Raw genomic sequence first — 144179 nt, forward strand, 5'->3', positions numbered from 1 at the left:
ATAGAGAATGTCTGTACCAAATTTGGTTGAAATCGGTCCTGGGAGTTGAAAGTTACACAGAATTGTTCGTTTTCTGAACAAAACCCTCCCACCACCCCTCCCCTTTTCTACATGACCATCCCACCCCTTTGTTAACTTCCTCTGAGGATAGAGAATGTCTGTACCAAATTTGGTTGAAATCGGCCAAGTGGTTCAGAAGTAGTTAGCGAACATACATACATAGATTGGTTTTTATATATAGTATATAATATAAATATATAATATATATATTAGTATATTATACTTTTCGATATTGACCTCTGCCCAGAAAAGGTCAAATTGACACTGATTCAAGACAGTCAGATAATCATCCGTGCGCGGCTTCTCCACGAGAACGGCAAATACCTCACCCTGCAGTCGTTCGCTATGAGATGGCATTACTTCAACAATGAGAAATGGGATCCGCCCTGTCCCAACTGGACCGCAATGTTGTCCGACACGGTTAAGGATAACTTCGTCAATGTTCTATCGATAATAGTGATCGGTAGATCAATTAATTATTTTCCGGGCTCGTGACGACGAAGGTTCCATTCCCGCTGACGCTGCGCCTCAAGCCGCGATGCTGCAGATGGGTATCAAATTGGTCTGGGTATCATGCCATGCCGCATCACAAAGCCGCCTTCAAATCAGAGTGGAAAGCACTGGAAATCACCGAAATCTGACGAACATTGATATGGAGATGCTGATGGCGGCCAGTTGCGTATACCCGTCGGATGCTGTCTACTACAGCCGAGAGGAGGCTGCACTCAAAAACTAGAATCGAAGCTGAATATGGCAATTAGTTGTTATTTTTACTGGTTAGCGATTATTTTGCACTTCAGAAAATCGTCAAATTAGACTTGCGTCCGACGAAATATTTTACAAAGTGGTAAATAACAAAGTAAACAAAAGCAAAGGGCTCTACAATTGCGTTAAGTGTTTTTCTAATGACTAGTCGGTAATTTTACATTTTTCTCCGGTGTTGCTGTTTTGATTCGTACCGACTTTTTGTGCAGTTCAGCAATTTTCGGATTTAATGATTTGTTCAGTAAAAATAAGTAAACGTCTGCGCCATAAACATAATTTTTTACCGAAACTCGGGAACTTATTACTGAAAATCATTGGAGGTCTATTAAAAAACTAGTATTTCAGTAAAATGGAAATTTTGCAGTTGAAACTCAGTAAACAAAATACCGAATATCGAAATGCTGGTTAAGTGTGTAGGCGGCATTAAGGATGGTGATCGCTCGAAAGTTCTCACACTCCAGTTTGTCGCCTTTCTTGTAGATGGGGCATATAACCCCTTCCTTCCACTCCTCCGGTAGCTGTTCGGTTTCCCAGATTCTGACTATCAGTATGTGCAGGCAAGTGGCCAGCTTTTCCGGGCCCATCTTGATGAGCTCAGCTCCGATACCATCCTTACCAGCTGCTTTATTGATCTTTAGCTGTTGAATGGCATCTTTAACTTTCCTCAAGGTGGGGGTTGGTTGGCTTCCATCGTCCGCTGAACTGACGTAGTCATCTCCTCCGCTGCCTTGACTTTCACTGCCTGTACTCTCAGCGCCATTCAAATGTTCCTTGTAGTGCTGCTTCCACCTTTCGATCACCACACGTTCGTCCGTCAAGATGCTCCCATCCTTATCCCGGCACATTCCGGCTCGCGGCACGAAGCCTTTGCGGGATGCGTTGAGCTTCTGATAGAACTTGCGTGTATCTTGAGAACGGCACAGCTGTTCCATCTCCTCGCACTCCGCTTCTTCCAGGCGGCGTTTCTTCTTCTGAAGAAGACGGGTCTGCTGTCTCCGCTTCCGTCTATAGCGTTCCACGTTCTGCCGGGTACCTTGCTGCAGCGCGACCGCCCGCGCTGCGTTCTTCTCCTCCAGAATCTGTCTGCACTCTTCGTCGAACCAATCGTTCCGTCGACTTCGACCCATATACCCGACGTTGTTCTCCGCTGCGTCGTTAATGGCTGCTTTAACTGTACTCCAGCAGTCCTCAAGAGGGGCCCCATCCAGCTCACCCTCTTCCGGCAACGCTGCCTCGAGATGCTGCGCGTATGCAGTGGCGACATCAGGTTGCTTCAGTCGCTCTAGGTCGTACCGCGGCGGTCGTCGGTACCGAACATTGTTGATGACGGATAGTTTTGGGCGCAGTTTAACCATCACCAGATAGTGGTCCGAGTCGATGTTAGCGCCACGATATGTCCTGACGTCGATAATGTCGGAGAAGTGCCGTCCATCAATCAGAACGTGGTCGATTTGTGATTCTGTCTGCAGTGGTGATCTCCAGGTGTACCGATACGGGAGACTGTGTTGGAAGTAGGTGCTACGAATGGCCATCCCAAGAAACAATTCAGATCCATAAATCAACAAGCTTGTTGAACAATTGTTGTATAGAGGCGATGGTAGTTGAACAATAAAGCTTGTTTAAGAAGTTGTTTAATAAATGTTATACTGATTGAAATCACCGCATTAGTTCCCTGTTTTGTTGTTGTTTGAATAAAACATCGAATAAAAGTTTAACAAATGTTGCCCTAAATTTTCCCTGGCAGGGTGAATTACAGTTGTATTATTCACTGTAAATATACTGTATTCCACCGAAATAAATCCTATTTTGTGTAATCAAGTTGATATTGAATAACATGTTTATGTGATGCTTAATAACATTTGTTAGAATTTGTTATTCAACATTGCTGCCGAAGTTGTACAATTCAATGAAGTAATGTGTCTTATATTAGATTGTAAGCCATAATTTTAAAAAGTTCAAAAAGAGTGGTACATATCATATCAGTGGTCAGTGAAAACACCGGTTGTTGTGTACAAGTACAACACAAACCAGTGGAAAATGCAGCGACGTTCATAAAATTATACCAAAAAGCATAATTTAAGACCGAAACACGCGAGACAATATATCGATACCTTATCAATACGAAGAACCAAATTGTAAACCTTCTCAGATTCAATCCTGGGGGCCCTTTGCAATGACGGATCTTCAGTAGCCTTGCGAGTTGAAAAGCAGGCCAAGTTCCAGTTGGAATGTAAAGCCATTGAAGAAGAAGGCCCTGTGCAATCCAATTTTGCAATTACCTCAAAAAGACTGCCGGCCTCGATTGTCTCCACAACAAGAAAGAAATCTACAATATATTAAATTGCACTTTAACAATGGATTTTTCACTAGAATATTAAAAATACGTACTTTTGCTCATTTTTCTGCGAATATTCACCGCTATGATCACTGCACCGCACTGTTTGTTGTTGCTGTTTTAACAGTGATGGGCAACGGATGCGCGCACGGATTGACTATTGGAAGCAGATTGTTTCGGAATTCATTATTCAACGATTCTTAAACTGCAATCGCCCTAACTACATTCGATGCTTATCTGAATTTGTATAAACGTTGCTTGCAAACGTTTTCAACAATATTGTTGTCATATACATTCTATTTAATAAACATAATCAAATGTTGTTTATGCAATGTTTGTGCAATAAATTGTTCAATTTGGTGTTAAATCATTTATAACTACATTTAACATGGTCGATTTATATCACCTTGCATGTAGCAGCGGAAGAGCAGGCGGATGTCAATCGAAGGGTCCTGGGTTCGAGCCTCACATCGTTCGAGATTGTGTTAACTGTAGTAATGTCTAGTTGATTTAAAAAACAAGTCACAGTTCTATAAATTAATTAGTTGAAAAATCGATAGTTCATGAAAGCAATAAAATAATATCAAGATAAAAACTATCCGTAAGAAATAGTTCTCTTTTAACACTTTTATAAAAAATGCTTGTTGTGGAAACTTGTAATAAACTTTATTTGAGATATTCCTTACAACAATTGAGAAGCCACCAAAACCAACGTTATTCAACTTGCATTCGGGACTTTTTCTCAAACTAATGTTGAATAATAGTTTCCTCCAATCTTCTATGTTACACAAACAACAGTACAGTCTTATTTGTCAAACATTGAACAAAAGCTTTATTAGTTCGGATAATAAGCTTTGTAGTAACAAGCGTTGAATTAATGTTGCTGTAGCTCTTTTATTGTTTTTGCAGTTGAACAATCGAGGTAAGGTGATAGCTTAAACATTTATTTCAACATGCTTATAGAACTACTGCTGTTGAATAGATTCTCCATTTTTGGGCGAACAAGGTTGGTATAGTAGTATTAAATGCAATAAATCAATCATAATTAAACATACAGCTGAATAGCGTAGCTATAAGAGACATTTCTTCAATCAACAATTGTTTCTTGGGATATTCTTGGAGGCGGCGAAATCAATTAGTCGTAGGCCGTTTTCGTTCGTTCGCTCGCCTAACATAGCTCTGGTCCTCACAAGTTCCAATACTCACGCTTCCACGGGTCTTCCGATGACAATTGACCGCCAGCTAAGGGTTCCCTAGCAGCACACATGTTCTACATATGTTACTGCAACTCATAAATGATCACCTTTAGTCACAATCAAGTTGCTGTAACCTTTTCAGTCTGACTTGTGTTGCTCGGGTTGCGTACTTAGCTGGTAGTGCAGCCTGGGCACTGTTGTCCTTCTGACATCAGCTAGAGTGAGAGGGTGCGTACTGTGGGGTCTGCCTAGGATGTGGTGGGGTTCGACAGTGGGCTCTGTTGAACTTCTATAAAAGCTGCATGTGTCCCCAAGCAGGCCCTATCAAAGCGACCGTGTGCCGCTCAAAGCGCACTAGCCTAGTCCTGGTGTTGGGTGGGACTTTAAACAAATTTGACCCGACTGATCGAGCGTCTGTCCACCAAGGAGGTGCGGCTCCAACAGCGTCTGTTCTGGCATCCAGCGGCTGAGTATGAAATGCTATTCCCCGGAAGCTATACCTAAGATGGCAGCCCCATCCCGGTGGATAGGGAACCTTGGGCCAACAACCTACTGTTCCCGAAACATCAATTTGTTCGAGAATCCGATAATGAAAGAATACGGACTGATTTTACGGCGTTTTCGTTCGTCAGCCGGTGAGCGCTGAACTTTCCAATAGTCGGTCTAAACTCCTCCTCTTGGCCTCCATCATCAGTGCTTCCGGAGTGTGGGCTATGGACGTTGATTATGCTGAAGTTGAAGAACCGGCCTTTGATCCTCAACCTGCACATTCTTTCATTGATCGGCCACCACCCGATCACGCGCCTTTGCATATCGCCCATCACTATGAAAGCTGTTCCCAGCTCGTGTGTGTTGCCGCAGCTCTGGTAGATGGTATGATTACCTCTAAACGTTCGCACCATTGATCCCTTCCAACAAACCTCCTGCAGCGCTACGATGCCGAATCCACGGTCCTTGAGCACATCGGCGAGTATGCGTGTGCTCCCGATGAAGTTGAGAGATTTGCAGTTCCACGAACCGAGTTTCCAATCGCTAGTCCCTTTTCGTCGCAGTGGTCTTCGCCGATGGTTCCGGTCAGTACTCTCTTGTTGATTGTTCGTTGCTTATGACTTTTAAAGGCTGGCTTGCAGGGCCTGACACCAAACCCCCTAAATTTCCGGAGGATCATTCCTCCTTATTTCCGGTGGACCATGGTGCACAGTTTCACTTAGAGTCCCTCGCTGGCACTCGGACGATGATCAGCCGCCCCTAACATGGAGAACAGACGCTGTTGTGAGCCGATCCTGACATGGAGAACAGACGCTCAATAAGATTTGCACCTCCGGAGAGGAGCAAACCCCCCCTTCCCAGTCAGCATACGACCATAGTTCCCACCGGGGTTGGTTACCCGATCTTCCCTAAGGTTGCTCGTATCCCGGCCAGCACCGCGGGGAGGTAGGGATAGGAGTTGCTGGGTAAGAGGCTAAGGACCGCGAGATGGGGTCTATTTTATTCCTTCAGGTACGCGAAGTACCAATGGTACGCTTTACCCAGCATTTGCCGTGCCGTGCCGCGTGTAGTCATGCAAAGCAAACAGAAAGACACTCACGCTCTAGGGGCAAATAGTTGTCACGATTCGTTCGTAGGTAGAACGGCTAGAGTAACTCATTTCTCAGAGCAAGACTCAATCTTGCAATATTTTGTTATGTGCGAGTGTCCAAGGTAATAACACTCAATCGTGAAAGATGGGAACTCAATGTTGTTCGTAAATTGTACAGATCGCGATCTGTACAGTTTAGGATAAACTTCTAATCGGATCATGTTCGTCCGATTTCCATCGCTGGTCAAGATAGCCGCCGTGTTAAAATATAGGCAGCATTTTCCCGCTCAAAACAAAACCACGTGCTTTTCGCGAAATGACAGCAGTGTTCGATTGTATTAGTGAGAGGCAACCGGAGTCACTGAGTACATGGAGAGTGTTTATCATGACAAGTGCATACGGTGGGTGAGCTTTTCATTGACTCTGTTGTGTTTAGTGACCGTTGCGATTACCTGAGAAGCAACCAGCAGGAAACCGCAGTATTCTATTTTATCTCGAGATGCATAATAATTGTTTTTGACACGTCGCACTTGCACCGTGTCCCTGTCGTTGAGCCGTTCTTCGACTCTGCTAATCTCGTACGAAGCTTTCAATTCAACTTCATCTAGAGTGTCGCCTGTGACCTCTAGCATTACATCATCCGCAAAGCCTTCTATTTTCAAACCGGCCGGGAGATTCAAGCGTAATATTCCGTAATACATGATATTCCACAGAACCGGTCCGAGGATCGATCCCTGTGGAACACATGCTGACACTTCAATCGACTGCTGACCAGCGTTGGTGTCGACTAACAATAGGCCTTTTCACGAGACGTTTAAAAACAGCTGATTTTATCGTCAATTGACAGTTCTTCTATAAAAGTGACAGCTTCGGGTTGCAGTGACAGCGATGCAGGGAATCAGCTATAGCTGCCCACCTAGCGTTATAAAATGCATTCTTTACATCCAGTGTAATCAATGCAGAGTACCTAATACCTATCCTATTCAAACCACGTGCTATATTAGCCGTTTCCCTTTACCGACCGAATTGCTTCGATGGTAGATGCCACCAGCACACACCGTATAGTCCTACAATTTACCCTCTCTAACAACTTACCAGTTGTGTCGAGTAGGCAAATTGGTCTGTATGCCGAAGGCTTTCCCGGGGAGTTCTCAGGCTTACCCGATCAATAATGCATAACAAAATTATAACAAGGGGAGTTATTTATTTCAGAAATACATTGTAACAAAATGTGTGATAAATTTGGCTGGTTAGTTATTAAAATAACAAAAAATATATCAAAAATACCTCTAGTCGTAACGCAATTAAAACAGAGGTTGATACCTTCATATCAACATTATAAAAAACGTTGATATAATTTTTCTGTTATAATTTTGTTATGCATTCCTGATCGGGTAGGCAATAGCACCAACTTCTGCCATTTCCAACAATCTGGGATGTTTTCTTCGTCCAGGCAACGTGTTAGGCAGCTCCTGAACATATCTTGAGCGACAAGAATGGCATGTTTAAGGACCAGGTTAGGAATATGATCCGGACCTGGTGCCTCATTTAGCTTAAGTTTTCTTGCAACGGCGATAAGCTCATCGTTAGTCACTAGCCACGTTCACTGACATCTCCGGGGATTTCTCAAGAGGTGCGCTGTTGGTCCTTGCCATCACTATCCTATATGCATCCTCCCGTGGAGTATTATTGGTCATCCTACACAGCTCTTCACAGCAGGCTCTCTTACTACATTTAATTTCGTAGTTCAGAGCTCTGCCCGGAACACCTGGCGTCTTTCTAGCCTGTCCGCTTCGGTTCAAGCACGTCGTAACCTTCTTTTAGCTGTAAGACAGGTTCTGTGAAGATCAGCTATCGTGCTCGTCCACCAGTGCACCGGTTTGCGGTTGTCAGTTGGCGTAGTCGTCCTGGACATTGTTACGTCACATGCTCACATGCACTAAGGGCTAGAGTCCGATTTTCTAACCGTAGTGATTCTTCCAGCAGTTTTTGGGTCGAATTGCGAGGTACGCCATCTTAGATTAGCTTTACTGGCCCGCCTTGTGGTTATGTTGGTGTATAGCTAAAATAAAATGTATTTCCTGATGGTTACTACCCTTCGTGAACCCTCCATTTAGGCTCCACCATCCATCTCGCGCTGCAGAAGGTCTCATCGATGCATGGCTCGCCATTCGGTCCTCTGAACGTTGATGCTTGGCCCTCGTTCAGCAGGACTACATTTAGTATCGCTAGAGACTCTTACATGATATGACCTCTAGCGTTAGTGAATCGAGAGTTCCATTCCACTGCCTTGAAGTCACCTGCTACAACTAATGGTTTAAGACCAGTTAGTCTCGTTATAATATTATCTAACACCTTAGTATACTGTTTTATGCTCTATGCTCTAGGAGGACAGTAGCAGCTACAATAATAAACTCCGTTTACCTTTGATATAACAAAACCCACGTCATCAGAAGATGACACTATCTCCTGGATGGGGTACCTCCCGCAAGTCCAAATTGTCACTATTCCGGACTTATCCGCAACCCAACTGCTACGTTTAGCAGGGATGCGATACGGGTCGGATAGCAAGGTAACATCCGTCTTATTCTCGCGCACCGACTGTTGTAGCAGTCGCATTGGTTGAGATTTAGCTGAGCTATTTGCATGATCGAACCCGTCTGGAAGACGGACATGCCTGCCCACCGGATAGTTGTTTGTTGTCTGTGCCAAGACCAGCAGGCCTGATTTTGTTGGAATGCGCTCACCGAGCATATCAACCAACCCACCTTCAGCTTGGTCTTATCCAGAATCAGGCGTCAGCCAGAGCTACCAGGAATGAGGCTACATGTGTTCCAGCATAACCTTTTCGCAACCGAATCCTGGATTTTACGGCAAACTGATCTCTCAGTGTAGCTACCAGTTCACCGGCTTCGGTAATTTCGTCCAGGCCTCGGCGTTGGATTTCCTACACTTGGCGAAGGGCTCTTACCTGAAGCCTGGACAATAATTGCTTCGCCTCTGTCCTTCCTGCATTGGAAAGTATGCCCTTTGCTCTACTGGCACTCCCCTTTTCGACCAATGGTGCCTTCGCCTTCTCTGCCGCTTTTCGCTCCTTCTTCGCCTTTTTTGGGTTCACAACTTTCCTTCAGGACAGGCCTTCCACCCGGCGAACTTCGGTAGTTCTCGTAGAAGGAGGAACTGGTTTCCCTCGTTCCTTAGTGTCGGCAACTTGCTCAACCTTCTCCCAACGGATCTTAGTAGCCTTCCTCTTGTGCAATACCGGCCTGAAGTTAGCTTCCTTTAGGTCGGTTGCCATACTGACCTTACTTAGTTTTGGAGTTGCTCCAGTGACAGCCTTGCGTCTGCGGAGTTCTACAGTCTGACTTTCTGCCAGCTGGTTTTTCAGTAAGGACTCTAATCTTCGAATCGGCTTCCTTCCTGGCCTCCACCGCTTGGCTCACAGCCAACTCTTTCTCCTCGGTAAGATGGCGGATCTTTCGTTCCGCCTCCTTACTCTTACTTGCCTGTAGCAAGGACTTTCACTTCTGCTTTGCCTCTACAACCATGTTGCAGTTGCAGAGGGTCAGCACGGACTTCTTAAGGTTCTTGCTGTACTTCCCACCGTTATCCAGAAAGGACATGATTACGTCCGTTACATTATGAGATACGAAAGCTCAAGCTGTCCTGACTACGATCTAGGGGAAGAAGAAATACTAGAACTATCACAATTGGAGAATGTTAAAGAACATGAAATAGAGACCGAACAAAATATAGCAATTACTCAGAATGTAGATGAAGATAACTTTTGTGAAATTGCAGCTGATGAACCAATAGAAAACATTAGAATCGATGGAAATTTGATAGAGTTACATTGTCTGACGAAAAATCGTACTTGGAAGTTGCAACCGAAGCCTGAAGGTAAATATAATATCGATTGCAAATGGATATTTCGTATCAAGCGTGATGACGATGGTAATATTGAACGGTATAAAGCACATCTTGTTGTCAAAGGACACTTACGCACCCGCACACACACACATATATATATATATATATATATATATATATAGTTATGTCAATAGCACCTAGTCGGACTTTGAACCATGCTGACCCAGCGATACATCCAGATTGCCCGATCAGCAGTTTAAGTTATTAAATGCAGGACACGGACCAGTCAATCAGTCAGTTCGACAGAGTACGCAGTGAAGTGATAGTGTTAGCAATAAAGTGTAATCGTTTCTCTTTTCAATAAATCAAATGTAATAATGAGTAATAGGTTTTTAAAAACCCGAACGTCCCGTTGTATACTTGATTGGCGCAGCCGTCCGGTATCTGTTCGAAGTGCGTGAAAAACAGTGTAAAAGTTCGGATTCGTAAATCCGAATTAAAGTAGGTCCGCGATTACTTTAATAGTGAAAGCATCCAGCGTCATCGAGAGTGTGCTAGAGTCGAGACTTCACCGCACGCCACGGACAACAGAGAACCGCGATCCCCACGATTGTAACAGGTAAGCGAAACTTGTGATTTTATCTACCTCGCATGTTCTTAGTGAAATACGAATAAATATCATCCAATTTCATTTACCGTATTGAAGTTGAACCGTCCTTAGAGGAAGTTGAATTTCATCGCGATAAAATTAAAATTGATCGCGCGCGATTACTCGTTCTTAGAGAGAAGTAACACGTTCGACAATTCAATTTATCGTCGGGTTAGCAGCAGTTCTTAGAGAAGCCGCTCCGCTCCCCAAACAGAATTAGCAAAGTTCCGAGAGAATTGCTATTCTGCGAAACGACACGAGTTCTTAGAGAACGTGTGTTTCTAAAAACGTTTCAGTTAATGCCTAAAATTCCTAACAGGGCCAGAAGCGCCTTGCAGGTTACAAGGAAAATACTGAAGAATAAGAACAAAACGCGGTCAGCCTCCGAATCCACCAGCGATTCTGATAACGATTCAATCGAATCGACCGATCTCGCACACGTTCCATTGAAAGACCTTAATATTTCTTTCGATAAAATTAACATGGCCACAGAAAGCCCGTTAGATCAAATTGCCGCACAGTTGAACACGATGATGCAGGCAATAAATAGACTCGATGCAAAACAGAATGAGTACGACTCATTCATTCGAAATGCAACCGGAGCACCTTCCACTTCCACCTCACAATCCGCTGAGTCGTCCACAGGGCAACAAACCTCGAGGGCGAACATTGACTATCTTTTTAAGATACCGGATACAATTAAATCACTCCCAGTATTTGAGGGTAACCGCAAACAGCTGACTGCTTGGTTGCAAACGGCGAAAGACATACTTTGCCTTGTTGGAACCCCAATGACTTTGACGATATCAAAGACATTTTGATTAACGCTCTTGGGGACAGACAAGAGCTTTCTACATACAAATGCCAACTTTGGCAAAACAAAATGACGGAGGGTATTTCAATCCAGAAATATCACCAGAAAACAAAAGATATTGTGCAAAACATAAAAACTTAGCGAAGCAAAAACAACTATACAAGGATAATTGGCAGGCCATTAACACATTCATAGATGAGGACGGCCTCGCCGCTTTTATAGCCGGCCTTAAGGAACCTTACTTTGGCTATGCGCAAGCCGCAAGACCCACTGACATTGAAGACGCGTACGCATTTTTATGCAAATTTAAGTCTAAAGAGTTAACAGCCTCCTACATGTCGGAACAACCCAAACAGACAAAACATTTCAAACAGAATCCTAGATTTGAGAAACCCCATTCACAAAACAAGACTGCAGAAGAAAAAACAACACCCTTATCGACCCCGATGGAAACGGAATCCACTAAGAGCCGTTTAACACTGAATAGGAAACTCATAAACAACCAAGAACTTGATACTTCAGAGTCCGAAGATGAAGCACCACAAGAAATTTCGGTAAATTTTCAAATACAGACGGAGCTGAAAAACGAAACATGAATTACTTACCATATCTCAAGATTAAACACCCAGAGACAAACAGGATTATGAATCTCTTGATTGACTCTGGCGCTAATAAAATATCATTTCACCAGGCTTTTACCACAGCCTAAATCCATCAACACTTCTATAAAAAACGTCAAGGAAACCAAACTATAAAGCATAAAGGAAAACTAAATATATTCAAACACCTTCCCCCACTATCGTTTTACGAATATAAATTTCATTATTTTTCGATGGCATACTAGGCGCTGAAACTCTCGCCAGATATGAGGCAAAATTAAATTTCAGATCCGAGACACTTCTTATAAATGGAGAAAAGATAACATTCTTAAAATATTTCCCTTCAAAAACCCCTGTATACCACCACACGATCACGGTAGACACATTAAACAATGGAGACTGGTTCGTTCCAGAGTCCCAGAAATTGAATGCAGACTCAGTTGTCGAACCAGGATTATACAGAGCAGACAACTTCAAAACCACAATTAATATCTAGGAACTTTTTTCAAATAGGCGTAACTGTATTTGACCTTGAAATTAGAAACGACTCCTACTCTCTCTATTCTGCATATTTCGTTCAACTGAAGTTACAACCTGATTAATCGCAATCTATTCTTTGTGTTGGGTAAATTAGTTGACCAAAATAGATTGAATCAAGAGCGTGATCGCCATTTTAAAAATCAAGGTCAGAATCAATTACGCCCATTTGAAAAAAGTTCCTAGATATTATTTCAACGAAAAAGGAACTTCCAAAACTCCCAAGCCTCAAGGTTACAGTTAACAACTATGAAACAATAGACCCGATCCCCATTCAATCTACGCAAAAACTGAGTAACGAAGAGATATGTGACATTATTAGAACAGAGCACTTATCGTCATTAGAAAAAGCGGAGCTATTGGACTTGATTTTCGAAAATCAAGAAGTTTTATTACGAAAAGGTGAGAAATTATCATCGACCACCGCTATAAAACATAAAATTGTAACCAATAACGATGCCCCTGTTTACACTAAAAGCTACCGTTATCCTCATCATTTTCGGAAAGATGTTGAAGACCAGATTCAAGAAATGCTTGATAATGGTATTATCGCCCATTCATCCAGTCCATATTCCTCTCCAATATGGGTGGTGCCAAAAAAAACAGATGCGTCTGGAAAACGCAAAATACGAGTTGTTATAGACTATAGGAAATTAAATGACAAAACAATAGACGATAAATACCCCATGCCACAAATAGAAGATATACTTGACCACTTAGGAAAATCTGTATATTTCACAACACTGGACCTCAAATCTGAATTCCACCAGATCGAAATGGATCCCATCCACAGGGAGAAAACGGCATTTTCTACGGACAAAGGTCACTTTGAGTTCACTAGAATGCCATTTGGTCTAAAAACGCCCCGGCCACTTTCCAGAGGGCCATGAACAACATTCTTAAGGAATATATCGGGACCATATGTTACGTGTACCTCGACGATATTGTTATCGTTGGACGGAACCTGAAGGAACATTTGAAAAATCTTACATTGATTTTGAAAAGATTGTCACAATTCAATTTAAAAATACAACTTGACAAGTGTGAATTTTAAAGAAAGAAACAGAATTCCTTGGTCACATCATCTCTGAAGATGGCGTGAAACCAAATCCTGAAAAAATTGAAAAGATTATTAACTGGCCAATTCCCAAAACGGACACACAGATTAAACAATTCCTAGGATTAGCAGGATACTATCGCCGGTTTATCAGAGATTTTTCGAAAATTACAAGACATATGACAAAATATTTAAAAAGGGCGAAGTATTAAACCTCCAAGACCAGAATTACGTGAACGCATTCAATACATTGAAGCAAATCATATCTACGGATCAAGTATTAGCTTATCCACAATACGATAAACCTTTTATATTAACCACAGATGCGTCAGACCACGCATTAGGTGCAGTTCTGTCACAAATGCAAGAAGGAATTGAAAGACCTATCGCTTTTGGATCCAGAACATTGTCAGACACGGAATCACGATATGCCACAAACGAGAAAGAAGCTCTAGCCATTAAATGGGCTACACAAAAATACAAAACTATCTCTACGGTGCAAAATTCACTCTTGTTACTGATCACAAACCCCTTACTTTTATCAAAACTTCAGATAAAAACCCCAAAATTCTAAGATGGAGATTAGACCTAGAAAATTTCGATTATGACATAAAATATAAAGAAGGACGCGCAAACGTAGTTGCTGACGCCCTAAGCCGACGCCCTTTAGAGGTCAACCAAAATGAAATCGATATTAATGCAAATTCTTCCATTTCAGGTATCAATCAAGGAGAACAAAACATAGATGAACCATCTGCGGATTTAGAAACAGTACATAGTGGAGATGACTCTAATGACTTTTATATACATTTTGTAGATCGACCTGTCAACCACTATAAAAATCAACTGATTTTTCGGATATCTGGAATAACCACAGTAATAAAGGAAACTCTCTTTCAAAATCATCGACGAACTATCGTGGCACAACCTAACTTTTCTAAAGAAGACGTTACCGAATCCCTGAAGCTCCACCACAATGGTAAGCAAACCGCCATTCTCGCCCCTGAACCCATTATGTTAATAATACAAGAGGCATTCAAAGAACACTTTGATGCAAAAGGTCACTTCGTTTTACAACTAAACTCGTTGAAGATGTACAAAACGAAGAAAGACAGAATCAATTGATTATTAGCGAACACGAGCGAGCACACCGAGGTATAACGGAAGTGATATCTCAATTGAAAAGGTCCTACTACTTCCCTAAAATGAGCAAGCTTATCAATATGTTCATCAACTCCTGTCGTGTCTGTAATGCTCATAAGTACGAGCGTAAGCCGTACAATATAAAAATTTCCCTCGCCCAATAACCGAAAAACCAATGGAACGTGTTCATATGGATATTTTATAATGGATTCATGCAACTTTCTTTCCTTGATAGATTCATTTACTAAACACCTTCAATTATACAACATGAAAACAAAAACCTTATCGATGTCCAAAAAGCCTTGACTAAGTACTTTGTATCTTTCGGTATCCCAAAGTTAATTGTGACAGACCACGAAACGACGTTTCAGTCAATTCAATTTAGAAATTTTATTACGCAAACAGGATCTTCTTTAGCTTATGCTTCTTCATCAGAAGCAAATGGTCAGATCGAAAGGGCTCACTCGACTATAATTGAAATCTTTAACAGCAATAAACATAAATTCGAAAAATTAGGAACAAAATCAATAATCAAACTATCAGTTGCTTTATATAATAACTCTGTTCATTCTGCCACATCTTTTACACCTAACGAGCTACTTTTTAATAATAATAATAATAGCAACCCAATAGACATTGTTGATAAAGCAAACAAATTATTTACGGATGCTAGGATCAATATGTACAAAGCCCAAATTAAACAAAGAAAACAAAATTGTAATAAAGAAGATCCACGAAATTAAAGACAACCAAACAGTTTATGTTATCCCAAATATTAGGACAAAACGAGATCCCCGCGCCAAAGAAACTATAGCTTGTGATGTGAAACATAGAACTTTTAAAAACGAGAGAAATATTAAAAGAAATAAAAATAAAATCAAACGGTTAAAGACGTAAAATACATATTACAGATTATCATCCACTTTCTGGCCCTCTTTCTACTTGCCGAATCTAAAATGGAAATAAGGAATCTTCACACAGATCCAGTTCTTTTGTTGAAACTAAGAAACTGCGGGATACAGACTGGAACTACAACAATTGTTCACCCCATAAATCTTACTAATATAGAACAGAATGTACTTAACTTCCACACGTTAACAAGAAAATTAGATCCAAAATTCCAATATTTGAACTGGTCTCTAGGAGAAGTAGGATTTACTCGATACGTTTTATCAAATAAAACCAATCAGAAGTAGGAGAGTTAGGAGATACGATGCAATCGGAACGGCACTCAAATGGATAGCTGGCACGCCAGATGCAGACGACCTTAAACTCATCAATAGTACCTTGAACGAGCTAATAGATAACAATAATCAACAGATCCAAATCAACACAAGAACCAACGAACGCATCGAGGACATAACCAGGATCGCTAACGAAATAATCCAAAGGGACAATTTAATGAACAAAATTTTACTTCAGGAAGTAGACGCTCTGAACCTTCTAGCCTACATGGACTCCACTTTTAATATCCTAAGAGACATAGAGGATACCATCTTAAAATCCAGATTATCGCTCGCAAACAGTAAACTGCTATCACTAAAAGAGATCTTCGCAATAGAATCCATAATTAACGAACAAGGAATTACAACACAATTTCCGGAGGCAGCATTAGATTTCGTTGAATCCAAAATCGCCATCAAACAAGAGATGTTGCTGTACATTCTACGAATCCCAAAATTAGATACAAAAGCGGAAGTTATCCAAATCACTCCACTACTAGTGAATAATACAATAATTACCGAATTCCAACCCACATCATAAAATCCGGGCAAGATATTTTCTCGACAGAAAACCCAAATGATTTCATCCAACGTTATCCATTCATCAGAATTATAGAATCCGGATGTGTCAAATCCCTATTTTTGGCAAACAAAGCCATTGCAATACACTCACGCAATATCACGGCTTTACACAAATGATCTCTGAAGATAAAGTTTTGATCAGTGAGACGGAACAAATAACTCTCACATCAAACTGTGGTCCAGATAATAGGACACTGCATGGAAACTACCTCATTTCTTTCCATAACTGTAGTATTTGGATAAAGAACACCACCTTTACAAACAACGAAGTAACGATTAACACACCTGAAATTCTCGGAGCCTTCCCTGGACTACAAATAAACACATCAGTTTTACAGCAACATAACTTATCTTTCATCTCAAGTCAGTTGTTCTAAAACCGGAGGAAAATTCAGCACATCCAATTTAAACAATATAGAAGCAACACCTGGATATTCAGCATCTTTGGAGGAATATCTTCAACTTTAGTAATGTTCATAATCATCGTCATTCTTTGTCTTCGTAGGAAAAAGATAATTATCAAAATTAAAAAACCATCCCAAAAACGTAAAGTAAAGGACAACCTTTTAGCAGAGCGATCATCAAGAGGACAACATAAGCCAGAAGCTAAGGGAACAACCAACACCAGTAATTTACAGGCCGAGGACGACCTTTTCACCCCCCGGAGGAGTTATGTCAATAACCCTACTTACATCAGCACCTATTCGGACTTTGAACCATGCTGACCCAGCGATACATCCAGATTGCCCGATCAGCAGTTTAAGTTATTAAATGCAGGACACGGACCAGTCAATCAGTCAGTTCGACAGAGTACGCAGTGAAGTGATAGTGTTAGCAATAAAGTGTAATCGTTTCTCTTTTCAATAAATCAAATGTAATAATGAGTAATAGGTTTTTTTAAAAACCCGAACGTTCCGTTGAATACTTGATTATATATATATATATATATATATATATATATATATATATATATATATATATATATATATATATATAAAATGGATGTGAAAACGGCATTCCTGAACGGACCTTAAAGAAAGTAATTTACATGCGTCAGTCTGAAGACTTTCAAGGAGGAAATTCAAATATAGTTTGTCGTTTTCAAAAATCACTGTATGGACTTAAATAAGCTCCAAGAAGCTGGAATGAGGCGTTTTAAGCTTGGGATCTCGAAGAAATCGAACAAATAAAGAAACAATTATCGGAGAAATTTTAAATGACCGATGTGGGTGAAATGAAGCATTTTTTTGGTATCAAAGTAGAACGAAGCAGCAAACAAGATCAGATCAAAATCAATCAGGCAAAGTAGGGGAACTGTTCCATTTTCCATTTCACTGAACATATATTCGCAGAATATATTCATCTCATCGCAAAACAGAGAAATACAGCACCAATCTTGTCACTTCTTCTGGCTAACATGCATGCTCACTCCTGAAAGGAATCACAAAATTAAAAAACAGATCAAATTTCTTTTCATTGCTATATTTTTGATGGGATGGAAATGGGAGCTATGAGAGGAAGTGCCGAACCGTTCCCCTATATTGACGAAATGCTGAAACGTTTTGGAATGGCTGAATGTCGATCAGCATCAACTCCAATGGATCAAAAACTTCAACTTGCTGTGAAGAAAGATCAACCGAATCCCCTTTGAGAATAGCTGAAAACTCTGAACAAGGTGAGTGGCGTCTCGGCATTTATTTTTGGGTTAATTTTACCAAAGATTTTTTTTGTGTACACACTCAGTTTTTAATTTTGCAGCTCGGCAAAAATCCGCACAGCCGTCTGCCCGGCAAAATAAAAACTGATATCCTGGCAAAAATGACGTTTGTTAGCTGATTTTCGGCAATTTATTAGCTGGTTTACAACAACTTTGATAGAAATCTCGGCAAAAAACATGGTTGCTGGGGCACGGCTGTGGGAAACTCGGTAAAAGTTCAACATTTTGCTGAAATCACGGTAAAAAAAATTAAGTGCGTAGGCACAAATGTTATTTCTTTCAAATAAAATAAAACATGATTTTCGTAATTATAAATACATGTCGCATAGCAGGTAGGCATGTTGAAAATACTTGTGATGACTTTATTTTTATTTGTTAGATGGCCACGTGACGATTTGTAAATTATTTAGACTAACCTAAAATATGGCAATGGTGCTGAAGAAAGCAGGATATTCAATTGCAGCACACGTTTTAATTGCTCATACTGACAGTAGCTTCAAGGTCTCACAAGATTTTTTCCGTGTGCTGTCCGTAAAGCCAGAATTGATTATATTTCCTCTACGTCTCTTTAATAGCATCGTATCTAGTTTAGAAACTGGTACTTTGTTTAAAGCCTAATTCTAGAAAAAATGCAATATCAAAATCAATTGAAAAACGACGACAGTACTGAAGAAACATAAATGCAGTGCCGGGTTGATGACACCTTAAACATCCCTAATTTTCCATACAAACTTGCATCTAGAATTTTGAAGTCTCGTTCGAATTATTTTCAAAACAAATTTCACCAGAGGTCACTATAGACCACAAACCTTGGTTAATTTTTGGTTTCATCTTGAAGCGCAATCTAGTGTTGCGCAGTGTTATTGACTTTAATCTACTTCATGCCTCTATACATACTTTTCTAAGGGCTCTTACAATACGCGTATATGATGTGCCATTCGTCGTACTTCTACAAATGCTTCTACTAGTTTCTACTGTGCGCGTATTTTTCCTACTGCATGCCAAAATGAGACTTTTCTGGTCATTTTCAGAATTAACATTTTCCGAAAAGCACTATATGCCATTTGAATGAAGCTGTGCGCATTTCCTACCCTTTCATCACCCTCTTCCCTTATCTCCCTTTTTCAAAGCACCGTCAACATATAGTAGGCCATCAACATGGCCGGAACCATGGCGAATGCCAGTCCTAGGCTTGCCACCCCCAGCATTCCCGCGTTCATCAGCAGTTCCTTCGTGATCGAATCGTAGCAGCCGTCCCTAAAGATCGTCAACGATGTCTGCAACTCCTGGCAGGGTCGCTTGCGCCCACCATAATCATCTTGGCAGCACGAGTCCGGAATCCGATCGCGCCAATCGACGAAGCTTTCCACTCCGCAGCATTGCAGCTCCTCCTGGGTCATGTCCCAGGAAATGGTCATCATTCGGCGCCGACCGTACTGGGTCAATGAGTGGTAAAGGGTCTCCTTGAACGACTCCATGGCGCGATCGTGGAAGATGTAACCCAAAATGGTACCAAGGAAGATCACAGCGAACAGCAGGAAAAATAGGAGGAAGTACTGGAAAAGGAAACAGATGAACATTAGTGGGGAATCGAGACAGCATTGAATTTTATTTAAATTCAATGAAAAATAAATATATTTTCGGTAGTACCTTTATAATACGATTTAGCGAATTCTTAATACTCGAGCAGTTCTTTGGAGGTATTAAGGTATCTTCGTGAAAATGAGATGAAAAATATATTTCCGCTTTACAACATACAAGGTTTGTCTGCAAAACTTTCTCGAAGACGCCAAATTCGCCTTAAACAATCTAAATCTCAAAAAACCTTTGCGCTGGACCTGATCCTGGACCGATAATCGAACTCGCTATTACCAGATTGGCAATCCTATGTCTTTGTTCGCGAGGCCTTTTGTGTATACTTATTAGTGTTTGTGCTTGACTTTCTTTCTTGAATAATTGGACAGTATTGATTAAAATTTCCTTAAGTTTGTATTTATTATCATTAAGAATTGGCTTTCACAATGACACAGACATTCAGATGTATTGCAGCGACGAATATGTTCGATTGGCGAATGTGTTGGAATGAATATCATCGGATTCAATTCCCGGTGGATGGATTCATTTTCGACAATCTTTGTTTTCTCAGATCAATAGTTTCTATCAACTTACGCACTAAAATTTTTAAGTTAATTATAAAGAATTTGTTTGCGATTGAGTGCTTTTGAATTTCTGTAGCGTTTCCGCTTTATTTAGCATAAATGCAATGCCGCATTCTCCTTATTTACATATGCGATTGATGAGATTCTATATACTATTAGAAATTGAAGATCTGTGGCAACTTTTTCTGGAAAAGTTCTCATACATTGACAATAAAAGCAACACATTAGGTATACGCTATTTGTTCAATTTAAGTTTGTTGGAAATTTTCATTTTGAAACTTTGCGTTACTTTCAATTCCGTTTATAAATGTACAAAAAAAAACATAGGCACGCCCTTACATTGTACTTTTGTTTTGCTCTCTCTCAGGTAGGTAATCCGATTATTCAGAACAACGCTAGGCGATCAAGTGGTAAAATATTTATGACAAGTTACGGTTAAATGTAGTAAGAAATGCCGTACTATTCAATCATCCGGAACAGCGAACACGAGAAGATCATGCCGAAGATGAGCAGAATTGCCACGATGATTCCGGACGCCCCGATGAACGCCGCATTGTCCCGTATCAGGTTCGACGTGATGTCCAGGCAGCCCTGGATGTAGATGTTCTCCGGCGTCGGGTGGTCCTGGCAGGGTTTGTAGTCCGTGAAAGTCTTCTGGCAGCAAGACTGTGGGATCGAACCGCGCCAGTCGTTGTAGTGTTTGACGCCGCAGCACTTGAGCCGCTCCTGGGTCATGTCCCAGGCTTGGGTGATCGAGCGCTTTCCGTACGCACCGTAGAACGTCATCGACGAGTGCATTTCCTGTTGCATGGTCTGGGATACCTTTTCGCGGAACACGTAGCCCAGGATGCCTCCGATGAGCATCGTCACGAAAATAAGGAAAATCAAAATGAAATACTGAAACGGAAGCGCAAAAGAAAAATAAAGAGAGCTTTTAGTGATCCAATAGATGAAAGAATGATATTTTGATGCCGATGAAGTAAACATGCAAATGAAATGATAAAGTGAAAATGATATATTTATTCATACACAGTGATACGTATCTACCCTTTCCTTTCTCATATTGTCCATCATTCTCGTGCGGATTTCAACATTATTTTCTAGTTTAAGGTGAAGGTGGGTTGAGTACCAGAACAAAGCTTTGATAGTATTGGTACAGTAAAAACTTTCATATACTGTAGTAGTATTGGTGTCGTATTTATAAAAAACAAAGAATATTAGTAGGGTGGTTCAAAACGACCCAGCACCATCACGCTCACTCGATTCCGTCCCATGCTCCGAGTGTCCTAAAAAAACCGATTTGAACAAAAACTGGTTGAGCGCAAGCCGGTTCAAGTTTGTATGAAAACTAGAATGGGAAACTAAACCTTTTATTACACTGATTACGGCGCTTTCCCTCCAAACGCTGGCGAAAAGAGAACCCATATTGCTGAAAGCAACATATCAGAGACTTCAGTGAACGAAAACCGCACCGCAGGAAAGATCCATTGATTACGTAACGCAAATATAGCATTTTATACTCACCCTTATGTCACACTTTTTGTATGAAGTATCTGCCCCTGGTACGATAGTGTAGACTAGACTAGACTAGAAGTATCTGCCCCTGGTGCGATAGATATCACAGACAAATTCTGGGTATTTTGTTAAATTGCACGTTTCACTAATGCCTTCTGAGAAGCCTAATTATCATGCGAAAGAATCGCAACCTCGTTTAAAATCGACTCCCAACTATTGGAACGACCATTCAATATGGATTCTCTATGGAGTTGAAGCTCTTAAATATTTCATCCCGTCATATGGTCTCCCCCCTCACCATCGCCCAATGACGGAGTGCCAGAATCAGAATAATGTTAAATTCAACCTCGCCATATCAACTGTCATACAAACCTGAAACGACCTGCGCACGGTAAGCCCAAACCATTGGATGACACCCAAATTATAAATCATAATCAACTGAGCGTGGCGAAGCAAAATTATTTTTTGAGCCACCCTACTTATTAGTTTGCTGCTGCCGGTGCCGGTGCACCGCGGTGTTTACATTCGCTCCGCGATCAGTTTTTAATCGTTTTTTTCGGGCAAATCTAGCAGTTTATACTAAGTTTTCGGTTCAAATAAGTGACTGATTTCAAAAAGTGGTGTTTAATTTGCATTCTATCAACATTTCGGGCTGCTCATGTGCGGAGAAGTGAGTAAAAACTTGATTATTCCAATGCCCTTTGAGAAGAAGTGAAGTGCAGTGATGAACCCAACAAATCGCGGACGGCTATTAAATTGGCACGAAACTGCTAATTTATGCTACAATTCGAGCCGGAATACATAGGATTCATTGAAGAAACATGTTCATTATCACGGGAAGTAAGAAAATATGCTGTGAACAGGTTAGTAATTTGAATAATTAACTTTTGTTCGATGCTGTTCGATGCATTCGAATGTTGGTGGGAGAGGAGTGCGGGAGGTGTGGGGTTGGCCCGTGGAAGGTCCGGTGCCATATTGGCTGCCATCTTGGTACTCTTCCAACTATGTCCTTAATTTATTAATTTACAATGTTCTGAAAACTCAGATGTGAATATATACATTATGTGGAGAGTTATGATTTAAAAAAATGGATTGGAGGTAACCACTTTCCCTTTGATGGGACTCAAACCCACGACCCTTAGTACGCAAGACTGGTGCTTTAACAACTACGCAACCAATGATTGAACTGAACTTGAGTTTACGTGTTCTGGCCTGAGCTTGACGACCGACTGGCAAATAGCACACACAACCTCACTTGATCAGTACAATTTCAGTCAAAATCAGTACAGGCTACATAAGCAGATGACCTCATGTCCACCGTCAGTTCGCACTGCGGCGCAGAAGTTGAGGGGCCATAAGTCCTGAAATTGTAATGGGCCGGAACGTAGCAATCTTTGCTATCGTTGCGGTGAGAAAGGACACGAGGCATTGGTCAGCGGAGTGGATGAGCCAGTCAAAGGGGTCAGACATTGATCGACGTAGTTCGATTCCTCAGTGTAGAAGCGTTAAGAACCGCATTGGGGCCAAATGACCAGTCAGGTCTCAATTATGATTCTGGCAGGCTTACGAATTTCGATTATGATTACAGAGTAACGAAACGCTTTCACCTATAGGGCTGACGGATGCGATATTCTACCGCCTTAGTAAGGTCGAATGACACTGGCTTCAAACGGCGGGTAGGCTGCTTTCCGTCCCATAAAATTCTGAAAAACCGTTCCGCAACGATCATCCTTATCCTACATAAGCATGGGAGTAGCGTCAGATGAGTTTTCCTGTTTGTACTGATCAACCCTAGCATATGCCGTATGCCATCCTTGATAACCATGGGTTCAGGATCGCAACTGCTCCAGCAGGGTTCGACAGCCACGTCAAGGGGGTAGGAGTTCAAAGGATCTGAGAAGCATTGATCTACTTGTAATTCAGGATTTATACCTTGGGCTGTCCGCTATATGTTTGCTCATAGAATCCTTATGTATTCTAGTCTTTAATATTTGTTAAAATGTCATGATATGGGATAGAACCAAATTTAGTTCCACTACTTGATTATAGCTTCGCAGATGAGCGTTTAGACGGTAGCCGAGGACGTTTTTTAGCATCTTTTACTTGACTGAAGTCAATTGTGAGATGCTGAAGATGACCTTAGTGTTGGGGTCCAGATCAGATGTATATATGTAGGGTTGCGGTCATGTATTTTTCAATCACAGAAATCTGGTGAGAAAATACCATTACATATATTTTTATTTTTATAAGCAAGTATAAAGTAGGGACAAACCACGCACAGATTGTCAGTAATTTTCTAACAGTTGGACGGTTAGGACCTCTAAGCAGAGCAAGCTCCCTATCCCATCCCAAAGCCAACCGGCGAGCAACGGAGCAAAGCCCCACCGAGGAAGACATCATTGCCAGACCGACGACTGTGAGAGGCACGAGGTCGAATACCCAGTCACGGTTTGACTGCCCATCCATCCGGTCGCTTGGTATTATCCCGGCCTTTGATTAAAGGTGCGCGGGTTCGGTTGCAGAATATAAGGGCTTTTGCGGCTCCAGCTGCTACGTCTGGTAAATCGCCTTGCAATACACAATGCGAAGCTGCATTTTTTCAATGCAAATAAAATAATTTTCTAAAGAGTTAATATCCCCTCCTGTCGTTGATAGGCTTCTCTGCAACGCCAATAGTCCAACCAAACAACAGTTATTTAGTCCAACCGAACAAAAGTTGATTGGTAAAGCTAGAAGTGTGTGATTTCCAGTGAAAAACCGATGTAAGCATGAATTTTCTTGCCATATTGAGTCATGAAAGTGATTGTGTGCTCATCCATCCGCCACAGCACCAACAACGGTGGTCGGTTTTAGTCGGAGTCCACGTGAGATTCTTCAGCGGTTCCCAACCAGCGACGTGGGACCATGCCTGGCTGAGAAAGAAGATAAGTGAAGAAAATGTGTGCACACTACTGACATTTTTGTAACTGCGCGTGTGTTGAAGTTAGTGTTAAGCAGAATTAGCTCACAATTTACGGCCGTTTAGAAATTAAATTGTAATGGACTTGCTAGTGAGCAATAGATTGTGTTAACGTATTTGATTGTTTTTTTTTATTCAATAAAATCGTAATGAATTTTAGTCGCGTCGCTGAGTTATGATTGGCTCCCATGATTTTTCTGTGCGTTCCCACGACTTGCCACAGAGCTTGAACCGGGCAAACTTTTGTAACGTGAAGTTTTGCATCAAGCATTAGCTTGATTGGCGCTTAAGTAAAACTTTGAACAACGGAGTCATCTGAATTCGCGGCTCGCCTTGTTGATTGTGTGGTATTCTAGAATAACAGTGTAGATCAGGAAGTGAGGAGTTTGAAATAGACGTGTATAGAGTGTCAAGGTAGAGTGAAAATAAAGAGCAGTAGTTTTGGTGACTATTGGTGGAACTTGATATTAATAATGGTAATGTTTAGTATAGATTATGGAATATCACATTGGCGATCCTGCCATGAAAGGGTGTGCTGAAGAAATTGTAATTGGTTTTGTGTTTGAAGTGTTTTGTTTTGTCAAATGGTAAGTTTTTGTTTTCTTATCGCGCTGGGTGGAGACATCATGATGGGATGATTGTGAGATTGTGACAGGAGAATTTAGGCATAGTGATTTCATGTATATGCCCTGTTACTTCTTTGAAAATACACGGTTAAGTAAATCAACCCAAACAAAAAAAATTAAATTAAAGTTCGTTTAAGTTGACGGTAAATATTACTCAAAATAAATTTAATCATTATACTTTTTTTTTACCGTTGATTCTATTGAGAGGTTGGATTCATTGAATGACTTTTTGAGAATATGTGGATTTGAGGAGCAATAACAAGCAAAATGATTATATAGAAAAAGCAAAATTTCGCATGATTAACTTCGATTTGAACGAAACATTATAAACATATTCACTTTTTATATTTTGACATGACATCTTTCGGGCTCGAGAGTAACTTTTAAGAAGGGTGTATGATTTTTTTTTGTTATCATTTATTTCGGAAAACTATAACTCGGAAACTGTTAGAAAAAAAAGTGCCCGAGAAGGAATGATGAGAAATCAATCGGGTTTTGTTTAGTTGAATTTAAAGATTTTTGACAGTAAAAATGCATGAATTTATTACAGTGAAATGATTCAAATCTGAAAATATCTATCTTCAAGAACTCATAGATAGCAAAAGCGTTCGAGTGTTGCGTTGGGTGTTGTTGGAGTAGATGTGACGAGATAGATGAGTCGGGTTAAGCCCATGGCCATCTGGTGTCGTTGCATACATGGAAGAGATGAGTCGGGTTAAGCCCAAGGCCATCTGGTGTTTGTTTATACAGTGGAGATAGATGAGTCGGGTTAAGCCCAAGGCCATCTGGTGTTTGTTTTCACAGCAGAAATGGATGAGTCGGGTTAAGCCCATGGCCATCTGGTGTCGTTACACAGATAGAAGAGATGAGTCGGGTTAAGCCCAAGGCCATCTGGTGTTTGTTTTCACAACGGAAATAGATGAGTCGGGTTAAGCCCAAGGCCATCTGGTGTTTGTTTTCACAGCGGAAATAGATGAGTCGGGTTAAGCCCAAGGCCATCTGGTGTCGTTGCACAGATGGAAGAGATGAGTCGGGTTAAGCCCATGGCCATCTGGTGTTCGTCACATAGTTGGAACATATGAATCGGATTAAGCCTAAGGTCATTGCATTGCAGTGATTGTTTTCATAGTGTGAATATAAAAGTCGGGTAGGTCATCTGGTGTTGGTAAGAAGACTTGTGTCGAGTAAAGCCCAAGATTCAATGTTCGAAGTTGAACCCAAGGCCAGTTTAATCGTTGTGAGAAGTTGGGTTTACCCATGGTTCGCATCGACGAAATTCTTAGTATGCGTTCAAACTTCGTTTACATCTGTGTACTGCAGATAAAGTAAACTGCAAGCTGTATAAAGTTTTCATTCCACCGAGAAAAGCTGCAAGGCAAGAAAGTAATTTGACTCTTACTAATTATAGTTCATTCCAAACAAAATTCAATTTCTTGAGTCATTCCAAATCTTTTAAGGATTTCAATAAAAATGAACGTTATGAATTATTTTACAATCTACACATGATTACTTTGCAATAGACAGGCAATAGAGCCTTCTCGTTTATAATAAAATGTAACTAGAAAAGCACATAAGAGTGGTCAAAACTGCACTTTATGGAGATAGATTCACTTATTTCCATCATTCACATTTATTTGCGTTCAATTGAATGCATTACAGGCCTATAGCCTTTACGTTTACTTAGTATATGCGAAAGGCAAAAAAAAAGGGAAAGGCATAATGAAAAAATATTGTGAGAAAATAGAAACGTGTACGTAACCCAGGGACAGTAAATTTGCGGATTTCAAGCAAAATATCTTGAAATTTGTATTGAATCTAGTTCGCAGCTCAATGCATTTGAACTTGGAATTTCAAACAAAGTATTTGGAGTTTGTTGTTTAGCCGAATGAAATCTCTCATTAATATACAATCATTCAAATAGGATTATCATGGGATCATATGTAAGTTTTGATTTTTGGCTTACCACTGGAACCAATTTATCTGATAAAAAAACAATTTTAAAAAAAATTCTAAAGTGTTGGTAATATGAAGCATAACAGAAATAACATACCACACACGATAAATATTTAAAACAAACGAATCTGGTTTTAACCCAACATTAACTGATAATTTCTAACACCACTAGGACAAACGTGTTTCATATTTTGAAATAAAAGTGAGTTGAAGATTAAGTCTATCACATAGGCTAATGACAGGCTTTTTTTTATCGACGAGAATAGTTCAAATTTATGGACGATGGATATGGATATATGCGATATATGGTATTGCGATCACCCATTTCCAACGTCAAAGCTGGTACGAATTAAACAACCGCAGGACACAGATGATTTCCACACGATCTTTTAGATTCTATGATCAGTATTGCGCTACAGGATACTTCTAACGCTAGAGTCTCATTTTTTGGAGTTAGATGCAATTAAATTGTTAAAAAATATTGGAGAAATGACTCAACATAACACCAGGCTGATACGTAAACCGAAAAAAATAGATAATTATGGAAGTGATCAGAACTAAAAATTCGATAGATAATTATGTTGAAAGCGATAGAACTTGCACAGATTTCTGATAGGTAATCGGAAAAGTTAAATTCATGGTATTGTCTTGTAAGTGTCCAAAACGCTTCGAGTTGAAGAAACCAGAAGATGTTAGTATGATATAAGAAACGTTGGGCACTATTTACTAAGCTTTGAGAAAAATAGATTCCAATTCACTTCAGAGAAAAAAAAAATGGAAACAAAATGTTGGTGGCCTTCTCGTTTATTAAAAAAAGTGGAAAGCATATATGAAAATTAAATTGTTATTTTTAATAAGATAGAACTATTTTGTATGTAAATGATTACAATAATATTTTTATTTATATTATATTTTACCACAAATAAAAAAAGAAGCGTTAATTCTTTTCGCTTTTTTTTAACAACAAGTGCTATTATGTTAATTTTTTGTCATAGCTTCGGAACGTAACTATCAATCATGTTGTAATTAGCATCATAATATAAATGCTGTGTAACTATGAGTTTCGTACTAGAATAACTTCTTGACGACAAACAGACGTCATCACTCTAGTATATCTACTTATACTTATGAAAATTGTATTCCATTCAGTATATCCGAGGTAACAAAATAAATCAGGAAGCATGCCCTAACTCCTGTTTGCTTTGTGTTGTTAATGTTATTTTATAATCTATTTTCAAGGTTAACAACAATCAGTTAAGGTTTGGGATGATATACGTTTAGACTCATCATCTGTTTGTGGATTTAGAGGCAGCCTGCGACTTTCTGTCTTTGCGGATTGAATTGTTTCGTGCAACGCTGGATGGGTCAAAATCGAGCTTCGGAACGAACAGTGAGACATCCGATTCTTTCGTGACATTAGATGGATTAAATCAGGACGATACACTCTCCAAACTGCTGTTCAACATAGACTTCGAAGATGCAAGGAAATGTTTTAGCAACAAATTATACATACTAATTTTGGCTTGGCGGATGACATCGAGTACTGGGAATATCTTTCATGCCTTGCAAATGAGAGAAAAATATAATAGGGCTGATCATAAACTATGTTGAAACCAAATATATGGACAAGTAACTTGATCTGGTTAATACTTAGTAAAGTATCATAATAATAACAGCTGTCTTGTTGCGATTGACACGAACATTGATACGACATATATAGCACTGTGCACATCGTTCATTCGTCCAGCGGCCCTATACGGTCATGGAGCTTGAAAAAAACAAGAAGAAAGACTATCTAACTCCCAAAGTATTTGAGCGAAAGAAAAGCCCCACATGGTATTTTGTGCTAAATGGAGAAGGGCGCAGACGCATTAATCATGAGCTGTACTTAGCAGACACAAATATAAACAGGCCTACAAAATATGGCAAATTACAGTGGCCTGGACATGTAGTTTGTTTACCAGAGGAGAGAGCTGAGAAAATGTGTTTTGCAGAGTTTCCTGAGCTCATTGGCTGATGATTGGCAGTCAAAGAACAAGCAACCTGGGAAATGGGTTGTTTGACCCTCAAAGAGATAAGTAGGAAGCTGCTCAGAATGCTAATGAAAACAAAATGCAGAAGAACGGGAATCAAGCAGTTTGAGAGATTGTGTTATTTTATTACTATAATTTCATCAAATATAATTCATTTATTTACTTTCTTTTCAGTTATTTTTTTTTATTGTCACCGGAGGAAGATGAGGGTAAACGACATTCCAATTGAATCTATGGTCGCTTATTAATCGTACTGAATGAATCGACCGGCTACAACACCTACCATACACACAACGTCAACCATACGGACTTAAGTTAGAACCTCGTCTGCCGATTGCATTTCTCTGTAACATTAATAATTTGGTACATTCCTATTTCTGTCAGGGGAGGATGTGGTATTCTAGAATAACAGTGTAGATCAGGAAGTGAGGAGTTTGAAATAGACGTGTATAGAGTGTCAATGTAGAGTGAAAATAAAGAGCAGTAGTTTTGGTGACTATTGGTGGAACTTGATATTAATAATGGTAATGTTTAGTATAGATTATGGAATATCACAGATTGGAAATTTATTAGTGGTCCACCAGGGAAGGAACGTTACAAACTGTATGATTATAAACATATAAAACAGCCATCAGGGCACCCGATTGAAGCGATTCGGACAGGAAGAGTGGGATCGCCAACATCCTTTTGTTAACATTTCGTGGATAAAGGGCGGACTGTTCTCACTTTTCTCATCCCGTGGATTCGCATAAGCGTCATTGCTTATGGAACCACCCTATCTATTTTTGGCCTTTCATACAGGAGTCTGATGAAATACAAACAATAATATAAACAGGATCAATCATTTGTCATATATGACAAGTGCTACTGGCAGTTGCCTTTCTACAATAGATGGTAGTCATTATCATCATCATCATCAATAATAATATCCGTAAGGACCTCAAGCAAAACCTGCTATAGCTTTTGCAGACCAAGAGGGAACATGACCTTCTCATCAGGACGCTTGTCGAAGAGGAGAGCGGGAAAACGCAGAAAAGTAATCAAATTGACGCCTTCGCATTCCACGGAGGGCACAATGCAATGATGGAGCAAGAGTCGTCAGACTTCCTGACTGGCCCAATGCATGCTCGAAGAGAACAAGACGACCTGTGAACGACAGGCATGTCCAGATGGAAGTCAAATGGAAATTAATCTCCAATGGTAATGGTATGGCCCGCAGCTCTGACCAACATAACGGGACAGACGCCCAACAAGGGGCAGCAGGGACTATGTCTAAGGGCTTTACGATCCCTCCCCACGGCCTGTGCGAGTTAGGGAGCCTGCCTAGGACGTGGTGGGGTTTGGCAGTGGGCTCTGTTAAACCCCTATAACAAGCTTCATGTGTCCGCAAGCAGGCCATATCAAAGCAGCCGTGTGTCGTTAAAAGCAAAAAATAAGACTCACATGGGGCGAGTGACATTTGGAGAAGTTGCTTCGGTGGCAGGGTTGAATCCACACACCCACAGTGAGGCACAAGTGTGCTCCACGGGGAGGCACGGGAGTGCTCCTACTTCTCATGGTCTGCTTCGGCAGAAGAGTGAGTGATCGGCCTGTGCTGAGGTAGGAGTGTCTTAGCCTAGTATCTATTGACTAGGGTGGTCGGTATTGACCATTTTTGTCTGGTATTTGATGGAGTCAATACCGGTAATACCGGTAGAATACCGTTTTTTTTTTAAATTTCAGGTAGTAAAAGTAAAACTTTTGATTTGGACTTTTGGATGAAAAACAATATTTATTGACAAACTTCAAATGTTAAAATCATTGCTTGTTGAGCTGGGCAAAGCGAAACTTAAGTGGACATTACATACTGAGCGACTCATCTCCCAATCCGCATTGGATTTTGTTAGCAATGTTGCCAACTACTGAGAATGCCCTCTCTGGTTCAACCCTAGGATAGGAAGTGCCAAGTAGTCATTAAAAATCGTACCGATTTCCTGTCACAATCGTACCGGGGGCTGATTGGTTGAAAATAACAATCGATAACTTCAATTGGCGGCGGCGCGTTTTTCGTAGGGCAGCATGTTGTTAGTTTGACCATGGTTCTGGTTTGAAAAGTTGATAAATGTTTGATTTTTAGCTTTTTTAACACAAAATTAATTTACATTGAACTGCAAACCCCATATAAATTTATTTAAAGGGTTGTAAGAGTTTTAAAACTGTTGATTTTAAGCATTATCATTAACTTTTATGTCATTTTCGATTTCAAAGTCTTATTTTCATAAGCGGTAACTTCTCTCTGTTAGTCTTTCGCTTTTCTTAATAAAATAATGGATGGAATTGAAAGAAAAACATCAATTTTTGATACATGATATTTAGTAGATTTTGTACCAAATTAATTTGGCTGCACTGGCAACCACCTCGTTAGAGTAACCGACTAAAAAACAACAAGGCAGTCTCAATTGAGTTGTCACATCCTATCCTAGGTTCAACCGAAGTAGGACGAATTTTTTTCCTCGTTTGTCGGGTGAAGATCACTGCGTCCAGATTTTAGGACTATTGTGATATACCCTTTTGCTGTGAAATACGCAAGTTATCTCAGTAACATGTTTGTCACTGAGACACCTTGGTGTCGACTGAACTCAAGACCATCTATTATTGATGAATAGAGATCCTGAGTTACAGTATGTGACTCCCCCATTCTGGCGAGACTAGCTTTATGAAGCCAACCACGTCCTTGGGGGATAAGATCCATATGTCAGCAGGCCCTAAAAAGGGCTTGCTGAGAACTTTGAACCTACGTTGGGTGAGTGCACTGCAATAGCAGAGGATGTGTTAATCTCGCCACGCCAATAGACCCGACGAGCCCCAACGGCCCCACAACTGCAGACTCCATCGACGAAACGCAACCACACCCATGTGTTGCTCAGGGGATCATCGATCGCATGAAAGGTCGTGTGAATAACAAGAGATGGGCAAAGGAACGTAAACAAAGAACAGAGATCGAAAAAGTATTGAGCTCTACTACTCTACATGCAGTGAACTATTTTCAATTGAATTCGCATTAAAATAAGTTCTAAACTACCTTCAATATTATAACTAGTGGTCACCTAACGACTCAATTTCTGGGTAATACTAACAATCGACTTGTGTCGGGTATAAATTACAAAATTGAAGATCCAGTGAAAACATTAGAATTTAACCTGAATTTGCTTACAGCTACGTTTGCTTACAGCTAATTGCTATTCCACAAAGTGTAATTTGACCTAAACTATAATTAACTAAATTAATTCATACTTGAAAAGGTGAGAATTGTAGAAACCTTAGTGTGCATACCAGTACCTTAGTTATCTTATATCTAAATATCTAATAGCTAACTAATGCTGAAGACCAACTTAGATTACTATTCGATAATTCGTTCGTTGGAATCAACAAGCCCTAACTATAGAATTGCGGTGACGAATCACCAAAAGTAAGTAGTGGTAAATGAGTATAATTTACACAATCTAATTTTCCCTGTATTAACAGGAATTTTGTAATTCTTTCGGACATCCCAGAATAAATTAACGAAATCTACTGATTCGTCTTACCGCCCCACAGGATGTGTTCTGATGTTTCTCTCTCCTCGTCACAGAAGCGGCAATTTGAGGTTTGGATTGCTCCGATCTTTTGTAGATGGTATCTGCAGGGGCAGTGTCCAGTTATTAGACCGGTGTAGATGTTGAGATCCCTTTTGTTGAGACCTAATAGTTGTTGGGTTTTCTTGGGGTTAATCGTTACGAGCCTTTTGGATTGGCTCGTATGGGGAAGTGCATTCCAGTTTGATGTGATTTGACTGACCATATATTTGTTCAGTTCTATTTTTACAGAGCAGTCTGAGATCCCGCAGAAGGGCTCAGGGCCAATGAACCTTTCATTAGATCCATTCCTGGCTAGCTCATCAGCAATCTCGTTTCCCTCTAGACCCGTATGTCCTGGGATCCAATATAGGTAGAATCGATTGCGTATGGATAAGTTTTTCAAAGCCAGAATGCATTCCCACACTAGCTTTGAGTTACAAGTGTAGTTATTAAGCGACTTAAGTGCCGCTTGGCTGTCAGAGAAAATACATATTTTTGCAAATCTATACTTTCTCCTCAGGCATAATAACACGCATTCTAATATTGCATATATTTCCGCCTGAAATACTGTGGGCCACTGTCCTAAGTGGACAGAAATTTTTGTTGTAGGGCCATAGATTCCGGATCCTGTCAGATTATTCATTTTCGAACCATCTGTGAACAAATTTATAGAGTAGGACGAATGGTTCCAAGACCGTCGAAAATTAATGTCAAATACTTGCCCCTAATCCCTTCCAATTCATAGTAGAAAATTCCTTACGGATTGTATGCAAGGATTCTGGCATTAAAGTATTTGCCACCAGAAACGCAAGTGTTTTGCCCTTCACAAGTTGTTCTTTAACCGATAAACCAGAAAAATATTCATAGAGGCATCTTCTTTGTACCGATCGTCAGGTATGGTCGTTGTCTCAGTTTCAACGATCGCATCAGGAATGATTAGACGCTTCAAGATCCCATACGCTTGCTTAATCAAAGTAGCTCTGGATGCCTCGAAGGAAATGCCAAAATCGTTTCAGATTGATTTCTTCGCGGCAGGATTATTCAAAAAAGCAAAACATATCGGCGTATTTGGATCGTCTCTCTTGGATTCATTCTTTAAAAGCATCTAAATAGTGACGAAAATTTCTGTGGCTTGATTTGATAATTGTTCCAATTATCCAATTGTTTGTTGTTGTTTGATAATTTAAATTCTTTTCCGAATTCAGAAAGGACATATTTTTGCAGAAAATCGTTTTTCACAGGTGATCTCCGCAAAAGAACCACTACGGCTCGTACCTTTTTCACAATTTCATACATTGCGGGAAAATTCTCGACGATATCAACAATGTTCATTGAAGAAAAAGTCATTCGCAGTTTTACAGATGGCTAAGAGAATGAAGCAACAGGTATGATTAATGACGATGTTGATCGATTTTTGTTGTAGCGTAAACGTCGTCAATGATGCTTACTTGGGCAAAGTTACTCATGCGCGCATTTAATTGTTGTATTTTTTGCTCGATGAGTCTTTACTGAGTAACCGAATATTTGTCCCATCTATGCTGGATTTCCTGTTTATATGGGACAGATATGCGATTAAAGCAGGTGAGCTGATATAAGTAGGTGAAAATTATTCGAGATTTTTTATACTGACTGCAAAATTTGAAATACCGAAAATACCGGTATTTTCCGTCTCTAATACCGGTATTTTCGGTACCCAAAATTGGCCGGTAATACCGGTATTACCGGTTTCGGTACTACCGGTTAGACCACCCTACTATTGACCCAGGCAGTTACCGCTATTGACTCCTCGAGGCATGGCAGTGGTGTGTTAGAGTGAGCATCCAAGTAAGTATCAAATGGTGTGAGTGCCTGTGTGAATGAGTACATTAAGTACAGCCTATCCTCCAACAGTAATGCTGGAAAGCTGTCCCGGGGGGAAATTAGGGTTGGAGCCAGAGGAGTGTTTAGTGGGTGAGAGTCTCACACTCCAGTACACTCCCATAGCTTGCTTGGCAACTACCACGTGTGTGCTGGGTCAATGCATAATGCATTACTCCTTGTAAAAAAAGACGCCCAAACTTGTTCAGCGAGGAGGGCAGAGACCAGAGACGGCGTACGAGAGCTGGAAGCCCTCGACGGTCCCTGACAACTGATGGATAGAAAGTCAGGATATATAATATTCCGGAGAAGGTTTTGAAGGTTCGGAACAGTGGAAATGCTTTGTTACTTTAGTTGGATAAGAGCAAGTACGCGAACATCTTTAAGTATCCGTACTGCAGAGAAGCTTTCGGCATTGGGGGATGATGTCCGCAGTATCATACACATCAGGGCGGAAGAGATGTTCCTGGTGTCCAAAAAGAGAGCCCATGGTTGTGTTATGTACAAGCCGCTTATAAGACCGGTTGTCCTCTACGGACATAAAACATGGACAATACCCGAGGAAGACTTGCAAGCACTCGGAGTATTCGAGTGACGGGTGCTTAGGACCATCTTTGGCGGTGTGCAAGAAGACGGTGTGTGGCGGCGAAGAATGAACCATGAGCTCGCCCAACTCTACGGCGAACCCAGTATCCAGAAGGTAGCTAAAGCCGGAAGGGTACGATGGGCAGGACATGTTGCAAGAATGTCGGACAGTAACCCTGCAAAGATGGTGTATGCATCCGATCCGGCAGGTACGAGACGGCGTGGAGCGCAGTGAGCGATATGGGCAGACCAGGTGCAAAACGACTTGGCGAGCGTGGGGCGTATTCGAGGATGGAGAGATGCGGCCTCGAACCGTGTATTGTGGCGTCAAATTGTTGATTCAGTGTTATCTGTTTAGATGTAAACTTAATAAATGAATGAATGTCCCCACTTCGACACATAGCGGAGGGGACTACTGGGTGCAGTAGGGACGAGAATGTGCAAAACACCAACTCGGGTAGCTGGAACTGTACATCCAGTTTTCATTTCACACGGGTGAGTTTTAGTCGATTAAGACCTTTAGCGTTAATGAAACTATGAGTTATCCCCATGAAAAAATTCACAAAAAATCAAAGAAAACTCAGGTGGTATTTGAAAAGCTTTTAACCGGGAAATTAAAGAATACCAACCGTGTAAAAAAAAAATTGGGTGTAGAACGCAACTGGAGTGCAGAACAGCAGCTGGAGGGACATAATTTTTCGCTTAGTAGCGAGTTGAACACATGACGTATAGTTCCAAATATGGGTTTGTTTGTTTTTTTTTGCTATTTCTCGCCTTTGGATTTATCAAAACGTATAATTGACACCATGAAAAAAGAAAGACGTAAGTCCTACGTCAAAAATTCACAAAATTCGTAGAAAAATCAGTTCGTATTTACAAAGATATGGAAACTGATAATAGACCGAGAAATCGATAAAATCCATGCGCGTAAAAAGCAACCTTAGTGTATTGATGCGGTACGAGAGCGCTAGAGACTTCAATGCAAAGTATACCGCTCAAAACAAAAATGAATAGAGCTGTTTTCCACAGCAATAATACAATTCAATAGTATCTTACTTTCATTTGTTTTCAATTGATACACCAAGGAATTGCGATATGTAGAGCTAGAGCATCATTAATGAATCTATATCATTTTGTAATTGAATGTTTCTTGAATGTTGAGAACAAAGTATGTACTTAGAGCAATCCTGGATAAGTAATATTTCTAATAATACTTTCGATCGTACTCTATAATTAGTGAATCAACTATGTGACACTGCGGACAGCCTACAGTTGAGAGTAAATCACACGAATCTGGCACGATAAATATCTACTAGGTAAAAGATACGAACCAGCACAAACACATCAGACATAGCATTGCATCTCTAATCATACTTACGGTCAGCAGCATGCATTTGTACTCCTTGGCTGCTCCAATGCACCCGAAGAAGGACAGTAGGCACACTAGCGCAGACGTCGCAATCAGCACATAAACCGCACCGGAGAACAAATTCGTTCCGAGCAGCTCGTTGATGAAGTTCTTATCCACTACGGTCCATATGCCGAGGCCGAACACGATGGCTCCACCGAACTACAAAAATAAAGTTTATGAGCATAAATATTTCGTAATTGTGCAACTGCACGCACGCTCAGTGCGTGATGATGTTACTTACGAAAATTACGAAATTGGAGATGAACATGCTGTACTTGACACACTGCCCGCAGCAGTCCATTCTGCCGCCCAGTCCCATGGTGACGGTTTAGTGAGGATCTGTAAAAACATCGGAAGGGGGCAGGGGTTTAGTCACATCATCATAATCAATTTCAATATATTAGATTTCTAATGATCGCTTGTTTTCATAATATAGTCGTGGAAAATATTTTCAATCATAGGAACATCGGGTACATGTTGGTGGATATGATGCGAGTTCGTTGCTGATTTCAAAAGCGTCTCGTCGAAGTCACCTCCAGCTGTCTATCACCGTGTCGAGTTCCGCAAATACTTCACTCATTACGAGCGCTATCGCTGGCTCACCATCAGCCGGCACGCATTTCATTCGTTAGGTACCTATCAACGTTGCGGGACAAACAAAGCTCTCGTTGTGGGGTTGCTCTTATTTCGAGTGGAATCCAACTAAAAATTGGTCACGACACAACGCGACATCCGATTAGACACGTGGGAACATTGCGACGTTCAATGGCAACACCATCGACCGCGGTCAATATCCGTGATTATGGAAAGAGAATGGGCGATCAAAACAAATGCTGGCAGCGGTGCCAATAGATTTTCAGTTTGGGTTATATGCATATATGAAATTATTATCTGTGTCTCGTCCAACTTGATGACTGAATTCCCGGAAGGTCGAAAAAGTGTGATTATAACTAAAAAAGTTTAAAAAATGGTAACCTGTTGACAATTCAGTTAAAGGTGAAATATAACAAAAAGTTTCCAGTTCATGATGAGATGGTTTGGAAAACATTTCGTTACAAAATATTTTTAATTCACAATATTCACAATTATGTCACACCTGGCATCACTGGGATGGCCCCGGTATATAAAAATAAAAACTATGAGGAGGTCGCAACCCAAGTTGTACCTCACTTGTGATCTATTTTGCGATTTTGAACTGGTCAAAGTGAAGGGATCACATATCCATCCCCGGCTTTGGCACACATGCGGCCAACTATATCGAAGCGACCATTGCCAAGGACTTGCCACTTGTGAACGTTGACCGATGGATGGTGCCCGCATAATCGAAAATAATACAAAACTTGGCCGGCCAAATGGAGCCTTGAACGGGGTGATTCGTGGCTTTTGTGATATCGCCTTTTTAGTCTGTTTTTCATTTTGATGTTGAAGCGCACGATTTTGCGTGGATGGCGATGAACGGTCAGAATTTTGGAGCAAAGTGGAAGGTCAACATCAATTAATCGGGTTTACCTTTGACGGAAATGAGGTTTCAACTTTCAGAACAATCGCTAATATGGCTTCATCAAGCTGTTTCTTTTGTGTGGGAATATTATTGAATTTGTAACGAATCGTCAGACTGTCATGACTCTGCTGAATGCGGATCCGATTCGAACCGCTGCAATAACCATCGCAACGTGCTCGAAAGCCATTCAAATCAATTGGAGTTGTTCCCATCGGCTTGTTGCGCTTCTTTCAACGGTTTGTAATTGGTTATAATTAATACCAATTACCTATAGTCGCGACGCGTGGCGACGCGACGACGAAGCTTGAACTATGCGGTTGAACTCGATCGTGCCGATCCCGATCGAGCAGTTCAGAGACTTCCATCTAGATTACGCGCTGCCGCGTAGACGTCGCTGCACTTGATAATGACCTCGCCGTTGATTGCTCGTGCTTATTCCAACAGCTACTATTGTCGCTACGGTAAAGGTCTCCGGCGACCTAGTCGTGTTCGTTGCGCGCATTTCCTGATTCTGTTGAGTTCACGATGCGAAAAGTGTCGGAAAAGGAAGGGCGTCGCTAACTACCGCGTCTGTTGCGGTTTGTCTAGAATGCAGAATCTGGTTTAATAGGGCGGTGGCTGAAAAGGCGTTTTGCACATTTCACTTTTTGCGTTTTTGCTTTACTACAAGGAAACTGGTTCTAGCTTTCGCTTGTTTATTATTATTGGTACCGGTTTGAAACCTTCGTTTTGCTGACTCGATCTTAAAGGGAAAAGAGCCGTTGTAGTTTAGTAGGAATTTATCTTCAGACATTTATTTTTGGAGCTTCATGAGAATCAAATTGTGTGTTTAATCTCATGTTTTTGATATAATACTTCATAATGTTTTTTATACAGTGCTCGATGAAAAACGTATTGTGGAATTGTGTTTTTGGGCAGCAAAATAAAATTTCCATTAAAAATTAGAAATTTTCCAACAACAATTAGGAAATTGCCAATAAAGACATCAGGGTATGAGCAATAAATAAATATAAAATTTCCACAATTAAAACAAAATTTCCATAAACAATTAAGAATTCCACAAATCAAAAATAAATAAGCCCTTTTAAAAGCAAAAATAGCAATTACACAAGAAGAATTTTCCATAAAGAAAGGAAAGTGTTCCACGAAAAAAATACAAAATTTCCATAAATAAATCAATATTAGCAATAAACAATTACAAAATTTTCCACAAAATAAATATTTTTTTTTCATAAAAATTAAAAATTTTCCACAAAATAATTAATAAAGAGCAATAACAAAAATAAAAAAAAATCCATAAAAAAATACAAGAAAGCAATAAAGCTGATGAAATTTTACATGAACTTTAAACGCTTATAAAGAAGGGGTCGTCTATGAAAAAAAGCACAGTTTGATTGCTTTTTTTATATTTCCATATGATTTATTTTTTTATTGCTTTTCATTGATCATTCTGTGGAAAATTTTTATTTTTTCATTGAAAAAATATATTTATTTTGTGGAAAATTTTGTAATTTTTTATTGCTAATATTGATTTATTTATGGAAATTTTGTATTTTTTTTTCGTGGAACATTTTAAATTCTTTTTTTATAATTGCAATTTTTGTTTTTAAAAGTGCTTATATATTTTTGTTTTGTGGAAAATTTTGAATTGTTTATGGAAATTTTGTTTTATTTGTGGAAATTTATTTATTTATTTATTGCTCATACCCTGATTTCTTTATTGGCATTTTTTTTATGGGAATTTTCTAATTGTTTAGGGGGAGTGTTTATTTTAGTCAGTTTTTGAATCTACCGAGGGCTACCAAATTAAATATAGATTCTGGAAAAAAAGCATTCCGCATTAAGGACCTACTTGCCGATACATCCAACTTCGACATAGCCCATTGCCAAACTCCACCTCGTCTTAGACAGCCCCGCCCGGATGGAGATGCCCTTGAATAAACGGCCAGATGTGTCTCAATTAGAAACGATTTTGGCCTAGGAATTTCCCAAAAGAGTGGCTGACGGATTACTCATAAATTGGCGCAGCAACTGGAATTGTTATGGAAGTTCTGTGAGCCCTTTCCAATTAAGTTTGGGTCTAGTTCTCTAATTTATAATCCCCATTGCTCTTGATAAAAGATTGTTTTATGAAAATGATACCCTGACAATTGAAAAAATAGAAAAGTTTTGGTGTTTTTTAGGTCTGACTTAGTCTATATTACTGATTTGGAAACTATCAACTAGAACTAGATCTCGGTTTCACGTGAACTGCTTTTGCTAAAATTTTGATCAAAGCTCAGAATTAACTTTAATTCTACCATACCTAAGTTTCGACCATATTGATTCAAAGGGTTATACAGAGTCCTAAAATGTTCCTTCACATAGTACATGTTGCATAGAAACAGTTTTTGAAGAAAAAATATTTTTGTCCATCCATTTGTATGAGAATTCTCCATAGTGCTTGGATAGTACAATCTAGACAATTTAAGTATCAATTTGAGCATTCTGAAGGATCATCAAAAGTTGAGCATGGATAATGCAGATATCTTAAGAATCTAAAGCAATTAAACAACCTAGAGGGTATTGAAAATGTGGGAACATCAAGGATTTATATGATTTAGTCTAAGACGTGGGGATCCGGTCGTGCGACAGGATACTGGAAGTTGAAAAGTTTTTTTGTTAAATATTTAACAAAAAATATGGTTTTCGTACGGCCGAGTTGCCGAATAATATGCAATCGTTAGTTGAAAAGTTGTTTTGACTGACCATGTTGTTACGTATCTTGGCAGGTGTCAATGACAAACGCGATAATTCCCAGGCCTGGATTTAGGGAATCAAAAATATCTGAAGATTTTTTGAAAAGTTCGGGTCATGAAATAATCTGAGTCAGCTACAGAATCTGGCAAAAATGAGACATTAGAAAATGTGTAAGATCTGCAGCATCCCAAAATCCACAAAGATCTATAAATCTGAAAATTAGGAAAACGTCGGAAACGTCCGAGACAATTTCACCGTCTTCAAGCAATGGTTGCTCAAACTGAACACTAACGACAACTTACACAACGGACAATTGACCTAATCTTGGCACACCTGAACAGTAAAAAACAACGGACAATACCCAGTAGACTAGCACAGAATGTTTAGCTTATTAAGAACACTTCTTACGGCATCTAAGTTTCAAAGTGCTCGCATTTTCGGGGGCACACCACTCGATACGGAGGTGTCGCACAACTGTCATTTTTGTTGATTTAGCTCTGCTGCGTCGCAGCATGCGTGAAAAAATAAAAATGACAGTTGTGCGTTGCTTCCGTATCGAGTGGTGTGCCCCCGAAAACGCGAGCACTTCGATACTTGGATTCCGTAAGGAATGACCTTAAAGAGTTTCCACGACCGGAGGCGAAATTGAACAGCTGAACATAATACACTTGGACGATGGCGCGCTAACAGTATGACCACAGACAAACAGACATAACACTCGTAAAATTTCCATTGTTCACTGATTTACTGGTCAATTCAAATAATCATTAGTTGGCCAATCAATCACTCGTGGCGCGCGCATCGGATTTGCTCGAGTTTGACATTTGCTCACTACCGCCATCTGGTTCGTGATTTGCCCAACTAACTGAAATCAACAGATGTCGCTAGTGTTTGCACGACGATGATTTTGACGAGTAAATGTTCAATGTGTTATGTCTGTTTGTCTGTGGTATGACCATAAGTTCAGATTGTGAAATATATCTCATTTCCATATTTTTTTAAATCCATATCAGAATATTTGTTTCTACGAAATCGAGTAGCTAGCATCATACTGGATGTTGTAAGATGGTAGGATTAAAATCTTTTTTGAAACAATTTGATATGCTTTGAAATTTAAAAAATGCATGGGATGTCCCGGATTAGCCCAAGAAATATCTGGTCACTTTAGTTCACAGGTTAATTTCCTTTTGACATATGTTTTTTAAGGTGGAGCTATGCCCAAATGAAATATAATTTAATGCTGCTATATCCTATCCCAGAGTTTCTTTTATTATGAATTAGGTTTTAAACAATTTCTAAGTTTTCGTATTGATTTATATATTTTTTGATAATATTTTGAATGAGTTTTATTGCGGTGTCTGAGGAGATGAACAAATAAGATTCAATTAAGTGCCAGGTGATTTTTGTTTTGGTGAACAGACGGCCAGGAATGAATTAATTGCTTGTTGTTTTTAAAAGCTCTCTGGACATATGTGGGCTTGATGGGTTGACATCGGTTTGGTAAAAAGTATAGTTAACCTAGTAGACCAATTGATCTGGAGTCTAAAATAGTTTGGAGAACTTAGAACATCTGGTTTAAGCGGGATTGGAACTTTAAACACCTGGTAGGCTTTATGGACATGTGTGGGCATGATCGGTTGACTTCGCTGTGATGCAGAGCGTAGTTGACCTGGTAGACTAATTGATCTGAGCTAAGTTTTGCCTAAATTTATTGAGTGAACCGAATTTTACAACTTTACGATTAGCAGCGTCCTGACTCACGGGATTCCAGAGAAAATTGAGCACCCCTAGGAACTACATGAGAGGAGTAAAAGGTCATTAATAGTAGTTTGTGCAACTAGGATAATCACTACTTGGGCCTATGGACCCGATTCTCGGCTCACTGCACAGAAAACAAATGATTTTTTCCCATTTATCTCGCACAATTTTCAATATTTTTCAACCATTTATTTTACTCCTAATTGATCCAATTATAGAAAATATAAACGTAGATTTTAAGCTTTTGCTCTTCGTTGCTACACCAGCCGGAGTGAGTCTGTCCACTTTTACAAGACGATGTCATCAAATAAACACCTACCTGAAAATTGTCGCAGTGCTCGATACAATCATTGCTTGAAGCTGTTAATCACCACACAATAACAGGCATATCTCGATAGTACGTACATTTTCTTCCTTCAATTTTCTGTACGATTTTAATTGAAAGTGGTTAAAATTTGAATATGCTTTGATCATGGCACATGCGTGGGGTCCTTCATATGCTGCGTAATGATTTCACATCTGATTTAAACACAATCGTGAGCTTATAAAGAATTCAATTGCAAAACTTTGAAAAAGCAGCGTGTCATAAATGTTTGACAGTCTTACGAAACACATATTATACTATTATTTTAAACATCTGAAACAGCTGATTACATACTTTAAGGGTGATGACGTACCTACTGACAGGTCGAGCGATGCGGAGCGCATCCAAGCACTCATATCAGCAAGCGAAATGCTTTTGTCTTGTACGCGTTCGCACACGCACACGCGTGAGTATGTCATTGGCATAAGAGTATTATCAGCAATGATTGAAATTGTATGGGTACGACTTTCTTAGAAAGCAGAATAGCTATCCACTTAATTGAACAATTATTATGTTTATGAATTATTTTATCTATCAAGGAAGTTAGTTCCAGTTCTAGGACCCTTACCCATGCATTAGTTCACCTAATAGACCAGAGAATATTTCCCCGCGGAATAAACTAATTCCATCATGGGAATGGTGATTCATAAAATTGAATTTGCGACAAAATATTTTGCTGTTTAACTCAGTTTACAGTAAGTTTAGTTCCATTCTATCCACAAGTCGGTGACAAGTTTTTTCTTGAGAAACAAATTATCAGCGTTACTAAAATGAGGATACATTTATTTAGCACTGTACCAGTTTGGCCATATTCCTAATTTGGCAAGTTTCTCTTAGAACTCAAAAAGTAAAGGAATTTTCGAGGGTTTTATTAGCTTTAACAGGAAATATATCCCATATCTTTCTTCACTGTTGAAATTGATCGATATTTTTTTTTTGGAAAAGGTGGCCAAGACCGTTACACTTCTTCTATTACAAATTTTTCGGAATTTATCCGGATGCTCTTCCAGCAATTCCTCCAAAAGTTTCTACAGGAATTGTTCCGAATGTTCCTTCGGGAATTCCCCAGGAAGTTCCTCCTGGAATTCCTCCGGAAGTTCATACAGGAATTCTTTTAGATGTTTCTCCAGGAATTCCTCCGAACATCCATCTTAAATTAGTGCCAAGTATTTCTCCGTTAATCCTTCCAAATATGCCCTAGAAATTCCATTATTTTCTCGGTGATTTCTTCAGCAATTCACCTAGGAATTCTCTTAGAAATTTCCACATCTTCTTTCCCAGAACTTCCACAGAAAATCATTCAGAAACTCCCATGTTAACTCCTCCTGGTATCTCTCTGGAGCTGCTCCAGAAATTCCACCAAGATCTCTTCTTTAATTACTTTGAGGTCTTTCCAGAAATTCCCTTGAATTTCTTCAGAAACTCACGTGGGAGCCCTTGATAGCCACCTCTTACTTACTTACGCCCCGGGAATTCTTCCGAAAATTTCTCCAAGAACTCTCCCGGAAAATTGTTTCCGGATTTTTTTTCTCCATCAAGAATTTCCCCCGAAATTCCGTCAAGAAGTTTCTCGAAAAATTCTTCAAGAATTCATTTTACAGGAAGAATTTCCGAAGGGATTTTTGTAGGAGTTGAAGAATTTTCTAAAGTAGTTCTTGAAGAAATTCACGATGGATTTCCTGGTTTGAGTCTCAATAGATTTTTTTTGGGAAAAATCTTGATGGATTTACCGATGGATTTCCTGGAGATATTCACGGAACAAATCCTAGAAGAATATCTGAAACAAATCTAGGAGAAATTTCAAAATACGAAGTTTTTTTTCAATGAATTTCCTAAGGAATATTCAGAGAAAAATATTTATGAATGTCCAAACATATTTCAAATAACGTTTAGAAATAATTTCAGACTGAAATACAAAAAAAAATTAAGAAGGAAGTACCAGCGTTTTTGGAACAATTCCTTAGTTTCCTGAAAAACATTTTCCACTTTTACAGAAAAAAGTATCTTTATGTTTGGCCGAGAATGTGTTTAATAGAAAGAGATCTAGTGGCCATGTTGCCAAAAATATTTTCCCACGTCGCACTTTTTGGCCAGAGATCAGCTCCACGCTAGTTGCAGTTTGTGAGTAGATCGCCATCCAATGATTTAGATTTAAAGACTTTATCGACAGACACCACCTCAATTCGTCAAGCTGAGTTGATCGATATGAAAGTTGGTCATCCAGGCCTTCTATCAAAAAATGTTTTTTTTAAGTTTATTGCCTTTTAGTCACACTTAGGTGTACGAGTTCGAGAAAGGCTTAAACAATTCTACAGATGAGAAAATTAAAATAATTTAGAAAGTTATCATTTTTTCATCTTCGAAATCAGTTCTCTTGTTATCTTCATACTCATCTTAGTTTTATGTACTCCTAATAATTACGAATCATTATAAAAGGTTCCTCCAAATCAACGCAATGTGACTGTTGCTATTGCTGACAGTTTGTCGCTTTAGTAAGGAAGCATCAATGAAGCCAATAGAGTCGCAACAACAGCGACAGTTTAGGACATACTTAAGGACACTCTTCACGGAATCCAAATTTCAAAGTACTCGCGTTTTCAAGGGCACACCACTCAATACGGAAGCAACGCAAAACCGTCACTTCTATCATTTCCGTTTTGCCGAACAAAAAATCACCTCGGCCCAAGAATTTCTAGCCGCACCGTGCTGCCAAAAGGCCAGGAGCCTTATTGTAGTATGAAAATAGTCCTTCATCGTTAAAACGGTCTAATACGTTGAAGCTATCATGCTATTTATATGTAATTCTCTCGATTTCAAAAAGTAAAAAAAGTCCAATTTGGGAATCTTGAGCTCGTTCAGTAGCCGCTAGGTTGCGAAGGCCGACGGAGGTTCTTCGTAGCTTAGTTGGTTAAAGCACCAGTCTAGCGTACTGTAGCGTCATGGGTTCGAGTCTCATCGAAGGGAATGTGGTTACCTCCAATAAATTTTCTGAATCAATATCTTCCACATAACGTACATATTCACATATGAGTTTTCATAACATTGTAAATTAACGTCCAAGTCGGGTGGTTTAATCCCCGGAAATAGGCAATTATCTTTGATTGAACTGAACCTGAGTTGGGTGTTCTTGCCTACGCAATGCGGTCGGGTCTGAGCTTGACGATCGACTGGCAAATAGCTTACACAACCTCACTCTATCAGTACAGTTGCTGATGAAGAATGTGTATAGCCGCCAGACATTTTAAATACTCACGCTCCTCTAATGTGGACGTGTACTATACACATGTGAAAGTATTGGCTTGAGAAATGGATTGCGAGTGATTTGACTATGCGTCTAATTTGGGAATCTCGAGCTCGTTCAGTAGCCGCTAGGTTGCGAAGGCCGACTGAGGTCCTTCGTAGCTTAGTTGCACCAGTCTAGCGTACTGTAGGGTCATGGGTTCGAGTCCCATCGAAGGGAATGTGGTTACCTCCAATACATTTTCCAAATCAATATCTTCCACATATCGTACATATTCACATATGAGTTTTCATAACATTGTAAATAAAAAAAAAATTGTTTGGAAGGAATTTGGATGAGTGAATATATTTTCTCAACCAATTAAAAAATATTATGAATAATACCATCTGGCATCACGTTGTTGTGTAACTTGTATATTTTTGTTTACGTCGCATTTTCTACCGTCCCGAGAGAGAATGAGAGAATGTAAAATATTGCGGATGCCGAAGTGAGTTGAGGTGTGCCGGAAAAGCCATAGTTCGTTACCTCGTTAATTTAAATCAAATAAAACCATTTTCAAACGATGTTTAGCAAGAATACCTGTTTTTTTTAAACAGAAATTATAGAGTTAACATGGCCCACAAAATTCTGAAAAAAATGCTTCCCGCCATAAATATCAATTAAATAATGCAGTCGTACGCATGTTAGGCTGGGAATGGGGTAAGAATCCCTAGTGGCAATAAGATGATTTTTCAGCACGAGTTGTAGGTTTATCCAAGCAGGCTAGCCGAGTTGGATATATACTATGAGTGCTGAAAAAATCGAGTTTTGCAACGAGTTTCACACGCTATTTTTTACAATGATGAAAAATGGGGTTTAATATGATAAATCTGTACCAAAATTGTACAGTCTAATTTATTTCACATGATCATTCTTGCCAACAAATTAGGTTTCTGCAGATATCAATCCGATTCCATGTTTTTGAACCACATTGCATAGCTGGACAAACCATGAAGCGATAGATGAAATTGTTTTTATGCAACTCATTTGAGTTACTTCTTCTTCTTCTTCATTGGCATTACATCCCCCACTGGGACATTGCCGTCTCGCAGCTTAGTGTTCATAAAGCTCTTCCACAGTTATTAACTGCGAGGTTTCTAAGCCAAGTTACCATTTCTGCATTCGTATATCATGAGGCTAACACGATGATACTTTTATGCCCAGGGAAGTCGAGACAATTTCCAATCCGAAAATTGTCTAGACCGGCACCGGGAATCGAACCCAGCCACCCTCAGCATGGTCTTGCTTTGTAGCCGCGCATCTTACCGCACGGCTAAGGAGGCCCCCCCCCCCACATTTGAGTTACATAATGGTCATAAAAGCACTCAATTGGTTGGTGTGGAAAAGTAGGCCGTTTGATCAGTTTAAGGCGAACTGTAAACCAGGTATTATGATCAGGAATTTCAAAAAAATAATTTTGAAAATCGGTCAACGGGCTACTGAGATATAGCGATTTGAACTTTGAAATTTCCTCCAACATGATCTCGGTATTCGGTTGAGTTAATCCACCTAGCGGCGATAGTGCCTTTCTTGTACATAATAGAATGCATTATGAAAAGTACATAAGCTATGTCAGAAAAACCCTAGAGATAGATTCCATAATTTCTATTAATTCTAATTTGCTTGCATTCATTGCTGGATGCACGGCACAGCTCTACGCGATAATGTGTAATAATAATAATAATAATAATATGTTAACAATGTTTTGTTTGCTTGCTCATCTTCATCGACCTATACCTTTAAAAAAATTAACAACATTCTTCGGTACAATCACAAATCATAAAATTAGTCAAATACATCGCCATCAAAAACAAACAGACAATTAAGCCTGTGGTGTTGTAAGAAGGATCATTATACAAAAAGCATAGATCAGTAATCGGTAATTAGGTAGCAAAATCTAATTGCTGAAAACTTTTTGGACTTGGATACCATAAAACCTTTGGCGTAATGTGATCCGTATTGGGTGTTGCGAGTGTCTATCAGCAGAAAATTTCATTGTTTTGAAAATCTTTCCGGGGCAATTTAATATGTTCATCTTAAAGATAATAGCTGAAGCATCACTTCTCAGCATTTTACCGACGTACACGACGTGCACTGCAGATCTCATATTTTAAAGCGATTACGGTCCTATTTTTCTTTAACTTTAATTGAATGAACTTTAGCACTTGACTAGTTCTTCACATCTTGGACAATTCATATGCTTGCGCCTCTGACTATGGAATTTGCAATTAATAAAATTGAAAACGACAGATAAATTCTCCACCACGATCATGGGTGTTTTTGTTTTAGTATTCAGTCTTTTCATCTGTGATAATATTCTTTCCGACCATTGGCGAGACACTACATTGAGCAACGCAGCACCATTCGAGCCAGCCCTTCAAAGAAACCCCATTGACTGTTATGGAGTCCAACCACCATCAAAGACCAACCGTCAGCCTTCTCCATGACCCGTCGATTTGTTGTTGATGTCGCGCTTACACGGCCATGTGATCACACCTTCGCGGGTACGGTATCTGGTCGGGTACTTGTACCTACTTGCTGCTTGCCGGCGCGGCAGTAAGTTGCGCAATAACAGATATGGATGTAACCGAACCCAAAGGCGGCTCGATACTTAGGGATGGGAATTGTGTCAACGGTAATCGCCCGCCATATCTGTCTAGCGGTCAACTTCACTTTTCTTACTTCCTAGTTGGTGGTACCATTTCCACGTCATCGCATCGGTCGGGGGCTGCTCAGATAGGAGGTGCGCACATCGAAAAATTGGTGGACGCTGTCTTTGTCATAGGGACCCGGTTCGATGGACTTGCTTGCGGGGAGATCTCATGGAAGTTTAGCAACGATTTAATGCACTCGCTAATGGAAGAGTATGGTGTTCCGCAAATTTTATAGTAGTTTAGTGTTATAAGTCGTGGTGGGACGATAAGGTTAAATGGCATATGTTGCAGCTTCATTAACCTTAAGAGCTTAAGAGTTCACAGGTTGACAACGTTAGGCGTTTTAAATACTGTCATCGTTCGCAAGTCGTTTGGTTCTCATCTGGTGCATTGCAACATCGGTACGTACCTACATATCGGGGTATCATTCGTATTGATGCTGTAAAGTGTGCCAAGATTGCATAATTCTTGGGCCGCAATCCGCAAAAAAAACGTTAGGAATTTGAAGCCGTTCGATGAAGGGGGAGGCAGACGTGAAAACGGTACCACAGACAGACGCGCAGTAATAACGAGGGCCACACCTTGTCGCTTGGAGAGACCCAATCGATTTGCCGAATGGCGCTGGGTGATTTTTTGTTTGTGGCGACGACAGAAGGCGGGCATAGCGTGGCAGATTTGAATAGATAAAAATGTTCAGATTGCAGTAGCTCTTTTATGGTCGTGTTTAGCCGGAGGCTTCCTAGAGGTTAGTTATTAGACAGACGCCAGAAGGGGGTTGTATGTTTGATGATTAAGCATTATGCAGCTATCTTGCAAGCATCTTTACAAGTTATTGAGCGGTTGAGTAACCGAACGGGGCTTCCATAGTAGGTTAATGGCTTCAAGTGTATGTCATTTATTGAGTTATTCGGTTGACTAACTTAATTGCTGAAACAAACATCAGGAATTGTTCCCGAGCCAAAACAGCAAGAGCACGATAGGTCACGGTGTCACTACCCTCTAGAAGTGCACCTGCATCAAAGGACATTCACCTGGCCTAGAACTCAGGGCTGAACTGGAATCAGTTGCGGAAAGCGGATTTAAACGTTCGAGACGTCAATAAAAACGATTCGAGTCGAATATTTTAGCCAACCTGAATTCATCAACTTACAAATGCAACCAATTTAGCGAATAGATATACGAATTTTAGAGAATATTTATACAACACGATCAATTGGAGTAATGAATTATAATATATTATGGTTTTGACTTTCATTAGTTGCGAGGTTGCACTACGTAGCATTTTTTACATCTGCAAAAAATAAATTTGTTTTTTTAAACAGTCCAAGTTATATAGGTTTTTAAGATTGAAGCAACCAATTCGAAGCATGGATGTTTTCTTTTAAAATCAGTTGTCTGGATCTCTGTAGGAGTTATGAGCCAACGTTATTTTTTGAATTCGACCCTAATAGACATCGTCATATGACATATTTAATTATTCGGGATCACGCAATTGAACCATAAAAACATGAACTTCCTGTCTACTGGTCGACATTGTCGTACTCTGTTGAACCTAATGTAATTGCAGTTGGTGTAAAAATGTGGTACAAAAAGTGCATCGCACAGTCAATGGTATTTGAAATGGAATAGCATAGCATAACGTCCATATAGAACAAAAATGTTTCCTGAACTGACCGTCAGGGATAGCCGGTGGATGGACAAACAGACAGACAGTGACGAATGCTCTCTATGATTATGAATGAGGCGTTCAATGAACTGTAGCTGAATGGATGCGATACCGAACCGTGCCGCGCCTTATGGAAAAACTATTGAGAATGGTAATGGTGATGGTAATTAGCGTTGTTAGCGTTTCCTGCCGCGTAAGGGGCTTGTTTCGAAGTGCATTCCACAATTATCAATGTAGGGTTACGGAAGGTGCTCCCGGCATTAACTCAAAAATCTGTAATCGTTTGTGTTTACTCGAGAATTTACGATACAGCTGGTTTAAATTGAACTTTAAGATGCTATTGCGACTTAAGAGGGGTGTGCCGAAGCGCAATAGCTTGCCGGGAATAATTGCCGATACCCTATATGTAGATCCAACCGATTACTGACAATTGGATTGGTGTGTGCTTTTTCTCTGGAGAGTTCTAGCATTTAGATTTATAATGGAAGCAAATTACAAGTATAACGTTTAACCATTTATGTGTACCTAATAAAAAGGGCATTGTACCACTTTCTATCGTACTCTCTAAGATATATTATGGAGCAAAATAATTAAGTACTGATTACATGAATTCCATGTGTTCGTTCCTTTTTTTTTTTTTTTTCAAAAAATGGAGTAAGGTACACTGGGGGAAGTGGAAAAGGAAAAATCGATAATGCATGTTTGAATTAGTGTAAAACCAGTTTAAATGATTTAAATGCGTTCAATCAAAATGGGCTATCAAAAACAGTCAATTTTGCACCAACTGTGCGGTAATTCATACCATTTTGGTCGCTTGAAATTTATGAAAATAGATTTTAAAATTAGGAGTTGTTATTCCACTTACCCTAGTGGGATGGGGTAAGTGGAAAACCCATGTTGCCTTGACCTTCAATAGTGATGAGTAGTTACATATAACTAAAATCAATACGATAATTGCTCTGAGTGTCTATTGTGGAATAATTTCATTACCTTAACGGAATAGATCCTCAAGGAATTCTCGTAATAGCTAGAGGAGGGCTGGTTTTGCCTTCTCGGACACTAAGTGTACGTAAAGTCTATATGTTCGCCCCAAAGATGAACATTTTAAAGGAAAAATTGGACTTACATGGTTTTAAACTAATAAACTTAGTTTAACGAATTGAGATGATGTCTGTATGTGCGTATTTGTATGAATGTGTGTGCGCAAAGCACGTACAAAATTATCAGCTATTCTTAATCACTTGTCCTTAACCGATTTGTTCGCAAAGGAATTGCATTCAACGGCGAAACTTGTTAGGAATAAAAATTAATGTGAATTATACAATATATTTACCTATCAGTGCTATTTTTAACTTTCTTATATATTTTTTTCATATGGAAAACATGTGAAGGGCATCAGTACCGATAGGTGGATTAATCAGGCATTTTCTCATTTATATGAGTCCAATCACCACTGGAATCACAATGATAACAAAGAAGGAACATATTAAGATTCACAGCTATCGAAATAAACTCTGGAGGTAGGAAAAAATTGCGTAATTAGAACATTATCCACTTCCCCATAGTGTTTGATACCTGGGGTAAGTGTAAAATTTTTGAATTATTTGCTTTCTTGGTACAAACCACTACCAATTGAATCGGAATAGTTTAATTGTATTGTAATGGTCACCTGTGATATAAATTCACTTGAAAAAAGAACAATTGGTGCAAATAAGAATTAATTTTATGAAAGCAAATATCAATTTTTCGCGAAACCTAAAATTACAGTTCAAGCGTTAACCGTGTTAGTGTATGTATTAAACAAATTTCAACATAGTATTAGTGTGAGCATTAAAGCATAACATTGCATGATGCTATGATGTGGTAAAAAGTGTAAAGTATGTACAATTCTAATTTTTCGAGTCGATTTTTACACTTACCCCCTTTTTCCACTTCCCCCACTGTACCTTATCTTAGTTGTGTCTAGTCTACTCTGCACATACACAGAGAACTCGTGAAAACATCCTGGAAAGTGATAGATTCGACTGTATCTATATTTGTTGGAAATGCTAATATCATCTTCCAAACTTAGACGTACATGTTCATGATAGAATTAGAGGCGAAAGTATAGAATTGATACGGCAGGCATGAAGAATGTTTTTATAGAAATCGATTTGAAAGCGAGCAGGGTAATATTTGCGATGTCACATATCACACGACCTTCCTTCTGCCAAGCTACCGTATGAAGAGGGAGGGAAGAATATCAGTGTGGAAGCCAGTGGAGATATATCAGCTTCCCTGTTCCCTTTTCTTCAGGGCCCTGTTCCCTTTACTTTCACTATTTTGAACTTGTTTGTATCAACAGATAGGATACATCATTTTTGGATTAGATTAGACAGATAGGATACATCATTTTTGGACACATGGACCATTTCCCGGCAAACTGTATAGAAAAAATATGTTTTGTGTTATTAGACTCAGAATTATGATTGATAATTTTCAAAAAGCTCCCCAACTGCACAATCTTCAATATTAATGAGCCGTGAATTCTGCACCTGATTCGTTAAATTTTAAGAATAAAAAAATGGGGTTCAAAGCTTCCTCACTCCACCTATACGCATCTGTGCCAATGTCAATCTGTTCACTTTTCAACTTATTCAACTTATCGCCTACCTGGAAACCCTCATACTGCTTCATACAAAAATTGTTTGTAACAAAAAACGCGACACAAAAAATGTTTTAAGCCACACACTTCCATTTTTTTTATATTCACGTTATTCATTAAAATCCATTCAAAATAATAAAGCAAAGGCATTTTAAAAATGTATGTCCAAACAAAAATAAAAAACCACTTCGGCATATTAATTGCTAGTCATATCGTGTAGTCAATTTTTTCTGACGCATTTCCAATATGAAATAAATTCCAAATGTTATTTATAATCGATTATAGTTCGACTGCGATATTTGTTCTCATCCTTTGGGGTTTTCAGTCTGAAAATGGTTCAAACGAGTTCACATTTGCATTGCCCGACGTTTCAGCCCGTTTATTGGGTCTTTTTCAAGGGAAAAGCTGTCTGCCGTTTTTTGTACACTTTACATCTATGGACACATGTGCTACGGTTGGAGCTTCTAGTACTTGAACACATAATTTGCTTGTCATTAACATAAATTTTTCATGGAAAAGGACACCGTTCAACATCAATACACTATGCACTTAATGACTGGCAAATGTGAACCCGTTTGAATAATTTTCGGACTGAAAGAACCAAAAGATAAGTTATTTATAATCGTTTTAAATCCAAAATGGCTATTGATCTCAAATGATAATTATAAATATATACGATTGGACTGGTTTTTCATAAAACCAAACATGATTCATGCCACTTGGTATCACGCTTTCGTGATATCAACATATCAACAGCATCGCCATAGATTTCACTACGTAAAATATGGCTTCTAATTGCTCATTTCATGACTGTTTTGAATAAAAGACATTTGGTTTAATGCCGTTTGACCAATTGCTGAAAAAAAATCATTAGATATCGATTAATAGAAAGTGAGTAATGAGATGAGAGTAGTGAGAATTACATGAAGTGTATAGCGAAAAGTTGTGGTCTCTAGTAGCCTTGAGAGCAAAAGCGTAGGATTGCCAATCCTGAGATGGTGAGTTAGATTCTCGGACTGGTTGTTTTCGAGTGGGATACATTCTCGACTTCCTATACATAGTGTATCCATTGTACTTGCCACACAAGATACATACTCATGCAAGAAGTGAGAAGTGAAAAAATAGAAATGATAAGTGAGAAGAGAGAAGTGAGAGGTGAGAAATAAAGAGTGAGAAGTGATAAGTAAGAAGTGAGATGTGAGCAGTGAAAAAGGGAAAAGTGAGAAGTGAGATGTGATTTTTGAGATGTGAGCAGTGGGTGGTGAAAAGTATGATGTGCCAGAAATGAGCCAGCCTAGGGCTGCAAATCTATTAAACAAAGACAAAAAAAAGTGTGATGTGAGAATTTCTTTTTTCTTCTTTTTTTTTCCTTCTTTTTTTTTATTTTATTCTTCCTTCTTGTCCATTTTTCCTATTTCCGTTTTCTATCTCTTTCTTCGTTTCCTTTGCTTTTTCATCTCCTATCTTCCTCCTTTTTTCTGCCTTATATCTCACCACTCAATTTTCAACATTTTGCTTATCATAGTACTCACTTCTCACTTCTCAGCTTTAACTTTTAACAATTCACTTCTTACTTCGAACATTCACTACTGGCTTCACTTAATCGATTTACAAATTTCAACTATTCGGCCAAATAGCGTTCAGCCAAATGACCCTTTCGGCCAAATAACCCCAAATCATTTGTTTCTAGTTCCATATTTTGCTCTCCGTGTTTGCGAGGTGTGTGATATGCGTTCGACAGCGTGAAAATTTTTAAATAACCACAAGAAAGATAGTCGCTACCCACTAGCGAGATCATAATAAGAGACGTTCTTTTGGTGTAGTCTGACCAGATCATTTCGGCGAAAAAACGGGACAAACGCGCTTGCAAAACGGGACTTGTCAAAAAAACCTTGTCAAGAGCCGTGGAAATTTCAATTTTTTTGGGCTTAATTTTCATTTTCCGTGTAAGAAATTAGAAATACAGTCGCCTTTCCACGTCTCGATATTGAAGGAACCATCGAGATAAGGAGAGATCGAGGAATGAAAGGAAAATGAATTATTGTCAGTGGCTGATTTTCTACCCGCCGCTGTCACATCCAACCGCCTGAAATTTGTATCTAACGCGGGTTTTCTCAAAATTAGAAACTTTTCATGAAAAACTATTTGGTACCGGTTATGTAGGAAGGTGTCCGCTACTACGCCTACCAAATATTTTTTCGATGAAGGTGCTAAATTTTGAGAAATCGAACCTTAGATGCCTTTCGCCATACTGATTTCAAAAAGTTAACTCCTAGTTTGCCGCTGTAAGCATGCTCAAAGTAGGCATGTCATTTAAATGGAAAGCTTGTTGCTATGAAAAACGACAGCAAAACAAATGTCATCTCTTGTTGTTCATGTGTTTGTTATTGTCCAAAAATGGTCTAGTAGCCTGGGAATATGAATGTATCGACATAGGGAGAGAGAATCCTCAAAATATGATCAGAACACATCGAGATAGAGAGATATCCAGACAGGGAGGTTAACGCAAGGAGCTAGACTTTACTTAGGTGGCGCAGATCAGCGATGCGTGCTACTGGTTGTCTCTTTTACTCTCCCGCTGATCTTATGCAACGCAAATAGTGACGTCACTATCAGCGGGTGAGTAAAAGAGACAACTAGTGGTACGCATCGCTGATCTGCGCCACCTTAGTAAAGTCTAGCTCATTGAGGTCAACGAATGCCCAAATGTATGTAGATTGAAGGGACCGAAAAAAAAACCATCGACATAGGGAGAGATATCGAGATATAGAACATCGAGATGTGGAGAGTCGATTGTATTTTAGAGTGAATCATTCACCACCATAACCTTCTATTGTGTTAAGTTAGTTGTGGAAAAATGCTAAACTACACATTTTCCACTCTTCACTGCGACGCGGACAAAAACACGAAGGAACAGAAAATTAAGTATCTTTCAAGATTTAAAAAAAAAATGAGAATTTTGAAATTAAGTTTTAATCTACTCTTAGATGCATGGATTTTATTATTGACCAATATCAAAAACTTTTACAATCCTGAACAATTGAAAATAACAAATAATATTCAAAGTACCCTGCCTAAGGCCGGTTTTGGGCATTGGAAGACTTGTTTTCGTGCGAATAAGACCCGATGTTCAGCCTATTCGAGAATGTTTCGACCTATTTGCCGAAAAACGAAAAACATCTTGCTTAAGTTAGTTATTTGAAAAACCCTGCCAATAATTTGAAAAACGACTACCAATAATTTGATGCCATATACATCTTTAACAAACAAACATAGTCGATCCCGAGCCACACACATGTTGTAAATCTGTTTATGATATGTGTATGTATCACAAAGTATCTCCTGGAGCTAAAAAAATTCCATATGTAGAATGTAAAATTTTCCTTAGGAAAAAAATGGATGTAAAGAAAATGAAACAAAGGTGCGAACTAATTTGAGTAGATTTTCAGTGGAATATTCGAACTTATCATGTTAAGATTAAGTCGCATTTTTTTCAAAAAGTATCTCCTGAAGCTAAAAAACTCAAAGGTGCAGCCCAATCGGGTTGTACGCAAAGGTGACGTAGGACTACGTAGCTATTCGAAATTGATAGTATTTGCCATGATAGTGTGTGTCGTTTTATTAACATTGAGCAAACTGCTCGGAGGCCAACTGAATCAAGAGGTCGAATAGTTGTTCCCAGTTGTATGGAAGTCTCTAACCGTGTAATTAACATGTCTTATTGTCCGCTGAAGCCACTCGACTGGCTTTCAGTCGGGGACATCACAATCCTTACTTTGTAACGAACGCTTACATCGCGGGTGAAAACCAAACGTTGCATATAAATCTATTTGCGTTTGGTTTCACGCCACTTCTGATTCTGATTATTTCTCCTTTATTTCGGCCATTTTTGAGGATGGTGTCCTCCAAAAAGGTCTTTATGCTTACAAAAGAATGTTGATCCGACAATCCGATATGAACTTTCTTTAAAGAGCAAAACTCAGTCGTAGCTAGGGAATTTGATAGCGCGCCGGAGGGAGATGATGCAATTAATTTGAACGGGTGGAATCACTAACAGCAACCAAGCTACCACGCTAAACCCGATGCCGCCGAAACAATCTATTTTCGCAATTAACTCTTTCGTTCCATAAAATGCTGGTCCTGAGAAGAACCAATTTTCTTTTCCCAATGCGTCTTTCCAATAACTAACTTCATCCAAACGCTTGACATCACCTTGTGTTGAAATTGTCCGACCACCGACCGCCTACGTGCTGTTGTGTCCGCTCTGCTCGGAGAATGAGCAATTCTAAGAATCTTATGAAATTTTCTCGCTAGATTCTGAATTTGGTTATGAGCTGTTGGTTATCTAAGATGCGTATTGTTGTGAAGAGTAACAACATAAATTTGACTCAAGACGAAGTTTCTTCATACTACAAAACGTTATCTTTCGGCATCTGTCTGTCCGAGCGACGTTCACCGATGGTAGATAGTTTCCACAGAGGTGGCGTCTTCATTGATTTTATACAAAAGAATGATGATCCGACTATCCGAAATAAACTTTCTTTAAAGTACAAAACTCAATCGTAAATAGCGAATTTGATAGCGCGTCGGAGGGAGATGATGCAGTAAATTTGAATGGATGGAATCACTAACAGCAACCAAGGTACCACGCCAAACCCGATGCCACCGAAACAGTCCATTTTCGCAATTAACTCTTTCCATAAAATGTTGGTCCTGAGAAGAACCAATTTTCTTTTCCCAATGCGCCTTCTGTCCAATAACTAACTGCATCCAATCGCTTGTCGACACCTTCTTGCGTTGCAACTGTCCGAACGCCACTTGATGGTTTTTCGCTGAGCCTCCAAAGGTTGAAATAAATTTGCAGCATTGCCACACTGCCACCCACTTCGTGCAATGAAGGGGCGGGGCTAATGGAATTACTTCATTTGATATAAGAAAGTTGCTTTTCGGCGCTCGCGAGCCATTTCGATCGGGTTTCCACAGACAACGGACCGTTCGGAGAATGATGAACTCTAAGAATCAAATGAAACTTTCTCGCAAGATTCTGAATTTGGTTATGAGATGTTGTTTATCTAAGATGCGTATTGTTGCGAGGAATGACAACAGAAATTTGACTCAAGACGAAGTTTCTTCATATTACAAAACATTATCTTCTGGCATCTGTCTGTCCAAGCGACGTTTACTAATGGGTAGTTGTTGTAGGTAGATAGTTTTCACAAAGGTGGCGTCTTCATTGATTTTATACAAAAGCCACCATTTTATACATTAGAAGGATCCAACTAACCGAAATAAACTTTCTTCAAAGAGCAAAACTCAATCGTAAATAGAAAATTTGATAGCGCGTCGGAGGGAGATGATGCAGTAAATTTGAATAGATGGAATCACTAACAGCAACCAAGGTACCACGCCAAACCCGATGCCACCGAAACAGTCCATTTTCGCAATTAACTCTTTCTTTCCATAAAATGTTGGTCCTGAGAAGAACCAATTTTCTTTTCCCAAATGCGCCTTCTGTCCAATAACTAACTGCATCCAATCGCTTGTCGACACCTTGCGTTGCAACTGTCCGACCGCCACTTGATGGTTTTTCGCTGAGCCTCCAAAGGTTGAAATAAATTTGCAGCATGGCCACACTGCCACCCACTTCGTGCTGCTGTGTCCGCTCCGCTGCATCGAATGTTGAACCGCCTTCTGTGGAATCCAGATCAAAATGGCTCGCGCACGCCGAACAGCAGCTTTCTTGTATTTAATTAATTAAACCCGTAAGCCCCGCCCCTTTATGAGCTTATATGATGTAAATATAATGTGCACTCATAACGATTAATGGAGGGGCGGGGCTAATGGAATTACTTCATTAGATATAAGAAAGCTGCTTTTCCGCGCGCGCGAGCCATTTCGATCGGGTTTCCACAGACAACGGACCGTTCGGAGAATTATGAATTCTAAGAATCCAATGAAACTTTCTCGAAAGATTCTGAATTTGGTTATGAGATCAATCGTAAATAGCGATTTTGATAGCGCGTCGGAGGGATATGATGTCTGTTCAAGCGACGTTCACTAATGGGTAGTTGCTGTAGGTAGATAGTTTTCATGGATTTTATACAAAAGAAAGTTGATCCGAAATAAACTTTCTTCAAAGCTCAAAACTCAATCGTACATAGCGAATTTGATAGCGCGTCGGAGGGAGATGACGTAGTTAATTTTAATGGATGGGATCACTAACAGCAACCAAGCTACCACGCCAAACCCGATGCCACCGAAACAGTCCATTTTCGCAATTAACTCTTTCTTTTTATAAAATGTTGGTCCTGAGAAGAACCAATTTTCTATTCCCAATGTTCCTTTCCAACTAACTGACACCACAATTTGTAATAAATTTTGATAATTTGGTGCAGGATCGCCACAGTGCTATTTTTATGGTCAACCTTTTCTTCATATGAAATTCTGGTTCGTTGAGGTTGAATGATCTGCAGCAACACATCGAGCACCACCACCAATGCGATGGATTTTCTTTGAAAATGTTATTAGCGCCTCCATGATGCTGTGTCCGCTCCGCTACAATCGCTTTGATGCGTCTGCTATGCGTGAAATCTTGTTCAAACTGAGGAATAGATCCAAACCCGCAAGTGATTGATTTTTGATGTATGTGCTTGTGATGCATGTACGTGATTGGTTGGTTTACCTATTTCTAAACTTTTTATCAATTATCAATAATAAATAGTTGAAAATCAGTATTTTCAAATAAATACAAAGAAGCGTTGACTCTACCTTGATCGAATGGCCCAAAAAAATTGAAAATCCATCGAGAAACGGCTGAGATATTGAAGTTTAAAGTCTATCATATTTTCGTGACGGTCGCAATCGTAAAGTGTACCCCGATATAGAAAACACAGACGTAGTTCTACGTCAAAAAAATCTATATGTAGAATGTAAAAATTTCCTTAGGAAAAAAATGGATGTAAAGAAAATGAAACAAAGGTGCGAATTAATTTAAATTCTTCATTTATAATTAATGCAAAAGTATAAAATTGCTAATGTATGTTATTTCCCACTGAATCAACATCTAGTTTGCTCGGCTTAGCAGCCAAACTGATGTTGTTGACAAAACAAAACTTTCTTTTAAACATGGCACAGAATATACGGTTATATTGACCCATGTATTTCGAAAATATGTCTAATGCTAACAGCGTCATTAGCATTCTAGTCCTTATGCTTCTACACTTTTATTGGGCAGAAGCCAAATGAAAAGCTGATAGTCAATCTTTTCTGTGAGCATCGAAACGGATCTGAATTTAAATTTCTAGTGAAAATATTTAGGGGGCACAACAAACAATGTCAAGGTCTTAATAAAATGGTTGAGAACCGCTGCCCTAGAAGGCAGATCTATTCACCACATGATGTCAGAGATTAGATTTCGTCGCAATAATAAATCGACACATTCAAACGGAATAGAATCGCTTACCCCAGTGGGATGGGGTAAGCGGAAAACCCATATTACCTTGACCTCCAATTGTGATGAGTAGTTACATGTAACTAAAATCAAAACGATTATTGCTTTGAGTATCTTTTGTTGAATAATTTCATTAGCTAAACGCTGGTTTTGCTTTCTCGAACACTGTGTAAGTAAAATCTATATATTCGCCCCAAAGATGAAGTTTTTATAGGAAAAACTATATTATTACATATCAAATTACATTTTTGTTCTTCAATATATTTGTGCTTTGTATTTAATCTATTTTTGTGTATATTCAAGACTCTATTTGTATTTTATTTGAGAAAAAATTTCAAACGGATTTTGGTAGGTTCTCATAAAGAATTGTTTTAAAATGGTACATTTGCTAACTGGGTGTGCGTTTTGAGTGCTTTCCGACATCGTTAACAAATTCTGTCTTACATATAGAACCTCTACGATGCTGTAAATGGATTTGGGCATCGTTTGACAGGTTGAACAGGCAACAGCACCTTTAGCACATGAAAATTTCACCGTTAAATTATGTTGTGCCGGACAGTGTACCTATTATGGATTTTCAGTTTCTCGTATTTTTTTTTGGATTTTCGGTAAAACATTGAAAAACCCAAAGGAAAAACTTTCGTCAAAATCGTCAAACAATCCCTTGAAGTTAACTGCTGTTGCATTGTTCACATCAAATTAATGTTCGTATTAAATCCATTACTTTTCACTTTACACACAGAATTCTCTAATTATAAACGGAAGTAGATTGCTTTGGCTTTGTATTTCTAATTGCCATGGTGTAGTGTTCATAAGAATACAAGATTAGGCGTGAAATGGATGGCAGATGCATCTGATAAAATTCCGCTTGCCCCTCTCACTCAAACAATAATAAATTTCCAGTCAATAATCATTCTAAATTAACAACGAAACAAATTTATGGCCTTTCTAATCGATAACAGCACATGTCTTTGTTTCAAAAGTACGGAATGTGTTCACAACTGCCGTTTGTCAAAACTAGAATATTCCGTTTCTCGATTCCCCCTCGCATTGACTGGCGGGACGACAGCGAAGCTGGTTTGGCAAGACGCACCCATGTGCGTCGGGGCAAGATTCTCCCAATTAGTCCTTCCCACTGACTGGCCTGTTTTGAGACTTGAAATATTAATGGCATGGCAGTGTCGCCGCGTCAGTGGCCGTTGAACTTCTTGTTTGGTAGGTGATCGCACGCTGCTCACACTACCATCGGCCACAGTGCTGCCCGGTTTCTGACTGAAATATGTGTCCGCTGTAAATTTCAGATTTAGGTCGCCGTTGAGTTATTCCGAATCATAATCTGGAGTCACGTTTTCTCGTTTGTTTGATAGGTTTGACGATCGTGTTTCGTTTTATTTATGGCATTACGTTCTCACTGGATATTTGCCTATAAACTTGAAGTTGCATCTAACAATTTACCTTTGCATTCTTTACAAGATTGGGTTGGTAAAGATGTCAAAGCTAATTTATGGGAACCGTTTCTGTAGTTTCGAGATTACTAAATCTGTAAATTTAATCAATAGTGGAGTTCAATGGACTTTCTTAATTATCTTTTTTGTTAATGATGCTTAAAGTTGGGAACGATCTATTTACGATTTTCTAATAATTTCATAATATGATGCACAATTAGAGAGTACCTACGATATCTTAGGAGCACAAATCTTACATCATGGAGCGATAATATGATTACGGGTCGGACTTTTTTTATGACTTTCAGTTTATTTATCAGAATTGGCATTCGTATCCCATTGTTTACTAATTATTAAAGAGTCACGTCGTGTATGACTACATATTTAGCGTGCAGTGGGGTTGATAACATTTGAGAAAAACAAAAGTATTACGAAACACGAAACACGAAGGCGATACAGTGCTAAAATGGAATGACATCTGAGGCTGTGCATATTTGTCGACTTGTACTGAGATGGTAGGTGGCGTTAAAAAGTTATTTAATGGTTTTGGTGGTTACCATTCCAATTGGTGGTTTTGGTGGTTACCAAAAACCAATTTGTAGTTTGCAAATCATACATTCTAATAATTGATCCAAATCTGTTGAATACTTGAACAGAATTGATATTTCGATGGAAAATGTTCGCATTTCATGTCAAACCAATTATAAAATTGATTGGTAACGCAATCCACATGGCTCGAATTAACACATTCCTTGCTAAAGCATCCGACAAACAACAGCAAAATATTTGTTTATGCAAATTAGACGTGGAACCCACACTGTAGCTATCTTTAGAAGACAATGTTGCATTCAACATTTAAGTTGGGGGGCGAAGCACACATTTGAGTGCAGCATATGCAGACGGAAGGAAAGCAAATAAAAATTCATATCGAAAACAACCTACGCATAGCTGCCGTCTGTTTTTCGGGATAATGCGGGACCATTGACAGTGCAAACTTTCGAAAACCGGTTCAATAGTGTAAGGGAGTTTGGTACATAATGTTCGGTAGGAATAGATAAATATTGGACAATTTGTTAACATTTTCAAATGGGTGTTTGGACTTTCTGAAACATATCTTTCTGAAAAGAGTTTTGTGAGCCAAATTTGATACGTCCAAAAACAGTTTTCGATCATTTTTCGTATAAATAAGTGATTTTCATCATGTGGCATAAGAGTGCGTGTTTGGTTGCTTCTGGGGATTTATTTTGTCATTTTTCCACGAGAACCATCTTCAATTGGTTTAATTTCTGTATCGTTTGTTTTTGAACTTTCTATACAAGAACCCCACATATTTTCAATGTGGTTTAGGTCTGGAGATTGAGAAGGATGCGGGAGTGTTGATTCGGCATTGTACAGTAGCCACTCAGTTTTGAATCATTGTTTTGGACAAAGTAAAAATTTGATTGATGTTCAAATAAATGAAACGGTCCATAGAATTATTGATAAATCTTAGATTTTTGATGCCGTTTGCACCTAAAGCTCTCCAACCCATAATATGGCCACCACTTTGCTTTGCAGTCGGTGGAAAGGAATTTTGAACGGCTACTCAGTCTTACAATTTCACAACGAGTTTATTATCTACCCGACGTTTCGACACGGGAATTGTGTCTTTTTCGAGGGAACTGTAATTTAATGAGTAATCTAATTGTCCTGATTTTATGGTTAATAGTCAAATAAACTTACAATATTTCTGTTGTTTGTCGTCGTGTGTTTAGTCTTAGTTGAACCGTCTGTTTGTCTAAGTGTCCATACATGCTGTGAATTAATGGCTTAATGTAATTTGTGTGGAAAGTTGAATATGGATATTTAAAAAAAGTAGTTTAAATTCTTACACTTCGGAAGCACTGTTATCAATTTTCATTTTTTAGCTAATGGCGCAATTTTCTTTTGTTCTACCTCCCCCTTAAATGAATATTCATTTTGGTAACCAATGTGCCCTATCGGCATATTCGATTACTCTCCTACGTTCTGCTCAGTATCTCTATTTCTCTGTCGTTCATTTATGCTTTTTATGTGGTGTAATACGGCTGCGTATGTATATATGTATGTATATGCTGAGCAATAACACAAAAGAAAATAAAAATTTTGTCCTGTAGCTGGTTTGCGTGATTCTTTAACCAGCTCGTCGTTCTCTCGTCCATGAATATGACATTCTGCTAGAACTTTTGTGGCTCAACCATTCGTGTTTTGAGCATACCTACTTCAGTCACATCTTCATATTCTTAAAAAAAATTGTTTTTCCTTTACTTCCACTAAAAAAAGGAAGACAAACATTTTTTTAAACCGTGTAACATTTTTCTCTAAGACGCTCTCAAATAATTATTAATTCATATTCTTGGCAGATAAGATATTCTTCTGCGAATTGCGACGACTATGATATCCGATATCGTTGCAGATGGTTTGCGGACTGACTTTGATGTTCGCACATTTTAGAGGCACTATCCTTACAATTTTGCCTTGAGCTTCGACTTACGGCCAGTGTCGGAAGCAGTTTCAAGTGATTTTGATATTGGATAGTTATATATCACATACTGTAACGGCGATCATGACATATTACCAGTACCGGCTAATTCAGACAAGCCAAGAGACAAGCTTTTGCCACCATTTTTGGTATATTTTCGTGTTACTAAAGAGATTTTTCTAAGTGGAACAGCCATTTTCCTACAGAACAAACACTTTGATGCTAAAAATTATTCAAACTTGGTAAAAAGTTTTATTAATTACTTTATAGTATTTGTAATCACTATGCAAAGCTTTCCTACAAAACTCTGCATTAGAGTGATTCAAATTTTGACTTTTTCGCTCCCCTATGCTAAAACGATTGGTTTTGTCATTTCAATATTTTAGCTATTTTGGATGTAATTTGATTGTGCACGCGTGATCTGAAGTCTGTATGGAAATTGCTATGTAAATCGCCACTTACGTGAATTAATGTTTCATGAGGTGGTCCAATAACTCTTTGAATATAGTCTATACTTGAACTTTATAGAATGCTTCTTACGCTGAAAGTCAGTGGTTGTTGCGAAACGATCTGACTGTTGTAAGCAGAGTTATACATATAGAAAACAATAATGCTCATCATTGATATTGATGTTATTCTTTTACATGTTAAATTGAATATCCCACAATTCAGTTTTTCCGTAATAACTTTTCATGGCAGTATCAAATTGTTTCGCAACAAAGATTGTTTCCTTGCTACGTTTTCTATATTAGCAGTGTATTCATGTATTTTAGACCTTACTGGGCAACGGCGCGGAACGTTTTTCCCCAAAAGTTACTGTTTTCATAGTAATGTGCATACAAACTTCAAATTGCATGTGCTCAGTCAAATTACAACCAAATTAGCTAAAAACTTAGAAAGATTATATTAATACCAAATACCATCGTTTAAGCATAGGGGAGCGAAAAAGTCAAAATGTGAATCACTCTACTTTGCATGTTCTAAATATTGATAAACTGACAGATAATTGTTTACTGAACATTTTTTTTAAAAAGCCTTCAGTTACGTACAATTTTTTGGCGTCGGGTTTATAAATTTTTATTTATTGATCATCCGTATTTTTTGATATTTCGAGTACTGACAAAATCATCATTAAACATAATTGTTTGAAATTAATGGAAATTGGGATCCACCAAGGAAAGAACCATTAATTCTTATTCTTCTTCATCTTCTTATTTGCATTACATTCCTCACTGGGACATTGCCGCTTCGCTGCTTGTTCTATCCATTAATTACGTAACACTTTTCGTAACAATTTATTTGTATATCATTTAAATTTTTGTATGGATTGTCACACTTCGGACAACCTCCTGTAATTTTTGGATGCTTCCTAATTGGGAGGGTTTAAGTTAAACTGTTTGACTAATGAGCAGCAAGGACAACCGAATGAATGCTGTCACCAGAGAAAAAGTAGAATCACACGGGAGAGTGTAGCCAATGGAATTCAAAATTATCTTAAAAATTACGAACTCACTTGTTTTGAAAAATGCTTTATTACACTAGATTAGAAATTCAATACACATCAAAAAAGTACCTTTTCTGGGATCTTCCTTCTTCTTCTTATTGGCATTACATCCCCACACAGGGATCTATTTGAGAAAAAAAAATTATCCTTAACAATCAAATACAATATTTACAATGTAGATAATCAAAAGTCTAACCTGGTGATCCAAATCATTTTCAAATTACATATCATTCAGAAATTTTTAAAGTTGTTAAGATAATTGCATCCCATATCTTGCTGTGGTATTTTTTTTCGTGATTCTACTGTTTCTTTTTTGACTCTTCTTCTAGCGCAGCGGTTCTCAACATTTTTCTTGAGAGGTACCCCTTCGAGCTTTTGCATCAATTGAGGTACCTCCTATGTTTTTGCCTTTCTCGTATACTAAGTATACGGAAAGGCTATAGGACCACTCCAAAACAGAACTTTTTATAGAAGGCTCGGAGCCCCATAGTGTTATATACTAATCGACTCAGCTCGACGAATTGAGGTGATGTCTGTATGTGTGTGAGTATGTGTACAAAAATGTGAGACAAACATTATCCGATTTTCTCGCAACAAGTTGCATTCGACGCAGATTGTGGCCTAGTTAGACCCTATTGAAAATTAGACCGATCGGATATTGCGTTCCGGAGTTATTAACAAAACATAGTTTTTTGTCAAAACCGGAAAAAATCATTTTTTTAGAAATTGCTGCAATGCATTGATTTAAAAAATAAATGAGAAATGATGGAAATATTGTAATCTATTTCCCTAAAGTGTTATTTTGACCTATCTAATGTGTTTTTCTTATTTCATTTTATAATGCTCGAGAAAGGCATCACCATCGCTAGGTGGATTAATCTGTAAGACGCGCGGCTACAAAGCAAGATCATGCTGAGGGTGGCTGAGTTCGATTCCCGGTGCCGGTCTAGGTTGGAAATTAGATTGGAAATTGTCTCGACTTCCCACGGCATAAAAGTATCATCGTGCTTGCCTCATGATATACGAATGCATAAATGGTAACCTGGCTTAGAAACCTCGCAATTAATAACTGCGGAAGTGCTTAATGAACACTAAGCTGCGAGGCGGCTCTGTCCCAGTGAGCCTCTTCCGAGAGAACCTTCCGAGCCTCTTGAAGAAAGGGTTCTGAGTCTCTTGAAAGGCGGTTTTCGAGCCACTTAAAAGGATGCTTCCGAGCATCTTGAAAGGACGCCTCAGAGCTGCTTGAAAGTATGCTTCCAAGCCTCTTGGAAAAATAATTCCGATCCTCTTAAAGGAAGGCTTCGAGTCTTTTAGAAGAAGCCTTCCGAGCTTTTTTAAGAGAGCCTTCCGAATCTTTTGGATGATATGATGCTTCCAAACCACTTAAAAAAAGTTCTCTAAGCCCCTTGAAAGAAGGCTTTCGAGCCATTTAAAATTAGGCTTCTGTGTATCTGTGTATCGCTCAGGCTTTCGAGAGTACGGTTCCAAGCCTCTTGAAAAAAGAAGTGAATGACAAATTATTTCATTACTATTGAGAATCAATACAGTATCGGTGTCGATACAGTTTTTGTTTTGTATTATCAAGAGTATCATGACAAGGTCCCGCTATTTAGACCCTTCGCAAGGAACAATCTCATCGAAGGCGCTCCTCTTATCAAGCTTTTCTTGAGAAAACAGAACAGTAATACTGTTATTTGGCCGGATCGCCTGCCACATCCTTGCATATCTTCTAGAATATCATCAGTAAAGCTACAAACCCTAGATTTAGCTCTGTTTACAAAACCTTGCTAAAGAATTTGTTCAGTAATAAGAATTTTCGTGTTTCTTTTAACTAATTGCTTGAAAAATGTACTTCCGCTGCATACAGTTTAGCCTCATACGGAGGAAGTTTGAATCTTTCAACCATCTGCAGAATAAAGATAATTTAGCCATAATTCAGAGACTGCAATTGGTAGCGAGGACTAAATACGACGAATCCTTATTACCACAACTCATTGTCCTAGCTCGAAAAATAGATTAAGCTAGGGCTCGGTTTGGTTTGAAAAATACCTTACGAGCCCGTTGGAAAGATCCTTCGAGGCTTTTAAAAGAAGCAGAAAAAAAAAGAAAGTTTATAAAAAAAAGCTTAAAAGAAGGCTTCCGGTCCTTCTGAAAGATAGTTTCCGAACCTCTTAAAATGAGGCTTCCGGGTCACTTGAAAGGAAGCTTCCGGGCATCTTGAAAAGAGGCTTCCGAGAAGTGTAGAAGGATGCTTCTAATTCTCTTGCAACGAAACAACTGAGCTTTTTGTGAAAAAGTCAAAAGACTTGGAGGAGGCTTCCGAATCTGTAGACTCTAGATTTAAGTTAAGAATCATATTCTTTTCGAGGTTTTGCCCTTTTGATCTTTTGTCCCACATCCCTTCATCCATTATACTGGTTGTAGAGGGCAGGATTCAATAGGCCATGATTTACTGATCGCCATGCATATTATGTACATAACAGTTTTGAAATAAAAATTACAAATTTTTAAAACTTTATCAATAAGTTTTGATTAAAATTGTAATTCATCCGCCATTATGCATTTTTTGACTATTGAAAATAATTCAACGATTGGAAGTATTAGTAATGAAAATTGTAATTTTGAATGCATTCTATTGTTGATTTGAGATGATGATGATAAGATGATTTGTTTTAACTCTAAACTGAAATTTGTGTTTCCATGACTACGTAGAAAAATATCAAACAATCATATCAGCAATACTGAAAAGCGCTAACCTTTTGTTAGAATTTGAGCAATTCTTTTTGTTGAAATGCCTCCATAAATAGCAAAGGATTGATCACATCTCCGATAAATTGGTGTCATTAAGAAAACCAATTATTTGATTAACTTTCAAAAAATCCGAGTCTTGAACAATAAATTAGAATAAATAAAAATTATTAAATATGTTTTAGCTTTATGTCAAATTTCTTATTGCGGCAGAAAAGTAGATAGTTTCACAGGAAGATAGATCGATACATAGATGCAAATCGGTGTGTACTCTGTGATCGGTTTCTCGATAGAGAGGCTATACTGGTTTGTCTTTGGGTTCTACTTGGTGTTAGGTCACTTGTCCGAATGCCGTTTGGCTTGATACTACAATAGGTTGAAATTCCAACTTTCGGGTTGAATATCACATAGGTCTTTTTTCATTCTTCTTTCCTCTCTTCTTTATTCCTATCTTCCACCTCTTTTCTAACGTCTTAAATTTTCCTTCTTTATTCTCTCTTTTTCTTTGTTTTTTTTTTCATTCTTTCTTTTTTCTTCTATCTCCCGCCTTTTCCATATTTTTCGTTATTTTTTATTTTATTCTTTTTTCTGCTTTCTTTTCTATTTTTCATTCTTTTTTCTTTTGTTTTCTTCTTTTTTTGCTTTCTTCTCGGTTTTCCATTCTTCTTTCTTCTGCCATCTTCCTTTTCCCACATTTTCTATTTAACTTTCTACTTTTTCATCTTCCGTTTCTCTTCTGCCTTTAGTCGAAATTATGTTGAAAGGAGACGAGCCAGCCTCGGGCTGAAAGTCTCCTTAATAAAGACACAAAAAAAAATATGTTGAAATCGGTCCAGGGCTTCAGAAGTTATACATTTTTTTTTAAATTTTTTGAACAATATATCCCTTAATACACCTTTCTTCCTCTCGCCCACTGGCTCTCTTATATAATCGTCTCGTCATAGAGAAGATGTGTTCCAAATTTGGCTGATATCGGACTAGAGGCCCAGAAGCTATGCTCAATTGTTCGTTTTCAACATAGTACTCCTTTCTCCACACCATCCTCCTTTTCTTAACGACTCTAATGACACACTCACCCCATATAATCTTTCTATCAGAATAAGGAATGTGTGTACCAAATTTGATTGGAATCGGTCCAGGTTTCTGAACAATACCCCTTCCTCCCAACCATCCTTCTTTCGCCAATTATCCTACAATATAATCGTCTCTCCCTAAGGGGCCCTCCTTAGCCGTGCGGTAAGACGCGCGGCTACAAAGCAAGACCATGCTGAGGGTGGCTGGGTTCGATTCCCGGTGCCGGTCTAGGTAATTTTTGGATTGGAAATTGTCTCGACTTCCCTGGGCATAAAAGTATCATCATGCCAGCCTCATGATATACGAATGCAAAAATGGTAACCTGGCTTAGAAACCTCGCAGTTAATAACTGTGGAAGTGCTTAATGAACACTAAGTTGCGAGGCGGCTCTGTCCCAGTGTGGGGATGTAATGCAAATAAGAAGAATAAGATATTCGTCTCTTCATAGTGAATATGTGTACGAAAGTTGGTTGAAATCGGTCCTGTGAGTTGAAAGTTATGTATGTATGTATGTTTGCTAACTACTTCTGAACCACTTCCAGGGTTGTTAACGTTAATCAACGATTAACGCCGTTTCGTTAATCCGTTAACGTTAATTTCAACGATTAACGATTTTTACGTTAATTTTGATAAAACGTTAATCAACGGTAACGTTAACGCTTTCCGTTAATTTAACGTTAACGGCTGCGTTATTTTTTACGTTAATGAGTAGCTATATACGCGAGGAGAAGTGGATGAACGCTGTCATCAGAGGAAAAGTAGAATCACTGAAATTTAACACGGCAAGGTATAGGCGATGGAATTGAAAATAATTTTCAAAATTACAAACAGAGTTTTTTTTGAAAATGATTTATTGGGCGAGATTAGAAATTCAATAAACATTAAAAGTAGTACCATCTCCGGAATAATTTCAAGAGAAAACTTCATTGTCATTAACAATCAAATTAATATATGTATAATGTAGATAATCAAAATTCTAACCTCATGCTATAAATTATTTGTAAATAAATATCATTTTTCAATTTTGAAAATTATTTTGAGAGCTGCATCCCATACCTCGCTGTGAATTTTTTTTCATGATTCTACTTTTCCTTTTAATGACAGAATTCATTCTTCTCCTGGCGTATGTACTGTCACAACTCAATTTTCAAACTACCTTCCACTTCGGCAGATTTTATTAAACCGTCTAAGACGAGTTTAGTACTCTCCATTTAATTCCACTACGAAACGTAAGACGAAACGTAGAGGATTACTAAACTCGTCTTAGACGGTTGAATACATTCTAATCTAATCTAATCTAATCTAATCTCATACATGCGTAGCCAATACTTGAAAGCATCCTGGAAAATGACGGTTTCTGAATTCCGTCATTTTTCTTTTCATATGGCCAGGCCAACTACGCAGTATGTACCGCAGAGATGACTCCTAGATATTGAGCGACTTCAGGAATACCTAAAGTCACTCAATAGCTTGGAATCGAGGGGAAAGGAAGAAAGCGTGGACCTCCCGTACCAAACGCTTCCAATAATATAGATACCTAATATATGATAAAAATCTTATACGTGTTTTTTGTATGATGTATATGAGCGTGTATGTGTGTATATGAGTGTGTATGTGTGTTTATATGTCTACACAGATAGACAAAAGTATTCGTCATGTTTTAATAGAACTACTATGAAAACATGACGAACACTCATGTCCACCAGTATATGTATGTATTTGTGTATATGTATGTGTGTATAATGTGAATGTGTGTGTGCGTTTGAGTGAGTGCGTGCGTGTTAAATTTACGGATCATCAAAACCTTACCTCTCATCAATAAATCTGACGCTGAACATGTTTGAGCATTTACATAGCCTTGATCGCAATATTAGCAAGGGCATTGCCCTTGATAACAATCGATCAGCCCTTGCAAGCACAAACATGCGCACGTCTTCCGGATCTGCAGCACTTTTTTATATACTACACATTTGTTTCGACCGCGGTCACTGCACTGGTTCTATTGTTCTACTTTTAGGCGAATCACCGCACAAAAGTAGAGCGCAAAAACCAACCGCACTGGAAGACGGTCGAAACGAGACTCAAGAGCCAACACTCATTGAACTAATTAACTTTATTACCGGCCGCGCAATGCAAAACACAAAATTTCGGCAAATCGCGCGATCGTTCTGCCGTCCGAAACAAGAGCCAACACGCACTGAACCAATTAACTTTATTACCGGCCGCGCAATGCAAAACACAAAATTTCGGAAAATCGCGCGATCGTTCTGCCGTCCGAAACAAGAGCCAACACGCACTCCGTCTTAGACGGTTGAATACATTCCACTAAAAAGAGCTTAAAATATTTTTTTCAGAGATTTTATTATTTTATAGGCAACATTCTTGTTGATCAATATATGTGAGATTTAGCCGTAAGCCCCTATGATATAAAGATAATTATAGAAGTAAATGTGAGAGCGAACAAAATTTACGCTTCAATAGTAGAACATACTCTGCTGATGCCGTCATCACTCAATTATTAAATATCATTGCCCAGATGACATTATATTTGACAAAAAACAATTTTATAAGATACTTGATTGAAATTTATCTCATTATGTTAAGAAAAAGTGAAAAGAAAAACTGAAGTACTTTTTCCGAATACAATATGCTGCCATAGTGCTGAACGATGTTTTCATTTCTTTATTAGTTCAAGATCAGTTTATAGCTAGTTGGGATTTTAGTGAAAACAGGAGAGCACCATTTCATGGACAGCTCAAATTGAAGCACATTTTCCATTTTATGAAATGTGCTTTATACATATGAATTTAAGCAGCAACTTTCACCAGCAACCAAAACCTGTGCTTTTGATGCGCACATCTTGAATGGTCTGAAAATGTGTAGATAATGTGGATAATAATTGACAAATTGCTTTTTTACATTCTGTCTAATGTGATCTGACTTGAATAGAAAATACTTTCAGAATGACAATTGATTTTCATAGCGGTGAACTATGATTGATAAAGAAAAAAATCATGCCCCATGTCATGTCCCATGGAAACCGCATTTGCTTAGAAACGAATTGATTGTTGATTATTCAGGACCTGATGGCAGATAAAAAAAACAATAACGAGTAGATTATCGCTACTCGTTGACGTTAAATGAACGCATTCCGTTAACGTTAACGTTATAATCCAAGTAACTCAACGGAACGACGTTGACGTTGAACCAAGAGGAAATCAACGTCAACGGCGTTAATCGTTGATTAACGTTAACAACCCTGCACTAAACCGATTTCAACCAAATCTGGTACACACTTTCTCTATCCTCAGGGTCCTTTGTTCTTCAAAGGGGGTGGGAGGGTCATTAGAAAAGGGGTAAGGGTGGAGGAGTTGTTTTATTCAGGATACGAAAAATTTATTAAAAAATTGGTCAACTTAAACTGGGCCCCCTTTTCATTGTGTATTTAAAAACCTGCACTCCTTTTATATTAAAGAAGTGCATGTATAGAATTGGCCTACTGCTTGATTTTGACATTTGCGTTTCAGTTGTGAAAACGGTATCAAAGCTCTACAATCTAAACTTCTCGTACGCTAAATCGGTAGAATTGGTGAATGTGGCTAAATCAACTGTAACAAATGTAATAAAAGTTTTCGAACATCGTTTCTCGAAAAACGGGAAGTTTGGATGAAAAATCGGAAGTCGCAAAAGGACGAAAAAAGTGGCCGGTTGTTTTCCAGCGAAATCCCAACCACTCCTCTGAGACATCGCAAGCAAGCTAGGAATGTCGTCTAGGTACTACAGTGCATCGAGCCGGACTGTCGACTTACAAGAAGGTGGTGTCTCCAAATTGTTACGATGATGTCCAAAACAAGTCCGCCAGAGTACAAACGCAGAAGCTGTGCATGAAGATACTGACGAAGAAAGGCTGATGGAATCTATGTCAAGGCAGACTTTCAACAGTGTCCTGGACACTGGACAGGAATAGTATACAGCAAACTATAAGAGGAAATATGGCCGAGATTTTCAAACACATTAAGATGTTGAGATTTGGGAAGAAACATCTCTTGTGGCTGGCCATCTGTACCTGTAGTTTGAAAAGTGACATTTACATCGCGACCGCGAAATGTATTTGTATTTTATACGTCTGTTACCTTTTATCAAGCTACACAATTTTCGTTTAACTTTTCAAAAGGATCTAAGTAAAAATTTTCTCTTGATTTATTTTTATTACTGCAATCAAAAGCTTTCATATTGGTCTGTTGATTGCAATATTCAAATCTATCAATGCAAAAAATGTTACTTTGGTCTTTTTGAAAAGTTGAGCGAGAATTGTTAGGTGTTTTTTTTCGGATTTGGCCTCTTGCCATGGAGTGGTATGTCACAAACAGCGTCCATATAGGGTTCGGGGCCCATGAACCCTACCGCCCAATAGAAAACATATCGGGCTATTGTCAAGCAGAGCCTCACGAAGACGGGAAAGACAATTAGCCGGGGTTCTGTGAAATCTCACCAAGCACCAACAAAAAAATCCTATTTCTCTGCCCAAGCTTCCCTTTAATAGATTTTATTGATCACTAATCATATCGAATATCCTCCAATCCCATAACTGATGCTATTCTACAACAAATGTACGTATGAATTGCAATGATTTCTGTTTTCCTTTTACGAGCAAAATACCACAAGTCAGCCAAAAAGCCGCCTGGTGCGGTTTGGCAGAATCCCGACCAATTGTCAGCGAGATGCAGTTCAAGGCAAGATGAATACACTAGTAGGTGCTCCAATCTGCCAAGTTTATGGGAGAAGGCGTGGGTGAAAAATTCATTTTCTGTGCAAAACGAAAACAAACCCGCTGGCTCTCCCACACTAAAATCCAAGATGACTGAATAGACCTGTGCAGGAGTTCATCAAATTCACTCACCCGATGGATTTTGACATTTGAGCGGGTTCTCGTACAAAAGTTCATTTTGCGTTCATTATGCGACCCGCTCAAACGTCATAATTTCTTGGGGGAGTTCATTTTGCGTTAGTCTATAGTGAATTTGGCAGATTTGAACTGCTAGTGTTTTCATCTTCACGGAAGAAAAAAAGTACCCAAAATTGAGTATTTTTAAACTTACTTTTGAGTTATTTTTTCTCTTCTCTTTCATCCACTCTTTCTTTTGTTGTCAAAAACAAAAGAGACAAACAATCCAACGATGCCAGTTCAATACGGGAAGCCAATTTTGAGTTTTATTACCTGTGGTCGAAATTGAGTGAATTAAACTTACATTTGGGTAAATAAATTTTCCGTTGGGTACTTTTTTAACATGGGAGTAAAGGCAAACTACTTCAAACCTACTTACTCAATTTTAGCTTCCCATACGGATGTTCGAGGTTGGGTGAATTAAACTCATTATTGGGTAGTTTGTCTCTTCCGTGAAAGTTCAAGGCAAATTAGCGTAAAAAAAGGAAAAAAGTGACCAAGGAGTAGGGTGACCATATGAAACTTTCCTAAAGGAGGACAATTCACCCGAATCGTAGCGAAAAAGGAGGACATAAAAACATAGATCGGTTTTTGTTTTTAATATGATTTGCTAGACTTATGCACATTAAAGTTTATTGGAATTAGTTTTTGTAAGTCGAGGCAAATACGGAATCTTCTTCTACATCATTACCATTACATCTCCAGATGGAACATTTCCAACCCTCATTACTGAAGTGCTTTCCAATTATGAACTGCAACCACCATCTTTATAATAAGAAAATGGTAGCTTCACCTAATTTTAAGATCAATAATGAACAAATGTTGAATATACTTATGCTGGCCTTTTCGCCAATATTACACAGAATTTTAACACGAAAAGCTCATCGCATTCTGAACATTTAGCAATAGATAACATGTCAACATTAGGCTATAATAGAAACAAACACAAGATGTCTAGTAGATCAGTGAAGATTTTTTCAATGCCACAATGAGAATCACAATTTGAGGCATGTGAATGACTATGATACCGTTAACTGTACGACCATTCCACAAAGTTCTCAACTGAATAAATTTAAAACTGTTTGCATTTTAACAGAAGAAACCCAAAACTGTTTTGATTAGTTCAGATTTCCATTCCATTCTAGGCATAACTTAGCGACTGCTCTTTGCGTCACATATTCAAGTAACGTACCGTGCGATGCGTTCAAAGGAGTTCAAACGTTGTAGGAGGAGGGAGAGGGTCAGGCCGAGCGTTACGATCCATACAAAAAAAATAAACCTTCCATACAAAAAGTGTGACGAGAAAGAGGGTGGGGGTCTAAAAGTATCAAATTTAGCGTTACGTAATTTGTGAAAAACCCCTAATCCATATTCCATTTTCCACAATTCCGATTCTTTTTTATATCTTTGATACCTGTATTACTGTAACTCACTGATTTATTAAGGATATTTACATTGAATTTATTCGAAAACTTATGAAGGAAAATATGTCTGGTTCGAAACCAAAAAAAGCATAAACGTGTTGCTCCGGATGGATCTCTGTTATAGTATTGTTTATTAATTTTTTAATATTAAACTAGAATTTCTTCAGAAAAGGTTATTAATGCAACTGTTTTCCCAAAATATCTAAAAAGAAGGACTTCTGATTTTTAATGAAAAAGGACTTCTGATTTTTAATGAAAAAGGAGGACATGTCCTCCTTTAGGATACCATATGGTCACCCTACCAAGGAGGCTGTGCAAAATTGCATGGAAGGAATCAAACAAAGAGCCCGTATATGCAAAAAAAGGAAGCTTGTATTATTTTTTTATTCTGCATGAACTGAATTTGAAAAAAAAAACATGATTTAATTTTTAGCATAAAAAGATTGACGGATTGACACCAGGGCTTGTATGAATAAAGCACTCTCACGAAGAAGGAAGCTTTATGTGAAAACAGTGTCAAGCCAATTAAAAAATGCTTTGGGACTGCCTAAGTGATTCAGGATCATGCGATTCTCGGGAGGTTTTGAACGACTATTTGGAATCGTTACGGACTCTCAGTAGCCTTTGTGGCAAGAAATCATTTCTTTAAACTCATTCATTATCAGTTTAACCTCTAATAAAGTTTGAAATGACTAACTTTAAAATTTTGTGAGAACTGGAAACAATACTTTTGATTCGCTCTTATGCTTTACTTCAAATAATTATGGATTCAAAATTGATGCTTAAATACGAGAAAGGCAAAAATAAATGCATTGTAAGCATTTACATTTATAACCGTTTTTTATAATTCGAAAGTAGTCGTTTTGAACAAATGTTATTGGTGTATTATACTTTAAATGGAAACATTATCTGAGTCCCCACATGCATTTTGCCCAGCATCTCCCAATTATGACACACGAAAGTAAAAGTCCATACAGTTCAAAATATGCGCATCCTGGTGAATGTTGTTCCAAATGTGCAGGTTGTGCCGGGCCATCGGAACAATCAGCTTGGTGCAGAGATGTGGAGATCATAAGTACGTTCATCCTGGAAACTGACAATCGGTAGACGATGACAAACCGTCTTAATCCGCTTGTTGTTGATTTGTGATCACTCCGTGCCCAGTGCTCGTGAATGAGTCACACGGTTATGAAACATTCAAAGTAAATAAAATACAGCGAACGAACTCGTTCGGATACTCGACAATGACAACGGGTGCGTCCGATACTCCATTTCAGGTTGCTCGTTAAAAACCCTATGATCGTCAAATGCATATTCATCTTGACATTTTCACCTTGTCGGTGTTGGCTGTACGGTTTGTATATGCTGCTAGGCTTGTTAAGTGGGGAAACCGATGTTTTAGTGAGGGAACATATATTTGTTATGTTCTGGATGCGATCATAGCTTCCCTTGAATTGTTGATGAGTTTATCAAAAAATCGAAAAGCCGCTAAATTACGCCAGCATTCTACTTCACTGTTGCCGTCTCTGGACATTTTCTCACCTCTTCCAATTCAACAGTCGTCGATACTTTTACGTGGTTTATGTTTCAATTAGCTGGCCTAATAGACAGTTTTAGGGGATATTAAGTTGCTTTTATGAGAATGAATACGATTTGATTAAAATTCAAACCCGATAGCAATCTAAGTCTCGATCGGTCAGCTTTTTAAGCTCCCTGGCCGGAAGTTCTACGGCGTGTTGTCTATTCATGATGATTAATTATCCGCGTCGGCGTCTGTTGAATGGCATTCGAATTGATGTCACGCTATGATTTAAGGGCTACCGTCGAGTTGACTGTCTGATCGAATAGAACGTAAACCATTGATGCATGAAACTCAACAGGTGACAGTGACAACTGCATACCATTGCAATCGCATTCTGGATGATGAGTTATCACGTTCAAGTCGTCGTCGGCTCGGTGCATGAGAACAGGTTTGTCGAGGTATGCCGCTTGAAGAATATTAAATGAGTCGTGCGGCAATGAACAATGGAGCTCTGGATGCACCTGGACGAATGGTGGTCGCCCAGCTGTCTGAAACGACTAATGGTACTTATTTGGGAAGACTGGATGGTGTGGCCGAAAGTTACTTTTATTTGCGGCAATGTGCTTCTTGAGGTTTTCCACAATTTCGCCTAAGACCGTTTCGGCAATTGTCCGGAGTTATTGTCAAGTCAATTATTTCCAGAACATCCCTTTCCCTATTTGGGGAAGGATGTCCCTTTTTGAAAATGAAAATATGATTTCTATTGGAAATCATTTCCCAATATAAATAATAAGGCCACAGAAAAACAAACACTGAAGCTGGGCCGGCGAACAAAAATAGAATTTGAGTTCAATGAACGCGTACTACGATGAAGAAATGGTGAAGAAGTTTGCAAATCATGAGTTATAATTAGTTTTGCTGATAAAGATTGCGAAGAAAACTCACATCGCCGGTAAACTATTAATTAAAGTCAAATTTTGCCTTTCTTCAGAACTTCGTAAACCGGTTCTCGCAAAATTTTCTTGAGCCAGAACTCTTTCTTCGTCCATCATTTTGCAAAGGGACCTTCACCGACAAAGAACCTCAAATTTAGCCTCACAGCGTTATTGGCGTTATTGACATCCTCTTTCGTCTTATTTTCGTTGTTCGTTCATACGATCTGAAGCATCAGAGACCAGAAACATGTTTATTTGCGTTGGCTTGGCTCGTTTGTGCTCCACGTTGATATAGAATGAATTCAAATTAACGTCCTGTTACAATAACTGCCTGAAAAGATTATCTTTGAATTCTTTTCGACTAACATTGAAACTTACTTCCTTCCCAGACGCATATTTTTGCTTACGTTCGAGCTTATTCACAGACTTTTGTCTTACTGACTGCATGCCCAGTCAATCACAGATTTCGAATAAATTATACGATTAAGGAAACTGATTTGAATATTACCTTGCTGGCAATTGTTATCGATCAAAGTGGGTATAATTTTCAGTTAATTTAATAAGTGGCAAACTATCCGCCTACCAGAAGCCTTCGAACAGTGATTGGCACTCAGATATTATGACTGCTAAGGCGCCCGACAGTAGCCCCATGAAGGCAGTAAAAGGTAAACCAATACCTGTCAGAGCTGAGCAGATTCCACCGTTACAACATGCATACAGTTTCGGTGGATATCTATCTGTTTGATATGTAGCAGTTAAGTTATGTTAATTTGTTTCAACCGAGCTGAGTTATGCTTCATAGACATGCAACCCCTTGTCTGTGTGTGGCTGGTCCGTTTTTGGCGTGGTCCCTTTTAAAATAATTAACAATGCATAGTGATAAGCAGTAGTGCTTATTTCGGTACGTGCTGATGTCATCGAGTTTTTATTCGAAAGCTGCAGAGTGAGATGGAGATCATAATTAGTGAAATTAGGAAATGGGAATTTCTTGAATAATTTTGAAATCAAGTCGCTGGTTTAATCATAATAAAACTCTGCCTAGTTGCTCCGATGTAACTGATTTTGTTGTAAGTTAACAAAAGAGTATTGTAAAAAGAAATTTTTGACATGTGCGTTCTTTTTATTGGTAATGCATGCCGGAATTTAGCAAAATACGAGAAATGACGCATTTTAGACTTTTTTTTCAAGTAAAAATTTAAAAGTTTTTCCGATGGAACTTCAGAAGAATTTCTTGTAGATTCAGAAGATTCAGTCACAGATATTTATCAAAATTGATTTCTTTCGTCAACATTTTTATTGTCTGTCTTTCAATATGTGTTGCCACTATACCCAATCAGCGGATGGCAGATTTTAAAACAGTTCTACAGAACCTTACAGAAACTGTATAATATTTTGGAAGATTTTAATACAACCATTGTATTTCATGTCTGTAAGAGCTGGAAACTATTGTAAATTTGAGTTACAGAACCTAGCCCTTGGTTGTGATGGCTTTTATCCATGGCCAGCGGGGTGCTGGTACAGCGGATCGTTATTTTCCCAGCTACTCGTGGGACCAAAAATGAGCTAAATTAAAAAAATAGTCTTCAAATTGACGTCCAGCATGGCCTTACAGAAGACCAGATACTCATTTGTTTTCAAAAGGAGATAGAACTTTCCAACTCCACAACCGGTGTTTGCAGAATCATAATAAAAGTCGCTAGTGTGAGTCAACTCCATTGAGATTCTGCGGAAAGAGCATCACGCTTGAGTTTTTAACGCAGAATAGCATCGTTTGGTTTATTCGCGAAAAATGAATTCCCAATTCAATACCTAATCGAACCATGATCTATGTTTAGTTATGGATTTAAATATTATCCATTGTTCTAAGCCAGGGCTTCCCAAACTTTTAAGATATGCGACCCACCTAGCATAATCCCATATTGCTTGCGATTCACCAGTTTACCACATGCAAAGAATTTTAGACTGGATTTGGATTGGATTTGAATTTTATTTGGATTGGATTTGGATTTGGATTGGATTTGGATTGGATTTGGATTTTGATTGGATTTGGATATGATTTGGATTGGATTTGGATTGGATTTGGATTGGATTTGGATTGGATTTGGATTGGATTTGGATTGGATTTCGATTGGATTTGGATTGTGATTTGGATTGGATTAAGATTGCATTTGGATTAGATTTGGATTGGACTTGAATTTAGTTTGGATTGGATTTGGATTGGATTTGATTTGGATTTGATTTGGATTGTATTTCGATTGGATTTGGATTGTGATTTGGATTGGATTAAGATTGGATTGAATTGGTTTGGATTGGTTGAATTGGAATTGGATTGGTTTGGATTGGTTTGGATTGGTTTGGATTGGTTTGGATTGGTTTGGGATGGTTTGGATTGAATTTGGATTGGTTTGGTTGGTTTTGATTGGTTTGAATTGGTTTGGATTGGTTTGGATTGGTTTGGATTGGTTTGGATTGGTTTGGATTGGTTTGGATTGGTTTGGATTGGTTTGGATTGGATTTGGATTGTATTTGGATTGGTTTGGATTGGTTGGATTGGTTTGGATTGGTTTGGATTGGTTTGGATTGGTTTTGGATTGGTTTGGATTGGTTTGGATTGGTTTGGATTGGTTTGGATTGGTTTGGATTGGTTTGGATTGGAATTGGATTGGTTTGGATTGGTTTGGATTGGATGTGGTTGTGATTTGAATTGGATTAAGATTGCGTTTGGATTAGATTTGGATTGGTTTGGTTGGTTTGGATTGGTTTGGATTGGTTTGGATTGGTTTGGATTGGTTTGGATTGGTTTGGATTGGTTTGGATTGGTTTGGTTTGATTTGGATTGTGATTTGGATTTGATTAAGATTGCATTTGGATTATATTTGGATTGGTTTAGATTGGTTTGAATTGGTTTGGATTGGTTTGAATTGGAATTGGATTGGTTTGGATTGGTTTGGATTGGTTTGGATTGGTTTGGATTGGTTTGGGATGGTTTGGATTGGTTTGGATTGGTTTGGATTGGTTTGATTGGATTTGGATTGGTTTGGATTGGATTTGGATTGGTTTGGATTGGTTTGGTTGGTTTGGATTGGTTTGGATTGGTTTGGATTGGTTTGGATTGGTTTGGATTGGTTTGGATTGGTTTGGATTGGTTTGGATTGGTTTGGATTGGATTGGATTGGATTGGTTTGGATTGGTTTGGATTGGTTTGGATTGGTTTGGATTGGTTTGATTGGTTTGGATTGGTTTGGATTGGTTTGGATTGGTTTGGATTGGTTTGGATTGGTTTGGATTGGTTTGGATTGGTTTGGATTGGTTTGGATTGGATTTGGATTGGATTTGGTTTGGATTTGGTTTGGATTTGGATTGGATTTGGTTTGGATTTGGTTTGGATTTGATTTGGATTTGATTTGGATTGGATTTGGATTGGATTTGGATTGGATTTGGATTGGATTTGGATTGGATTTGGATTGGATTTGGATTGGATTTGGATTGGATTTGGATTTGGATTGGATTTGAATTGGATTGGATTCGGATTGGATTCAGTTCAATCAAAGTTAATTGCCTATTTCCGGGGATTAAACCACCCGACTTGGACGTTAATTTACAATGTTATGGAAACTCATATGTGAATATGTACGTTATGTGGAAGATATTGATTTGAAAAATGTATTGGAGGTAACCACTTTCCCTTCGATGGGACTCGAACCCATGACCCTACAGTACGCTAGACTGGTGCTTTAACCAACTAAGCTACGAAGGACCTCCGTCGGCCTTCGCAACCTAGCGGCTACTGAACGAGCTCGAGATTCCCAAATTGGACGCATAGTCAAATCACTCGCAATCCATTTCTCAAGCCAATACTTCCACATGTGTGTATTGTACACGTCCACATTCGGTCGGGTCGGGTCGGGTCTGAGCTTGACGACCGACTGGCAAATGCTTACACAACCTCACTTGATCAGTACCGTTGCTGATGAAGAATGTGTATAGCCGCCAGACATTCTAAATACTCACGCTCCTCTAATGTGGACGTGTACAATACACACATGTGGAAGTATTGGCTTGAGAAATGGATTGCGAGTGATTTGACTATGCGTCCAATTTGGGAATCTCGAGCTCGTTCAGTAGCCGCTAGGTTGCGAAGGCCGACGGAGGTCCTTCGTAGCTTAGTTGGTTAAAGCACCAGTCTAGCGTACTGTAGGGTCATGGGTTCGAGTCCCATCGAAGGGAAAGTGGTTACCTCCAATACATTTTTCAAATCAATATCTTCCACATAACGTACATATTCACATATGAGTTTCCATAACATTGTAAATTCGGATTGGATTTGGATTGGATTGGATTTGGATTGGATTTGGATTGAATTCGGATTGGATTTGGATTGGATTTGGATTCAGATTGGATTTGATTTGGATTTGGATTGAATTGGGATTGGATTGGATTTGGATTGGATTGGATTTGGATTGGATTTGTATTGGATTTGGATTGGATTGGATTTGGATTCAATTTCGATAGGTTTTGGATTGGATTTTGATTGAATTTGGATTGGATTTGGGTTGGATTTTGATTGAATTTTAATTTGGATTGGTTTGGATTGAATTTGGATTTTATTTGGATTGGTTTGGATTGGTTTGGATTGGTTTGGATTGGTTTGGATTGGTTTGGATTGTATTTGGATTGGTTTGGATTGATTGGATTTGGATTGGATTTGGATTGGATTTGGATTGGATTTGGATTCAGATTGGATTTGATTTGGATTTGGATTGAATTGGGATTGGATCGGATTTGGATTGGATTGGATTTGGATTGGATTTGTATTGGATTTGGATTGGATTTGGATTCAATTTCAATAGGATTTGGATTGAATTTGGATTGGATTTTGATTGGATTTTAATTTGGATTGGATTTGGATTGGATTTGGATTGAATTTGGATTGGATTTGGATTGGATTGGATTGGATTTGGATTGGATTTGGATTGGATTTGGATTGGATTTGGATTGGATTTGGATTGGATTTGGATTGGATTTGGATTAGATTTGGATTGGGTTTGGATTGGATTTGGATTGGATTGGATTTGGATTGGTTTGGATTGGATTTGGATTCAGATTGGATTTGGATTCAGATTGGATTTGGTTTGGATTTGGATTGAATTGGGATTGGATTTGGGTTTGGATTTGATTGGATTTGTATTGGATTTGGATTCAATTTGAATCGGATTTGGATTGGATTTTGATTGAATTTGGATTGGATTTCGATTGAATTTTAATTTGAATTGGATTTGGATTGGATTTGGATTGGATTTGGATTGGATTTGCATTGAAATTGGTTTGGATTCGGATTGAATTGGGATTCGATTTGGGTTTGAATTGGATTTGGATTGGATTTGTATTGGATTTGGATTGGATTTTGATTGAATTTGGATTGGATTTTGATTGAATTTTAATTTGCATTGGATTTGGATTGAATTTGTATTAGATTTAAATTGGATTTGGATTGGATTTGAAATGGATTTGAATTGGTTTTAGATTTGGATTTGGGATAGGTTTGGATTGTATTACAATTGGACCAAATCACTAAATTTAGATTCCAATCTAAAAGCTGGTAGGACAAAATATGGGTCCCTTAGGGGTCGCGACCCACAGTTTTGGAATCTATGTTCTAAACGAAGAAAAGTTAATTCAGTGCATTCAACAAAAAAGAACACATAAAAACATGCAATGATGCGATCCGCGAGTCGAATTATGAATGATTCCCATGGCCATGCGTCTAATGGGATTTTACTTGGGCTTGATTTGAATCATGGATAATATTTGAGAATTTGAGTTTTTCCAATACTGCGCCAACACACATCTACCTTCCAGAGCAATAAATACGTCTCCCAATAATTCTAATGGTTCATACATTACTGATGACAAAAAAATCTAAAACTTGTTGCAATGTGAACCGGTTTGAACAATGAAATTACTGCTCTCCCAAAATCTGGCTAATATCAGTCCAAAGTTAGATTTCAGCACTTCCCTTTAACAGAAATAATGATATAGTAGAACAACAGCGTAACAAGCCAATAAAACCCAAATTGAGAATCAAGATACAACTGAGCAAGTGAATAATATGGCCCCATCTATGAAACCCACAGAAGATGCCACACTTGATATGGGCCCTCTTCCTACAAAGTCTCCAGATTCGACGACGAACGTACGAAGATTCTCATAGAAAGGCAACGTGATGTAAAGACAACTGATTGAACCGTTGTGAAACGAATGACTGAAGGATATTTGTTGCGAACAGAAATAATTGATTACTTTAGAGATCGCAAACACTCGTCATTTCACCCATATTAGACCTAACACATAGTAGATAGCATCATTTGTTTAGACGAATGTTTAGCCTGGCAAAATAATCTTCTTTGAACACATAGCATAGTGCATAGCGATAAAGTGCGAGAAGATTGTAACGCATGCACCAATGCTTCAGTATTTGCATACTTTGTTCTGACGAAAGGAAAAGGGCAATAAAACTCCCAAAGCGCAGACGATAGAACAACATTGGAAAATATTCACTTATCTTCGACGGGCGCGCCTATGCGATACGCTTAGGAAAGGCAGGGCACGAAATAGTGCAATAAAAGCAAATCGTCGCGACGGTCAGCAACATAGTGCAGGCAGATAATTTTCGGGTAGAACATTTGAGTCAGAATAGGAAACGTAGGTAAAACATTAGTTGTAAGAACACTGTATATATACCAAAATTATTGTAGAAATAAATCAGTCTTTTTTTACACCAAAGCAAGACGGTCCAATTATTCAGCTCACATCCGAAAGCTTTGTTATTTTCTTCAAGCTTCACTTTAGAATAGCTTCCCGAATGAGAGGAGGAACTGACTAAAGATCGAACTTGAAAATATCACTGCCATTTGAGCATCATCTATCAGGGAAGGAACAATATTCATGCCGAATGGGTCTTACTTCACGGTAGAGGGTACTTCGACGGAAAAGTTGCAGAAGGTCGAGTTCACACTCAACAACCAATTTGGTGAAATCCAACTAAGGAAAATCCAACATAAGGTATCAGGTATTTCACTGCATTAGAAGGCTACTCCGTCGAATTATACGTTAGACCCAAAAGTCGTCAAGCCACATTCTATTTGGGCCGAAGCGGTTATTAGGCCGAAAATGTCATTTAGCCGAAAGCGACATACGACCGAAAGGTTCAATTGACCAAACTGGTCGTTTGGCAGAAAGGGTTATTTGACCGAAAACGTCGTTCGGCCAAAATGGTTGTTCGGCAGAAAGGGCCATTTGGTCGAAAATGTCATTCATTTCTCACTTCTCACTGTGAAAATTTAGAAGTTTGAAATGAGAAGTGAAAATCTCACCTCTCATTGGGAAAAGTGATAAGTGCGAATTGAAAAGTGAGAAGTAGGAAATACGGAGTGAGAAGTGAGCCATTTGGATTGTCAATGTCAATCCATTCTCGGTCCGGTCTATGATGTTTCCGGATGGGAAAAATTTTCGACACCCTGCGGATAGTGTATCCATTGTACTTGCCACATAAAATACATGCTCATGCAATAATGATCATTGAAAAGCTCTCAATTAATAACTGAGGAAAATGCACAGAACGTTTGAAAGCAGGCTAAGTTCTAGTTGAAATGTAGAGCCAGAAGAACAAGAAGAACTTATTCGGTCGGATGGTATTTTCGGCTAAATGATCTATTCGGCCAAACGACTTTCTCGACCTAATGGCCAGCCTGACCGAACGATATTTTCGGCCGTATGTCCAATTCAGCCAAATGACTTTTAGCCAGATGGGTTCTGATTTGTTCGGCCAAATGATATATTCGGCCGAACATCTTTGGCCTGATGGCCTTCGACAGCCTTGTGGTCTGGTTTTGGCAGAACGACTCAAATATGGAAGTTCGTAACAGTCAGGAAGGAAGAGATTTCTGAGGAAGTATAAAACCTGATGGCTTCGGCATACTTCTCCGGTGACGTGAAAGAAATTCCCCTCCAGAGATCGCAGCACTTGTAGTCTACAGTCACGAATACAGCATCTCCTTTGTCATTGGGTGCGATGCGAATGCTCATCACACTGTGCGATCAGAGGTGAGTATCTTCTACAGTTTCTTCCTTGTTATGTTGATGGCAAGCCTACTTATCGATTATCTACAACCATTGGTTCAGGATAAAAAAATCAGAAGGGTTATTTTTTCATTTGATTACTTATGTCACTGGTTTCAAACAAAACTAGCGTATCTTAAGATATGAAAATTGTTGGATACGAGAATTGTTTAAAAAATTTACTATGAAAACCCAAATTTATTCCTCTGTGGTAATGATGCCTTTCTTGGATCCGAATTCCCTACATTTGGGTTTTGAAGCATTTGATGAGCATTTGATGAAATATTTCAATAGAAGAAGCCCTAGGGGAGCACTCTCTTTTCCGTTTGCAACATTTATTATTCAAACATTCCAATCATAGGCATATCCTGTTTTTCGTGCATCGCTAGAAATCATAGAATGTCTATCATGTACCAAAATCCAATTAATTTGGTTGTGATGCACGCGAGTAGTAAACGTTGCGGACGGGAAAGAGGGTGTGTGTGTTATTACAATCTAATTCCCACTGTCTGGCAGTGTCACCAGTGTTGGTAAAATCTCAAAATCTCAAATCTCATCGGCGATTCAAACCATGCGTGAGTAAAATCCCATCAGAATCATGACCCAGAGATTTGCTCATGATTCGAATCGCAATTTGCATCATTGCATGATATTTACGTGTTCTTCATTGTTGAATGCATTGAATTATCTGTTTTTCGTCTAAAACAATGGCCAATAATTGCATATATAAACAAACATACGCCACGATTGCGTTTTGACGCTTTTTAGAAAGAAATCATTTTTCGGTGAGTGAGCGAAGCGATGCGATTCTGGCCGTGAAACTCAAGCGCGATGCTCCCCTTACAGAATCGCAGGCGAGTTAGCTCGTGCATGAAACCACGATGATTCAGATTTGAGTATGATTCTACCAATACTGAGTGTCACTATGGATAAAATATTCGTGCAACCATTTTAATATTATCATTACAAGACTTTTGAATCAGGGACCAAGAAGGTGATATCTCTATTGTAACTCATATAGCCCGTTTCAAGAACGTATGCGTTTCGAAGCTTTTGTCGTGTACAATAGGAGATCATCAGTTGCATTCTAGCAAAAATTCCGCTTGAGGCCCTTCCTAAATATTTTAACAACAGCCACTACACCTGATGGTATAATTGCAATATTTCCATTATCAGGCGACAGGTGGTGTTGCTGTGTGTTTGTATCAATGTAATATTGCATATACACTAGTGACATCTGCTGTTCGATATAGTAAGCTTTCAATGTTCCTTCCACACACACGAGGTGGAGAACAGTCTTGAAAAAATTGAAAGTATACAGCTAGAATTTAGTATGGAGGTACAATGAAATCTATTTTATTGTTTAGAACTGTAAAACAAGTCGTGGGAACAAAAAATCTAAAAATTATTTGTTGCTTTTTGACCTAGGTTTCATATTGATGCGATGCGTAGTTAATGAGAACGGATGATTTGTCCATACAAGGAAATTTATTTTACTTCAAATGTTGTGGCGCCATCTCGTTCAAACAGCACCTTTGTCTTTGCCTTATTCTATCATGAACATGTACGTCCAAGTTTGGAAGATGATATTAGCATTTCCATATCATTGTAAATCGTTTAACTTCACGTAGAAGTAACACACACGAAATCATTAATTTAGAGTATTTTCTTTATCACAAAACCAATTCACTTAACAAAGGAGAAAATCTACGATCTCAGTTCTACACACGTTATTTCAAAACATAAAAAATGCCCGATACAGATTAAAAAAATGTAACCATGAAGAGAATGCAGTCTGCTTGCAATCAAACTTTTTGCTGGTGTCAAAAGGAACACCTTGGCAAAACCCTTTCATTGAGGTTAAATAATTCCTTCTACTTATATGACAAAGGAACTATTGCTACACTTTTTTATCAACCAAAAAGAACTTTTATTTAATTGAAGTCAAATATCCTAGCGTTATACTTGTTGAAAAATTGAATTGGAAGTGTCATCTCCAATTGGTTGTGCCAAAAGGTTTGAATACGATTATTCGTCTCAGGCATAGGCACTTCCAGGTGGCCTCCATATAATGAGGCTTAAACAAGGGCTTAACAAAACCCATTGCATCTGCCCAGGTTAGATCAATTCATAAAGCTGGAAGCAGAGAAAAGTGCTCTCAGTCTGAAAAGAACCAACACCCTGCTACTGGGAGACCTAACGAGATATTTAAAAATATTAAATAACGTAGGTAGCCATAAATACCGCACTAGAGAGTTGTAGTGACTGGATGGGAATGGTAGTCATTTATGACATTCGGTACGAAGTGTTCATTTCTTCCCGTGAGGAAGGAGAAGAAGCTGGACCCAACGTTCCGACTGGTGTTGTAAAGTTCTACACAATATGAATAATCTGACAGGATTTATGGCCTGTCTCGGACCCTAAAACAAAAATCCCTGCCCACTTAGGTCAGTAGCCAACAGTATTTCAGCAAAACAGCTCTTCAGTCGCAATAGTTACATCTGTAACTCGAAGGAAGCATAAGAATGCATGCTTGCCTTAAAAAACCTATCCATATACAATCGAGTTTACTTATATTGGATCTCAAGTTATACGGGTCTAGGGGGAAACGAGATTGCTGATAAGCTATCCTGGAATGGATAAAAAAGGCTCATTGAACCTGGTCCATCCTGTTGGATATCAGAAAACTCTGTAAAAATGGAGCTGAACAAGTATATGATCAGCCAATTCGTGTCAAACGTTGAAGCACTCCCTCTTACGAACCAATCTAATAGGTTCGATAAGTCTCAATAGAACCCCAAAAAGTGATTTTAATACCTACATCGGTCCAAAAACTGGGCACTGTCCTAGCCAGCAAATATCATTTACAGAAGAACGGAGCAATCCAATCCTCAAATTATCGCTTCTGTGACATGGAGTGAGAAACATAAGAATAACTTCTCTGCAATTGAAGTACACTCTCCCATCGTAGATGTAAAGTTCTTGGCAAGCCTTTTCTAGATCCTGCTAACGTAAGGATCATAACCCCTAGGGATGTGCCGAGCTTGACTCGGTATACTACTAAGCAAAAGTGTATATCAAAATGGTTTTTAAATCTGGAGCCAGATACCTTCACCCGAAAAGATAGACGGGGCCAACTCGAAATCCAGTAGTACCTATTGCTTGTGGAATTTATGAAGTGTTTCTCATAAGAATTGCGAAGAATTCGCCTTGAAAATTCGAAACCATTTGCCAACGGAATTCGGAGGACATTCCCGTGAATCTTTATATATTTAAAAGTTAGAATCCTGAAAAAAAGATTCGTTAGGATTTGAAAACAATTCAAAATCAGCATCACATATGACTCAATGATTTATTTGCCCGGAACTTTTCAACTGGGGATTGTAATATTCGTAATGTTTGAGTTATGTGATGAAGATATAGATATGGCTAACTGCACTTGATATAGCTTACATTACAAAACATGAAAAATGGTCAATGCTAATTTTTATTAATCTTGTAGCTCCAATTGACCTACAATGTAAAGAATAAATTGTCTCTAATATAATTTTCATGCAAATGAACTATTTGTCATTCACCCTGAACTCCCCTTAAATATTCCATAAACACACAATTAACTATGGCACCTATATCGCAGTGTTCGATGTGGTGCTGGACGTCCATGTGTTCACGGTTCGAGAGGCCGACTGAATTTCGTATTGAATCAATTAGCACTTGAACCAACGTGACCGACCGCGTATGAAATTGTAACTCTGAATTTGCTCCAGCACTATCCGGCACGATGTAGGCACAACCAACTAACCTGTTTTATTGCTGTTGTTGCTATTGCAGCCGTCGTCGTCGTCGTCGTTGTTGTTGTTTTAAAAACTTCCGCTCTGCGTTCTTCAACTTCTGCCAGTACCCACTTGAGGAGTAAGTAGATGACGCCGTAACTGCTTGGTAGTGGTGCAGTCCGCTTTTTTTTACACACACCGCGGTTTGGACTTCAGGTGGCTACCGGAAAGGCTTTTGTGCGTCGGTGGATATCCTTTCCAATCTGAAGTCGGTGACCAGATTTAAAGCGCTGTGAGCTCTTCAACCGCACATGGAACACAACAAGTTCGCCTTCTACACTGGAATCCACTCGGTGAAGTCACTTGAAAACCGAAACAAACTGCCACATGGAGCAGTGCCAGTAGGCAGGTTGGGTTGGTATATCTCTTGTGAATGAAACTAGAAGGAAGCGTGAATTGTTTCGCTATTTTGAGTTGTTGCAGATTATTATTTCGAGAATTATATTTTGTATCCAAATTTTCATTATAATTCATGAAACTAATTCAAAGATATCCATCTAATTTTGTCAAGTTGATTGAAATGGAATCGATGTCAAAAATGTTTTGAATTATCATTAAGTTCAGTTTTGGAGGACTCTGATATTTTAATAAATGCATTGTCACATTAAGGGAAATAGAATTGTTTTATTTTGCAGAAAGTTTAATACAACTTTAGTTTGACGACTCAATACAAACATCGTTAAAATCTTGAAAAAATCAAAAAAGTTCGCATAAAATTAGTAGCCGTGAAATTAGTATTAGTTTTTCCAACAATTATTTCTATTTAAATTTTCTTATAAATAATAAAATAAAGGAATTGACGGGTTCGGCAGGTTTTGTTCTTTTATTGTCAGGGGGTTTTCTATAATTATGCTCAAATTTGGTCTAAACATTCATTGCATATCAAAGAATATTCTGGCCAAATTTCATAAAATTTGGTCAACAAAAACCCACCCGACAATAATAGAACAAAACCTGCCAAAGCCATCATTTCCCCTACTAACGATTTTTCGCTGATTTCAAATAAAAATCGCTGTGTATGACAAATGCAATTGATTATCCCATGCATGTTGCTCCACTGAATATGCATCACTCGATGTCAATGCAACTTTTCGAAAACAAAACTTCACCCCCTCAATCGTTATGCTAATTTTGGCAAATTTCCGATCACCGATAATAATGATTGTCTGAGCCTGGGCACCGACGCAGATCGATGGTGATGAGCCGCTGGATATTATTCAGCTTTTGTTTTGTATCTGCTCCCATATTGTATGTACCGCTAATGATCGCTTCGTTTCATGAATTATTTAAATATTCAAATTGTTTGTTTTTGACGGTAACGGCACGTAATGGTGGACGAGCTGCACTGTAGTGAAACATAGGCTGTATATGAGGCAGCAATAAATGCAACCTTCAAATACCTCTCTGAGTGTAGGTTTGAATGAAACCGATGGACGATGGCGACGGCGACGGCGCGCGCTGTGAAGCGGCTTGTTGGCTTGCGCTGCGCCACTCAGTTCAGGTTCGCTCGATGTGCGCTTTGCAATTTAGCGTGTGCATGTTTTGCGGATGATTGAGTTGGACATTGAAAGTTTAAGATTCGCAAGTAATTGCTATTGCGATCTTTAAATTCCTTTATCTTATACAACCATGATTGAACAATAAACCATTTATTTATTTAACCATTTACTATTATTTGGTTGAATCTTTCAAAGATACATTCGAATAAAATATATCTATAGACATTTCGATAGCATAGCATAGCATAGTTACGGTGTACTTCGTAGATTGGACACTAGTGATACTCATGTTTTTCTTTTGAAATCCTTATTCAGATTGCTATCAGAAATCAAGGTGGGTGTGGTCCTTGATTCCAATCTAGGATAAAAATCACAAAAGCATGAGGATTACTACTCCTGGCCACGCCCATCTTCACCGTAACTTGGGAGGGGAAGGAAGTGTTGATGTAGTACTTACTTAACGAGAGGCCCCCGACTCAGCGACACCCTCATAAGTACCACGGAGTTGGATATTGGGGAAGGTATTCGTTGGGTCAGGATTTGCCTATAGCTGACAATGTGAACGTGGTAGATCTTACACCGTAACACACCACGCAAAGGTGTCTACCCAGCGTTATGGGGGAATATATCTATAGACATTTCGATATCACTAAAACACCGTATCATAAAGCTTCGATATAACACTTTCTATGGATATTATCAACATCCAAACGGCCGGAAGGAATGTTTTGAAATTAAAATATTCTTACCTTTGCTCACTTTCAACCGATCAAAGTGGAATTTTGAGACGAGATTCAGGTTTTATTCCTGTGTGTAGGTATAACAAATATATAACTTGACGATAAATTTACTGGTTTTGTTCAAACTGTGTACATTTCATGTTTGCGTAATTTAACCGAATACTTGATACCTCGTACTACCCTTTTTCTCTAGATCGACTGGACGCCACACGTCTTGATGAAGTAGACGAAAATCTGCTACCAACGCTTAACCCGTCAAGGACCAGCAAAGACTTCTGGCACATGCCATAATTGTAGAAGAAGCCTTTCGCATGAGAGTACACCGCTCTAATCACTGAGAAGCATTTCCCTCTCGACTCGGTCTGCCTGGTCCGTGGCCATCATGGGGAAAGGACGCATTATGAGGTTTTTTTGTTGGCGCGTAGAACCACTGCGTCCATTGAGTTGAACTTGTGTGGAATACCCCTGATAACTATTAACTTTTTGCATCTTGTAGGTTGACCACCATTTGTCAAGTAAACAACCTAAGACGCGTCTTTTCCTAGTCCGCAATTATTGAATTAATAAAGCCCACTACCTTTCCCGCACTTGCAGTCCAAATTTCTTCTGGTTGCATAAAGCCACTATTTAGAAATTTAGATCTACATTTGTACAACGCATCACTGAAACTAACCAATTTTTCAAAAAAAAAAAAATCGCGGGCGGTGCCCGGTTGTTAGGGCAGTAAAGCTGCCAAGAGCTCTCTTTCTGAGGTCCAAGAGCTTTTCGATTGCTGAAGCATTGGGAATTATAAATCTCTTCGATTGAACATACTTTTTTGCAACCCACCAGTTGATCAATAGCCTTGTGCTTCCCAGGTTCTGGGCCAATAAACTGTGTGTGGCAAATAACTGTGAACCTCGTTTCGCAAGCTCGTCTGCCTTTTCATTACCTCCAATACCAATGAAAGTTCAAAAACCTAACTACCAAATAAGCGTCACACGACACACACGTCACACACAGCTAGCTTGAAAATTAATTATATAAGCATCGGAACAAGACCTGGTGAATGCTAGAAAGACTTTTGTGGACTGCAATCGTGTGGACAAGCGTGTGGATTGTGTAAAAAATCAAATGCATTTTGTTGCAGAGGAAATCCTGAAGTGGAAGAAGAGCTGCATAAACTTGATTTAAATATGCAAAAGGAGAAAAAGGCAATGGATCTGGAGAGGTTTTTGCACAAGAAAAAAACGAAGAATGGATCTGGAGCTCGAAAAATCACATTTGGAAAAGACGATCGCTGATGAAGAAAAATATCAGGAACAAATAAAGAAAATCAGAACAGAGATGACAGGTAAGCTGGAGCAATTAAAATTTAAAGGGGAAGCTGGAAAAATGAATTGCAGTCTGATTGACATGGATACGCATCCAAAGATTGAAAAGAAGAAGAAAATAATGTAAAAAGGTGAAAAAAGCTTTGAAAAATCTAAGTGGAAATAGTTTTACCCAAATAAAGCAATCTGGGACATTTGAAGGCAGTAGTGAAGAAGAAAATGAAAAAGAATTAAGCGAAGATGAAAGTTTGGCGAATTTTACATATCGGAAAAATAAAGAAAATAACAATAAAAAGCATGTGGAAGGAAGAACAGGTCGAAGAAAACAACAAGAAGAACCATCGAACGCACAACTATGCGCTCGAGAATTTTTGTCGAAAAGATTGCCAACATTTTCTGGAAACGTGGAGGAATGGGCAATGTTTATTAGTAGTTATGAGACATCAACTGAAGCTTGTGGATTCTCTGCCATTGAAAACTTAGCTCAACTTCAAGAATTGTTAAGATGGTTTATGGTGTTGCAGTGAAACTGGCGACACTGTTATGCTAGTTGGAAATAATGAAATATTAGAGAAAACAGTAAGGTTTTAAGTTGGATTGTTTCAGTGGATGTGCTATCATGTAAGATATTTAATATTTGTGATTATATGCAAATTTATCTAATTTGAAATATATTCGTAGCATTGAAGCTGACGTAAAATAAACGCTGCTTTCAATATATGTTTCAATGAAACAGAGATGAAACGACCCAACATACTTCAATGATGATAAATCATCAACCCAGATTATGGAGAAATTGAAACAAAGGCTCGAAGAACTTGAGCAACGTGAAAAGTTATGGCGGGAACAGTTCCAGATTAATTAGAGGCAGATGCTCTAGGAATTTGAACGCAAACTATCGAAAATTGAGGAAGATTTTCAGAAAGCTGCTGGAAATATTGAGTTGGAATTCAGTGCAAAGAAGCTACAAATACAGTAAAAATCCGATATAGTGGGAAAAAGGTTCTTGAGAACAGAACAGGAAAGACTGTATCAAGTTCATGCCAATCGCAGTTTGTCTGCACCAATAGTCCACCTACATTCAATGCAGATTTAGATCAACATCAACATACCAAAATTTCACCAGACTCCCAGTGTAATGTTGCACAAGTTCTATAGCTCGATTGCAAAAAAAGATGCAAATGATTCAGCATCTTATAATTCTTATAAGAATCCTGCAAGCAATGGATACACAATTGCCAGTGCAACTGGGGTGTTAAAAACACAATTTGTTGTGAACGCCGAACTGTTTACAGGAAGGAGCATCAACACAAAACAGAACACTACTTCATTCATTACGAAATCACCACTTTATCGACAGTTTATCCATGAGAACAAAGTTGACCTTTTCTATATAGGCAAACCGTATAAGCAAAGGAAGCTAAACACAAAATATTTCGCGAGATGTGGATGGAATGAAATCTTTTCGTCTGTCCAGGTATCCAATCCATATTCAGCAGCTAACAATCTTGACCGGATCCGATATAGACAAAGCAGATGGGATTTGTTTATTTTCGATCCCGGTGGATTTGTACACAACTACACACATTTGAATACCAATGGAAGATAAGGTATGGATATGTAACTGCAAGGGCGTAGCCAGAGGGGGGCAGGGGGGCCGTCGCCCCCCCTAAATGGTGGAATGATTGAACGGGTACTGAAATGAATTCGCTTAAACATGTGCACTTTACAATCCAATCATATTCAGAAATAGGTTTTTGAAATTCAAAAGATTCCCGAAAAACTTATAAGGGTATCCAGGATCCAAACTATAAGAAATTTCAAAACAACTCGAAACATTTCGGGCTCAAGAATTCTCCTAGAAATCCTTCTAGAAGCTCCCCTGGAAATTTCTAAATTCCTCCGGAAAGTTATCCATAAATTCCTCTGAAAATCATTTGAAAATCCTTCTCCTGTAATTGTAATTTTTCCTTATCTAGAAACCCCCAACTATTTTTTTTAGGAAATTCATGTGGAAGTTTCTTGAAGATTTCTTTTCTTCCCTTCAAGTTTTACTTCTAGACATTTCTTCGGCTATTCTTCCAGGAAAATCTGCGACATTTCCTTCAGGAATTCATTCTAGAGTTCCTCCAAGAATACATACGGAATTTCCTCCCAAAATTCCACTAGAAGTTTCTTCAGTAATTTATGACGGAAATCCCCCGGTTTCGCTCCTTAATTTCATCTGCTAATCTATAAGAAACTGCTCCGGGCATTCCTCCACGAACTCTTCCTTAAATTCATTCGGGATAACTTCCAGGACTTTTTCCGGGAATACCTCTATAAATTCAATAGCGAAATCCTCTAGAATTACATTTTGGAATTCTTTCTGCAATTATTTCAGAATATCCTTCAAGAATTCCTCTAGAAATTTCTTAAGGAGTTTCTCCAAGAATTCGTCCAAGTATTTCCCCGGAAATTCTTCTCTTCCTTCAGGAATTTCTTCGGATTTTTTTCCGCGAAATTGTCCTAGAATTCTTTCCGGACTTCACTCGGAATTTACTCCAGAATTTCATTCGGAAATTAATGTTAAAGTTCCTCCAGGATTACCTTGTGAGAATTCCTCTGGAAGTGCTTGTAGGAGTTTCTCTGACAGTTTTTCCGAAAATTCCTCTGATACTTTCTCCGGGAATTCCTACAGAAATTCCTCTGGGAGTTCCTCCGGAAATTACTCCGGGAGTTCCTTCTCAAAGGAACTGTCGGTGAAACTCTCGGAGAAATGCTCATAAAAACTGCTGGTTGATTTCCCGAAGGAATTCACGAAGGAACTGCCGGAGGAGCTCCCGTAAGAACTCCCGGAGAAATTTCAGGAGAAACTCCTAGAAGAATTCCTAGAGGACCTCCCGAAGGAACTCCCAGAAAAACTATCGGAAGAACTTGTGGAGGAAGTTCCAGCTATATTTCTGAAAAAAGCCTAAATGATTTCGTGAAAAAAGCCTGAATGATCTCCTGGAAGAGCTACTGGTGGAACACCCGGAGGAATTTCTAAAGAAACTCCCGGGAGAATTTTTAAATAAACCTCCGGAGGAACTGCCAGTGAATCTAACAGAAGACTTCTCGAAATTTTTTGGAGAATTCATCTTACAGACAAATCTCATCTAGCTGAAACCTTTGTAGAGGTATGTAGCAGGACCATCATCATCATCAGAGGACCTCCCGGAGAATTCCTTGAAGAGCTCCCAGAGAAATTATGGGAGGAGCTTCTGGAGGAATTTCTGTATAATTCCCGGAGGAAATTTTGGAGAAATTCAAGGAAGAATTTTCGGAGAGCCACCGTAAGAACTACCGGAATAATTCTCGGAGGAAATCCTGGAGGAATTCTAGGAGGATCTGCCGGTTGAACTCCTGGATGAATTCCCGGAGGAACTCCCGGAGGAATTTTCGAAGAAACTCATGCAGGATGTCCAGTGGAAATCTTGAAGTTTTCAACAGAATTCTTTCTGGATTTCTTTGGGAATTAATCTAGGAACTCCTCCAAAAATTCCATTGTTGATTTTATTTTCGGTATAATTTCTGTATAAATTTTCGGTGGAATTCCTGGAGAAATTCTTTGAAATTTTCACAAGAAATTACTCGGAAAAAAATTAAGGTGCGTTTAGAGGAGTAGTATGTTGAAAAAAAAAAAATAAAAAAATCAGAGCATTCAGTCATTTCCTAGGGGAAAAGACGGCTTTGGCAGGTTTTGTTCTATTATTGGCAGGGGGTTTTTGTCGACCGAATTTTATGAAATTTGGCCACAATATTCTTTGATATGCAAAGAATATTTAGGCCAAATTTGAGCATAATCAGTCATAAAAAAAACCCTGACAATAATAGAACAAAACCTGCCAAAGCCGTCATTTCCTATCTAAATTACAGCTTCCGTTTCAACTTACCCCGCATTTCAACTTGCCCTGGTGTACCTTATACAATTTTCTAACTGAAAATTCGAGCAAAAGGCCAAAAGTTTTCCGTTTGGAAGACCAAAAGAATTCGGTTCGGAGGAGAAGTATAAGAGGAATAATTCCCTTTGGAAACCTAACATCATTTGATCTTCCGAACGGAACTCTTTTGTGCTTCCGAACAAAATCCTTTTTGGCTTCTGAAAGAAATCCAGGAGGGATTCTGTTCGGAATCCCCTGTGCAGAAGCAGAAGAAGATTCCGTTTAAATAGTGATGAATTTTGTTAAAACTTAAAAATCACTCTAATAAAGTCTAAAAAAAAAAAGATTCCGTTTAAAAGAAGCTCAGAAGGCTCCACTCGAAAAAGTACAAAAGTATTCCATAGGAAAGTCTAGAAGGATTCCGCACGAAATTCGAAGATTCCGTTCTGTAAGCTCTTAAGAATTCAGTTTGAAAGTTTAAAAGCATTCTGTTCGGAAGCATGAGAGGGTTCCTTCCGAAAACCTAAATAATTCCCTTTTGAAACTCCAAAAACGGAGCGGTTTCTTTTGGGTTTACGAACTAAGCTCTTATGGGTTTTCGAACGAACCTCTGTATAGGTTTTTGAACGGATTTCTTTTGCGCTTCCGAAAAAGATCCTTTAAGGTCTTCCACAAGAAATCCCAGGCTTCGGTCCAGAACTCTAAAGGGATTCTTTTGAAAGATTCCTTCCAGAAGGCAAGAAGGCTCCGATCGGAAGTTCAAAACTATTCCTTTCGAAAGTCAAAAAGGATTCCGTTCAGGAGACCAGAAGAATTCTGTCCGGAACCCCAAAACGATTTTGCTCGGAAGCCCAACAAAATTTCGTTCGGAAGTTCTTCTGAAAGCCCAAAAGAATTTTTTTCAAGGGAGTTCCTTTCGTCAAACCAAAAGGATTAAGTTCGGAAGCCCACAACAGTCTTTGAGGCTTACAAACGGAGATCGCTTGAGCTTCCAAACAGAATTCTTCTGGGTTTCTGAATGGAATTATGTTGGGCTTCCGGAAGCAATCAAAGAAGAAATCCTAGAAGCATTCTTTCGAAACCCAAAAAGAATTCCTTTCAGAAGGCTAAAAGATCTTCTCTCATCAATTTCACAAGCTACTACAGGTCTTATTGGTTCTCAAATTCTTCCTGGAGTTTAAAAAATATGTCCATAGCACATCGGCAAGGCAAATGCTGGGTAAAGCGTACCATTGGTACTTCGCGTACCTGAAGGAATAAAATAGACCCCATCTCGCGGTCCTTAGCCTCTTACCCAGCAACTCCTATCCCTACCTTCCCGCGGTGCTGGCCGGGATACGAGCAACCTTAGGGAAGATCGGGTAACCAACCCCGGTGGGAACTATGGTCGTATGCTGACAGGGAAGGGGGGGGTTTGCTCCTCTCCGGAGGTGCAAATCTTATTGAGCGTCTGTTCTCCATGTCAGGATTGGCTCACAACAGCGTCTGTTCTCTATGTTAGGGGCGGCTGATCATCGTCCGAGTGCCTGCGAGGGACTCTAAGTGAAACTGTGCACCATGGTCCACCGGAAATAAGGAGGAATGGTCCTCCGGAAATTTAGGGGGTTTGGTGTCAGGCCCTGCAAGCCAGCCAAAAAAAAAAAACTCTCGCAACGAACAATCAACAAGAGAGTACGGACCGGAACCATCGGCGAAGACCACTGCGACGAAAAAGGACTAGCGATTGGAAACTCGGTTCGTGGAACTGCAAATCTCTCAACTTCCTCGGGAGCACACGCATACTCGCCGATGTGCTCAAGGACCGTGGATTCGGCATCGTAGCGCTGGAGGAGGTTTGTTGGAAGGGATCAATGGTGCGAACGTTTAGAGGTAATCATACCATCTACCAGAGCTGCGGAAACACACACGAGCTGGGAACAGCTTTCATAGTGATGGGCGATATGCAAAGGCGCGTGATCGGGTGGTGGCCGATCAATGAAAGAATGTGCAGGTTGAGGATCAAAGGCCGGTTTTTCAACTTCAGCATAATCAACGTCCATAGCCCACACTCCGGAAGCACTGATGATGATAAGGACGCATTCTACGCGCAGCTGGAACGTGAGTACGACAGCTGCCCAAGCCACGACGTCAAAATCATCATAGGAGATTTGAACGCTCAGGTTGGCCAAGAGGAGGAGTTTAGACCGACTATTGGAAAGTTCAGCGCTCACCGGCAGACGAACGAAAATGGCCTACGACTAATTGATTTCGCCGTCTCCAAGAATATGGCCATTCGCAGCACCTACTTCCAACACAGCCTCCCGTATCGGTACACCTGGAGATCACCACTGCAGACAGAATCACAAATCGTTCTGATTGATGGACGGCACTTCTCCGACATTATCGACGTCAGGACATATCGTGGCGCTAACATCGACTCTGACCACTATCTGGTGATGGTTAAACTGCGCCCAAAACTATCCGTCATCAACGATGTTCGGTACCGACGACCGCCGCGGTACGACCTAGAGCGACTGAAGCAACCTGATGTCGCCACTTCATACTGGCAGCATCTCGAGGCAGCGTTGGCGGAAGAGGGTGAGCTCGATGGGGCCCCTCGTGAGGACTGCTGGAATATAGTCAAAGCAGCCATTAACGACGCAGCGGAGAACAACGTCGGGTATATGGGTCGAAGTCGACGGAACGATTGGTTCGACGAAGAGTGCAGACAGATTCTGGAGGAGAAGGACGCAGCGCGGGCGGTCGCGCTGCAGCGAGGTACCCGGCAGAACGTGGAACGTTATAGACGGAAGCGGAGACAGCAGACCCGCCTTTTTCAGGAGAAGAAACGCCGCCTGGAAGAAGCGGAGTGCGAGGAGATGGAACAGCTGTGCCATTCTCAAGATACACGCAAGTTCTATCAGAAGCTCAACGCATCCCGCAAAGGCTTCGTGCCGCGAGCCGAAATGTGCCGGGATAAGGATGGGAGCATCTTGACGGACGAACGTGTAGTGATCGAAAGGTGGAAGCAGCACTACGAGGAACATCTGAATGGCGCTGAGAGTACAGGCAGTGAAAGTCAAGGCAGCGGAGGAGATGACTACGTCAGTTCAGCGGACGATGGAAGCCAACCAGCCCCCACCTTGAGGGAAGTTAAGGATGCCATTCAACAGCTAAAGACCAATAAAGCAGCTGATAAGGATGGTATCGGAGCTGAGCTCATCAAGATGGCCCCGGAAAAGCTGGCCACTTGCCTGCACAAACTGATAGTCAGAATCTGGAAAACCGAACAGCTACCGGAGGAGTGGAAGGAAGGGGTTATATGCCCCATCTACAAGAAAGGCGACAAACTGGAGTGTGAGAACTTTCGAGCAATCACCATCCTTAATGCCGCCTACAAAATGTTTGGCACCATTAGTGAACGAGTTCGTGGGAAGTTATCAAGCCGGCTTCGTTGACGGCCGCTCGACAACGGACCAGATCTTTACTGTACGGCAAATCCTTCAAAAATGCCGTGAATACCAGGTCCCAACGCACCATCTGTTCGTTGCTTTCAAGGCGGCATACGATAGTATAGACCGCGTAGAGCTATGGAAAATAATGGACGAGAACAGCTTCCCTGGGAAGCTTACCAGACTGATCAAAGCAACGGTGGATGGTGTGCAAAACTGTGTGGAGATTTCGGGCGAACACTCCACTTCGTTCGAATCGCGCCGGGGACTAAAACAAGGTGATGGACTTTCGTACCTGTTGTTCAACATTGCGCTTGAAGGTGTCAGGCGAAGAGCCGGGTGTAACAGCCGGGGTACGATTTTCAACAGATCTAGTTAATTTATTTGTTTCACGCATGACATGGACATTGTCGGCGAACATTTCCAAAGGTGGCTGAATTGTACACCCACCTGAAACGTGAAGCAACAATAGTTGAACTGGTGGTGAATGCGTCAAAGACAAAGTACATGCTTGTGGGCGGAATCGAGCGCGACAGCGCCCGCCTGGGAAGCAGTGTTACGATAGAAGGGGATACCTTCGAGGTGGTCGTGGAATTCGTCTACTTCGGATCCTTGTTAACGGCTGATAACAATGTTAGTCGTGAAATACGAAGGCGCATCATCTGTGGAAGTCGGGCCTACTACGGGCTCCAGAAGAAACTGCGGTCGAAAAAGATTCGCCACCGCACAAAATGTGTCATGTACAAGACGCTTATAAGACCGGTTATTCTCTACGGACATGAAACATGGACAATGCTCGAAGAGGACTTACAAGCACTCGGAGTATTCGAGACACGGGTGCTTATGACCATCTTTGGCGGTGTGCAAGAAGACGGTGTGTGGCGGCGAAGAATGAACCATGAGCTCGCCCAACTCTACGGCGAACCCTGTACCCAGAAGGTAGCTAAAGCCGGAAGGGTACGATGCACAGGGCATGTTGCCAGCATGCTGGACAGCAACCCTGCAAAGATGGTATTCGCTTCCGATCCGGTAGGTACGAGACGGCGTGGAGCGCAGCGAGCGAGGTGGGCAGACCAGGTGCAAAACGACTTGGCGAGCGTGGGGCGTATTCGAGGATGGAGAGATGCGGCCTCGAACCGTGTATTGTGGCGTCAAATTGTTGATTCAGTGTTATCTGTTTAGATGTAAACTAAATAAATGAAAAAATGAATGAGCTCATCGAATTAGAAAGAAATCGAGATAGGAAAGATACCGAATTGTGAAAAGCAAAAATGTATGTAGATTGAAGAGTTCTAGCAAACCATCGACATAGGAAGAGATATCAAGATATAGTATCTACATCTTGGGTTGAACTCGAGAATGTGCAGTACATTGAACATCAAGAAAGTTGGGTTCACTTATTGGACCGGATTGGGTATTACAATGGGGCCTCGTGGTAATTTTTTTTTCTCAAAGCCATGATTTTTCGAAACCATTCGGAATCTCAAAACAATTGTGCCCTCGCTGTCCTCATCGCGTTTGAAGTTTGTATGGAAATTAGTATGAGAAAATGTATATTTTTGCATTTTTATTCCTAGAGATTTCGTAAGCCAAGTGGCTCATTGCGTTAAAGAATAATCCAAAAGATGCCAAGTAACTTCGAAAAAAGTTATAACACTTCGAATATTGATTGCAAACCATATGCAAAACATCGTTTATTCTGCCAGTACTGCCGAACTACATGGACCAGTAATTTAACTGAATGTTTTATAAATTTTTTGAGCTTTTAGGAGTTCGGATTCGGAACTAATGGGAGTTATTTGGAATCATTTCACAAAGTTAAAATCCCGACAAGAGGGAAAAGGGGGTTTGCCCTCTAAGAACCATATGCTAACCGGTTTTGCTGGCAGAAACACTAATTTCTTGCATATTTTAAACAATCAATTTTCGAAGCGCCTAACATTTTTGTAGACATTTCTTCAGCAATTTCGGCATCTTTCAGACTATATGCTAACGTATTGAGTCACGTGATTGACGATATATAAGAAGTCGCTAAGAGCAAAAATGTAAAAAAATACGCTTTGGCCTAATAATCTCCATAGAAATTTAAATCACGATGCGGAAAGCAGGGACGAGCCCATAATTTGCACTGATGCTTGAGATCCCCAAACGATTCAGAAAAATCTTGAACCCATTTGATTGGATGAAGTTTTCGTTTTTCTATACAACTGTGCCCCACCCCGATGATTAGGACATTTCAATAGTCTTGATTGATCTTGTGGATACCTTGGGTTGAACATGAGAACGATTTGGGGGTGCTATTGAACATCTCGCATTCAAGAAAATTGGGTCCACATGATGCGCATATATACAGTCGGCTCTCCACATCTCGATATTGAAGGGACCATCGAGGTAAGGAGAGATCCAGGAGTGGATGGAAAACAAATGCGTACTGGGTCAAAAAAGCTGGTTGCTATGAAGAACGACAACAAAACAAATGTCACATCTTGTTTGTGACGAGTCTGTTATTGTTCCAAGCTGGTCTAGTAGCTCTGAAATTTGAATTTATCGACATAGGGAACAAAATATGACCAGAACATATCGACATAAAGTGATATCGAGATAGGGAGGTTAGTTATCGAGATGTACAAAGCAAAAATGTATGTAGATTGAAGGGACCGAGAAAACCAACGATATCGAGAAAAAGTTATCGAGATATAGAACATCGAGGTGTAGAGAGTCGACTGTACTTATTTGACCATATTGGGTATGAACCAATGATGAGGACATAACAAAAGTTTGACAAAACTATTGATTTGAGAGTTTGATATTGAGTTATCTAAATTTTCAATTTTCGAAAAACAACGGCCGGCTAGATGTTCGCCATTGAATAGACAAAAGAAGGAAAACTGTTTTATTTGCTATTCTTTGCTTTGTTTCTGATCAAATGAACGCTTAGGAACAGTTACTATGATTGATATAATTTGGTTTGCAATAGTCTCAACAGTCGTTGATGTTGCATTGTAATTGCTGTAAATGAACAACTAGATATGGTGTTCTTCTTGTTCAAAGATTTCATATCTATTTATCGCTAAGTCGAAAATTACACAATTGCGTGAGCACGCATGTTAGCAGAAGAAAGCGACGAAATTGGTCCCGTATTTCTTTGTTTCACGATGAGATGAATAAATGTTCAGTGAAATGGAAAACGGAGCAATTCCCTTACACTTTTTGTATTAACAAGAATTGTGTAGTCTTTTTTTTTGCAGAAATCGTCAAGTTCTTACATTTGTGATTAAGTCCACTACTAACTATGTATCCTGAAACAAACATGTATTTCGAATCTCAGCTGCATAAGATTCATGTCTTGACTTTATACTCTTATCATTCAAGACGTTAAATTAGTGGTGGAATTATGTGGGATTGTATGACTTCGTCTGTTAAGGTTTTAAGAATAAATCGGCTTTAGTTGCAAAGAGAGTTTTGGGACTCGAAAAACTAAAGTTCTCCTCTAACTTTACTTTCAGTATTGTAAGGGAGACAAAAAATGTACATAGATTTTCACAATTTAAATAATAACTGGTACGTTATTTCTTATTCATGAACCCTCTTTGCTTCCCCCATGCTCATTAACATCCACAGACGGCGATAAATTAGACGGCCCTGTAGCATACTGGCCCGGTGACCGCATGCAGGCAGACAGGGAGGACATAGCCGAACATCGGCTGGTGTAGCATACAGCAATATTACTCAATCCTAAAAATTCGATTTTGATTGTCCAACACCATGTGACGCGCACTTCCAGACTAGGTGAGCAGCAGCAGCAGCGGCAAATACTTTTTACAGCGATCATATCAACAAACACTACGACTACAATATCCACTAAACAATGATCGTCTTGTTTGGCAGTTTTAATAGTAGGTTGCCCCAATGAGTTACAACAGAAGGTCTAGCCATCATCCGTGCCAGCGTAACCGTCAAAATCATCATCACTAATTCGTCAAAAATTGTTCACATCACTACTCTAGCTTCGGATTCGTTGTTTTGTGGCAATTCTTCCCTTTTCGAGTTTGATACAGTATAGGCGTAACGAATCGTTTTCGTCGCGGTCGCATATTGAGTCTGAAATTATGCCCTTTGAATAACGGTTGCAGACAGACGGCACACTCACTTCGCTTTGATCTTCACAACACGACCCCAAAAAATACCCCCCAAAAACGGAAAAGTCTTTCTCTGGATCCGAAGATTTAACTTTGTTTTTTTCGTACAACACAAGCAACCGCGTCACCTGAATCGCAACCCCACCCGCGCTCACAACACAACACCCCTTTGCTTGAAGGAGCCTCGCTCCAAAACGCCGTTTACCTTTGTTATAACGTCGCAGCACCACTCACGGATCGCGATATCGCGAATGGATGAAGAAACTTTTGCTTCCTTCTACGGACACGGTTCGAGATCGACTGACTGGGCGCGCGACGTCAATCCGACGTGGGTTCTGTTGGATAGTGGATACTTACTATACTGTTCGTTCCTACTACACATGGAAAACTTTGAGTGAGAGGTTTGCGCGGAATAGCCGCAGAGGCGATGGTGAGTGATGGTTGTACGGTTGCATTGGTAACCGAATGGCCGTGAGGGTCAGATGGACGCTACTAGACAGTAAAACACCTACAGAACAGGTACGAGCACCTTCGCGAAGCATGCGGTTTGCGCTGTTGTTTGAGTATTCGCGGGTTTGCAATCGCGAAGGGGTCGACTCGCTGTTCCACCAAGGTTCTTTGTTAGTGTTGGAACTGTTTGGTTTGTTCACGGTTAGTTTGAGATACCTTTTGGCGTTGATCCGCAAGGGGATGGTGAACCTACACAACGATTGTGTGTTATGTCTGAGTCGCTATGATACGTTGAGTGCTCTTTGGGCATCGTTTAGTAGTTGGCTGTTGATATTGTGCAGGTTCTTATAGTTTGTTATAAATCTTGACAAAACATTTATTGCATTTAGCAAATCTAAGAACGTTTCAAAAATAGACGTAATTGTATTTCACCTTGAAATATGAAACGACTCTTACTCGATCCAGTTCGGAATCTATTTTTTCTGATGGGCATGTTTGTTGACTAAAATAGTTTATAGAGTTCCAAAATTCACGGCCGAAGTTAATTACGCCCATTTGAAAAAAGTTCCTAGAAATGTTATATCTCAAATATAACAATATATCAAAGCAAACGGTATTTAAAATATCCAATATATTAGAGAATATAACTTATGAATCGTTAACATTACAACCACGTAAGAACTCTAATAAATGACCTGTAGTCCCTGCTGTTATCCTTCTTTAGTTCCAGAGTGGCCATCAGATGGTCTTCTTCTACATAACTTTAAAATTGCTGAAATGGAAAAAAAAATCCACAGTCAACTAATTTTACCAATGCACTTGATTTTTTGAATAGCCTTTAAGTGCCCGATTAGGAAGTAAAACAAAATTATTAAACAATTTAGTTATTTTAAATGCGTTTTGATTATTTGGTTTGACATTTTTTCCAACACAAAGTTGTAATTTCACAACAATTCCGAACATTCCGAATCGAACAGCCTTTGTTCGAAATAGTTATGAGCACGGTATATCTGTTAAGCTGTCCTACTCGGGGTCACATTAAAAATTGATCTCGAATTCCCGAACCAGCAAAATTACAAAATACAAAATTCAATAGCAATGCTTGTTTCCTAAATGAGACCAAATTGAATCGCACCCATTTTAAAGGCGGCGCCGCGTTACAACCGGAATCTCGGGCTCATTCAGTAGCCGCTAAGTTGCGAAGGCCGACGGAAGTTCTTCGTAGCTTAGTTGTTTAAAAGCACCAGTCTAGCGTACTGAGGGTCGTGAAAGCTATTTTTAAGCAAAAAAGGCTGCACTGGTCCACTGGGCCTTGAGTTGTCAGTTCATTGTATAACACAGTATGTTAAGTAGTAATTCTGTACGACCAATCGTCGAAGACAGCGATTCTGTATTTTGGAGTTGATTTCTAGGGATTATCGTTTTTTAATCTTTATGTATGTGAATTTTGACAAGTAGGGCCAGATCTTTTTTCAATGTTGAAGCCAGTGAGACACGGGCAGAAAAGAGAGGGTCCTTGGGGAATCACCCAACGTAACGAGCTTTCAAAAAACTTACGCAAGACCAAGACCCAACCCTCTAATGCCCAACAAAACCGCTTTTAGAGGGGGTACTATGATATTTTTTAAAATTTCTAAAAACAAATTTTTTTATTCCTTTCTTTGATTTGGTAGGCACTCTATGTTTCATAACTGCTACTGTTCCGAGATCTACTGTGGTATTCTGCTGAACAGAATCCAAATAGAATCTATTTTTAAATTTCCATTATTCAGTTATTGTTGTCGTTGCTAGTCCATCTCATCGTGAGTCCATTGTGTCCGTTTGTCCATGCATGTATCCAATGATCGTTGCATTGTTCGGTTGCCATTTATCCGGGTAACGTTGGAGGAATGCCTCCGAGAAGAACAAGTTTTCAGTCGTCATTAGACAGCCGTGACGGAAAGGCGCGTACCCCAAAACGCCACCGTATGGGCTGCGGATCCGGCGACTGACGAGGGTTTGGTGGAGGGGCTGGGAATCAAACCCATGACCATCCGCTTGTAAGGCGAACGTGTAACCAACTACGCTACGGGACCTACGTTATTTTCAATTAGATTTTCAATAGATTTCGAGGAAATTTTGATTTTTGGTTATAATAAAAACTTCAATGGATGTTTAAATGCGGTTTAAAATTAAATTTCAAAATTTGACAAAATTTGAGAAAATAAATGAAAATTGGGAAAACTTTGTTCCTTCGTATTTTTGTTCGTATACTTTTGATGTTTGCAGCATTTGATGTTTCTTCATTTGTTGTTTAGTATTTTTCCACATTTAACTCAATACAATAGATGATTTATGGTGGTGAATGATACACTCCTAAATATTTTGCCAACTTCTCAAACGGAAAATAAAAAATAATCCCTAAAATATCAAATACTTTCCATAATATGTAGTAATATAGTTTAAGGTCATTTGGCCGAAATGGAAGAAAGGATCATTTAGCCGAATAGTTTAAAGTGAAGGGAGAAGTGAGATTTACGAAATGAACAGTTAAAATTGAGAACTGAGAAGTGAAGAATGAGATGTTCGATGTGAGTACAGGGTAGTGAGAAATGAGTACTGAGAAATGGAAGTGAGTACTTAGTAGTGAGATGAGTACAGTAGAATGAGAAATGGGTAGTGGGAAGTGATGAATAAGAAGTAAGAAGTGAGTGGCGAAAAATGAGATGCGATGGTTACGAAGTGAAAAGCAGGAAGTGAGTAGTGATTTTTTTTGAATACTTTATTAACGTGATTTTTTATCTTAAAAGTAAGTTCATCACGGAGAAAGTGAGTAGTGAGGAAAACAGAAGCAAGATGTGGGTAGTGAGGAATAATAATTGGGACGTGAGAAGTGAAATGTTGAGAAATGAGAAGTGAGTGGAGAGATATATCACCGAATGAAGAAGGAAGGAGGAAGAAGTAAGAAGGAAGAAAAAACAAATACAAAGGAAAAAGGAAGAAGTAAGAAGAGAGTAGGAAGAAAGAAGACGGCAGAAGGAAAAGGGACGAAAGAATGAGGAAGAGGAAAAGAGATAGAAGGAATAAGGTAGATAGAAGGCGAATTAAGTATGAAAACGGGAGAGAGTAGAAGAAAGAGGAAAGAAAGAACAAGACACGAGGGAAAGGGTACATGAAAAGGAAAAAGAAAGAAAGTAGAAGGAAGAGGGAATAATGAATAAGAAAAAAGGAAAAAGGAAGTAGGGAAGAAGGAAGAAGGGAAAAAGGAGCAAAAGATGGATTGAAGGAAATTGAAAAAAGGGTTTTCAATTCTCACATCTCACTTCTCACCAATCACATTCCACTTCTAACTCCTCGGTCCTCAGTTCTCATTTCTTATTTCTTACTTTTCAATTCTCACCTCTCACCCCTCACTCCTCATTTTTCACTTCTTAATTCTCACTACTCATCAATCACTTAGCACTTCTCATTTCTCTTCAAACTTCTCACATATCACTTGCTTCTTTTCACTTTCATTTTTCATTTCTTACTCCTTGCTTCGAGTTTCTCATTTCTCAGTTTTCACTTCTCACTGTTCACTACTCATTTAGCATTTCTCACTACTCACATCCTACTTTTTACTTCTCATTTATTTCTAACGTCGCATATGCTCCAGGGCTTTGCGGACGCCATCGACCTTATTGGAATCGAACGCAGAGCAGTAGTGGAGGCTTTTGTCCCACTGAAGAGGGAGATGGAGAGGATAGGCTTAACCATTAACTGTACCAAGACAAAGTACATGGTCTGCCACGAGAGGTAGCGCTTGATGGAGATGTGTTAGAAGTAGTTGAAGAATTTGTTTACCTTGGAACACTTGTGACATGTGACAATGACGTTTCCCGTGAAATCAAAAGACGTATTGCTGCTGCTAATATGGCCTTTTACGAATTACGTTACCAGCTTAGGTCCCGCAGCATGCAGACGGAATTATTTGCTTTATACAAAACTCTGACTCTACCAGTGGCCCTTTGTGGACATGAAGCATGGACATAAAAAGAGGCGGACTGGAGAGCTTTCGAGGTTTTCGAGCGAAAAGTGCTGCGTACAATACTCGGAGACGCATGAATCATGAGCTGTTCAAGTATACAAAGAAGAAAATATTGTGAATCGTATAAAATACGGCATACTTCAGAGGGCTGGTCTCTTAGTGCGAATGTCGGAAGAAAGAATAGCGAAAACAATATTCAACAGAGAATCAGAAAGTGGTCGACGGCTTCGTGGAAGGCCACGAATACGCTGCTGCATGCGGTGGAATCTGACCTGTGGACCCTGAACTTTCGGGAAACTGTAAAAATAAGGGAAAAGGTAAAGAAAAGAAAAAGAAAGATAGTAGAAGGAAGAGGGAATAAAGAAGAAGAAAGCTCACAGCACAGAAAGTTTCAGCACTACTCACTTCTCAATTCTCACTTCTTAATTTTCACTTCTCACTCATTCTACTTTCCTCTCACTTCTCACTTTCTTTTTCTTGTAATTTTTCGCTTTTCATCACTCACTTTCCACTTTCGACTTCTCACTGCGCAATTTTTACTTGGAGTTCCTCACTCTCACTTCTCACTACTAAATACTTACTTTTCACTACTCACAATCTAAGTTTATTTTTAGCTATTCGGCCAAACGGCTTCGGCCAAATAGCCAGAGACCGTGTATATAGTGCATGTGAACCATTTTGACAATATCGAGTTAGCGAGGTGAAAATGCATTGCTTCGACTTAAAGAATATTGAGTAAGTGAGGTAACGACTTATGGTGGGAACGAAGTATGCTAGATTCAAGGGACTTTGAATTTCATCGTGAAGTAATTCGTACGACGAAGGTATAACGAACAGGAACAAAATTTTACTTCATATAATTATATTATATGATTATATTAGCTTGTTATGGAATGATCAAAAAAATCGTTCGATCGTTTAATCTTAGATTCCTTCGGAGTGTTCGGAAAGTGTTGAACTTAATTTTAAAATTAAAAAAAAAAACACTTTAATAAAGAATTAAAAAAAAGGAGTGTTCGGAACTGTTCACCATCCAGAGCTTTTGTGCAGATGTCTGTTAGTTGATGTTCAATTCCAATTGCCAATATTTCAAGTTTTCCTTCAGCGACTTGATCTCGCACAAAGTGGTAACGGGTATGGTTTAACTTAACTCTCCATGTGAAAAGGCAGTTTTCACATCTTCTTGATGGAAGTGGAATTACTTCTGAACTGTGTATTGTCCGTATCGTCGAATGTTTTGGTACTGGGGCATATGTGTCTTGAAAATCTATTTCTGTTTTTTTTAAGGTAACCTTTAACAACGAGCCTTGCTTTGTGCCAAATTGTATTGCCATTTTTGTCTTGTTTGGCACAGAATACCCATCTGGACTGCAGTAGTCTTGCTGTTCTACGACAACGCACTAATTTCCAAACACCATTGTCATTCATGGATTTCAGTTTATCATGTATGGCAACCGTCCAGCAGTCACGATCATCACGGCTCATAATTTCATCATAGGTAGTCGGTGGATCTATGGAACAACACATTTTACCAGCAGATGTTGCCCTTAACCCAGTGGAACAAATCATGAACTTACCTGGGATCCTGTGCTCTCGTTCGATGCGCCTCGTGGTTGACTCTACACAGTTCTCACGTATTAATTGCGAAGGAAGCGCTCCAGGATTTTCATCAGATTGTTATGACACATCTTCAAAAACGTCAGTCTGTCAAATAAGTCTTCGTCCAACGTTCAGTCGGTGGCACTTTTTCTGCGATAGCATTAGTTGAGCTTCTGTTGATCAAGTATGAAGCAGTAAGTGCGGCTTCGCACCACATATTCTTGGAAATTCTTGAGCCAATGAGCATACTCCTAATCTGCTCCACCAGTGTACGATTAAACCTCTCAGCCACGCCATTCTGTAGTGGCGAATAAGCCACTGTCGGTTGGATTTGAATTCTTTCTCCCTGAACAAATTTCGTTGATCATTTGAGCAATACTCTTTTCCTTGATTTACAGTCAGCTTACTTATTTTCAAGTTCCAGTGTGACGACGCCATCGCTTCATATTCTTTGAAACATTCAAACACCTGCGACTTCTTCTTGATGTTTAAAATGATGGCGAAGTGACTATAAACATCTATAAAGGACATGAAATATCGAGCCCCTCCCCAGCGTGAGGGGTCTATCAGTCCACATACATCAGAATACACTATGCAAAAGCAAACTCACATCCGCCGCACGCAGATTGATGCAAGGTACAACGGGGTCTGCCACCAACTCAAGCTCGTAAAGATTACCTCTCAGGCGTGCTTCGCTATTACTCTATCTTCATGTTTTTAGAATAGCTGTATCTCTCCCATTTTGATTCGTGAATAGCAATTCGAATAGCAATTCGATCTACGATCTACGACTCGGATAATTTTTTGACAGACAATAGGTTTCCATGCAGATCTGGTAGATAAACCATATTCTTCATTTCAAAATGCACTCCAGCCATAATAACGCCTCGAATTTCTCCTTCATATTGACCGACCAACGAAACGCCATCCTCTACTATGAACGGCTTATCCTTGGTCCTCAAGCTTTGCAAATAATCTTTGGTGATCAGTGGCAATGTGAGGAATAGCTGCGCCACCAGATCACTCTCCTGTGGCTTTGCCCTTACTGTTTTCAGTTGTCGCACCAGTTCATCAAAATCTTGAAAATGACTTCGCATAGTCGAACCTTCTCGCATTCTGAGTCTTGCTATTTGCTTCCTTAAAACGGCCTGACTTGCAACTGACTTCTTGACAAACATATCTTCGAGCTCTTTCCACATCGCCTTAGCCGTTTGCTTTTCTCGAACGATCTCCAGGCATTTATCCGCAATGAAACTCACTAGGATAGACTTCGTCTTGCGATCTATCTTGAGGAACTCTTTTCGCTCAAGATCCGCAGCAGGCACATCTTTTTCAAGCGATTCCGATACTTCTCACGGCTTCCAAGTGTAGCTGGACACTGTACTGCCAGTTCACAAAATTATCCCCTCTTAGTTGAGGTATTCCGATATTTTCCTTCATCTTTCAACTCCGAACTGCTAACTCGAAGAATGGATCAATGCGACAAATTGAACTGAAATTTACAAAAAAATCATGCCGAGACGACTTATGGTAGTCATTAAAATAGCGTAGACGTGACTTCCTATTAATCGATGTGAATGTCATTAAATAAATATCGTTTTTTGTTGAGTATTTTGTCTTATAACTGTTTCCTGTCCTTTTAATTATTTCCAGCGAAAAAAAGTATATTTTTAATCATTAGTCTAGAATACAACACTCGTTGAATTCATATTATCAATTCGGTGCAAAACCGAATTATAACCGCGAACAAAGTTGGATTTTCTCACAACCCATACGTTAAACCTAACTTCGGAAGTGGTGCGCTGTTTTCATTTGGTGATGTGCTGTACAGCGCACTACTTCCGAAATTAGGTTTAACGTATGGATTGCGAGAAAATCCAATTTCGATAGCGGCTATAATTCCGCGTATACTTTACACTCCAAATGATAGACTCTGGATACGGGCCTGATTTTGATGAACTCAAAATTAAGTACTTTCTTGACACTTCTGATTTGGATACAATCTTGTACTTGTCGGTAGGTTCATTCAACATAAATTTGTGGTTAAGGCAAAAACTTCATTTTGGGTTCAATGAATGTTTTTGTTTTGGATGACGATTTATCTTGATTTTGAGTTGTTCTCCTTTTCTTTCTTTGAAAGTACTCAAAGCCAAGTACTTTAGCTGTACTGTATTTTGGATGAAAAAACAATTCACGTCATTCATTTGTAGTCTTATGTTACCACGACAGTGAGTGTTTAAACATCAGTCTCTGAATAAGAAAGCGGAAATTGTGAGAAAATTAAAATGGACCAACTAAAAGCTAAACTTGACGACAAAAGTTACCGTAAGCTCACTGGTAAGTGCTATCTGCTTAATATTTAAAAAATCCTCCGTTTGAAAATTTGTATTTGAGTTTTGAGGGATGAATAGCTGCATTGTCGGTTGCAACGATTTTATTACGGGTGACCTGTAGAATGTTAAGAAGCACCTTTCAATGGTGCATAAAGTGACCACCAGTAAAAAGTCGGCAATTCCACTGAGATGCCCACTATGTGCCTCGCTTTTCAGCTTTTTCGTGAGTTTTCAAAAGCCTTTTCTGTCATGTCATTCGTCAGAAGATGTTGAAGAGGAAGAGGAAACTGCCATGCCGTAAGTTCCCTCGCCTCCCCCAATACCGATCCCTGAGCATGAGTTGAAATCACCAACACCCTTAATTAAAAATCCACTCTTCTACGACAACGATGTTTCGTTGCAAGAAATCACGACGGAATTCACAGAGATGATTACGGAATTGCGGTGCGATGTTTCTCTTCCTGAAAAGAAAGTACAACAATTTCTTTCCGGATTTTCAAGGATTATTTCTTGGTGTCAATGACATGCTATGACTCATGTAAAAAGAAACATGAACAGTGAAAATTCACTTGAACGTGAATATTCAATCAGTTTGATAAATTCTTTGTTCATCCCAGACATAACTTCAAACGTTTCAACCCCTCAAAACAATATAAACTTTTTGATATAGAAAGCCGACTGTACGATACCTGAGCCGGTCGAAAAAGTGTTAGGGAAAACCAAAGTCAAAACCTCAACTTTGTTAGGGATAGCTAGAGGAAAGAAATTTCAGAAAAGAATCAAGTTCCCAAATGCCACACCATAGATAAAAATGAAGAAAGACATGGTTCACTAAATTTCCATTCAGTGTTGTGCTGAATCATAATCAGACGATAATGATTGCAATTTTCATGTGAAAACTTTTCGCGTGAAAACAGTAGGCGAGTTGTCGCCGGCGACAACTTCTCAAATAGTGTACTCAAACGATAATAAGCACAGAATTTTCATTCAAACATTAATCTTTACTATGATCAGCTAATTGTAAACAGTCCCGTTATATCTTCTATTTGGCGTTATGGTTTCATGGTAGTAAGGAAAAAGTGTTCAAAATGTAACGGTAAGTGCTTCAAATCAAGGATCGATTTTCAAACGATTCTTAATCGCTGGCGAGTTTTTATCATCTGATAATTTAAAAGTAAGATCGCGGGTGAGTTTGATCATCCTCGATTTTTTGAAAATTTGATTTTTCCCAACCCTGTTTCCATTATTGACACATTACGCCTTGTTTTGACAAATCATGAAGCTCGAATCATGCTTAATGCAGAGGAAGCAAGTACCGATGGTTCAATAGTATCGTACAAGGACAGCAAACAATATGCAAACCACCCATTTTTCCAAGACCATCCTCATGCATTGCGATTATCACTTCACGTCGATGATGTCGAATATTCAAATCCTCTCGGGTCACGTAAAGGGAAAAATAAATTGACCGTCTTTTCATTCAAGATCCAAAATTTCGTTTTACGGGTAAATTCATCTTTGGATAGGATTTATGTGGCCCTTATGGTCAAAACAAGTGTGCTGAAAAACTATGGCTTCGAAGTCGTTCTTGAAGACATGATCAACGATCTTCTTGTACTTGAATCGCCTCAGGTTATCAACATTAACACTTCATCAGAAAGCTGGGTATTACGCGCTACACTTGTAAACATTTTGGTTGACACATTGGCCATTCACGAAATCTAAGGGCTTCTTGGACCCTCGGCCAATCTATTTTGTAGATCATGCTATATTTCACGAAAAGATTTGAAATCTGGTGTACTAGGTGATTCGTTTACTCATCGAACGATAGAAAATGTTGTAGCTGCTATTTTGAATCAGGAAAAAAACTTCAAAGGAATGTGGAATACGCGCTGATTGTTCTTTACATAAACTGCGTTTTTTTAGATGGCCTAATACGATGTGCTTTGATCCCATGCACGATCTCCTCGAAGGAATTTTTCCCATGGTAATTAAGCTAATCTTAAAACAAGCTGTAGAGTCAAAAATCATTACAGATAAAAAAATCAATCATCTCATAAACACGTTCGACTTTAGAGAATGCGAAGACTCAGTCAAACCGATCCCAAATTTCACATACCAAATTTTGCATTCAAAAACCAATACCTTGAGCCAAACTGCGTCACAGACATGGCTGCTCATGCGTGCATTTCCTTTTATTTTTAATGAAGTACTTGAGCAAAATCCTAAATTAGTACAACTTATTTCGTCATTGCTTCTTATTAGCTATAATTGTTTTTCTCACAGATTAACTAAAGAAATGATCAACGACCTTCAAAACGCTACTCTAGAATTCCATAAAATGTCCCTTGAATGTTTTCCATCATCAATTGCTATAAACAAAATCCAATCATATTTCCCATTATGCACAGTCATGTATTGAAAACGGGCCTCTCTACCATGCTAGCTGTTTGTTATTCGAGGCTAAATTCAAAGAGTCTAAAGGCCAGGGAAAAACTTGCAGAAATTACATAAATCTGACTTTAAGTTTAATCAAAAGACTGGCGTTCAAGCAAACCTGTTCAATTTTAAATCATACATATGTCACAAATCATCCATCCATAATATCATCAACTTTAATCGATAAAAACACAATAGACTCATCAGGCTTACTTTTCGATCTTTTACAAGAAATAGATGTAATTCAACATAAGCAGATAAATAGAATCGATTTCCGACCGAGTTATGAGTCAAACACCTCCTTAGCCGTGCGGTAAGATGCGCGGCTACAAAGCAAGACCATGCTGAGGGTGGCTGGGTTCGATTCCCGGTGCCGGTCTAGACAATTTTCGGATTGGAAATTGTCTCGACTTCCTTGGGCATAAAAGTATCATCGTGTTAGCCTCATGATATACGAATGCAGAAATGGTAACTTGGCTTAGAAACCTCGCAGTTAATAACTGTGGAAGTGCCTAATGAACACTAAGCTGCGAGGCGGCAATGTCCCAGTGGGGGATGTAATGCCAACGAAGAAGAAGAAGATGTAGTCAAACATCTTAAGGGTACTGGTAGCTTTTATGGGATTATTCTATTGATGGTTTGTCACGGAAATGATATCATTACAATTATTCTGGACAACTGGACATAATTCAGTTTGATCTTACACTATTTGCTTTTAAAGTTAGGCTATCTCAGAACCTTATCAGAGTAAATAAAGATAAATTGTTATCGCGCAAATGTTATAACATGTGGAAACTGAAATATAACGATAATGACTTGTACATAAGCTTGAAATATTACGACGATTAGATTTACTCAAATTTTTGTTGAATAAAAAAGGATTTATAAAACTCATCATTGAATAAAACCAATTTTTTTCCTCATAACTTTCTAATTTATATTATAACGACATTTCAAGTATGTATCTTTTCCCTTTGATTTCAAAGTAAACTCTCAAAGAACACATGTAGTCTCGTTTCCAATCATTTTAAATATTAAAATCAAAACCTCTCGCAGAATCCTGTCACTGTTCTATTTGCATTTATACTATTTATAATCACAGCTAACTTAATCACGGATGAAATTCTTAAATACCTTGATGGCGGTGACTTGACAGAATTAGGGATATTGGAGATGGGCCCTCGTAAGATCATCCTCAATGTTATTTCTAAAATAACAGCACAACAAGAGCGTGAGATCCCAAAGGAGAACGAAAATTCGGAACATGAAAAGGTAAATTATCTATTGAAATGCACTGTTTCAAGTTCCTTATAAATAATAATTTATTATTTCAATAATAAAAACAGCATGAAACATTATTTTGCAGACCATACAATCTATTATGGCCGACGAACCAAAACTCCAACGAATGCTAAAACTTCTCAACGCTGGTTCCATTCCTGCCACTATAAGAGCTGTTGAAAATGAATAGAGTTCTCACAAAATTCTATTTCGAGCGGATGATTCTGGAAGAGAAAAGGTAATATTTATAATATTGAAGTCATTCGTTTCATATTAATATTGATAATATTATGTTCTAGATATCCGTCATGGGGTGAGAAGCAACAATTGGCAATCAAGATCATCGAAGCCTTCCCACAGCTGAAAAAAACACGAGTGAGTGCTAATGCTCCAAGAGAGGTAAATATTCCCAGTGCTTATGTTTAAACAAATATTGCTTCTTAGTCGTATTTCTTCTGGCGATACAAAGGCCTTGGAAAAGGGCCACATTCCGGAATCATTGAAACACGCGTGAGTAATATGCGGAAGAACGACTTTTCCAAAGGCCAAAGCAAACGATCATAGTGTTGCCGGACGGAATTCAGGAGCTAGCATCCTACGTGGCAACATTGACTCCGTCTTTGCAGAACGTCAGGGAGATATCTGAAAAAATGTCACAATGCACGATCTTGCACCAATTGCTACTTAGAGAAACCACAGATGTCACTAACTCCTTGATAAAAACCTTTCCACACTTTCTTGCATATAATGAACTCATGGTATGTTCACTGTTCTCAAAATGTATGTTGACTTCCTCTAATAACGAAAATATTACTTTCCAGGTCCAACAAGCCTTCGAACGGCTTCATCCAAATGCAATCAAGGATTGTAGTATGGATTCATTTTTGCAACTTGGAATTCTTATGGAAAAAACGAATGGAACGTGGTAGAAGACGGTATGTTTCATATCTCTGATTCCTTGTTGCCTGTTAATATTTTGTGTGTTATTTCCAGTTAACATTCGAGGTGCCACGTTGCGGCATCAAGCGGAAAATGGAAGAAGATATGACCATCGAAGAATTCTTAGCCACACCGCTGATTCGGTGGGTGAAAGTGAGTATTTGATTTTCCTTTTTTTTTTTGTTTTTTTTTGTTCTGAAAATAGTGAATTGTAAAAGTTTATTTGAATTTACTTACACGTCTGTTTCGTTTGCTTTCAGGTTGAAAACACAACGAACTTGATCGCTTCACGTAATCATGTGCATACTCATCCTTTAAAACAGGCGACGTTTTTGTTGTTTTTGCGGATCATATTATCCCTTGTGGTAACTTAGGAGACGTGACGTTTTGATGAAGCTTTTTCCAGTTCTGGGAACCGACGTGCCGGTCCTGCTCAAAAAGCTGTATGACCTGATTGCCATAAACCTTTGGGAAATCAAACAATGTTCCACAAAAACCAAAGTATCGCAGCTGACTCTACTTTTGAAGGAATTTATTAGTGCGATACGATGCGATTAATCACTCTCAATGAGCGAAACTTTTTGTTCAGAATTATTTCAAGAAAACTGTAACTAAAATTACTATATTATATGAGTAAATAAAACCCCAAAATCCATTCCACACTGAACATTTTAAATACCGAAAACCCCAAATAAAAATATTTTCTCCAAAACTTTCTATATCGGGACACCTTATTTTAAGTAATTTTAACCCAATGACGACTTTTAACTGAACAGTTTGATTTAACTCAAAGCAATGTATTCAAAGATTACTGAAAATTGAGTACTTAGCGAATAACTCAATTTTGAGTAGTTGCACTTTGCTGTCAAGTTGAGGTATAACGAACAGGAACAAAATTTCAATTTTTTTCTTGATTGATGACTTGTGAGGGAACCCAACTAACAATTTTGGTGCTAAAAGCTTCAACTTCTAGCCTTTGGCTGTATAATATTTTAATAAAAGCAGCCAATGTTGAATAAAATAAAAGCCTCCGCAAATAATCCCTTGAACTTCAACTCAACTATTATCCAAATATCTATCAGCTAGTCAGTTTGTGTCGAATATATTTAATCTCTTATCGTTTATGCAGCTTTTATATAGTCATAAAACAGCTCTGTCTGAATTAGCAATCCAGCTTATCGGCTAAGAGCTCATGTATCCAATTGTGTTGCTTGTTAGCAACTTCCCATATTACGGTGAGTAGCATTCACAATGAAAACGTTTTCGCTGTTGTTATTGCACTAACAATATAGCGTAATGGCGATATAAATGAACCAACGAAGCTATTAGGCAACTTCTGCATCTTTGAAGATTACACAACGTTTAAGTAAACCTTATACGGCTTCTTTTAATAGCTTATCAGTATGGAACGTCAAAACCGCAATGTTTACATTTGATTTTTGTTGCCGGAGCTGTGTATGAGCTATTGATTTCTGTAATTCAACTACAAAGGTATTCATCTGCTCTTATAGCAACTGACAAAGCGCTGTCATTAATGTTAGCAGATAGTGTAAGAAAACAAGCCATTTAGAAGCGATATTTCTGTTGACGGCTACTGTTAAACGATTAGCACCAGAGTAGCATCTATACAGATCGAGAAAATGTTGCCTAAAAACAATTTCAGCGATTGATGATGCATAAAAGTTAGCCAACTGAATATGCTGATAGATGTTTGAATAATGGTTGAAATAATGCTGAAAGCATAATTTTGAAGCTTATGTGCTAAAAGCAGCATGTAGGCCTCTTTCTAACGTTTATACAGCATGAATCCGAAAATAGCGTTAGCAAAATAACCTATAGGGTATGCGAAGAATCACATCCATAATTTTCTTTGTTATTTACATATGTCAAAGTGACGGTGATGACAGAGCAGCGGCCATTGAATCAGGAGATCAGGAGTTCGAATCTAGGTAGCAACAAAATTGATATTTGAGTTTTCATAGAAAAAAACATTAAATAAACTCCGAAATTTACTCTCCTCTCAAATAATATTTAATCAAATTGAATTCAGTGGCTGTATAAAACTTATTTAACAAATTCAAAAAATCTGAATAAGCGCCATTGAAGCAAATTATATTACTAAATGGTTTAGTAAAGATTGGGAAAAAATTGTGTAACATGCTGTAAAGTAGTTGTGCAGGCAGTGTTGTCCTACACTCAGGGCAAAAAAATCTGCTCTTTGATTTTACTCCATCTAAACGATTTTATAGTCTCAACTAAGTAAGCTCAACTAATAGAAGGATATTTGAGTTTTCTAAATGTCATGGCAAACTGTCAAAAAAATGCACTTCAGAGCCACAGGAGCGCTCGCACTGAAAATACACTGGAGTGTTTTCACTGGAGTGCATTTTCAGCGCGCGTACTCCTGTGGCTCTGGAGTGCAGTTTTTTTGACAGTTTGCCATGACATTTAGAAAATCCAAATATCCTTCTATTAGTTGAACTTACTTGGTTGAGACTATAAAATCGTTTAGATGGAGTAAAATCAATGAGCAAAATTTTTTGCCTTGTGTGTAGGACAACACTGTGTGCAGGCACGTCAAAAACAGCTGAATAGATTCGCCAGATTTGCTGGTAAAAGCATTGAATAGAAGTTCTTGATCATATGTATAGCACACATATTCAGCTTGAAGCCGTATAGACGAGTTGAAATAACATTTACATTGACATTAAATGTGAGGGAAGTCAGATTATTGCTTTTCTCGAAAAGATGTTTAATTTTGATACACATAGTTAAGTTTGCCATTCTAAGGTGTTTTTATGAGATATTGCGAAAAAAGATTCGGCTGCCGGTGAGACCTGAACCCACACTATTCCATTAGGTACACGGACGTATTACCAATTATACAACAGCTGCCCTTCCTTGCGAGAAGTTGTTCCATAACCAGCTAATAACGATGGGAGTCAATTCCCCGTATCCATCGAATCTGCTTATTGCAACATTTCACACCTTTTCCCACACATAGTTGGGTAGGTGGTTCGATTCGATCAATAAATCAAAAAAGAAAAAACCCAAATAAATCAGCCGAAAGCTAAGTAAAAGTTCATTTAGAATCGCGCTAGAAATGATTCAAATTTTGGGTTTTAACTCAACTCTATAAACTCATCCATTAACATCCATGAATATAGTAAGCTTTTGTTCATGTGCGACAGCGGATAATTAATTCTTTTATTGTTAGATCATTATGTGGCCACCGCCACGTGACCAATTACGGTTAGTCAGTTGGCTACTTTGTAATTCAATGAACTTGAATGTATCACTTGAAGCGTTTGAGGAAGAAAACGAACCGTTCGTTTCGCTCTGGGTATTGGTGTTGCATGCAATATAGAAAATTGTATGCAATAAAAAAGTATAGGTTTATGGCGATCAGTTTTGTTCATTACAGCTTTCAGCCAGACAAGCTTTATCATATTTAAAAGCTTGTGGAGAATGTTGAATTTTTTATCAGGCATTGTGTAGCCATATGTAGGTATAATAGTGATATACACATATGCATGAGCTCCAGTAACTGTAACGATGAGAATTTTAAACGTGATAATATATAATGTATTATTTTTTTCAATTCACAATTAGCTAAGTTACCATAAATTAACTTTTTGTCCCCCCCCCCTAAGGCAATACCTATGATTTTTAACGCAATTTATGCAAACTTTGTGTTATTTGGTAGTCCCAAAAGTCGAAAAAGCATTGCCTGTGAGCAGTCATATATAAATATTACAGAGAACACACAATAAAGGTTTTTTTTAAAGTCGTGAAAAATGGATTTCAACAAGTGCCTGGGCAATACGCCCCACCGTAACCAAAGACGTTTCATAGCCCTTCATTAGTATTTTATCTATCCTATAATAAAAAGGCTAAAAACTCCTATGCACTTGACACTAAAAAACAAACTTAAGTGCATTTAAGCAGGTTTGAATTACATTTCAATAGATTCCATATCATTTGCAACTGCTGTAGGCTCGCCGCGCTTGTGCCCGGTTGCTAAAAGCATATAATCCTGATACTGACTGCCCCGACTCGGACGCTTTACAATCGAATTACTTAGCTTTTAGTACATGGCTGGTATCTGTACGTTTCTTGTGATGTGAAGAAAATCAATTAGAATGTGGCCGAGTAATAAAAGTTGGGGAAGGAAGTAAATATTTAAAGCAAAAAGGAAAAAGAAGATAGGAAAACGACACAATCTTAGATGCGAACTAAAAATAGTATCTTCGAGGCAGCAACTGATGGTTTGAATGGCAAAATTGATAAGGTTCGCAAAATTGATAAGTTTTTTTTATTCAGTGGATTGAACTGGTTCATTACCAGTTTGCCTAGCAGAATGACTTGAAGAAAAGACATAAAGGATGCGTGTTCGATTGAAAAGATTTCAAGATAAGATATTTTTCTATTTCACAGCCAAAAGAAAATGCAACTTTGTTGTTTCATTCAAGCCAACAGAGTGAATTACATTATTTTACAAATTAAAATCCCATTAAACGAGACCTCAGCTAACCTAGTCGGTGAAAGCGCGTCATAACAAACCCAGAGATTGAATATCACACCGGTTGTTCCGAGTTTATTTGGACAGACTGCATCATTAGTCTTGCTATACAATGTACTGATTCATGCATTGATTGGCATCGAAAGCTCTTTATTAATAACCTTAAAAGTACATCTAGAATAATGCGACCAGCAAGCGTCCTGTAAAACTCGAGACGCCTGTCTTAAACCGTTAGAAAAATGAATACGCCAAAAGTGAATTCAACGTAGATTTTGGTTAAAAAATAAAAATAAAAACATGTGTGAGGATGCAAGATTGGTATGACCCGTTATACCAATCTTGTAGCCTGACACATGTTGCGCAATGAGATTGCAAAAAACCTAGAATGCGATGTTTGGAATATTATATTATTATGGATATCTATTTTAGGAAACAGTGTTAACACATTAGCCTAGACAACAAACATTATCCTCCTACTTCGAGGCCTATCCAACGTAAAACCAGAAATTTAGTCATAACATTCTGAATAAAAATCGGTATTACAATATATTACTATCAGTGAAAAGGTATGAATGTTTTGAAGGAAACTAATCATGAAAAATTTCTTAGAAAAAAATACTAAAGTATTCAGACGGTTAAATCGTTTGTTTTAAAACACATTTTCACATTCGCTATACTACAGTGAGGTGTCTATACTGCTTGTGTGTGCATACGGTAATAGGCGTTAAAGAATTTGACAACACAAAGCAGTTTTATCAATGAATTGCTGACAGCAAACCGAGCATACGTAGGTGCTTATCTCTACTCAAGATAAATATATCTACAATTATTTTAAAGCCATTATCATGTAACATCCCGATATGTAGGGTTGAAATATATAAATGAATGATGCTAAATTCTCATGATAAGTCATTGTGACGTATTTATTTGTTTGCGAATGAGGCTACAGCGTAGATTAGCCCATGTTATCTCAGCGTGCTATGAATAGGACAGTTCTTGCGAATGTTCAGCGTGCTTCACCTATACATACTCTGAGAGTAGTCTGTCTCCATTCTCAACGCAGCCCATAGCTGCACGTCATCAATCACGTAGTGTATGCAAATCGTCTTCCACCTGATCGCTGTGAACCTCACCTAATTGTGCCCGTTCCATCGGTTTATTGTCCGACATTCGGACCACGTAGTCATCTGATCTAGTAGTGTATACGATGGATGGTTCTACTTACAGCTGAAGCAATTCATGATCCATTCGAACCATCTATGTTTGCAACACTTTTCTTACGAAAATTTCAAGTACGCGTTTGTCCTCCACGAGCATTGCTCAGACCCGTGTCCACAGATGATTACCGGGTATGCTGAACGTTTTGTAGTTGGTCAACTTGGTATGAAAGCAAACACATGAACTGTCTTGCAGAGTCCACAGAAAACTTCGTTTTCAGAGTGAAATGAGAGAAATGAGGAATGAGACATTTCTCACATCTCATAAGAAATATGACGTGAGCAATAGGAAGTGAACAGAGAAATTTGAAGCAAAAAGTGAGAAGTGAGAGTGATATGCGAAACTTGAGGAGTGAAAATTGAAAATAATGGGCGTAGCCAGGATTTCGAGCAGGGGGGGAGGGGGCAACTTTTTGGGTCTTCTAGTTCTTAGTTTTATAGTGGTTTTATGAAAACACATGAATAGTGCTAAGCACTATTTCCTTCTAAGTTCCAAAAACTTCGAAACGAAATCCACAGCCAACAGTAAAGGCTGGATCACAATAGCACGTTGCGCTGGGCGTTGAAGTCAGCGTTTTGTACTAGATTTGTAGATTAATTCCCAAAGTAATCCTGAAAGAATTCCGGTGAAAACATCAAGATTTCCACTGGGAGATCCTCCAGGAGTTTCTCCAAAAACTCCTCCGGGAATTCTTCCAGGAGTTCCACCGGCAGTTTCTCCAAGAGTTCCTCCAGGATTTCCTCCGAGAATTATTCCAGTAGTTCTATCGGCAGTTCCTACGGGGGTTCCTCTGTAAATTCTTCCGGGAAATTCTCCAGAATTTCCTCTGGCAATTCATTCAGGCTTTCTTTCTGGAATTCATTTAGTTTTCTTCAGGAATTTATATAGAAATTCACCCAGAAGCTCCTCCGAGAATTTCTCTGGGAGCTCCTCAGGGAATTCTCCGGGATGTCCTCTGACGATGACAATATTATTATTTATTTATTCAGACTAAGGCCGAAGTGGCCTGTGCGGTATATAAGAGTCTTCTCCATTCGGCTCGGTCCATGGCTACACGTCGCCAACCACGCAGTCTACGGAGGGTCCGCAAGTCATCTTCCACCTGATCGATCCACCTTGCCCGCTGCGCACCTCGCCTTCTTGTACCCGTCGGATCGTTGTCGAGAACCATTTTCACCGGGTTATTGTCCGACATTCTGGCTACGTGCCCGGCCCACCGCAGTCGTCCGATTTTCGCGGTGTGGACGATGAATGGTTCTCCCAGCAGCTGATGCAACTCGTGGTTCATTCGCCTCCTCCACGTACCGTCCACCATCTGCACCCCACCATAGATGGTACGCAGTACTTTCCTTTCGAAAACTCCGAGTGCGCGTTGGTCCTCCACGAGCATCGTCCAGGTCTCGTGTCCGTAGAGGACTACCGGTCTAATGAGCGTTTTGTAGATAGTCAGTTTGGTACGGCGGCAAATTCTATTCGATCGGAGCGTCTTGCGGAGTCCAAAGTATGTACGATTTCCAGCCACTATACGTCTCCAAATTTCTCTGCTGGTATCATTTTTGGCAGTCACCAGTGAGCCCAAGTACACAAATTCTTCTACCACCTCGATTTCGTCACCACCGATGCCAACTCGCGGTGGGTGGCTCACATTGCCTTCTCTTGAGCCTCTTCCTATCATGTATTTCGTCTTCGACGTGTTAATGTCTAGTCCGATCCGCTTGGCTTCCCTCTTCAGTCTGATGTAGGCTTCCTCCATCTTCTCAAAGTTACGTGCCATAATATCTATGTCGTCGGCGAAGCCAAATAGCTGGACGGACTTATTGAAAATTGTATCACTCGTGTTAATCCTTGCTCTTCGTATTACCCCTTCCAAAGCGATGTTGAATAGCAGACACGAAAGACCATCACCTTGCCGTAACCCTCTGCGGGTTTCGAAGGGACTCGAGAATGCCCCTGAAACTCGAACTACGCACATCACCCGATCCATCGTCGCTTTGATCAACCGTGTCAGTTTATCCGGAAATCCGTTTTCGTGCATTAGCTGCCATAGCTGGTCCCGATCGATTGTATCATATGCGGCTTTGAAGTCGATGAATAGATGATGTGTGGGCACGTTGTATTCGCGGCACTTCTGCAGTACTTGGCGAATGGCGAACACCTGGTCAGTGGTGGAGCGGTCGCCCATAAAACCCGCCTGGTACTGCCCCACGAACTCCCTTGCAATTGGTGCTAGTTGACGGCATAAAATTTGGGAGAGTACCTTGTAGGCGGCGTTCAGCAATGTGATTGCGCGGTAGTTGCTACAATCCAGCTTATCACCCTTTTTGTAGATGGGACACACGACACCTTCCATCCACTCCTGCGGCAAAACTTCCTCCTCCCAAATCTTGGTAATGACCCAGTGCAGCGCTCTAGCCAGTGCCTCACCACCGTGTTGAAATAGCTCTCCTGGTAGTTGGTCAACCCCAGGGGCTTTGTTGTTCTTCAGCCGGCCAATCTCCTCCTGGATTTCTTGGAGATCTGGAGCCGGTAGAATTATGTCCTGCGCGCGTTCCCCCAGGTCCATCACCATACCGCCATCTTCGTCTGCCACATCGCCATGCAGGTGCTCTTCGTAGTGCTGCCGCCACCTTTGGATCACCTCACGCTCGTTCGTAAGAAGGTTCCCGTTTATGTCCTTACACATATCAGGCTGTGGCACGTGGCCCTTAAGTGAACGGTTCAACTTCTCATAGAACTTTCGTGTGTTATTAGCGCGGTACAGTTGCTCCGTCTCTTCACGGTCTCGATCTTCCTGCTGACGCTTTTTCCTTCGGAAAATCGAGTTTTGTCTGTTCCGCGCCTGTTTATATCGTGCCTCGTTCGCCCTCGTGCGGTGTTGCAGCAATCTCGCCCATGCTGCATTCTTCTCTTCTACTAACTGCTCACATTCGCCGTCATACCAGTCGTTTCTCTGACCCGGGGCACCGTGCCTAGTGCATCGGTTGCGGTGCTTCCCTCTCCAGCCATCTTCAAGAGACGATGCGCTTAGCTGCTCTTCCGTTGGGAGTGCCACTTCCAGCTGCTGCGCGTATTCTTGGGCTAGTCTACCGTCTTGTTGCCGCCCAATATTAAGCCGCGGCGTCCGACTTCGACGCGTGTTGTACACCGTCGAGAGTTTTGAGCGCAGGCATACTGCAACGAGGTAGTGGTCGGATTCAATATTCGCACTGCGGTAGGTGCGGACGTTCGTGATGTCGGAGAAGAATTTACCGTCGATTAGAACGTGGTCGATTTGGTTTTCCGTTTCTTGGTTAGATGATCTCCATGTGGCCTTGTGGATATTTTTGCGGGGAAAGAAGGTGCTTCGGACTACCATTCCGCGGGAGGCTGCGAAGTTTATGCATCGTTGGCCGTTGTCATTCGATACGGTGTGCAGACTATCCGGTCCGATGACCGATCTATACATTTCCTCCCTTCCTACCTGTGCGTTCATGTCACCGATGACGATTTTGACGTCCCGCAGTGGACATCCATCGTATGTCTGCTCCAGCTGTGCGTAGAACGCTTCTTTCTCGTCGTCGGGTCTCCCTTCGTGTGGGCAGTGCACGTTGATGATGCTATAGTTGAAGAAACGGCCTTTAATCCTCAGCTTACACATCCTTGCGTTGATTGGCTGCCACCCAATCACGCGTTGGCGCATCTTATCCAGCACTATTAAGCCGGTTCCCAGCTCATTGGTGGTGCCACAGCTTTGGTAGAAGGTAGCCGCCCGATGCCCGCTTTTCCACACTTTCTGTCCTGTCCAGCAAATCTCCTGCAGCGCCACGACGTCGAAGTTGCGGGGATGTAATTCATCGTAGATCATCCTGTTGCAACCTGCGAAACCTAGCGACTTGCAGTTCCATGTTCCAAGCTTCCAATCGTGATCCTTTATTCGTCGCCTAGGTCGTTGCCGATTATATCGAGTCGCATTATCTCTTATATTGTTCGTAATTATTGGTTTTCCAGGCGGCTTATTGGGCCTGCGCGAACCTCCTATCTCGCCGGAGGGCCATCGTGTCAGGGCTGTTTAGCGTCCCACCTAACACCAGGACTTGGGCTTGTGCACTTTGAGCGGCACACGGTCGCTTTGGCGGAGCCTACTTGCGGATACATGCAGCTTTTTATAGAGGTTTAACAGGGCCCACTGTCAAACCCCACCACATCCTAGGCAGGCTCCACAACTCGCAGATGGCCTGGGGAGGGATCGTCAAGCCCTTGGACATAGTCCCTGCTGCCCCTGACGATGACAATGGTCCAGCTATATATCCCTACAAAGGTTTCAGCTAGACGAGATTTGTCTATAAGATGAATTTTCCACGATTTTTTTCCGAGTATTCTTCTGATAGTTTCACTGGCGTTTCCTCCGGGGGTTCCTTTGAAGTTCTCCCGGGAGTTTCTTCAGAAATTCCTCCGGAAGTTCCTACGAGAATTCATCTGAGAGCTCCTTCGGGAATTCCACCAGTAGCTCTGCCAGGAACTCATTCAGGCTTTTTTCAGGAAATCATTTAGGCTTTCTTCAGAAATTTAAATGGAAATTTCTCTTGAAGATCTTCCAATAGTTGAGGGAGTTCCTCCGGGAGGTCCTCTAGGAATTCTTCTAGGAGTTCCTCCTGAAATTCTTTCGAGAGTTCTTACGGTAGCTCCTCCAGCAGTTCCTCCGGGAACTCCTCCGGGAGATACACCTCAGAAGAGGAATTCCCAGAGTAATTTCCGGAGGAACATCCGGAGAAATTCCCGTAGAAATTATCAGAGGAATTCTAAGTCGCTAAGTTAACTAAGTCCCGTTTTATTAGGAAATGCTAAGACAATGTAACAATAAAACCGGACTTAGTTAACTCCTTGATAAAGGTACAATATATGTAACTGAAACGTCGGATAAAAACGTAAAACCCGTTTTTGAGCATAAGAAGACTGAAAGCCATAACCTCAAATATTATTATTATCTTTATTTGGGAAGTTTTCAGTCCAAGGCTGGCTCACCTCGAATCCAGGAATTCCCTGTGATGTTCCTGGAGGGATTCCCGGAGGAACTCTTGGTAGGTACTCCCACAAGCACTTCCGGAGGAATTCCCACAAGGTAGTCCTGAAATAATTCTTGGAGAAGTTCCTGAAGGAATTCCCGGAGAAATATCAGAAGTAATTTCCGGATAAAATACCAGGAGGAATTAATGCCGAAATTCCCAGATGAAATCCTGAAAGTATTCCCAGATGAATTGCTGATAAAATTACTGGATGCATTCCCGGGCGTTTATTCTGAAGAAATTCCTGGAATAACTCAATGGAAGATGTCCTGGAGGAACTCTCAAATTAATTTCCGAATGAAATTGTGGAGTATATTCCGAGTGAAGTCCGGAAAGAATTCTAGGACAGTTCTGCGAAAAAAAATCCCGGAGTAATTTCTGAAGGAAATCCAGGAGAAGTACCTGAAGGAATTCCCGGAAAAATACCTGGAAGAATTTCCGGGGAAATACTTGGACGAACTCCTGGAGAAATTCTCAAAGAAATTTGTAGAGGAATTTTTGAAGGATATTCTGAAGTAATTGCGAAAAGAATTCTAGAATGAAATCCTAGAGAATTTCGCTATTAAGTTTATGGCAGTTTTATCCCGGAGGAATTAAAGGAAGAGCTCCTGGAGAAATGCCTGAAGAAGTTCCTTGAAGAGTTTCCGAAGGAAATTCTTATAGATTTATAAGTGAAATTATGGAGCGAAATCGGAGAATTTCTGTCATAAATTTTTGAAGAAACTTCTGGTGGAATTTCGGGAGGAAATTCCGTATGTATTCTTGAAGGAACTCTCGAATACATTCCAGAAGAAATGCCGGAGATTTTGATGGAAGAATAGCCAAAGAAATGTCTAGAAGTAAAACTGAGAAAGAAGTAAAAAATCTTCAAGAAATTTCCTCATGAATTCCCTAAAAAAATTTAGTGAGGGGTTTCCAGATAAAAAGGAATTACAATTACATGAGAAGGATTTTCGAACGATTTTCAAAAGAAATTTGTGGATAACTTCCCGGAGGAATTAAGAAGTTCCCAGGTGAGCTTCTAGAAGGATTTTAAGGAGAATTTATGACCCCGAAATGTTTCGAGTTGTTTGAACTTTCATATGTATTATGGATCCTGGATACCCTAAAAAGTTTTTGGGAATCTTTTGAATTTCAACCACCTATTTCTGAATATGATTGGATTGTAAAGTGCACATGTTAAGTCATTCCAGTCCCCGTTCAATCTTACCATCATTTAGGGGGGGCGACTACCAACCCCCTGCCCCCCCCCCCCCCTGTCCCCCTCTGGCAACGCTCTTGTTGAAAATTGAGAAATGAGAAGTGAAAACGGAAAAGTAAAAAGTGAAAAGTGAAAATTGAAAAGAGAGAAGTGAGAAATGAGACATGAAAAGTGAGAAGTGAAAAGTAAGAAGTGTGAAGGAAGAAGTAAGTAGTGAAGTGTGAGAAGGGAGAAGTGTAAAGTGAAATGTGAGTAGTGAGAAGAGAAAAATGTGAAATGAGAAGTAAGAAGTGAATAATGAAAACTGAGAAGTGAGTAATGAAAAGAAGAGAAGTGCAAAATACGAAGTGAAAAGTTAGCAGTGAAAAGAAAGTTAGTGCAATCTCGGCCAACCAACAGGCACCACGACCCTTCGATCTCGTGTGATAGTTGTATCATATTTAAATTCGTGATGTTTGTTATTCTAGTTTTAAGTTCAAAAATAAAGTTTAAGTGCACATTCTATGTAGTGTTTTATGATATAAAATAAACTGTTTTTGTGGACTGTATGTGAGTTAAGTGTGTTCAAATACTGTAGTAAGAAATCTCGCCTCTTTATAGACATTGCGCTGTGTTGTGCCTAGGAATAGTGCGAAGAAAAGAAAATAGTTGTTTTGACATCCACGAACTGAACGACTTGCAAATCCACAAACTTTGCCTGGAGTTCAAACAGAAGCCTTGGGTAAAAGGTAAGAAAAGCGGTTCGATGACATGGCAGAATGTCGTTGAATAGTATGGCTGAAAACAGGGAAGGCAGAAGCCTCCTCAGCTGAACTAGGTGGTTCACTGAGGGGGTGGGAGTTTGTGGATGAATGCTCGTTCGCCTCGTTCCTTATCTAGATCCGTAGATTCCGTAGCAATTCCTGGGGTAGTCGTACTTCGGGCATCTGCACACGAAGTGTTCCACGCTATTCCTAACTTCGCACAGGTTGCTCTTTTTGCGAAACTAGTAGTGCCTTTAGCCTTCTTTAAGGGTAGCGAATTGTTGTTGCTCCAAGTCCGAGCCCAGTCCTGGCCGACGACACTTTTTGTCCATTTTTTACGGTGGCCAGTGGGACGGTGCGGGTATAGAGAAATCCTTCATGCCCCACCCTGGCGAGGGCATCGACATCCATGTTTCTCCTAATGCCGAAATGGCCGGGATTGCAAACTAAACTGGTGTTTGATGCCATGCCTACAAGGATTCCTTGGATCCATGGGTGTTTTGGGGTGTTGCTCTGGAGAGCGGTGACAACACAATGGCTGAAACCGTAAGGATCGGTATCGGCTAATTGGCTTATTAGCCGGAAAGGTAGCTGCAACGAAGATAACTACGGTTTCCTTGAAAAAAAAAAAAACGCTGCAAACGTGAGGTAGGCTCTCGGACCTGCCTAGGTTGGTGCCGGAAGCTTTGAAACTTACTCCAAAACTTGGAATTTGAAACCGGAACCACCGAAAATTTTCTTTCATTTGTCAGTTCTCGCCTTTCAGTTTCCTACTTCCCACTATTAAACTCGAACATCTCACTTCAAGGAATCAAATGTTAAATATTCGAACAAATGACCTTTTCGGTCAAATGACCCTTTCAGCCTAATAATTCTAAATCATATTTATACATGCTAAGGAAATATTTGAATTTTGGAAAAAAAATCCTATCTCGATACTTACTCGATGATACCTTCAATATCGAGTAAGGGAGAGTTCACTGTACAATGATTTTTATTTTATATTTAAACTCAGTACAGATTATCCTATCTCTACTTGTGAAGCTTCTTGACTTGCAGTTTCTTATTACAAATTTTCAACAATGATCAACAACAATTTCAGCAAAAATAGTCATAAGCAAATCCAAATAGTTCGCTGAAAATTCAATAGTTTTAGCCACTATAGAATTTGACAGCAGCTTGCTGAAATAATTCAGTAAAATATACTCAATTGCTAATATAAACAGCTTTTACCTACCCATTAATCAATGGAGAAATGAAAATATGTTTTAAAGTTTTCTTTACTTTCTAAGATCGTCTGCTAAACGGAGAAGACTGAACGAAACAGTGATCCAGAGTGCTGTAGGAAATACACCAAAAACAAGTTTTGCGGATGTGTTGAAAGTAGGTGGGAAGAAAATTTCTGAAGAGCAAAAAGAAGAAAAGCGAAAACCAAACCCCGTTGTCATTATCAAACCAAAAGCGGGTATGGTGGTAAAAGATGTTCGAGCAGAATTACGAAAGAATGTTGATGCTAGACATCTGAATGTGCAACGCGTTACGAGTGGTAAGGGTGGTGAGGTATTGATTGCTCTAAAAGACGAACAAGGTGTCAAACTTCTGAAAGAAAATGTGGAGAAAAACATGGGTGGTCTGTATGATGTGAACGTACGTGAAAATCTGAAACCAACCATCAAACTGATCGGTATGAGTGATGAATTGAGTGAACAAGAGTTAAAAGACACTTTGGTTGACCAAAATGATGCTTTTGGATGCCTTACGCATTTTAAATTGTGCAAAACATATTGTAATGCGAAGTTGCAGTTTAACAACGTGAGTGCAATTATTGAACTTGACGCTGCAACGTTCACTAAGGTGATGCAAGAAGAAAAGTTGAACTGTGGATGGGATCGCTGTCGAGTGATCGATGGCTTGCAAGTTACAAGATGCTTTAAGTGTTGTGCTTTCAACCACAAGAGTAAGGACTGTAAGGCTGAATTACCCAATTGCCCAATATGCAGCGAAAATCACACAGTACAAGAGTGTAAATCGAATAAAAAAGAATGCGCGAATTGTAAGCAAATGAGTGTGGAGCGGAAACTAAGGATCGATACTGACCACGCTGCCTGGAGTGAAGCATGTCCGGTGTACCAGAGGCAACTGGAGAAGCGTAGAAGTTACGTCGACTACTCTAAGTAGCAACCAACGGTGGAATACCAGTCTAACCGACTGACTGGTCCAGGTAAAGCTTACTTCAGTATATGTCCGCCCGAAGCAAAGCATGATACTGCACCCGCCCTCAATCGAGTTAACACGTTCCAGACTGACTCCATACACCTCGATGCTACTGTTTCCGGCACACTCTCTACCCACTTTTGCCTGGCTCCGCTCCCCGAAGCCGATCGATTTTTGTTTCTGGATGGTCCATCTTTAACGGACTTAGGCAACCAGCTCATTCGACCAACTGGTTCAGGATGTTTGACTCCTCTGGTTTCTCCATCTCTACTGGATTCAGGACACCAGCTCAACCGACTGACTGGACCAGGTAAAGCTTACTTTAGTATATGTCCGCCCGAAGCAAAGCATGATACTGCACCTGCCCTGAATCGCGAAAACATGTTCCAGAACGACTCTTCACTGCTCGAAACAACTATTTACGGTACATCTTCTGCTCTGGTTCGTCTGCATCCGCTTTCTGACGAAGGATGTTTGACTCTGGACTCTCCATCTCTATTGGATTCAGGACACCAGCTCAACCGACTGACTGGTCCAGGTAAAGCTTACTTTAGTATATGTCCGCCCGAAGCAAAGCATGATACTGCACCCGCCCTCAATCGAGTTAACACGTTCCAGATTGACTCCATACACCTCGATACAACAATCTCCGGCACACTCTCTACCCATTTTTATCTGGCTCCGCAACCCGATGCCGATCGCTTTTATTGCTGGATGCTCCATCTCTATCGGACTTAGGCAACCAACTCACCAGACTATCTGGTCCAGATCTTACTTTTTCTGGATCCGTTTTCGACTCAACACCGGGACGCACACTTGCCGCTAGTATTGAGGGGGACCCTAACCCTCCAACGCAGTCGAGCCAATGCTGCCAGCGTTCATCAGTCGTCCTGGTCCTGCGTTTGGGGTGAGGGATGGGGTCTTCCGAGCTCCTGTGATCGGCAAGTATGAACAACGTTCGAATGATTTACTACCTGACAGAGTACTGTTTTCTAGTGTTACAACTCCCGGTAATTCGTGTATCTCCATTTACTACCAGAACGTAGGTGGTATGAATAGCCTTATCAATGATTATCGTATAGCTGTTTCGGACTTATGCTACGATATAATCATCCTGACCGAAACATGGCTTGACTGTCGAACTGTCTCCAGTTACATATTCGGTGACGATTACGAGGTATTACGTTGTGATCGTAACGATAATAACAGCAGGAAGACAACCGGAGGTGGTGTCCTCATTGCAGTGAGTTCTAGGCTGAAATCGAAAGCCATCGAGGATGACACTTGGAATTCAGTCGAACAAGTTTGGGTAGCTATAGAGCTTGGATACCGACAATTGAAACTCTGTGCAGTTTACATACCACCGGATCGGACTCGAGACATTCAGCTAATCGAGTCACACTGTCGTTCGGTTACATCCGTAAACGACTCAGCTGCCCCATATGACGATGTTATGATCTTTGGTGATTTCAACCTAGCGGGCATTGCTTGGATTCCAACGCATAGTGGCTTCTTCCAACCTGACTATGCGATCTCTTCTCTTCATGCCGGAGCCATTAAGCTTCTCGATGGCTACAGCATTGCTACCTTGCAACAGATTAACGGCACCAGGAACGAGAACAATCGATCTTTGGATCTTTGCTTCGTCAGCGACCGTGATTTGGCTCCATACATCGCTGCTGCTCCTGTACCGTTGGTGAAACTGGCGCTACACCATACTCCGCTGATCGTTGCGATTGAGAGCAATGCGGATTACGATTTTGTTATTATTTCCACTGCTGTCTCATATAATTACCGGAAGGCTGATCATCGTGGAATTGCAGACGTAATTAATCCCAATTAATTTGGATTGGGAGCGAGTTCTAGACTTCGTTGACGTCAACGCTGTGGCACAAACGTTTTCACACGTGTTATCTTACGTAATCGACAGACATGTACCGAAGAAGACTGCTCGTGCTGCCCTTAGCGCACCGTGGATGACGAGGGAACTCAAATCCTTAATGTTTACTAAACGGGCGGCTTTCAAAAGATTTAAAAGATCTCGAACATTAACGTTGAAACAGCACTACGTCCAACTGAACCATGAATACAAGCGCTTGAGCAAATCCTGCTACCAACGATACCAGAGAAAGATCCAACGAAGGCTTAAAACTCACCCGAAATCCTTCTGGAATTTTGTGAATGAGCAGCGTAAGGAGTCCGGATTACCATCCTCCATGGTCTTTAACGGTGTCACCGCTTCGTCACAACAAGAAATCTGCAACTTCTTCAGTTCCAAGTTTGCCAGTGTGTTTTCGGACGAGGAATTATCTGCTGACCGTATATCACTTGCTGCAGAAAATGTCCCATTGTCTAATCGAGTGATTAGTACCATCGACCTAACTGATGCGACAATTTCAGATGCCATCTCGCGATTAAAACCTCGTTCAATTCAGGACCTGACGGAATTCCTTCATCGTTGCTCAAGAAACATTCCGACAGTCTTCTCTCACCACTTCAACACATTTTCAGACTTTCTCTTTCAAGTGGTACGTTTCCATCGTGTTGGAAGTCGGCCCAGATGTACCCTGTCTATAAGAAAGGAAGTAAGCGTGACATTAACAACTATCGAGGTATAACTTCGCTAAGTGCCGCATCGAAAGTTTTTGAGCTGGTGGTGTTTGATCCGATGGTTTCGTACTGTAAACAGATAATTTGCTCGGACCAACATGGGTTTTATGCTGGGCGCTCGACGACGACAAATCTACTGTGCTTGACATCGTACATCACTGATAGTATGACTGAACGGACTCAAACTGACGTTGTTTACACCGATCTTTCTGCTGCTTTCGATAAAGTCAATCATGCTATTACCATCGCCAAACTGGACAGGCTGGGTGTCAGCGGCAATCTTCTCGAGTGGTTCCATTCCTACTTAGTTGACCGCCAACTTACAGTTGTCATAGGTGATTGTATGTCATCTACTTTCTATGCGACGTCCGGCATTCCTCAGGGTAGCCACTTAGGACCATTGATTTTCTTGCTGTATTTTAATGACGTACATTTTGCTATTGAAACACCAAAGCTATCATTCGCTGATGACCTTAAAATGTACCTAAAGATTGGATCAATAGCGGACTGTCTGACTCTGCAAAAACAACTAGATGCTGTGGTTAACTGGTGCAGTTTAAACTGTATGGTTATCAACCCGGAAAAATGCTCCGTTATTACGTTTTCGCGAAAGAGGCTGCCGATTATCTACGATTATGCACTGCAAGGTACGAAGATCGAACGTGTTCATCATGTGAAAGACTTGGGAGTTATTTTGGACGAGCAGTTGAGCTATAAACATCATATTTCTTACATCGTCGATAAGGCATCTAGATCTCTTGGAGTCATTTTCAGAATTGCGAAAGATTTCACTGACATTCATTGCCTGAAATCGCTCTATTGTTCGCTAGCACGATCCACATTAGAATACTGCTCTGCAGTTTGGAGTCCGTTTTATAATAACGGCGAAGAACGCATCGAATCGATCCAGCGTCGGTTTCTTCGTTTTGCGCTTCGAAGGCTGCCTTGGAGAGACCCTTTTCGATTACCCAGCTACGAGAGCCGATGTCGCTTGATTGAACTTGAAACCCTCAGAGTGCGAAGAAATGTTTCCAGAGCTTTGACCATCGCCGATGTTCTCCAAGGTAGAACAGATTGTGAGACCATTCTCCAACTCATCGATCTGAATGTTAGGCCACGGATGCTGCGAAATAATGTTTTGTTACGACCACCGTATCGTAGGACAAATTATGGACTGGCAAGCGCAATAATTGGCTTGCAACGAAATTTCAATCGTGCGGCATCAGTTTTTGACTTCCATCTCTCACGTGAAATTTTAAAAAGAAGATTCGCTTCTGTTTTTAACGCCCAGAACTAGTGAAAGCTTTTTTTATTTTTTATTTTTGTTTTGTATTGTTCACGTTAATCACTTGACCATGAGAGATTTGTTTGTGTCCTTGAATTACTTGTTTTTGTGTTTAAATTAAATATCATTGGGGCAGTAACAAGCCTGTTGATGTATACTAAATAAATAAATAAATAAATTTTAATTTGATAATAATGCAGTAAATATGAACCGGACAGGAATGACCAGGATTGCCCAATTATCTCTCTGAGTCATATGTTGATTTTCTGTAAACTTCATAATCTCAATTTTTTCCAGTAAAGCATTCTGCTGTAATTTTGATTTTAAGAATTTGGTTTGGTCCGTTTGCTGCACGGACGGGTATTTGCTGATTGTACGGCGGTGTGTCTTTTCCTACGTTGCAACATGCTTCCTATGTCTGCTACGAAAATAATTCTAGGAATTTGAAGAAAAAAAAATCGTTTCAAGTGCTCGAAGCTTTGGGAAGTTCCGATAAGCACCTGTATTGAACGATTTTACAGAACCAGGTGATACAGGGGTAACTGGGGTAATATGCACCCCCGGGGCAAAGCGACCCTTTGACATTATTAGCGGTGTTCCAGAAATATTTTCAAGCATGCTTACTACTGGATTGATAGTTCGAGATCCGAACTACATGCGCTGTAGTGAATACTCTGGAAAAACTACCGAAAATGTACTCAAAAATGCCAAAGGGTCGTTTTGCCCCGGGGGTGCATATTACCCCAGTTTCCCCTTTATAATTTATTGATAATTTTGGGCTATCGTTCCATAAATGATAAGATATTTATAACAGCCAGCCAAATAGCTTCCGAGAATTTCTCATAATAGGGCATCTTTTGCTTCTATTGCAATGTGTCATACGTGTTTTGTTCTTTTTCTTTTTTAATAAATCTTCATTCCAACTGGAATTGAGCCTGATTTTCAACTTAGCTATTCACATTTCCACAGTTCAACCGTCTAAGACGAGTTTAGTACTCTCCATTTAATTCCACCAATTATTTTGATATCTTTGCAGATACGTATTACGTGGTCGGAATACGTATCTGAAAAGATAAAAAAATAATTAGTAGAATTAAATGGAGAGTACTAAACTCGTCTTAGACGGTTGAATACATTCCACTAAAAAAAGCTTAAAATATTTTTTTCTGATTTCCACAGTTGATATTTAAAAGCTTCTCTCCCGCCAATTATATGAATATGTATGTATCTTGTATGATAAATACAATGGATACTCTATGCCCAGGGAGCAGATAATGTTCCACACTTGAAAACATTCTCTGGACATAGAGTGTTACATATCTTGTTATACGAATGCAAACATGGCTGCGAGGCGGTGTGAGATGTAAGAAACAAAGCTGACGTGGTTTCTTTATCAACTTGTCAACAACTTGAATCTTTGCTCAAAATTACGATGCAACTTCTTTCTACAGTGTTTATAAGGTGGTGTGAGCATGTATTAGGGAATGACTAGATATGGTTTGCGCTAATTTGGGGAAAATACTGTCAATATTCCTCAAATGCCGTATATAAGAATGAAATTTGAAATGGCTTGAGAGATTTGCAGTTACTTCGAGTACACTGAATTGGATTGCTTTTTATGCAATTAGCTTTGGTTGATTCGGATTTGTTTTTCAAATGGGTGTAAATTACAATCACCATTTCTAAAATCAAGGTCAGATTCAATCATACCGTGATTTTTGGAATGGTGATTCTGCTCTTAATTCAATCTATTTTGGCCAACTAATGTACCAAACAGAGAGAAAAGATTACGATCTATCTGGTAGAAACATCAGTTGAACGATATATGCTGAAAAAAGAGAGTACGAGTCACTTCAAATTTAAAGGTCAAATACACTTTCGTCTATTTCTAAAAAGTTCTTAGTGTACAAAATAACAGACTTAGTATGAGCATTTTTTTTAAAATAAAAAAAGAATCAGTGTTTTTTTACTTTGCTGAAATCAAGCGTTGCCAAAGTCGAATGGAGTGTGTATTGCGAAAGCACATTTTCACAAATTAGCATGTTGTTGGTACTAACTGTGAATAAAGATGAAGACTGAACATTCCGCAGGAATCCGAACTCTAATAAATGATTTTCAGAAAATATGATTCTTCAACTAAGATTGCAAAGTGGATAAATCTGGTTTCCGGTGAGAGAGCGATTCTCATGTCAGTGACGGTAGAGGAACTCGATCCGAAAATACATGTTGTCAATCTATATCAATTAGCACTGGATATTTTTCCCTATCATTCAAGTCAACTTGTTTTGACGTCATAATCAAATACTGCGTGTCTAAAAACTGCGTGAGAAGATGCATTTAATCTGTTGTAGTTCATATTTATTCCCTTTTTTTCGCGATGCCTTCTAAAGTACCACTTGTAGCTGAGTATTGTTCTAGTGAGAAAAACAGTAACTTGCCTGGGTGCGCCTCGATGCGTTTTAACGCGAAATGATTAATGACGTTTGCTTCGTTTGAACGAGCGACGATCACGATGACGACAGAGCAGTTGCAGCAAAGGGAATGGAAAAAAGTGCAACAACAGATGCGGAAAATGTTCTGGACAAACAGTGCAAAAACAGCTAGAAGTTTCGATCGGAGTACTGACTATGATTAATGCCTACCAGGTTTTCCAGGAAATGGAAATGATGCTGGGAAAATATTTGAGCAGCTCCCTGCTCAATGTTCTTCGATGTGCACCAGAGCAATAAATATAAGTTATAATGACAACTTTAGAAATATTAAACTGCAGAACTCGGAAAATTCCTGAATCGTTTCGTTTTCAGGGTTTAATTTGGTAGGATTCAGTAATACAACTATTTGCAGATTTACCTTAAGTCGTCTTTGAAAACGTCAATATTTTACCTACTTTTGCTGCACTTTACATCATTCGATTAAAACTACAGTCAAATTGAAAAATCTCGACTCATGCAAGCAAGCTATGCCATATTGAAAAATATTTGCTGGGTTACTGTTTTGGTCCCTTCAACCACCTTTACAAGGATTTTCTATTCCACATCTCGATATTTCCATGAGTCGATGGGCCCTTCAAAATCGATATAACGTGTACTCAATATAACGTTACACGATATAGCGTAGATATGATGATCCTCGTAATAATCACGAGATATTGGAAAATATTGATTTAATGAGGTTTTAGGTCGGACACATGTCTAGTTGATATTGTCCTATTGTTTTGGGTCTAAGCCAGCCACTATTGACTAAGACATTGGTATTGTAGATCTAAGCTTGATATGTTTACCGGATATGATCCCAGATGACAATTTTTTTTGTTCCTGTTCGGGTGTGCCACTGCGACCAATTATTAGATCTATTGTAGCGTTACCCGTATCCTTAGTGTTTAAGTGCATGTCGAATTACTCCAGTGCTATTGAGAAGCAATGCAGTATCGGTTTCGATACAGTTGTTGTTTTGCTTTCTCAAGACCACCATGACAAGGTCCCGCTATTTAGACCCTTCATAGAGAGCAATCCCATTGAAAGCGCGCCCCTTATCAATAGGAAATCAATCCTTTCTTGAGAAAACAGAACAGTAATACTGTTTTTGGCCATGCATCGGAGCCCTAGCCATATCCTTGTCTTGCTTCTAGAATATCACCAGTGAAACAATGAAAACCGGAGATTTAGCTCTGTCTACAAGACCATTTCAAGCAAGAGAATTTGTTCAGTAAAAAGTACTTCCGTGTGTTCCTCTCACTACCATTTTTCACCAGTTCATGAAGAGTTAGTACGTATCTAAACCCCTAGCTCGATTTTTCCAGCAGTCAGTTCAGCCTAGGACCGAGTACCGAGGTTTTTAACTAATTGCTTGAAAAGTTGTTTCCGCTGCATAGAGCCTCAAACAAGAGGAATTCGAGTCTTTCAACTGTCTGCAAGGTAACATTAATTGTTTTATTTCTGAGACTGCTGTTGGTAGCGGGGACTAAATACGATGAATCCTTAATTACCACAACTTATTGCCCTAGCAAGGAAAATGGATTAAGCTAGGGCTCTGTTTGGTAGATCTTACACTGCAACACACTACGTCAAAGTGATCTACCGTGTTACGGGACAGATGACAATTATGGAAGAGATCTCGAAAGAATTTCTAAAGGATTAAGTGGAGGAATTCTTGTAAGAATTTCTTTCTAAAGGAATTACATACTAAAGGCTTTCTCGAAGGAGTTCCTGAACGTATTTTCGAAATTTCAGAAGGATTTTAGGAATAAATTCCAAAATAGAATTTCCGTAGAAATACCGATTGGGGTTTCCTAAGCATTTTCTAGATTTCTCCAGAAATTGTTTTGGGAATTCCGTCTGGAATTTCACCAGTAATTCATTCTCAAATTCCTCCGAAAAAACATTTGATAATTAACCCAGGAATTACTTTGAAAACTTTCGAGGATTAATTAAAAAAAATCCTTATGAAACAGTAATTCTTACGGAAATTATTTCGTGGAATTTCTTCGAATTTCCCTCAGAAATCAGTTAAAATTTCCCCTTGCAAAATCCTTAGAAAAACATTAGACCTTGCTCTTGGAATTTCTTCGAAAATTCTATAAATCATATTAAATACAAAAATACAATTACGAATTCCCTTAGAAATTTCTTCACAAATACCTTTTAGACATAACTACGGAACACACGGGGCTCTCCTTAGCCGTGCGGTAAGACGTGCGTTGTCTCGAATTCCCTGGGCATGAAAATATCATCGTGCTAGCCTCATGATATACGAATGCAAAAATGGTAACCTGGCTTAGAAACCTCGCTCTGTCCCAGTGTGGGGATGTAATGCCAATAAGAAAGAGGAAGAAGAAGAAGACGGAACACATTTTGGGAATTAATTCGAAATTTCCTTTAAAGATTCCTTTAGGAATTCGTTCGGAAATTTCATTAGAAATTCCTTTGGGAACTTCATTGAGTTTTGAAAATTCACGTGGGAATTTCTTCGTAAATTAGTTTAGAAATTTGGACTTTTTTTAAAGGAATTCATCTAGAAGGAGTTTCAACGGAAATTCCTTTGGGAATCTTTTCAGAAATGCCTTAAGCAATATCTTTAAAAAAAAATCTAGAATTCCTATAAAAATCCTCCAGGAATTCCTTTAGAACATTCTCCAGCAAATCTTTCAGAACTTCCTCCAGGAAATCCATTAAGGAATTACTTAGGATATTCCCCAATTCATTAACAACTTTTCTAGAAACTTGTCTGGTAATTTCTTCAGAAATTCTTTTAGGAATTTCTACAGGAGTTTCATCAGAACTTCCATAAAAAATCTCATAGAAATTCTTTAAAAACAGTTCTCAACCTGGAGTACATGTAGCCCTGGGGGTACTTTCGCTGGTCCCAGCGGGTACTTTGGACAAACATGCGTGATAGCGGATACATTACAATTACAATACAATGTTATTGATAAAGTTTTGACAATTGTTTAAATTTTGATTCTAAAACTTTGTATTGTACATAATAATCATGGTGATTAGTAAATTGAAACCTAATAAATCTTGCATACCACAATCAGCACAGTGTTTAAAGGGCTGAAAGCTGAAAGAGTTGAAAAGAACAAAACGACGAAGGGACAAATTTCGAAAGTCTTTAATGTGTTGTATCTCAAGAAAATATTTGTCTTGTTACATTAAGTCATATAGACATGTAGCACCGTAATTATTTCATCATCCTAAATCTCCCTCCTTTCCTTTTGTATTATTGTATGGCCTAACCTCGACCAAACCGCGAGTTTTTCGGTTACCAAAACTAACATTATTTATAAGAATCAAAATAAAAATTGTACTAGAAACATGATTTCGTAGCACTTTACAGCAAATGAGCCTCCCAAATAATTGAAAAAAATATCGGATTGAATAAAAAAAAATGCATAATATGTTTTCCAACTAAAACCTAGTGGCCCCCATTCGAAAGGCAGAAACGACTTTCTTTCGATAATATAAGAAGCTCCGTAGCAACAGACTTCAAGAGGCACGGAAGCCTCCTTTCAAGAGGCACGGAAGCCTGCTTTCAAAAGGCACGGAAACCTCCTTTCAAGAGGCACGGAAGCCTCCTTTCAAGAGGCTCGGAAGCCTCCTTTCAAGAGGCTCGGAAGCCTCCTTTCAAGAGGCTCGGAAGCCTCCTTTCAAGAGGCTCGGAAGCCTCCTTTCAAGAGGCTCGGAAGCCTCCTTTCAAGAGGCTCAGAAGCCTCCTTTCAAGAGGCCCGGAAGCCTCCTTTCAAGAGGCTCGGAAGCCTCCTTTCAAGAGGATCGGAAGCCTCCTTTCAAGAGGCTCGGAAGCCTCCTTTCAAGAGGCTTGGAAGCCTCCTTTCAAGAGGCTCGGAAGCCTC

The 144179-nt window shown here is 39.4% G+C and overlaps 2 protein-coding genes, 1 long non-coding RNA gene and 1 pseudogene across 5 annotated transcripts; 2 read left to right on the top strand and 2 right to left on the bottom strand.

The window, feature by feature from the left end:
• Positions 1-18373: 18373 nt before the first annotated feature.
• On the bottom strand, positions 18374-19706 carry LOC134222865 (CD63 antigen-like). The gene has a single exon (XM_062702009.1). It carries the CDS (start codon positions 19704-19706, stop codon positions 19251-19253), a length of 456 nt encoding a protein of 151 aa, XP_062557993.1. The 3' UTR covers positions 18374-19250.
• A 390-nt stretch (positions 19707-20096) lies between these two features.
• Positions 20097-106522, bottom strand: LOC134226285 (tetraspanin-11-like). Of its 3 annotated transcripts, XM_062706956.1 has the most exons (5): positions 106154-106522; positions 90894-91303; positions 37062-37159; positions 36788-36979; positions 20097-21182 (listed from the first exon to the last, which is right to left on the bottom strand). In XM_062706956.1, the coding sequence occupies exons 3-5, from the start codon at positions 37137-37139 to the stop codon at positions 20745-20747; spliced, it is 708 nt and encodes a 235-aa protein (XP_062562940.1). In that variant the 5' UTR covers positions 37140-37159; positions 90894-91303; positions 106154-106522; the 3' UTR covers positions 20097-20744. The 3 variants fall into 3 exon arrangements, with proteins under 3 accessions (XP_062562940.1, XP_062562939.1, XP_062562942.1); XM_062706955.1 differs by lacking the exon at positions 90894-91303 and having other exon boundaries at positions 106154-106516; XM_062706958.1 differs by lacking the exons at positions 90894-91303; positions 106154-106522 and adding an exon at positions 105960-106097.
• LOC134223439 (uncharacterized) lies at positions 32396-32888 on the top strand. The gene is made up of 3 exons (XR_009982579.1): positions 32396-32476; positions 32567-32652; positions 32721-32888. It is a non-coding gene; the product is annotated as an uncharacterized LOC134223439 (long non-coding RNA).
• Positions 106523-114288: 7766 nt separating the features above from the next.
• LOC134222866 (uncharacterized) lies at positions 114289-119553 on the top strand (annotated as a pseudogene).
• The last annotated feature ends 24626 nt before the right edge of the window (positions 119554-144179 follow it).

The sequence above is a fragment of the Armigeres subalbatus genome, chromosome 3 (genome assembly GCF_024139115.2).
Source record: "Armigeres subalbatus isolate Guangzhou_Male chromosome 3, GZ_Asu_2, whole genome shotgun sequence".
NCBI classification, from domain to species: domain Eukaryota; kingdom Metazoa; phylum Arthropoda; class Insecta; order Diptera; family Culicidae; genus Armigeres; species Armigeres subalbatus.

Excerpts from the sequence above, each read along its gene's own strand:
- LOC134222865 (XM_062702009.1), bottom strand. The coding sequence starts at position 19,706 with ATGTTCATCTGTTTCCTTTTCCAGTACTTCCTCCTATTTTTCCTGCTG.
- LOC134226285 (XM_062706956.1), bottom strand. The coding sequence starts at position 37,139 with ATGGGACTGGGCGGCAGAATGGACTGCTGCGGGCAGTGTGTCAAGTAC. Across the intron at positions 36,980-37,061 it reads TCTCCAATTTCGTAATTTTC|TTCGGTGGAGCCATCGTGTT; the intron begins GTAAGTAACATC and ends TTATTTTTGTAG. Across the intron at positions 21,183-36,787 it reads ACAAATGCATGCTGCTGACC|TATTTCATTTTGATTTTCCT; the intron begins GTAAGTATGATT and ends CTTCCGTTTCAG.